The 144,179-nt window shown below is 45.3% G+C and overlaps 1 protein-coding gene across 2 annotated transcripts; it reads right to left on the bottom strand.

Moving 5' to 3' along the window:
• Positions 1–35,175: 35,175 nt before the first annotated feature.
• Positions 35,176–135,027, bottom strand: mtr (5-methyltetrahydrofolate-homocysteine methyltransferase). Of its 2 annotated transcripts, none has more exons than XM_056299606.1 (33): positions 134,842–135,027; positions 130,279–130,490; positions 123,794–123,883; positions 122,496–122,574; positions 117,950–118,042; positions 110,236–110,342; positions 106,791–106,850; positions 99,357–99,451; positions 96,163–96,263; positions 87,603–87,664; positions 87,303–87,370; positions 84,767–84,846; positions 81,708–81,820; positions 81,423–81,563; positions 81,024–81,209; positions 79,231–79,410; positions 74,827–74,943; positions 73,461–73,601; positions 70,346–70,435; positions 69,787–69,939; positions 65,764–65,871; positions 65,019–65,119; positions 59,074–59,141; positions 56,346–56,466; positions 54,763–54,844; positions 54,483–54,581; positions 49,573–49,648; positions 47,264–47,419; positions 42,392–42,591; positions 38,933–39,133; positions 36,250–36,445; positions 35,578–35,690; positions 35,176–35,294 (listed from the first exon to the last, which is right to left on the bottom strand). In XM_056299606.1, the coding sequence occupies exons 1-33, from the start codon at positions 134,885–134,887 to the stop codon at positions 35,205–35,207; spliced, it is 3,825 nt and encodes a 1,274-aa protein (XP_056155581.1). In that variant the 5' UTR covers positions 134,888–135,027; the 3' UTR covers positions 35,176–35,204. The 2 variants fall into 2 exon arrangements, with proteins under 2 accessions (XP_056155581.1, XP_056155582.1); XM_056299607.1 differs by having other exon boundaries at positions 122,496–122,565.
• Between the last annotated feature and the right edge of the window lie 9,152 nt (positions 135,028–144,179).

Raw genomic sequence — 144,179 nt, 5'->3', positions numbered from 1 at the left:
ACACGGTTGCACCGTGTCAACCGGGGAGCCACACCGGCTGGTGCGGACGGGTGGGGCTGGGGACTTCCCGAAGTCCACAACCACCTCTGTGACGAGACGCTTCTGTCCCAGGTGACGTACACCTGAGAGTCAAGACAACACGAGCGAGGGCCTCGTCAGGGGACAACAACGCAAGCAAGCGCCAAACAAGTAGGTTCAAGTCTGACAGGACGGGCGTCAAAAGGCGGTGCACAGAAGCTTTGTTTCTGTTTCTTTTTGTATTTTAATGAATAAAGTTGTTACTCGCGTTGGCACCTTCCACGGCAGCAGTCGGGGCTTTTAAAATGGGATTCAATTCGTCTTTTGAACCTTCGCAAACTCGGTAAGGAGGAAGTGTCTGGCCCACTTCCGGTCGCGGCGTGGCGGGTTCAGCGGACTCGCCGCTCCGCGCCTGGCTTCCGGTCGCGGCGGCGCCTGGCTTCCGGTCGCGGCGGCTCTCGTTCTCCGTGCGGCTTTACGGAGGATTTCGCTCTGCTCCGGGACCGCGCCTCTACTCTAAACGTGCCGGACTCCATCCAGGTCCAGCAGGCTCACGGATGCGGGCTGCAGACGCGTTTTACTGCGTTGTCTCCGACTCCCGCGTCCGTGCTCCGGACGTGTAGTACCGCCCACAGGAGCGGACCGGTCCGTCCCTAATTGACGTCCGCAGGGGGCAGCGCCTTCCGCTTTGGTTCCGCGGCGGAACCTTCGGTGGGTGCGATCCGTGCTGCTGACGTCACTCCGCCATTCCTGTCGTAATAAACCACAGACACCCACCCCGGAACATACAGGGAGCTAAACAACCAGTCCGGACTCCGGGTATCGGTCCCCCACAGATCCAGGCACCCCGGACAATAACAACGGCTTCGTAAACGTCAGGTCGCTCACTAATAAGTCGTGTTGATGATATTATAGGTGCCCATAACCCGGATTGCACCCTACTGACCGACACCCGGATGGAGGTCGCGCTGATTCAGACAGCGCCCCCTGGCTTCAGTCCCCCACTCCTGCAGATGTTATGAGAGGCGGTGGACCAGCTGCCGTCTTCTCTGGTCCCCACAGCTGCCTGCCTGCCTGCCTGCAGGAGTCCCCCCCCCCCCCCCCGGGGGACCTCACGTCTTCCGGACGCCTTGCTCTTACCACACACTGTACTGCTAGGATTTTAATAGTTACCGTCGGTCGGCCACCGACATCTAAATCAAACAGACCCCCATGCTAGAGACCTGATTAGTCTACTGGGGGCATAACACTCAGCATGTCTCCGGACCCACCCACAATAAGGGGCCGCACTCTGGACGGAGTCATATCAGAAGGACTTAACGGCACGGTACCCCGGGTCATGGGTGTTGCTATCTCTGATCACTGTTGTGTCTTTCTGGTGTGTCCTGAGCAACAGAAGAGGCCTCCAATGCTCAAAATAACGTTTCATTGGCAATAATACTGTAGCTATTGCGCGTGAACGGCTCGGTAGCCCTCGGCTAACGAGTCGGTCTTTTTGGTGCGGGAGATACGGGTTCGCGTCCCGGCTGCGGCGGCTCCTGCGGTTGCCCCACGGAGTCGTTACAATATCATGGCTGTGTGGTCTGGGTCATCGGGGCCTGGCCTCCACCATCCCCTGATGGGGATTCCGGCTCATCTGCGCCAATTTACACGAGTAACGCTGACTGGCCATGCAGCAGTCACGTGTTGCTCAGCGTCTCGTTTGGCTTGCGTCCCGGTTCCTGCCCCGTCCTGCGCACCTGAACCCGCGCTCCCTGATTGGCTTTCATTCGTACGTGTTCCCCTTGGCTGCCGCGTCATCACTCATGCGCCACACATACGTACGGCGCCTGGTCGCGAGATGCTCCATGCCTCGTCCCGAGTCATCTTTTCTGGCTGTAAGTCTGCTTTTACTTAATTAATGCGTTGTTTCTACACCTCTGAGAGGCTGCTTACTAAATAGAGCAACCCCCACCTGTCTGCGTTTAGTAACCAGGCCCCCACCTGTCTGCGTTTAGCAACCAGCCCCCCCCACCTGTCTGCGTTTAGCAACCAGGCCCCCACCTGTCTGCGTTTAGTCACCAGGCCCCCACCTGTCTGCGTTTAGTAACCAGGCCCCCACCTGTCTGCGTTTAGTCACCAGGCCCCCAACTGTCTGCGTTTAGTCACCAGCCCCCCACCTGTCTGCGTTTAGTCACCAGGCCCCCACCTGTCTGCGTTTAGTCACCAGCCCCCCACCTGTCTGCGTTTAGTAACCAGCCCCCCACCTGTCTGCGTTTAGTCACCAGGCCCCCACCTGTCTGCGTTTAGTCACCAGCCCCCCACCTGTCTGCGTTTAGTAACCAGGCCCCCACCTGTCTGCGTTTAGCAACCAGGCCCCCACCTGTCTGCGTTTAGTCACCAGCCCCCCACCTGTCTGCGTTTAGTCACCAGGCCCCCAACTGTCTGCGTTTAGTCACCAGCCCCCCACCTGTCTGCGTTTAGTCACCAGGCCCCCACCTGTCTGCGTTTAGTCACCAGCCCCCCACCTGTCTGCGTTTAGTAACCAGCCCCCCACCTGTCTGCGTTTAGTCACCAGCCCCCCACCTGTCTGCGTTTAGTAACCAGGCCCCCACCTGTCTGCGTTTAGTCACCAGCCCCCCACCTGTCTGCGTTTAGTAACCAGGCCCCCACCTGTCTGCGTTTAGCAACCAGGCCCCCACCTGTCTGCGTTTAGTCACCAGCCCCCCACCTGTCTGCGTTTAGTAACCAGGCCCCCACCTGTCTGCGTTTAGCAACCAGGCCCCCAACTGTCTGCGTTTAGTGACCAGGCCCCCACCTGTCTGCGTTTAGTCACCAGCCCCCCACCTGTCTGCATTTAGTAACCAGGCCCCCACCTGTCTGCGTTTAGTCACCAGGCCCCCACCTGTCTGCATTTAGTAACCAGGCCCCCACCTGTCTGCGTTTAGTGACCAGGCCCCCACCTGTCTGCGTTTAGTCACCAGGCCCCCACCTGTCTGCGTTTAGTCACCAGCCCCCCACCTGTCTGCGTTTAGTCACCAGCCCCCCACCTGTCTGCGTTTAGTAACCAGGCCCCCACCTGTCTGCGTTTAGTCACCAGCCCCCCACCTGTCTGCGTTTAGTAACCAGGCCCCCACCTGTCTGCGTTTAGCAACCAGGCCCCCACCTGTCTGCGTTTAGTCACCAGCCCCCCACCTGTCTGCGTTTAGTAACCAGGCCCCCACCTGTCTGCGTTTAGCAACCAGGCCCCCAACTGTCTGCGTTTAGTGACCAGGCCCCCACCTGTCTGCGTTTAGTCACCAGCCCCCACCTGTCTGCGTTTAGTCACCAGCCCCCCACCTGTCTGCATTTAGTAACCAGGCCCCCACCTGTCTGCGTTTAGTCACCAGCCCCCCACCTGTCTGCGTTTAGTCACCAGCCCCCCACCTGTCTGCGTTTAGTAACCAGGCCCCCACCTGTCTGCGTTTAGTAACCAGCCCCCACCTGTCTGCGTTTAGTAACCAGGCCCCCACCTGTCTGCATTTAGTAACCAGGCCCCCACCTGTCTGCATTTAGTAACCAGGCCCCCACCTGTCTGCGTTTAGTAACCAGGCCCCCAACTGTCTGCGTTTAGTGACCAGGCCCCCACCTGTCTGCGTTTAGTAACCAGGCCCCCACCTGTCTGCGTTTAGCAACCAGGCCCCCAACTGTCTGCGTTTAGTGACCAGGCCCCCACCTGTCTGCGTTTAGCAACCAGGCCCCCACCTGTCTGCGTTTAGCAACCAGGCCCCCAACTGTCTGCGTTTAGTGACCAGGCCCCCACCTGTCTGCGTTTAGTAACCAGGCCCCCACCTGTCTGCGTTTAGTGACCAGGCCCCCACCTGTCTGCGTTTAGCAACCAGGCCCCCAACTGTCTGCGTTTAGTGACCAGGCCCCCACCTGTCTGCGTTTAGTAACCAGGCCCCCACCTGTCTGCGTTTAGTAACCAGGCCCCCACCTGTCTGCGTTTAGCAACCAGGCCCCCAACTGTCTGCGTTTAGTGACCAGGCCCCCACCTGTCTGCGTTTAGTAACCAGGCCCCCACCTGTCTGCGTTTAGTAACCAGGCCCCCCCACCTGTCTGCGTTTAGTAACCAGGCCCCCACCTGTCTGCATTTAGTAACCAGGCCCCCACCTGTCTGCATTTAGCAACCAGGCCCCCAACTGTCTGCGTTTAGCGACCAGGCCCCCACCTGTCTGCATTTAGTAACCAGGCCCCCACCTGTCTGCGTTTAGTAACCAGGCCCCCAACTGTCTGCGTTTAGCGACCAGGCCCCCACCTGTCTGCGTTTAGTAACCAGGCCCCCAACTGTCTGCGTTTAGTAACCAGCCCCCACCTGTCTGCATTTAGTAACCAGCCCCCCACCTGTCTGCGTTTAGTAACCAGGCCCCCACCTGTCTGCGTTTAGTAACCAGGCCCCCACCTGTCTGCGTTTAGTGACCAGGCCCCCACCTGTCTGCGTTTAGTAACCAGGCCCCCACCTGTCTGCGTTTAGTAACCAGGCCCCCAACTGTCTGCGTTTAGCGACCAGGCCCCCAACTGTCTGCGTTTAGTGACCAGGCCCCCACCTGTCTGCGTTTAGTAACCAGGCCCCCACCTGTCTGCGTTTAGTAACCAGGCCCCCACCTGTCTGCGTTTAGTAACCAGGCCCCCACCTGTCTGCGTTTAGTCACCAGCCCCCCACCTGTCTGCGTTTAGTCACCAGGCCCCCACCTGTCTGCGTTTAGTAACCAGGCCCCCACCTGTCTGCGTTTAGTAACCAGGCCCCCACCTGTCTGCGTTTAGTAACCAGGCCCCCACATGTCTGCGTTTAGTAACCAGGCCCCCACCTGTCTGCGTTTAGTAACCAGGCCCCCACCTGTCTGCGTTTAGTAACCAGGCCCCCACATGTCTGCGTTTAGTAACCAGGCCCCCACCTGTCTGCATTTAGTAACCAGGCCCCCACCTGTCTGCGTTTAGTAACCAGGCCCCCACCTGTCTGCATTTAGTAACCAGGCCCCCCCACTTGTCTGCGTTTAGTAACCAGGCCCCCACCTGTCTGCGTTTAGTAACCAGGCCCCCACCTGTCTGCATTTAGTAACCAGGCCCCCACCTGTCTGCGTTCAGTCACCAGCCCCCCACCTGTCTGCGTTCAGTCACCAGCCCCCCACCTGTCTGCATTTAGTCACCAGGCCCCCACCTGTCTGCGTTCAGTCACCAGCCCCCCACCTGTCTGCATTTAGTCACCAGGCCCCCACCTGTCTGCGTTCAGTCACCAGCCCCCCACCTGTCTGCGTTCAGTCACCAGGCCCCCACCTGTCTGCGTTTAGTAACCAGCCCCCACCTGTCTGCGTTTAGTAACCAGCCCCCACCTGTCTGCGTTTAGTAACCAGGCCCCCCCACCTGTCTGCATTTAGTAACCAGGCCCCCACCTGTCTGCGTTTAGTAACCAGGCCCCCACCTGTCTGCATTTAGTAACCAGGCCCCCACATGTCTGCGTTTAGTAACCAGGCCCCCCCACCTGTCTGCATTTAGTAACCAGCCCCCCCCACCTGTCTGCATTTAGTAACCAGGCCCCCCCACCTGTCTGCATTTAGTAACCAGCCCCCCACCTGTCTGCGTTTAGTAACCAGCCCCCCACCTGTCTGCGTTTAGTAACCAGGCCCCCACATGTCTGCATTTAGTAACCAGGCCCCCACCTGTCTGCGTTTAGTCACCAGCCCCCACCTGTCTGCGTTTAGTAACCAGGCCCCCACCTGTCTGCGTTCAGTCACCAGGCCCCCACCTGTCTGCGTTCAGTCACCAGGCCCCCACCTGTCTGCGTTTAGTAACCAGGCCCCCACCTGTCTGCGTTTAGTAACCAGGCCCCCACCTGTCTGCGTTTAGTCACCAGCCCCCCACCTGTCTGCGTTTAGTAACCAGCCCCCACCTGTCTGCGTTTAGTAACCAGGCCCCCACCTGTCTGCATTTAGTAACCAGCCCCCCCACCTGTCTGCGTTTAGTAACCAGGCCCCCACATGTCTGCATTTAGTAACCAGGCCCCCACCTGTCTGCGTTTAGTCACCAGCCCCCACCTGTCTGCGTTTAGTAACCAGGCCCCCACCTGTCTGCGTTCAGTCACCAGGCCCCCACCTGTCTGCGTTCAGTCACCAGGCCCCCACCTGTCTGCGTTTAGTAACCAGGCCCCCACCTGTCTGCGTTTAGTAACCAGGCCCCCACCTGTCTGCGTTTAGTCACCAGCCCCCCACCTGTCTGCGTTTAGTAACCAGCCCCCACCTGTCTGCGTTTAGTAACCAGGCCCCCACCTGTCTGCATTTAGTAACCAGCCCCCCCACCTGTCTGCGTTTAGTAACCAGGCCCCCACCTGTCTGCGTTTAGTAACCAGGCCCCCACCTGTCTGCGTTCAGTCACCAGGCCCCCACCTGTCTGCGTTCAGTCACCAGGCCCCCACCTGTCTGCGTTTAGTAACCAGGCCCCCACCTGTCTGCGTTTAGTCACCAGGCCCCCCCACCTGTCTGCGTTTAGTAACCAGGCCCCCACCTGTCTGCGTTTAGTAACCAGGCCCCCACCTGTCTGCGTTTAGTAACCAGGCCCCCACCTGTCTGCGTTCAGTCACCAGGCCCCCACCTGTCTGCGTTTAGTAACCAGGCCCCCACCTGTCTGCGTTTAGTAACCAGGCCCCCACCTGTCTGCGTTTAGTAACCAGGCCCCCACCTGTCTGCGTTTAGTGACCAGGCCCCCACCTGTCTGCGTTTAGTAACCAGCCCCCACCTGTCTGCGTTTAGTAACCAGGCCCCCACCTGTCTGCGTTTAGTCACCAGCCCCCCACCTGTCTGCGTTTAGTAACCAGGCCCCCACCTGTCTGCGTTTAGTAACCAGCCCCCACCTGTCTGCGTTTAGTAACCAGGCCCCCACCTGTCTGCGTTTAGTAACCAGGCCCCCACCTGTCTGCGTTCAGTCACCAGGCCCCCCCACCTGTCTGCGTTTAGTAACCAGGCCCCCACCTGTCTGCGTTTAGTCACCAGCCCCCCACCTGTCTGCGTTTAGTAACCAGGCCCCCACCTGTCTGCGTTTAGTAACCAGCCCCCACCTGTCTGCGTTTAGTAACCAGGCCCCCACCTGTCTGCGTTTAGTAACCAGGCCCCCACCTGTCTGCGTTTAGTAACCAGGCCCCCACCTGTCTGCGTTTAGTAACCAGGCCCCCCCACCTGTCTGCGTTTAGTCACCAGCCCCCCACCTGTCTGCGTTTAGTAACCAGGCCCCCACCTGTCTGCGTTTAGTGACCAGGCCCCCACCTGTCTGCGTTTAGTAACCAGCCCCCACCTGTCTGCGTTTAGTAACCAGGCCCCCACCTGTCTGCGTTTAGTCACCAGCCCCCCACCTGTCTGCGTTTAGTAACCAGGCCCCCACCTGTCTGCGTTTAGTAACCAGCCCCCACCTGTCTGCGTTTAGTAACCAGGCCCCCACCTGTCTGCGTTTAGTAACCAGGCCCCCACCTGTCTGCGTTCAGTCACCAGGCCCCCCCACCTGTCTGCGTTTAGTAACCAGGCCCCCACCTGTCTGCGTTTAGTCACCAGCCCCCCACCTGTCTGCGTTTAGTAACCAGGCCCCCACCTGTCTGCGTTTAGTAACCAGCCCCCACCTGTCTGCGTTTAGTAACCAGGCCCCCACCTGTCTGCGTTTAGTAACCAGGCCCCCACCTGTCTGCGTTTAGTAACCAGGCCCCCACCTGTCTGCGTTTAGTAACCAGGCCCCCCCACCTGTCTGCGTTTAGTCACCAGCCCCCCAACTGTCTGCGTTTAGTAACCAGCCCCCCACCTGTCTGCGTTTAGTAACCAGGCCCCCACCTGTCTGCGTTTAGTAACCAGGCCCCCACCTGTCTGCGTTTAGTCACCAGCCCCCCAACTGTCTGCATTTAGTAACCAGCCCCCCACTTGTCTGCATTTAGTAACCAGGCCCCCACCTGTCTGCATTTAGTAACCAGGCCCCCACCTGTCTGCGTTTAGTAACCAGGCCCCCACCTGTCTGCATTTAGTAACCAGCCCCCCCACCTGTCTGCGTTTAGTAACCAGGCCCCCACCTGTCTGCATTTAGTAACCAGGCCCCCACCTGTCTGTGTTTAGTAACCAGGCCCCCACCTGTCTGCATTTAGTAACCAGGCCCCCACCTGTCTGCGTTTAGTAACCAGGCCCCCACCTGTCTGCGTTTAGTAACCAGGCCCCCACCTGTCTGCATTTAGTAACCAGGCCCCCACATGTCTGCATTTAGTAACCAGGCCCCCACCTGTCTGCGTTTAGTAACCAGGCCCCCACATGTCTGCATTTAGTAACCAGGCCCCCACCTGTCTGCATTTAGTAACCAGGCCCCCACCTGTCTGCGTTTAGTAACCAGGCCCCCACCTGTCTGCGTTTAGTAACCAGGCCCCCACATGTCTGCATTTAGTAACCAGGCCCCCACCTGTCTGCGTTTAGTAACCAGGCCCCCACCTGTCTGCATTTAGTAACCAGGCCCCCACATGTCTGCATTTAGTAACCAGGCCCCCACCTGTCTGCATTTCTGCATTTAGACCCTCTGTTCCCGCTCGGTGTGACGGTAAAAAAATAGCTTGAAATGGGGAAAAATTGAAATGAAGGTTGTGTGTGTTTGCAGACTGGGGGGGGGGTGGTACTTTTTAAACGATAGCGTTTTTTGTGGAATCGTGCTTCTTGCTTGATTCACTGCTTCGGCCATTTTGACCACGCTATCAAATGTAGAATATCATGGCTGTGTGGTCTGGGTCATCGGGCCTGGCTGGCCTCCACCCTCCCCTGATGGGGATTCCGGCTCACCTGCGCCAATTTACACGAGTAACGCTGATTGGCCATGCAGCAGTCACGTGTTCCTCAGCATCTTGTTTGGCTTTGCGGTCCCAGTTCCTGCCCCGTCCTGCGCACCTGAACCCGCGCTCCCTGATTGGCTTTTATATGCATATAACACCTTGTCAGAGAGAATTTGGGGGTGGAACCAGATGCTCTTGGTGCTTTGTTTGTGGTCTCCACCCCATCGCCCCCCCCCCCTCTCAGTACAAACAAGATGTTTCGGCTGGTGTCACCCTACTGGCTAGAAGATGGCTGTTGACCAGGTGGAAGTCACCTGTAGCGCCCTCTCATGCCCACTGCATAAGAGACACCCTCTACTTTCTGACATTAGAAAAAAAATCAGATCTTCATTAATTGACTCCTCCAATAAATTTGGGAAAATATGGAGTCCATTCTTTGAGTTTGTCCCTGATGGAGGCAGCTCTTGTGGTTTAGAGGGGGGGGGGGGTTACTATTGAGTCTGCTGTGACGTGTGGCTGCCCTCACTGGTGGCGTCCACTGCTGACACGGTTTACTGCTGGTTGACTGGTGGGTGCTTTGTCTCTGTTTGTGTGGTTTGTTTTTCTTGGTTTCTGTGGGTGGTTGTGGAGTTTAGCAATGGGTCAGTTGTCACTTTTGAAGGCTCTGATGACGGGTGTATTGTTTATTTTTTTTTACAAGTCCCAGTAAAATGTAAAAAATATATAACGTCTTTATTTGGTGATTGGGGTACAAACTAATTCAACCACCTGGAAAATCCTGCAAACAAAAAAAACAAAGCATTAAACCAGTAAAATGTGCAAACTGTCTAACAGACCGGAAGTGTCCACGCTGAATAACGGGAAGGGATTGGCCAGCAGTGGCAGACTCGGACGTACGCATATATTCTGTAGCTGCGAGTGAATAATGCCAATGGACAAATACCGGTAACCTCGTGTGCAGTCTAGCGCCCTCTGCTGGCCGTCAGCGATCACGTGTTTTTGAAGTTATGACGTAGCGCCTCCCTTCCCCCACCGGACGTTGTTGCAAGGGGTGTGCATGACGAGGCGGGTAATGGTGTTCTTTCCCGCCAAACGTTGACAGCTGATGGCTTATGCCAGTGTTTCTCAACCAAGTCCTCAAGGACCCCCCTATCCTGCAGATTTTCTTTGTTTCTGTTTCTTTTTGTATTTTAATGAATAAAGTTGTTACTCGCGTTGGCACCTTCCACGGCAGCAGTCGGGGCTTTTAAAATGGGATTCAATTCGTCTTTCGAACCTTCGCAAACTCTGTAAGGAGGAAGTGTCTGGCCCACTTCCGGTCGCGGCGTGGCGGGTTCAGCGGACTCGCCGCTTCGCGCCTGGCTTCCGGTCGCGGCGGCGCCTGGCTTCCGGTCGCGGCGGCGCCTGGCTTCCGGTCGCGGCGGCTCTCGTTCTCCGTGCGGCTTTCCTGGGGATTTCGCTCTGCTCCGGGACCGCGCCTCTACTCTAAACGTGCCGGACTCCATCCAGGTCCAGCAGGCTCACGGATGCGGGCTGCAGACGCGTTTTACTGCGTTGTCTCCGACTCCCGCGTCCGTGCTCCGGACGTGTAGTACCGCCCACAGGAGCAGACCGGTCCGTCCCTAATTGACGTCCGCAGGGGGCAGCGCCTTCCGCTTTGGTTCCGCGGCGGAACCTTCGGTGGGTGCGATCCGTGCTGCTGACGTCACTCCGCCATTCCTGTCGTAATAAACCACAGACACCCACCCCGGAACATACAGGGAGCTAAACAACCAGTCCGGACTTCGGGTATCGGTCCCCCACAGAACCAGGCACCCCGGACAATAACAACGGCTTCGTAAACGTCAGGTCGCTCACTAATAAGTCGTGTTGATGATATTATAGGTGCCCATAACCCGGATTGCACCCTACTGACCGACACCCGGATGGAGGTCGCGCTGATTCAGACAGCGCCCCCTGGCTTCAGTCCCCCACTCCTGCAGATGTGATGAGAGGTGGTGGACCAGCTGCCGTCTTCTCTGGTCCCCACAGCTGCCTGCCTGCCTGCAGGAGTCCCCCCCCCCCCGGGGGACCTCACGTCTTCCGGACGCCTTGCTCTTACCACACACTGTACTGCTAGGATTTTAATAGTTACCGTCGGTCGGCCACCGACATCTAAATCAAACAGACCCCCATGCTAGAGACCTGATTAGTCTACTGGGGGCATAACACTCAGCATGTCTCCGGACCCACCCACAATAAGGGGCCACACTCTGGACGGAGTCATATCAGAAGGACTTAACAGTACGGTACCCCGGGTCATGGGTGTTGCTATCTCTGATCACTGTTGTGTCTTTCTGGTGTGTCCTGAGCAACAGAAGAGGCCTCCAATGCTCAAAATAACGTTTCATTGGCAATAATACTGTAGCTATTGCGCATGAACGGCTCGGTAGCCCTCGGCTAACGAGTCGGTCTTTTTGGTGCGGGAGATACGGGTTCGCGCCCCGGCTGCGGCGGCTCCTGCGGTTGCCCCACGGAGTCGTTACAATATCATGGCTGTGTGGTCTGGGTCATCGGGGCCTGGCCTCCACCATCCCCTGATGGGGATTCCGGCTCATCTGCGCCAATTTACACGAGTAACGCTGACTGGCCATGCAGCAGTCACGTGTTGCTCAGCGTCTCGTTTGGCTTGCGTCCCGGTTCCTGCCCCGTCCTGCGCACCTGAACCCGCGCTCCCTGATTGGCTTTCATTCGTACGTGTTCCCCTTGGCTGCCGCGTCATCACTCATGCGCCACACATACGTACGGCGCCTGGTCGCGAGATGCTCCATGCCTCGTCCCGAGTCATCTTTTCTGGCTGTAAGTCTGCTTTTACATAATTAATGCGTTGTTTCTACACCTCTGAGAGGCTGCTTACTAAATGCAGCAACCCCCACCTGTCTGCGTTTAGTCACCAGGCCCCCACCTGTCTGCGTTTAGCAACCAGCCCCCCCCACCTGTCTGCATTTAGACCCTCTGTTCCCGCTCGGTGTGACAGTAAAAAAATAGCTTGAAATGGGGAAAAATTGAAATGAAGGTTGTGTGTGTTTGCAGACTGGGGGGGGGGGTGGTACTTTTTAAACGATAGCGTTTTTTGTGGAATCGTGCTTCTTGCTTGATTCACTGCTTCGGCCATTTTGACCACGCTTTCAATTGTAGAATATCATGGCTGTGTGGTCTGGGTCATCGGGCCTGGCTGGCCTCCACCCTCCCCTGATGGGGATTTCGGCTCACCTGCGCCAATTTACACGAGTAACGCTGATTGGCCATGCAGCAGTCACGTGTTCCTCAGCATCTCGTTTGGCTTGCGGTCCCAGTTCCTGCCCCGTCCTGCGCACCTGAACCCGCGCTCCCTGATTGGCTTTTATATGTATATAACACCTTGTCAGAGAGAATTTGGGGGGGGGGGGGTGGAACCAGATGCTCTTGGTGCTTTGTTTGTGGTCTCCACCCCATCGCCCCCCCCCTCTCAGTGCAAACAAGATGTTTCGGCTGGTGTCACCCTACTGGCTAGAAGATGGCTGTTGACCAGGTGGAAGTCACCTGTAGCGCCCTCTCATGCCCACTGCATAAGAGACACCCTCTACTTTCTGACATTAGAAAAAAAATCAGATCTTCATTAATTGACTCCTCCAATAAATTTGGGAAAATATGGAGTCCATTCTTTCAGTTTGTCCCTGATGGAGGCAGCTCTTGTGGTTTAGAGAGGGGGGTGTGGGGTTTAATATTGAGTCTGCTGTGACGTGTGGCTGCCCTCACTGTTGGCGTCCACTGCTGACACGGTTTACTGCCGGTTGACTGGTGGGTGCTTTGTCTCTGGTTGTGTGTTTGTTTCTGGTTGTGTGGTTTGGTTTTTCTTGGTTTCTGTGGGTGGTTGTGGGCTTTAGCAATGGGTCAGTTATCACTTTTTGAAGGCTCTGATGATGGGTGTATTGTTTATTTTTTTTACAAGTCCCAGTAAAGGACTGGGTTGAGGAACACTGGCTTATGCAGTGTTCCTCTTTACGCGGCTTTGTTTTGCGCCTCATCAAGATCCACTGATAACGATAAGAACACAGCAGCTATAACTTACTGCTATAAGTTCCGTTTGTGTCCTGTTTTAGCGCATTGAAATGGATTAGCCAGCAGGTGGCAGCATACTGAAGATGCGTCAAAGAACGTAGGCTACGTAACAGCGTGACGTCATGGGTCGACGTGTAGCCTGTGTGTGTGAGTGCAGCTTTGTGTTTGCGAAACGTTTTTTTCATGTTGAGAATCCTTATGTATACCTGCATACATAAGATGGGTTCCACTCCCAGCCTTACAAACTCACAAACAAGTATTATATATTGTAATAATGCACCGTAATTAGTAATTGAGAATAAAAAGAGACGTAGGGATGGAAAGCATAGCACTGTGGGAGAGCAGGAATGAGATCGAGTCGAGTCCATCCCGTTCACTCGCCACACAAAACGACACCGATACAGCGCAGTCTCCCCTGGCAACCAGCCGACCAATCGCTAGGCTGCTGCACACATGGCTCCGCCCCGGAAACTCTGAGCAGTGCTACGTCAGCACGCTGAACGTCAGCACGCTGAACGTCAGCACGCTGAACGTCAGCACGCTGAACGTCAGCACGCTGAACGTCAGCACGCTGAACGTCAGCACGCTGAACGTCAGCACGCTGAACGTCAGCACGCTGAACGTCAGCACGCTGAACGTCAGCACGCTGAACGTCAGCACGCTGAACGTCAGCACGCTGAACGTCAGCACGCTGAACGTCAGCACGCTGAACGTCAGCACGCTGAACGTCTGCCTTAAAGGAGCAGCAGCCCCTGCTGAAGCCACCCTTCATTGTGTATCACCGCAACACTATATTTATTTAAACATACACAAAGATGGTAAATATCTTGAGAGAAAACAGCCGAGTTATTTCCGCTGCAGTCTCCGTGGCTCTCCCAAGAGAATGAGTACCGCTGGCTTTGGCATGAAACGGGCTTGTCCTCAGACACTTCACTTGAATCACTGGAGGATTTTGCTCCTTGTTGGTTGGTTGAGCAGTCCGCCTACCGTCGACTGTTTCTTTTAATGAAGCTATATAACGTAGTGTAACGTGCATGGATAAGTAGACACACTGGCTGCTAGGTGGCGGGTCGGACCCGTTAGTCTAGCGGTTAGCGTTGCCTCCTGCGGTGCGGGCGATACGGGTTCGCTTCCCGGCCGCGGCAGCTCCTGTGGTTGCGTTGGCCCCCGAATTCGCTACTGTATAGATCAGTGTTTCTCAACCGGGGTAATTGCAAGGGGTTCGTGAAATAAAATATCTTTAAAAAAAAGATCCTATGACATTCATAGAGGTAGGATTATTTTACTCAAATGTGACTGAGACCTTTATCTACCTAAACTATAGGGTAAAAGGACTTTTTTCTCTAATTACATCTGTTTCACAAGTGTCATTTATTGTATTTTAATAAGAGATCTCGCTCCCGTTTGCATTGTTAAAAGTTACTGCATAAAAATTCTGTTGTTACATATATCTGAAAGTTACTGCATAAGAATTCTGTTTTGTTAACTATATCTAAGTTACAAGTGAAAGCTCTTATTTTTGCCCCAAAGAGTGAATAAATGCTATAATGCAATTTAAAATGCAGTTTCTACTGTTTCTATCAAATTGAAACCCCCCTCCCCCAAGATCAGGTGGAGGGGTCCTCAGGGTAGATCAAAAATACGCAGGTGGTCCAGGACCCCAAAAAGGTTGAGAACCACTGGTCTAGCGGTTAGCGATGCCTCCTGCGGTGCGGGTTCGCTTCCCGGCCGCGGCACTAACTGTGGTTGCGTTGTCCCCCGAATTCGCTACAGTATAGATGACGTAGGAACGACTTTAAATACATCGCAGTACAAACTTGTCTCGTGCGTGGCGCCTCATCAGCTGCTAATGTGACTCGACACAGAAAACCCACGGTACACGCTGCCCCGCGTCACGCCCCCAATTCCGGTGGACACCAACCAACGAGAAGAGAAACATTACAACCAATGGGGCAGGTAGTTAGGATGCACAGCGACCAATGGTGGGGATGGCCTACATGTAGCTTGTTGTATTCTACATGTAGGCCATCTCAGCAGCGCCCTGGTCGTTTAAATGCTTTTTCAAAACAAGCCCCAGCCCCGTTACCCCATTGGTTGTAGTGTTTTCTACCCCACCATTGGTGGTTGTGCATCGGAACTGCCTGCCTGCCCCTTTGGTTGTAATAGTTTGTCAAGGGAAGAGCTTCCTCCCGCGGCCCTTCTGTCTTCACGAAGGGGAAGTGGCTGTTCAGAGGTAACGTGATACCCAGGCTAGTTGGGAAGTTCAGAGGTAACATGATACCCAGGCTAGTTGGGAAGTTCAGAGGTAACATGATACCCAGGCTAGTTGGGTAGTTCAGAGGTAACGTGATACCCAGGCTAGTTGGGAAGTTCAGAGGTAACATGATACCCAGGCTAGTTGGGTGGTTCAGAGGTAACATGATACCCAGGCTAGTTGGTTAATTCAGAGGTAACATTATACCCAGGCTGGCTGGGTAGTTCAGAGGTAACATGATACCCAGGCTAGTTGGGTAGTTCAGAGGTAACATGATACCCTGGCTAGCTGGTTAGTTCAGAGGTAACATGATACCCAGGCTAGTTGGGTAGTTCGGAGATAACGTGATACCCAGGCTAGCTGGGTAGTTCGGAGGTAACGTGATACCCAGGCTAGTTGGTTAATTCGGAGGTAACGTGATACCCAGGCTAGTTGGTTTGTTCGGAGGTAACGTGATACACAGGCTAGCTGGTTAGTTCAGAGGTAACATGATACCCAGGCTAGTTGGTTAGTTCGGAGGTAACATGATACCCAGGCTAGTTGGGTAGTGCAGAGGTAACATGATGCCGAGGCTAGCTGGGTAGTTCGGAGGTAACGTGATACCCAGGCTAGCTGGGTAGTTCGGAGGTAACGTGATACCGAGGCTAGTTGGTTAGTTCAGAGGTAACATGATACCGAGGCTAGTTCAGAGGTAACATGATACCGAGGCTAGTTGGTTAATTCAGAGGTAACATTATACCCAGGCTGGCTGGGTAGTTCAGAGGTAACATGATACCCAGGCTAGTTGGGTAGTTCAGAGGTAACATGATACCCTGGCTAGCTGGTTAGTTCAGAGGTAACATGATACCCAGTCTAGTTGGGTAGTTCGGAGATAACGTGATACCCAGGCTAGCTGGGTAGTTCGGAGGTAACGTGATACCCAGGCTAGCTGGGTAGTTCGGAGGTAACGTGATACCCAGGCTAGTTGGTTAATTCGGAGGTAACGTGATACCCAGGCTAGTTGGTTTGTTCGGAGGTAACGTGATACACAGGCTAGCTGGTTAGTTCAGAGGTAACATGATACCCAGGCTAGTTGGTTAGTTCGGAGGTAACATGATACCCAGGCTAGTTGGGTAGTTCAGAGGTAACATGATACGCAGGCTAGCTGGTTAGTTCAGAGGTAACATGATACCGAGTCTAGCTGGGTAGTTCAGAGGTAACATGATACCCAGGCTAGTTGGGTAGTTCAGAGGTAACGTGATACCCAGGCTAGTTGGTTAGTTCAGAGGTAACGTGATACCCAGGCTAGCTGGGTAGTTCGGAGGTAACGTGATACCCAGGCGAGTTGGTTAGTTCGGAGGTAACGTGATACCGAGGCTAGCTGGTTAGTTCAGAGGTAACGTGATACCGAGGCTAGCTGGGTAGTTCGGAGGTAACGTGATACCCAGGCTAGTTGGTTAGTTCGGAGGTAACGTGATACCGAGGCTAGCTGGTTAGTTCGGAGGTAACGTGATACCCAGGCTAGCTGGGTAGTTCGGAGGTAACGTGATACCCAGGCTAGCTGGGTAATTCGGAGGTAACGTGATACCGAGGCTAGTTGGTTAGTTCAGATGTAACATGATACCGAGGCTAGTTGGTTAATTCAGAGGTAACGTGATACCCAGGCTAGCTGGGTAGTTCAGAGGTAACATGATACCCGGGCTAGATCAAAGGTAACATGATACCGAGGCTAGTTGGTTAATTCAGAGGTAACATGATACCCAGGCTAGTTGCTTAGTTCGGAGGTAACGTGATACCCAGCCTAGCTGGGTAGTTTGGAGGTAACGTGATACCCGGGCTAGCTGGGTAGTTCGGAGGTAACGTGATACCCAGGTTAGTTGAGTAGTTCGGAGGTAACGTGATACCCAGGCTAGTTGGTTAGTTCGGAGGTAACGTGATGCCCAGGCTAGTTGGTTAGTTCGGAGGTAACGTCACACCGAGGCTAGTTGGTTAGTTCGAAGGTAACGTCACACCCTGGCTAGTTGGTTAGTTCGGAGGTAACGTGATACCCAGGCTAGTTGGTTAGTTCAGAGGTAACGTGATACCCAGGCTAGTTGATTAGTTCAGAGGTAACGTGATACCCGGGCTAGCTGGTTAGTTCAGAGGTAACATGATACCGAGGCTAGTTGGTTAGTTCAGAGGTAACATGATACCGAGGCTAGTTGGGTAGTTCAGAGGTAACATGATACCGAGGCTAGCTAGGTAGTACAAAGGTAACATGATACCCAGGCTAGCTGGGTAGCTCAGACGTAACATGATACCCAGGCTAGCTGGGTAGTTCAGAGGTAACATGATACCCTGGCTAGTTGGTTAGTTCAGAGGTAACATGATACCCAGGCTAGCTGGTTAGTGCAGAGGTAACATGATGCCGAGGCTAGCTGGGTAGTTCAGAGGTAACGTGATACCCAGGCTAGTTGGTTAGTTCGGAGGTAACGTGATACCCAGGCTAGTTGGTTAGTTCGGAGGTAACGGGATACCCAGGCTAGTTGGTTAGTTCGGAGGTAACGTGATACCCAGGCTAGCTGGGTAGTTCGGAGGTAACGTGATACCCTGGCTAGCTGGGTAGTTTGGAGGTAACGTGATACCCAGGCTAGCTGGGTAGTTCGGAGGTAACGTGATACCCGGGCTAGCTGGGTAGTTCGGAGGTAACGTGATACCGAGGCTAGTTGGTTAGTTCAGAGGTAACATGATACCGAGGCTAGTTCAGAGGTAACATGATACCGAGGCTAGTTGGTTAATTCAGAGGTAACATGATACCCAGGCTAGTTGGTTAGTGCAGAGGTAACATGATGCCGAGGCTAGCTGGGTAGTTCGGAGGTAACGTGATACCCAGGCTAGCTGGGTAGTTCGGAGGTAACGTGATACCGAGGCTAGTTGGCTAGTTCAGAGGTAACATGATACCGAGGCTAGTTGGTTAATTCAGAGGTAACATTATACCCAGGCTGGCTGGGTAGTTCAGAGGTAACATGATACCCAGGCTAGTTGGGTAGTTTAGAGGTAACATGATACCCTGGCTAGCTGGTTAGTTCAGAGGTAACATGATACCCAGGCTAGTTGGGTAGTTCGGAGATAACGTGATACCCAGGCTAGCTGGGTAGTTCGGAGGTAACGTGATACCCAGGCTAGCTGGGTAGTTCGGAGGTAACGTGATACCCAGGCTAGTTGGTTAATTCGGAGGTAACGTGATACCCAGGCTAGTTGGTTTGTTCGGAGGTAACGTGATACACAGGCTAGCTGGTTAGTTCAGAGGTAACATGATACCCAGGCTAGTTGGTTAGTTCGGAGGTAACATGATACCCAGGCTAGTTGGGTAGTGCAGAGGTAACATGATGCCGAGGCTAGCTGGGTAGTTCGGAGGTAACGTGATACCCAGGCTAGCTGGGTAGTTCGGAGGTAACGTGATACCGAGGCTAGTTGGTTAGTTCAGAGGTAACATGATACCGAGGCTAGTTCAGAGGTAACATGATACCGAGGCTAGTTGGTTAATTCAGAGGTAACATTATACCCAGGCTGGCTGGGTAGTTCAGAGGTAACATGATACCCTGGCTAGTTGGGTAGTTCAGAGGTAACATGATACCCTGGCTAGCTGGTTAGTTCAGAGGTAACATGATACCCAGGCTAGTTGGGTAGTTCGGAGATAACGTGATACCCAGGCTAGCTGGGTAGTTCGGAGGTAACGTGATACCCAGGCTAGTTGGTTAATTCGGAGGTAACGTGATACCCAGGCTAGTTGGTTTGTTCGGAGGTAACGTGATACACAGGCTAGCTGGTTAGTTCAGAGGTAACATGATACCCAGGCTAGTTGGTTAGTTCGGAGGTAACATGATACCCAGGCTAGTTGGGTAGTTCAGAGGTAACATGATACGCAGGCTAGCTGGTTAGTTCAGAGGTAACATGATACCGAATCTAGCTGGGTAGTTCAGAGGTAACATGATACCCAGGCTAGTTGGTTAGTTCAGAGGTAACAAGATGCCGAGGCTAGCTGGGTAGTTCGGAGGTAACGTGATACCCAGGCTAGCTGGTTAGTTCGGAGGTAACGTGATACCCAGGCTAGTTGGGTAGTTCAGAGGTAACATGAAAGCCAGGCTAGCTGGTTAGTTCAGAGGTAACATGATACCCAGGCTAGCTGGTTAGTTCAGAGGTAACGTGATACCCAGGCTAGCTGGTTAGTTCGGAGGTAACATGATACCGAGGCTAGTTGGTTAGTTCGGAGGTAACATGATACCGAGGCTAGCTGGGTAGTTCAGAGGTAACGTGATACCCGGGCGAGTTGGTTAGTTCGGAGGTAACGTGATGCCGAGGCTAGCTGGGTAGTTCAGAGGTAACGTGATACCCAGGCTAGTTGGTTAGTTCGGAGGTAACGTGATACCCGGGCGAGTTGGTTAGTTCGGAGGTAACATGATACCGAGGCTAGTTGGTTAGTTCGGAGGTAACGTGATACCCAGGCTAGCTGGGTAGTTCGGAGGTAACGTGATACCCAGGCTAGCTGGGTAGTTCGGAGGTAACGTGATACCCAGGCTAGCTGGGTAATTCGGAGGTAACGTGATACCGAGGCTAGTTGGTTAGTTCAGATGTAACATGATACCGAGGCTAGTTGGTTAATTCAGAGGTAACGTGATACCCAGGCTAGCTGGGTAGTTCAGAGGTAACATGATACCCGGGCTAGATCAAAGGTAACATGATACCGAGGCTAGTTGGTTAATTCAGAGGTAACATGATACCCAGGCTAGTTGCTTAGTTCGGAGGTAACGTGATACCCAGCCTAGCTGGGTAGTTTGGAGGTAACGTGATACCCGGGCTAGCTGGGTAGTTCGGAGGTAACGTGATACCCAGGTTAGTTGAGTAGTTCGGAGGTAACGTGATACCCAGGCTAGTTGGTTAGTTCGGAGGTAACGTGATGCCCAGGCTAGTTGGTTAGTTCGGAGGTAACGTCACACCGAGGCTAGTTGGTTAGTTCGAAGGTAACGTCACACCCAGGCTAGTTGGTTAGTTCGGAGGTAACGTGATACCCAGGCTAGTTGGTTAGTTCAGAGGTAACGTGATACCCAGGCTAGTTGATTAGTTCAGAGGTAACGTGATACCCGGGCTAGCTGGTTAGTTCAGAGGTAACGTGATACCGAGGCTAGTTGGTTAGTTCAGAGGTAACATGATACCGAGGCTAGTTGGGTAGTTCAGAGGTAACATGATACCCTGGCTAGTTGGGTCGTTCAGAGGTAACATGATACCGAGGCTAGTTGGTTAGTTCAGAGGTAACATGATACCGAGGCTAGCTAGGTAGTACAAAGGTAACATGATACCCAGGCTAGCTGGGTAGCTCAGACGTAACATGATACCCAGGCTAGCTGGGTAGTTCAGAGGTAACATGATACCCAGGCTAGTTGGTTAGTTCAGAGGTAACATGATACCCAGGCTAGCTGGTTAGTGCAGAGGTAACATGATGCCGAGGCTAGCTGGGTAGTTCAGAGGTAACGTGATACCCAGGCTAGTTGGTTAGTTCGGAGGTAACGTAATACCCAGGCTAGTTGGTTAGTTCGGAGGTAACGGGATACCCAGGCTAGCTGGGTAGTTCGGAGGTAACGTGATACCCTGGCTAGCTGGGTAGTTCGGAGGTAACGTGATACCGAGGCTAGTTGGGTAGTTCAGAGGTAACATGATACCCTGGCTAGTTGGGTAGTTCAGAGGTAACATGATACCCAGGCTAGCTGGTTAGTTCAGAGGTAACATGATATCGAGGCTAGTTGGTTAGTTCAGAGGTAACATGATACCCAGGCTAGTTGGGTAGTTCAGAGGTAACGTGATACCCAGGCTAGTTGGTTAGTTCAGAGGTAACGTGATACCCAGGCTAGCTGGGTAGTTCGGAGGTAACGTGATACCCAGGCTAGTTGGGTAGTTCGGAGGTAACGTGATACCCAGGCTAGCTGGGTAGTTCGGAGGTAACGTGATACCCAGGCTAGCTGGGTAGTTCGGAGGTAACGTGATACCGAGGCTAGTTGGTTAGTTCAGAGGTAACATGATACCGAGGCTAGTTCAGAGGTAACATGATACCGAGGCTAGTTGGTTAATTCAGAGGTAACATGATACCCAGGCTAGTTGGTTAGTGCAGAGGTAACATGATGCCGAGGCTAGCTGGGTAGTTCGGAGGTAACGTGATACCCAGGCTAGCTGGGTAGTTCGGAGGTAACGTGATACCGAGGCTAGTTGGTTAGTTCAGAGGTAACATGATACCGAGGCTAGTTCAGAGGTAACATGATACCGAGGCTAGTTGGTTAATTCAGAGGTAACATGATACCCAGGCTAGTTGGTTAGTGCAGAGGTAACATGATGCCGAGGCTAGCTGGGTAGTTCGGAGGTAACGTGATACCCAGGCTAGCTGGGTAGTTCGGAGGTAACGTGATACCGAGGCTAGTTGGTTAGTTCAGAGGTAACATGATACCGAGGCTAGTTCAGAGGTAACGTGATACCGAGGCTAGTTGGTTAATTCAGAGGTAACATTATACCCAGGCTGGCTGGGTAGTTCAGAGGTAACATGATACCCAGGCTAGTTGGGTAGTTCAGAGGTAACATGATACCCTGGCTAGCTGGTTAGTTCAGAGGTAACATGATACCCAGGCTAGTTGGGTAGTTCGGAGATAACGTGATACCCAGGCTAGCTGGGTAGTTCGGAGGTAACGTGATACCCAGGCTAGTTGGTTAATTCGGAGGTAACGTGATACCCAGGCTAGTTGGTTTGTTCGGAGGTAACGTGATACACAGGCTAGCTGGTTAGTTCAGAGGTAACATGATACCCAGGCTAGTTGGTTAGTTCGGAGGTAACATGATACCCAGGCTAGTTGGGTAGTTCAGAGGTAACATGATACGCAGGCTAGCTGGTTAGTTCAGAGGTAACATGATACCGAGTCTAGCTGGGTAGTTCAGAGGTAACATGATACCCAGGCTAGTTGGTTAGTTCAGAGGTAACAAGATGCCGAGGCTAGCTGGGTAGTTCGGAGGTAACGTGATACCCAGGCTAGCTGGTTAGTTCGGAGGTAACGTGATACCCAGGCTAGTTGATTAGTTCAGAGGTAACGTGATACCCGGGCTAGCTGGTTAGTTCAGAGGTAACGTGATACCGAGGCTAGTTGGTTAGTTCAGAGGTAACATGATACCGAGGCTAGTTGGGTAGTTCAGAGGTAACATGATACCCTGGCTAGTTGGGTCGTTCAGAGGTAACATGATACCGAGGCTAGTTGGTTAGTTCAGAGGTAACATGATACCGAGGCTAGCTAGGTAGTACAAAGGTAACATGATACCCAGGCTAGCTGGGTAGCTCAGACGTAACATGATACCCAGGCTAGCTGGGTAGTTCAGAGGTAACATGATACCCAGGCTAGTTGGTTAGTTCAGAGGTAACATGATACCCAGGCTAGCTGGTTAGTGCAGAGGTAACATGATGCCGAGGCTAGCTGGGTAGTTCAGAGGTAACGTGATACCCAGGCTAGTTGGTTAGTTCGGAGGTAACGTAATACCCAGGCTAGTTGGTTAGTTCGGAGGTAACGGGATACCCAGGCTAGCTGGGTAGTTCGGAGGTAACGTGATACCCTGGCTAGCTGGGTAGTTCGGAGGTAACGTGATACCGAGGCTAGTTGGGTAGTTCAGAGGTAACATGATACCCTGGCTAGTTGGGTAGTTCAGAGGTAACATGATACCCAGGCTAGCTGGTTAGTTCAGAGGTAACATGATATCGAGGCTAGTTGGTTAGTTCAGAGGTAACATGATACCCAGGCTAGTTGGGTAGTTCAGAGGTAACGTGATACCCAGGCTAGTTGGTTAGTTCAGAGGTAACGTGATACCCAGGCTAGCTGGGTAGTTCGGAGGTAACGTGATACCCAGGCTAGTTGGTTAGTTCGGAGGTAACGTGATACCGAGGCTAGCTGGGTAGTTCGGAGGTAACGTGATACCCAGGCTAGCTGGGTAGTTCGGAGGTAACGTGATACCCAGGCTAGCTGGGTAGTTCGGAGGTAACGTGATACCGAGGCTAGTTGGTTAGTTCAGAGGTAACATGATACCGAGGCTAGTTCAGAGGTAACATGATACCGAGGCTAGTTGGTTAATTCAGAGGTAACATGATACCCAGGCTAGTTGGTTAGTGCAGAGGTAACATGATGCCGAGGCTAGCTGGGTAGTTCGGAGGTAACGTGATACCCAGGCTAGCTGGGTAGTTCGGAGGTAACGTGATACCGAGGCTAGTTGGTTAGTTCAGAGGTAACATGATACCGAGGCTAGTTCAGAGGTAACATGATACCGAGGCTAGTTGGTTAATTCAGAGGTAACATGATACCCAGGCTAGTTGGTTAGTGCAGAGGTAACATGATGCCGAGGCTAGCTGGGTAGTTCGGAGGTAACGTGATACCCAGGCTAGCTGGGTAGTTCGGAGGTAACGTGATACCGAGGCTAGTTGGTTAGTTCAGAGGTAACATGATACCGAGGCTAGTTCAGAGGTAACGTGATACCGAGGCTAGTTGGTTAATTCAGAGGTAACATTATACCCAGGCTGGCTGGGTAGTTCAGAGGTAACATGATACCCAGGCTAGTTGGGTAGTTCAGAGGTAACATGATACCCTGGCTAGCTGGTTAGTTCAGAGGTAACATGATACCCAGGCTAGTTGGGTAGTTCGGAGATAACGTGATACCCAGGCTAGCTGGGTAGTTCGGAGGTAACGTGATACCCAGGCTAGTTGGTTAATTCGGAGGTAACGTGATACCCAGGCTAGTTGGTTTGTTCGGAGGTAACGTGATACACAGGCTAGCTGGTTAGTTCAGAGGTAACATGATACCCAGGCTAGTTGGTTAGTTCGGAGGTAACATGATACCCAGGCTAGTTGGGTAGTTCAGAGGTAACATGATACGCAGGCTAGCTGGTTAGTTCAGAGGTAACATGATACCGAGTCTAGCTGGGTAGTTCAGAGGTAACATGATACCCAGGCTAGTTGGTTAGTTCAGAGGTAACAAGATGCCGAGGCTAGCTGGGTAGTTCGGAGGTAACGTGATACCCAGGCTAGCTGGTTAGTTCGGAGGTAACGTGATACCCAGGCTAGTTGGGTAGTTCAGAGGTAACATGAAAGCCAGGCTAGCTGGTTAGTTCAGAGGTAACATGATACCCAGGCTAGCTGGTTAGTTCAGAGGTAACGTGATACCCAGGCTAGCTGGTTAGTTCGGAGGTAACATGATACCGAGGCTAGTTGGTTAGTTCGGAGGTAACATGATACCGAGGCTAGCTGGGTAGTTCAGAGGTAACGTGATACCCGGGCGAGTTGGTTAGTTCGGAGGTAACGTGATGCCGAGGCTAGCTGGGTAGTTCAGAGGTAACGTGATACCCAGGCTAGTTGGTTAGTTCGGAGGTAACGTGATACCCAGGCTAGCTGGGTAGTTCGGAGGTAACGTGATACCCAGGCTAGCTGGGTAGTTCGGAGGTAACGTGATACCGAGGCTAGCTGGGTAATTCGGAGGTAACGTGATACCGAGGCTAGTTGGTTAGTTCAGATGTAACATGATACCGAGGCTAGTTGGTTAATTCAGAGGTAACGTGATACCCAGGCTAGCTGGGTAGTTCAGAGGTAACATGATACCCGGGCTAGATCAAAGGTAACATGATACCGAGGCTAGTTGGTTAATTCAGAGGTAACATGATACCCAGGCTAGTTGCTTAGTTCGGAGGTAACGTGATACCCAGCCTAGCTGGGTAGTTTGGAGGTAACGTGATACCCGGGCTAGCTGGGTAGTTCGGAGGTAACGTGATACCCAGGTTAGTTGAGTAGTTCGGAGGTAACGTGATACCCAGGCTAGTTGGTTAGTTCGGAGGTAACGTGATGCCCAGGCTAGTTGGTCAGTTCGGAGGTAACGTCACACCGAGGCTAGTTGGTTAGTTCGAAGGTAACGTCACACCCAGGCTAGTTGGTTAGTTCGGAGGTAACGTGATACCCAGGCTAGTTGATTAGTTCAGAGGTAACGTGATACCCGGGCTAGCTGGTTAGTTCAGAGGTAACATGATACCGAGGCTAGTTGGGTAGTTCAGAGGTAACATGATACCCTGGCTAGTTGGGTCGTTCAGAGGTAACATGATACCGAGGCTAGTTGGTTAGTACAAAGGTAACATGATACCCAGGCTAGCTGGGTAGCTCAGACGTAACATGATACCCAGGCTAGCTGGGTAGTTCAGAGGTAACATGATACCCAGGCTAGTTGGTTAGTTCAGAGGTAACATGATACCCAGGCTAGCTGGTTAGTGCAGAGGTAACATGATGCCGAGGCTAGCTGGGTAGTTCGGAGGTAACGTGATACCCAGGTTAGTTGAGTAGTTCGGAGGTAACGTGATACCCGGGCTAGTTGGGTAGTTCAGAGGTAACATGATACCGAGGCTAGCTGAGTAGTTCAGAGGTAACATGATACCCTGGCTAGTTGGTTAGTTCAGAGGTAACATGATACCGACGCTAGTTCAGAGGTAACATGATACCGAGGCTAGTTGGTTAGTTCAGAGGTAACGTGATACCCAGGCTAGTTGGGTAGCTCAGAGGTAACGTGATACCCAGGCTAGTTGGGTAGTTCGGAGGTAACGTGATACCCAGGCTAGCTGGGTAGTTCAGAGGTAACGTGATACCGAGGCTAGTTGCTTAGTTCGGAGGTAACGTGATACCGAGGCTAGTTGCTTAGTTCGGAGGTAACGTGATACCGAGGCTAGCTGGGTAGTTCAGAGGTAACGTGATACCGAGGCTAGTTGCTTAGTTCGGAGGTAACGTGATACCCAGGCTAGCTGGGTAGTTTGGAGGTAACGTGATACCCAGGCTAGCTGGGTAGTTCGGAGGTAACGTGATACCCAGGTTAGTTGAGTAGTTCGGAGGTAACGTGATACCCAGGCTAGTTGGTTAGTTCGGAGGTAACGTGATGCCCAGGCTAGTTGGTTAGTTCGAAGGTAACGTAACACCGAGGCTAGTTGGTTAGTTCGAAGGTAACGTCACACCCAGGCTAGTTGGTTAGTTCGGAGGTAACGTGATACCCAGGCTAGTTGGTTAGTTCAGAGGTAACGTGATACCCCGGCTAGTTGGTTAGTTCAGAGGTAACATGATACCCAGGCTAGTTGGTTAGTTCAGAGGTAACATGATACCGAGGCTAGTTGGGTAGTTCAGAGGTAACATGATACCCTGGGTAGTTCAGAGGTAACATGATACCGAGGCTAGTTGGTTAGTTCAGAGGTAACATGATACCCAGGCTAGCTGGGTAGCTCAGACGTAACATGATACCCAGGCTAGCTGGGTAGTTCGGAGGTAACGTGATACCGAGGCTAGCTGGGTAGTTCAGAGGTAACGTGATACCCAGGCTAGTTGGTTAGTTCGGAGGTAACGGGATACCCAGGCTAGCTGGGTAGTTCGGAGGTAACGTGATACCCAGGCTAGCTGGGTAGTTCAGAGGTAACGCGATACCGAGGCTAGTTGGTTAGTTCAGATGTAACATGATACCGAGGCTAGTTGGTTAATTCAGAGGTAACATGATACCCAGGCTAGCTGGGTAGTTCAGAGGTAACATGATACCCAGGCTAGATCAAAGGTAACATGATACCGAGGCTAGTTGGTTAATTCAGAGGTAACATGATACCCAGGCTAGTTGGGTAGTTCAGAGGTAACATGATACCCAGGCTAGTTGGTTAGTGCAGAGGTAACATGATGCCGAGGCTAGCTGGGTAGTTCGGAGGTAACGTGATACCGAGGCTAGTTGGTTAGTTCGGAGGTAACATGATACCGAGGCTAGTTCAGAGGTAACATGATACCGAGGCTAGTTGGTTAATTCAGAGGTAACATGATACCCAGGCTAGTTGGTTAGTGCAGAGGTAACATGATGCCGAGGCTAGTTGGTTAGTTCAGAGGTAACATGATACCGAGGCTAGTTGGTTAATTCAGAGGTAACATTATACCCAGGCTGGCTGGGTAGTTCAGAGGTAACATGATACCCTGGCTAGTTGGTTAGTTCAGAGGTAACATGATACCGACGCTAGTTCAGAGGTAACATGAAACCGAGGCTAGTTGGTTAGTTCAGAGGTAACATGATACCCAGGCTAGTTGGTTAGTTCAGAGGTAACATGATACCCAGGCTAGTTGGGTAGCTCAGAGGTAACGTGATACCCAGGCTAGTTGGTTAGTTCGGAGGTAACGTGATACCGAGGCTAGTTGCTTAGTTCGGAGGTAACGTGATACCCAGCCTAGCTGGGTAGTTTGGAGGTAACGTGATACCCGGGCTAGCTGGGTAGTTCGGAGGTAACGTCACACCGAGGCTAGTTGGTTAGTTCGAAGGTAACGTCACACCCAGGCTAGTTGGTTAGTTCGGAGGTAACGTGATACCCAGGCTAGTTGGTTAGTTCAGAGGTAACGTGATACCCAGGCTAGTTGATTAGTTCAGAGGTAACGTGATACCCGGGCTAGCTGGTTAGTTCAGAGGTAACATGATACCGAGGCTAGTTGGGTAGTTCAGAGGTAACATGATACCCTGGCTAGTTGGGTCGTTCAGAGGTAACATGATACCGAGGCTAGTTGGTTAGTTCAGAGGTAACATGATACCCTGGCTAGTTGGGTCGTTCAGAGGTAACATGATACCGAGGCTAGTTGGTTAGTTCAGAGGTAACATGATACCGAGGCTAGTTGGTTAATTCAGAGGTAACATGATACCCAGGCTAGTTGGTTAGTGCAGAGGTAACATGATGCCGAGGCTAGTTGGTTAGTTCAGAGGTAACATGATACCGAGGCTAGTTGGTTAATTCAGAGGTAACATTATACCCAGGCTGGCTGGGTAGTTCAGAGGTAACATGATACCCAGGCTAGTTGGGTAGTTCAGAGGTAACATGATACCCTGGCTAGTTGGTTAGTTCAGAGGTAACATGATACCGAGGCTAGTTGGTTAGTTCGGAGGTAACGTGATACCCAGGCTAGTTGGTTAGTTCGGAGGTAACGTGATACCGAGGCTAGTTGGGTAGTTCGGAGGTAACGTGATACCCAGGCTAGCTGGGTAGTTCAGAGGTAACGTGATACCGAGGCTAGTTGCTTAGTTCGGAGGTAACGTGATACCCGGCCTAGCTGGGTAGTTTGGAGGTAACGTGATACCCGGGCTAGCTGGGTAGTTCGGAGGTAACGTGATACCCGGGTTAGTTGGTTAGTTCGGAGGTAACGTGATGCCCAGGCTAGTTGGTTAGTTCGGAGGTAACGTCACACCGAGGCTAGTTGGTTAGTTCGGAGGTAACGTCACACCCAGGCTAGTTGGTTAGTTCGGAGGTAACGTGATACCCAGGCTAGTTGGTTAGTTCAGAGGTAACGTGATACCCGGGCTAGTTGATTAGTTCAGAGGTAACGTGATACCCGGGCTAGCTGGTTAGTTCAGAGGTAACGTGATACCCTGGCTAGTTGGTTAGTTCAGAGGTAACATGATACCCAGGCTAGTTGGGTAGTTCAGAGGTAACATGATACCCTGGCTAGTTGGGTCGTTCAGAGGTAACATGATACCGAGGCTAGTTGGTTAGTTCAGAGGTAACATGATACCGAGGCTAGCTAGGTAGTACAAAGGTAACATGATACCCAGGCTAGCTGGGTAGCTCAGACGTAACATGATACCCAGGCTAGCTGGGTAGTTCAGAGGTAACATGATACCCAGGCTAGTTGGTTAGTTCAGAGGTAACATGATACCCAGGCTAGCTGGTTAGTGCAGAGGTAACATGATGCCGAGGCTAGCTGGGTAGTTCAGAGGTAACGTGATACCCAGGCTAGTTGGTTAGTTCGGAGGTAACGTGATACCGAGGCTAGTTGGGTAGTTCAGAGGTAACGTGATACCCTGGCTAGTTGGGTAGTTCAGAGGTAACATGATACCCAGGCTAGCTGGTTAGTTCAGAGGTAACATGATATCGAGGCTAGTTGGTTAGTTCAGAGGTAACGTGATACCCAGGCTAGTTGGTTAGTTCAGAGGTAACGTGATACCCAGGCTAGTTGGTTAGTTCGGAGGTAACGTGATACCGAGGCTAGCTGGTTAGTTCGGAGGTAACGTGATACCGAGGCTAGCTGGGTAGTTCGGAGGTAACGTGATACCCAGGCTAGTTGGTTAGTTCGGAGGTAACGTGATACCGAGGCTAGTTGGTTAGTTCGGAGGTAACGTGATACCCAGGCTAGCTGGGTAGTTCGGAGGTAACGTGATACCCAGGCTAGCTGGGTAGTTCGGAGGTAACGTGATACCCAGGCTAGCTGGGTAATTCGGAGGTAACGTGATACCGAGGCTAGTTGGTTAGTTCGGATGTAACGTGATACCGAGGCTAGTTGGTTAATTCAGAGGTAACGTGATACCCAGGCTAGCTGGGTAGTTCAGAGGTAACATGATACCCGGGCTAGATCAAAGGTAACATGATACCGAGGCTAGTTGGTTAATTCAGAGGTAACATGATACCCAGGCTAGTTGGGTAGTTCAGAGGTAACATGATACCCAGGCTAGTTGGTTAGTGCAGAGGTAACATGATGCCGAGGCTAGCTGGGTAGTTCAGAGGTAACGTGATACCCGGGCGAGTTGGTTAGTTCGGAGGTAACATGATACCGAGGCTACATTATACCCAGGCTAGTTGGGTAGTTCGGAGGTAACGTGATGCCCAGGCTAGTTGGTTAGTTCGGAGGTAACGTGATACCCAGGCTAGCTGGGTAGTTCGGAGGTAACGTGATACCCTGGCTAGCTGGGTAGTTCGGAGATAACGTGATACTGTGGCTAGCTGGTTAGTTCAGAGGTAACGTGATACCGAGGCTAGCTGGGTAGTTCAGAGGTAACATGATATCGAGGCTAGTTGGTTAGTTCAGAGGTAACAAGATGCCGAGGCTAGCTGGGTAGTTCGGAGGTAACGTGATACCCAGGCTAGCTGGTTAGTTCGGAGGTAACGTGATACCGAGGCTAGCTGAGTAGTTCAGAGGTAACGTGATACCGAGGCTAGTTGTTGAATTCAGAGGTAACGTGATACCCAGGCTAGTTGGGTAGTTCAGAGGTAACGTGATACCCAGGCTAGTTGGGTAGTTCAGAGGTAACATGATACCCGGGCTAGCTGGTTAGTTCAGAGGTAACATGATACCGAGGCTAGTTGGGTAGTTCGGAGGTAACGTGATACCCAGGCGAGTTGGTTAGTTCGGAGGTAACGTGATACCGAGGCTAGTTGCTTAGTTCGGAGGTAACGTGATACCCAGCCTAGCTGGGTAGTTTGGAGGTAACGTGATACCCGGGCTAGCTGGGTAGTTCGAAGGTAACGTCACACCCAGGCTAGTTGGTTGGTTCGGAGGTAACGTGATACCCAGGCTAGTTGGTTAGTTCAGAGGTAACGTGATACCCAGGCTAGCTGGTTAGTTCAGAGGTAACATGATACCGAGGCTAGTTGGGTAGTTCAGAGGTAACATGATACCCTGGCTAGTTGGTTAGTTCAGAGGTAACATGATACCCTGGCTAGTTGGGTCGTTCAGAGGTAACATGATACCGAGGCTAGTTGGTTAGTTCAGAGGTAACATGATACCGAGGCTAGTTGGTTAATTCAGAGGTAACATGATACCCAGGCTAGTTGGTTAATTCAGAGGTAACATGATACCGAGGCTAGTTGGTTAATTCAGAGGTAACATGATACCCTGGCTAGTTGGTTAGTTCAGAGGTAACGTGATACCGAGGCTAGTTGGTTAGTTCGGAGGTAACGTGATACCCAGGCTAGTTGGTTAGTTCGGAGGTAACGTGATACCGAGGCTAGTTGGGTAGTTCGGAGGTAACGTGATACCCAGGTTAGTTGGTTAGTTCGGAGGTAACGTCACACCGAGGCTAGTTGGTTAGTTCGAAGGTAACGTCACACCCAGGCTAGTTGGTTAGTTCGGAGGTAACGTGATACCCGGGCTAGTTGGTTAGTTCAGAGGTAACGTGATACCCGGGCTAGTTGATTAGTTCAGAGGTAACGTGATACCCGGGCTAGCTGGTTAGTTCAGAGGTAACATGATACCCAGGCTAGTTGGGTAGTTCAGAGGTAACATGATACCCTGGCTAGTTGGGTCGTTCAGAGGTAACATGATACCGAGGCTAGTTGGTTAGTTCAGAGGTAACATGATACCGAGGCTAGCTAGGTAGTACAAAGGTAACATGATACCCAGGCTAGCTGGGTAGCTCAGACGTAACATGATACCCAGGCTAGCTGGGTAGTTCAGAGGTAACATGATGCCGAGGCTAGCTGGGTAGTTCAGAGGTAACGTGATACCCAGGCTAGTTGGTTAGTTCGGAGGTAACGTGATACCCAGGCTAGCTGGGTAGTTCGGAGGTAACGTGATACCCTGGCTAGCTGGGTAGTTCGGAGATAACGTGATACTGTGGCTAGCTGGTTAGTTCAGAGGTAACGTGATACCGAGGCTAGCTGGGTAGTTCAGAGGTAACATGATATCGAGGCTAGTTGGTTAGTTCGGAGGTAACAAGATGCCGAGGCTAGCTGGGTAGTTCGGAGGTAACGTGATACCCAGGCTAGCTGGTTAGTTCGGAGGTAACGTGATACCCAGGCTAGTTGGGTAGTTCAGAGGTAACGTGATACCCAGGCGAGTTGGTTAGTTCGGAGGTAACGTGATACCGAGGCTAGTTGCTTAGTTCGGAGGTAACGTGATACCCGGCCTAGCTGGGTAGTTCGGAGGTAACGTGATACCCGGGCTAGCTGGGTAGTTCGAAGGTAACGTCACACCCGGGCTAGTTGGTTAGTTCGGAGGTAACGTCACACCCAGGCTAGTTGGTTAGTTCGGAGGTAACGTGATACCCAGGCTAGTTGGTTAGTTCAGAGGTAACGTGATACCCAGGCTAGTTGATTAGTTCAGAGGTAACGTGATACCCGGGCTAGCTGGGTAGTTCAGAGGTAACATGATACCCTGGCTAGTTGGTTAGTTCAGAGGTAACATGATACCCTGGCTAGTTGGTTAGTTCAGAGGTAACATGATACCGAGGCTAGTTGGTTAATTCAGAGGTAACATGATACCCAGGCTAGTTGGTTAATTCAGAGGTAACATGATACCCAGGCTAGTTGGTTAGTTCAGAGGTAACATGATACCCAGGCTAGTTGGTTAGTGCAGAGGTAACATGATACCGAGGCTAGTTGGTTAATTCAGAGGTAACATTATACCCAGGCTGGCTGGGTAGTTCAGAGGTAACATGATACCCTGGCTAGTTGGTTAGTTCGGAGGTAACGTGATACCGAGGCTAGTTGGTTAGTTCGGAGGTAACGTGATACCCAGGCTAGTTGGTTAGTTCGGAGGTAACGTGATACCGAGGCTAGTTGGGTAGTTCGGAGGTAACGTGATACCCAGGCTAGCTGGGTAGTTCGGAGGTAACGTGATACCGAGGCTAGTTGCTTAGTTCGGAGGTAACGTGATACCCAGCCTAGCTGGGTAGTTTGGAGGTAACGTGATACCCGGGCTAGCTGGGTAGTTCGGAGGTAACGTGATACCCAGGTTAGTTGGTTAGTTCGGAGGTAACGTCACACCGAGGCTAGTTGGTTAGTTCGAAGGTAACGTCACACCCAGGCTAGTTGGTTAGTTCGGAGGTAACGTCACACCCAGGCTAGTTGGTTAGTTCGGAGGTAACGTGATACCCAGGCTAGTTGGTTAGTTCAGAGGTAACGTGATACCCGGGCTATTTGATTAGTTCAGAGGTAACGTGATACCCGGGCTAGCTGGTTAGTTCAGAGGTAACATGATACCCAGGCTAGTTGGTTAGTTCAGAGGTAACATGATACCCAGGCTAGTTGGGTAGTTCAGAGGTAACATGATACCCTGGCTAGTTGGGTCGTTCAGAGGTAACATGATACCGAGGCTAGTTGGTTAGTTCAGAGGTAACATGATACCGAGGCTAGCTAGGTAGTACAAAGGTAACATGATACCCAGGCTAGCTGGGTAGCTCAGACGTAACATGATACCCAGGCTAGCTGGGTAGTTCAGAGGTAACGTGATACCCTGGCTAGCTGGGTAGTTCGGAGGTAACGTGATACCGAGGCTAGTTGGGTAGTTCGGAGGTAACATGATACCCTGGCTAGTTGGGTAGTTCAGAGGTAACATGATACCCAGGCTAGCTGGTTAGTTCAGAGGTAACATGATATCGAGGCTAGTTGGTTAGTTCAGAGGTAACGTGATACCCAGGCTAGTTGGTTAGTTCGGAGGTAACGTGATACCGAGGCTAGCTGGTTAGTTCGGAGGTAACGTGATACCGAGGCTAGCTGGGTAGTTCGGAGGTAACGTGATACCCAGGCTAGTTGGTTAGTTCGGAGGTAACGTGATACCGAGGCTAGTTGGTTAGTTCGGAGGTAACGTGATACCCAGGCTAGCTGGGTAGTTCGGAGGTAACGTGATACCCAGGCTAGTTGGTTAGTGCAGAGGTAACATGATGCCGAGGCTAGCTGGGTAGTTCAGAGGTAACGTGATACCCGGGCGAGTTGGTTAGTTCGGAGGTAATGTGATGCCGAGGCTAGCTGGGTAGTTCAGAGGTAACGTGATACCCAGGCTAGTTGGGTAGTTCGGAGGTAACGTGATGCCCAGGCTAGTTGGTTAGTTCGGAGGTAACGTGATACCCAGGCTAGCTGGGTAGTTCAGAGGTAACATGATATCGAGGCTAGCTGGTTAGTTCAGAGGTAACAAGATGCCGAGGCTAGCTGGGTAGTTCGGAGGTAACGTGATACCCAGGCTAGCTGGTTAGTTCGGAGGTAACGTGATACCGAGGCTAGCTGAGTAGTTCAGAGGTAACGTGATACCGAGGCTAGTTGTTGAATTCAGAGGTAACGTGATACCCAGGCTAGCTGGTTAGTTCAGAGGTAACACGGTACCCAGGCTAGTTCAGAGATAACACGATACCGAGGCTAGTTGGTTAATTCGGAGGTAACGTGATGCCGAGGCTAGCTGGTCAGTTCAGCTCATCAGGTCAGTTTGAAGTCCTGCACCTTCTGGACGCGGTTAAATAAGTTATGTAATAATTATTATTTTAGTATGAATTCTGACCACCTCCTGGAAACAGCGTTGGACGCGCTAGTTCCTGTGGTTGCCCCGAATTCGCTACTCTACAGATATATAAGCACTTTAATGTGAATGAGTCTAGATACCATCCTGGACGTGTTGATGAGTTTCTGGCCATATTGCTCACTGTTGGTAGTGTAAGAGATGGTATGTTGAGAGTGTGTGTGCTGAAAAGTCAAAACTCAGTTGGTCCTGGATTGGAATATAATTTAATTTCTTGTTGAAACAACACGAACTAGACGAGTCATTAACAAAGCGTCAGGAAGTCATTGTGAAATGTAAAACCAGATGAATATGGTCTAACTTTGAACCACTCGTTCATTCATCGTCAGGGTGCTCCCAAGATGTTACCAGGCCAGTCTCTGTTCTTCGTAGACGATGTGGTTTGTAACTGAGTGTGAAATGGCCGGGATGAGAGTCAGCACCTTCAAGTCTGAGACCATGGTTCTCTACTGGAAAATGGTGGCTTACTCCCTCCAGGTTGGGGATGAGTTGTTAAAGGATGTCGGGGTCTTGTTCACGAGTGAGGGGAGGAGCTTCAGCAGTAATGCGGTGAAGAGGGAGCTGAGCTTTGGGTAGAGACCGAAAGGGTGAGATCGTGGATACAAGTGGCTGAAATGAGTTTCCTCCGTAGGGTGTGGAGCTCGGACGTCCGGAGAGCGCCGCTGCTCCTTCACGTTGAAAGGACCCAGATGAGGTGATTCAGGCATCTGATCAGCATGGATGTGGTCTGAGTCAAACTTGCACTAACACCATGGCAAAAGAGCCACTTTATTTCCACATTGTATTGCAGTGCCCGGGGACCAACTCCACTTGTTTCCATCGTCTTGCTCAGGGGCACAGGTAGGAGGACCTGTGAGGCAACAGTGCATCACTACATTTATAATTAGTGGTCACCATGTGGATACCAGACAGCATCTACCAGGACATTCTGTCCTTCTCATTATTTGGGAAATGTCCAGCTGGTTTTCTTTGAGCTGGTGGGATAGTTAGGCTGTCCTTATACATCAGTATCGTATCCCAGTATGGGCTCCAGCCATCGCTCCACCTCGGACACACTCATCTCCTTCCTTCCTGCATAGTCCTCCACCTGGAAATACAAGCCATGACAGGAGAGGATGGATAAAAAAAAGAGTCAGTGTAAGAACCCACTAGAAAGAAAAAAACTTCATCTTACTAGTACGCTCAGACATCTTTTCTGCACCTTGTGTATATATGTGAAGGTTGTAGTGTTGTTGTTCTATGTTGAGTCAAATTCCATGTAGTGCAAGCCTACATGGCCAATAAACATGATTTTGATCTGATGACTTAAACATTTTTCATATTGTTACCTCGCTAAGTTAAGGCATGACAGTACGCCACAACAGTATCACCTGCTCCTTTGTAATCCTGCCAACAGCAAAGTAGGAGGCCTGGGGGTGGGACAAGTAGAGACCACACACTGACGCAGCTGGGGTCATGGCCAGAGACTCAGTCAGACCAATACCTAGAGAACATGTACACAGAAAAATACATTTACACACTTTTTATTGTTGAGAAAAACAAACCAACACCACATCTAAGACACAAATGAGGGACACGGATGGGGATTACTAGTTTTGAGTTCCCGTGACAGCAAGCATCTACCCAGCTGAGCTCAGTGCAGCACAACAGACACCTCTCTACTCCAGGGGGCTGTTGTGAAGCTACCCCGGTGTTTTCACTTTCATTCGTCAAGGGAAAAGACAACTGTAACTTGTTGGAGAACCTGATTTGCATGTTTTCTAATTAGATTTTTTTCCCTTGATTTTGGAAACGTTAAAGAGGTAGCAAATCTTTATCACAGGTGTTGACTGCTCTGCGGGGAACCTTAACAAAAAATGAGATCACACCGTGTCCATCATGCCTGCTTAGAGAGAAAAATATTTTTGATTTTTTTGCGTTTTTTCAAAATGTGAGCGAACAGAAATGGGCCAAAATAAGGGTGTACTTAAGCCACAATTTGTTTTACTTTCGCGTAGAAAATAATGAGGCTAAAAATGATAAACGGTAAGATGTGCCCCCACCTGTCTTGTCCAGTACACCAGCCAGGGTCCATAAAGTGTTCTTTTCTGTGTGGTCAGGCTGGCTTGGGTAGCCTGCTGCAGGCCTGATGCCCTGATAGCGAACCCCGTGGAGGTCTGAAGCATTTTCTACACCCTCATCACTGCTGTAGCCCCACAGGTCCTTGCGAACACGGGCATGTAGCTGCTCTGCAAACGCCTGGAGAAGAATGATGGAAAATGTATAGATCAGGTGGTGGTGTTACAGAGAAGGTATAATACAGGAGGAGCAGAGGCATGTAAACAGAAAAAGAGGAACCACTACATATATTAAAGTGGTTGTAGGGAAATTAAATAAAAGAAACAAATAAATTGATCAATAAGTAAATGTGCCCCAAGTACCTTCGAATCCAGCGAGGGCCTTAACTTTTACTAACTTAAACAAAAAAGACTCCTTTGATTAGGACAGTGAAGAGTAAAAGAGATGAGGATGACAGCAAAGTGAGAAATGTGCACTTTGACTTTCAGCTGTAAACTGACATGTGAGGCTGCAAGGTCCTGAGCTCTGCAGGCCAATTTTTGCAGACACTTCAGAATAACTGAGGTATACCATGGAAAATAATTTAAACCATCTCGAGACTCCGCTGCAATAGATTCCATTTGATATTGTGTTTACTTACTAAAATCGCCATCAGTCATGTCTACATGGACTGTACAGGCTCAGCACAAAACTTCAACCTCAAATAACACTGATGCCATTGTAGGCCTTCCACTGCTTAACTATCTTCTAGTTGTGTAGAACAGATCATGTCCACTATTGAGTCACAGAGCACTAAAATGGACTCACAAACATCCATTTACGAGAAATGACTTCCATACACCAAGAACTCCAAGCAGCCATCATTACAAACTGCCATCTCAAAATAGCTAGCACATTAACGAACTAAAACCACCTTCATCAACATGGATTCTCTGTCCTGGAGCAAAGGGGACATTGAAACCTTTTGCCTAGCAAGGTGCATATCCTGAAAGAGAAATGCTCCGACCCAAATACCAAAAACACTGAATGTTCCTACATCAGAAGAAAATCTGTATGTCCATGGTAAATTGATAATGGATAAGCACACCCTCCTGTTGCGTGAGGAACTTCAGGGTGATGATTTACAACATATTATAATTCTCTGACCACATTAGAGGCGTCTCCAGTGCCGGCTGCTTTGTTTTGTCTGCAGAATTGGATCCTACCTACAAACCTCAATTCCAATGAAGTTGGGACGTTGTGTAAAACGTGAATAAAAACAGAATACAATGATTTGCAAACCCTTTTCTACCTATATTCAACTGAATACACTACAAAGACAAGATGTTTAATGTTCAAACTGATAAACTTTGCCGTTGCCGAAGAACCTTGATGAATTCGGGTGCTGCACAAGCAGCGGCAGTTGTGCCAGTGACTTCTGGCCACTGTCTTGGAAGGCCCAAAAAGAGCCTCGCTGCACATCAAGCTGAAATATGTCCTCGATTTCTTGGCTTGAGTTTCGCCCCTCATGGTCTTATCCGTCTCCAATTTTTTTAGAGTCTCGAGAAGTGCCATGTATGCTGAGATAACTCGTGAGAAGGCATTAGTGTGGATGCACCACCGAGTAGGGCATAGATAGTCCCAAGACACTGCACACCTCCTCTTCGGTTCCAAAAAGCGGCTGAAACAAACTTTTCCGTTTTGATGATTCTCAAATGAAAATAAACTCCTTGGGCCAAGTTTACTGCATCAGCAACTAGCCTCACTTCCCTTGCTACTTCCTGACTTCCTGTAGAACAAGGTCCAACGCATTGTTACTGCAATGGACATACAGGGACTCTGGGCACAACGCTTTCAACTTTGCTTGGACACCACTGAAACGCCCGGACATATTAAATGCACAAGTGAAACGGTATCCTTGCAGACGTTCCATAGGCAAATTAAAACACGGGAAAACGCCGTTAATGCATGAAACCGCTGTTTCTGCTGATGAGTCACACGCATTGTAAAACCCCAGGAACACGTTTTATGCTGTCAAACTAGAGGAATCCACAAACTGCAAACAGCACGACAACTGCTCACAGGCACTAACTGTTGCTCCATCTGCTGTAAGCCCCAAAAAAGAACAGGGCCGAGCTTCAGAGACAATCTCTCACTGTACTTCCTGCATGAACAAACACTTCAACGATTTTGTCTTGAATCGTATCCGACATGCAACTATCTCTGCGTAAAGGCCATTGTCTAGCTTTTGGTAATGAGTGCGTCTTCTCCAGCATAAGCGACCAAGGGATGCCATCCATGTCGAACATTTTCAGTATCCTTGGCCATTTTGAGAAGCCTTGACCCCATCTTCAGGAAACTGGCTTCTGCATGTAATCTGGTCCTGAACAGCAGTTTTTGGACTGTTTTTTTAAGTGTATGTCACTCAGTATTTGTTTTAAATCATCATTTATAATGAGCATGTCTTATTTCCAATATCTTAATATTTTTGTGCTCATAAGAAAAAGAAAATAAAGAACAATCTTGTGGTAAAAAGGTATTTAGGCACTAGGCTGTATGTTATGCAACAAGGACATGTCAGTTAACTGGTAAGTGAGTTATTTGACCAAAGTACTTCCATGCTCATTAGCAGAAAGAAAATAGTTGTTTTTTTAATGTTTTGTGTGTGTGTGTGAAAAACCCCCATACCTCAGCCAATCTGTCAGCCAGGGCTTTGACCATTATACTATTGTAATCGTCTCCTTGGATCTTGAACTGCATACTGAGCTCCTCAGCTCCAAACACTGCAACAGCAAACACTCCAATATAATCTGCAATACCGCTGTTTCTGGGAGCCACAAAGTCAGACAGGCATCGGTAGGGGTCTGAACTCCCCACGTGCTTCTCTACCTGTAAAAGACACACACACACATTACATTTCATGTCAGAATGAAAGAATCAGAACACTTGCATACATGCCTGAGGTAGACGGATGACAGAGCGTAGCGGTAAACATACAACATGTACAGTACACTATACAGTACAGTATATACAACATGGTTGGATTATTTGACAGCGTTAAGCGTTCATTTGAATGACAGCCCGTGGAAAGAAACTGTTTTTTATCTGGTTGTTTTGGGGTACAGTGCTCTGTAGCGCCTACCAGAGGGGAGGAGTTGGAACAGGTTGTGACCAGGGTGTCATGGGTCTGCAGTGATGTTGCCTGCCCATTTCCTGACCCTGGAGGTGTGTAAATCCTGAATGGAGGGCAGGTTGGCACCAATGATTTTCTCTGCGGACTTAACTGTCCGTTGTAGTCTGTCCCTGTCCTGTTTGGTGGCTGAAGCAAACCAGACAGTGATGGATGTGCAGAGGACAGACTGGATTATTGCAGTGTAGACCTGAATCAACAGTTCCTGAGGCAGGTTGAACTTCCTGAGCTGGTGGAGAAAGCACACCACCTGCTGGGCCTTTTTGATGACTGTGTCAATGTTGGATGCCCATCTTAGGTGCTGGGAGATTGTGGAACCCAGAGATCTGTAGGTTTTCACTGCAGACACCGTGCTGTTGAGTAGGGTGAGGGGAGGCAGTGTTGGGGGGCTCCTCCTGAAGTTCACTGTCATCCCCTCGTGACTTCCGGCAAGATGGCGCCAGTGTGTGCAGCAAGCCGTCTGTCATGAGTTGCTGTCAAAACACGATTTGGGAGATCCATTTTCAAACCTTCCTCCATTGCTGACGGCTATACCGGCATACCTGCGCCGCCCACCTCGTGTCATTTCCCGTAGGAAGTGTCCTAGAAGACAGGGAAATCAGGGTGGTGTTCGGGTGAGAATCAAGGCTTACTTAACGTCCTCCCATGGAAATGAGCATTGCCTCCTTCGCAGTGGATGTCACTTTCTTCTGATTCGATGGATCCTGCCGGTGGAGGCTCCACTTCCCAGAAGGACGTGAGCCTGCAGAGGTGGCGTGGATTACAGGAACCTTCGCCCGCTGGATTGTGCATCAGCATTGGACAAAGATGAACGTACTGTCCGTCTGGCTGTCATTAATGCTAGATCGCTAGCTAATAAGACATTCCTGCTTAATACTACATCTCGGGAATTGGATTTTCTGTTTCTGACGGAGACCTGGCTTCATGCTGGTGAGTTCACCCCATTTTCTGAACTTCTTCCCCCTGACTGTTATTCATCAGGGTCCATTTTGGGCCACATTCTCTTCTCATTGTATATGCTGCCCTTGGAGTCCATTTAAAAAAAATACAATATGTCTTTTCATTGTTTTGCTGATGATTTGAAAATCTATCTGCCTATAAAAACAAACGGCAGATATTCTATACAGGCTTTGCTGAGGTTGTGAAGCTGAGTACTTCACAACCTGTACTGCATGGCGGGTCAGTTTCTGTCTCAATGGATTTACCAAGCACTGTTCTGCCAACGGGATTATAGCATATAGATTATTGACTATTGCAAACTGTTCTCTTCTCTCACGTCTTTTCTCTCGCTCTCTCTCTGGATGATGTCTTCTCTTTTCTCTTCTTGTGTGTGTGAATGGTGTCATGTGAGTCTCCCTTGTGTGCACGTGGAGTCTGTCCTCCTCCCAGGTCTCCATGGTGATGACGGTCACCACCTGGACGCTGCTTGCCATCCCCTGCATCACATTTTCTTTTTATATAAATCCGTGTAATTTTGTTATCCTGTTTAAATGTTATATCCCTCTCTCACTCAGACGTGTGACTAATGTGTTTTTGTCTACACAGCGATGGTGGTCACGTGGCTCAGGTCCTGGTCTGTTCCAGTGGTGTCTGGACACTGCTTGGCATCCTCCTCATCAATTTCTTCATAAATTTTATGATTCCGTTAGAATTCTGTTATCCTCTTTCAATGTTGTATTGTGTAAATTGTGTAAACACAACATCATTGCATGTTGTCCGTCTTGGGAGAGAGATCCTCCTCTGTTGCTCTCCCTGAGGTTTCTTCCTAGTTTTTCTCCCTGTTAGTTTTTTTTAGGTGGTTCCTTGTCCAGCATGAGGGTCTTAGGACAGGATGATGTGTTGCTGTAAAGCTCCCTGAGGCAAATTTGTAATTTGTGATATTGGGCTATACAAATAAAACCGACTTGACTTGACTAGAATGGTTTACAGTCAATGAAAAAGGTCTCTAAGTCAGGGCTGTATGATGTCTTCAACACTGTGACATCCGTACACCAACCATCGTTTATGTAGAAGCATATGCCACCACCCCATTTTTCCCCCAATAGTTCATATCACGGTCCGCCCGGAGGAGTTGGAACTGTGGTAGATGACGTGTACTGTCCGTGATATGCTCACCAAGCCAGATTTCAGTGAGACACAGGGCAGCAGATCTGGAAAAGTCTGAGGTTCTCCATTTATGAGCAGCAGTTTGTCCATCTTGTCGGCCAGAGCGAGCATTCGCCAGATGGATTGATGGGAGTGCGGTTCTAAATCCCCGCTGTCGCAGTTTAACGAGCGCTCCGGCTCACTTACCCCTTCAGCGTCTTCGTCGTACTCCGCACAGGGCTGTAGCGATCAAGACTTTCGTTAAAACATTCAGTTAAAGTCGGTAAAAAAGTCTGTTCAGTTTGTCGGGTGGACAGTTGGAGACTTAAAAGTTCTTCGCCTTGTATGTGATCAGTGAGTGAGTGCTGGAAACTAAACAAATAAACCAAAACAGAAAAAGTCCAAGAGAGCGCAGAACTGAGGCTACCACCTGCAGCGCCATCTTGACGATGTTTTTGATTACGTTTACAGGACAAAGTTGTATTGTTCCTGCTGCAATAATCAGGGATGGGGATGGAATAAAGTTCCCCGTAGAGTGAGATATGTAATAATCAATTGGACGATAAGAAACAAGTAAATCCCCTGCAGAAATCCTAATAAACTGACAGAAAATACACAATATATATTTTACATAAACTGTACTTCAATAACAATCTAATAAAATTTGTATTCACATGCAATCTACTATATCAAGTAAATATTGATTGGTATCAATACAGAGTTATGATTGCACCTTGTTCCCAAATTCCTAATAAACAAGACATACCTGTTTATACTTTCTGGTTCTAATAATAACATTATATTATTATTATATTATAATTATAATAATGATATCATTTCTCTACTTAACACATTCATGTAATGCGCCTGACCTGTTGCCGTAGACCATGGAACTTAGCTATCGGCTGAGTGTTGCTCTGTGGTGTGAAACCATCGGCGTACACATGTATGTCATCCCCAACACTCTGCGCAGGCCAGAATCCAACCAGGCCCCTCCCTTGCAGACCTTGGCTGTCAATCAAACGGTTAAGGAGTCGGTGGGCATCATCAAACACACGCCTAGCTTCTGTACCTGCACCATTTAAAAGAAAACAAGTATTACATTTTTGTAAAATGTTTGAATACAATTGGAATTAAATTGTTTTCCCTCAATAAACATCAATTTGTTTTTTTATGACTGCTCTGAGTTAATAACCATATACGTTGCAGCAGCTCCCACCTCATTTTCTTTTTTTCATGTTTTTTTCCTGATTTGTGTGTGTGTGTGTATATATATATATACATATACATACATAGCAGGAAGAAAATGAGAATATATTATGGTGTTTGGAGTGGACTTCAGTGGGCATGTTGATGAAGGGAACAGAGGTGATGGGTAGGTACGGTGTCAAGGACAAGTGTGGAAGGATAGCTAGTGGTGGATTTTGCAAAAAGTATGGAAATGGCTGTGGTGAATACATAGTGAGGGAGGAACACGGTGACATAAGAGTGGAGGAAAGTGCACACAGGTGGACTATATCTTATGTAGAAGGCGCGATCTGAAAGGGACTGGAGACTGCAAGGTGTGACAGGGGAGAACGTAGCTAGGCAGCATCGGATGGTGGTCTGTAGGATGACTTTGGAGACCAAGAAGAGGAAGCGAGTGAAGGCAGAGCCAAGGATCAAATGGTGGAAGTTGAAGAAGGAAGACTGTTGTGTGGAGTCAGGCAGGAGTTAAGACAGGCACTGGGTGGTAGTGAGGAGTTGCTGGATGGCTGGACAACCACTGGAGAAATAGTGAGGGAGACAGCTAGGAAGGTACTTGGTGTGTCATCTGGGCAGAGGAAGGAAGACAAGGAAGTACAGCAAAGTATACAGAGGAAGAGGTTGGCAAAAAAGTGGGATAGTCAGAGAGATGAAGAAAGTAGACAGGAGTACAAGGAGATGCAGCGTAAAGCGAAGAAAGAGGTGGCAAAGGCAAAGGAAAAGGTACATGGTGAGTTGTATGAGGTTAGACACTAAAGAAAGAAAATATCGTGTACCAATTGGCTAGAGAGAGGGACCGAGCTGGGACGGATGTGCAGCAGGTCAGGGCGATCAAGGATAGAGATGGAAATGTGCTGACAAGCGAGGAGAGCGCGTTGATGTAGTAGTGTGATGTTGTTGCGCTGTATTATGAACAGGGCATGGTATATTTCAGAGAATGCAGAATGGGTTGAAACACAGGGTATCATTTTTTGCTTTCAGGGTTCCTGTGTTCACTCGGTGTTGTTAATATGTGTTAGTATGTCCTTATACAGCGCTGTAAATAAGTAATGTTTCATTTGGGGTTTCACATTATGAGTCGGCACCTTTCTCTGGGAAATCGCGGGGGATGTATCCAAGCAGAGGTAGCGAGCATTTTATTGTGAAATGCACTTGTCTGGTTTCCGCTGGCTTGAATTCCTCTTTGTTTTGGGATTTCTAGGGGAAAGGTACGTAGTTTCTGCTCTCTACAATTTATAGTCACAAAGATGACGTTATAAGCACTTCAAAACACATGTTAAGTCAGAGTAACAACAGTGTTGTGTTTTACAATTGCCATTACAGTTGTTTTTATGCATAAGTCTGCTAAGTGGTGCTGAAGTGTGTCGCAGGGCTGCTATGTGTCTTGTCATGATAGTGTGTGTTGTTGAGACTCGTTGTATGGAGTGTGTAGTGATTGTACTCGTGTCTCATCACGCTAGTGTGTACTGTTGAGACTGGTTGTATGGAATGTGTAGTGATTGTACTCGTGTCTCGTCACGCTAGTGTGTACTGTTGACACTCGTTGTATGGAGCATGTAGTGATTGTACTCATGTTATGCAGGCGCGGAATGTAAGAAACTCAATGTGAATGTTTCTCTGCACACCAATACAGGCATGTAGATTTATGCATAGTTTTAATTTTTTTTTTTTTTAATTTGATTTCTGATTTTTCCCTTTTTTCTCCCAATTTAGTGGCCAATCGATCCCTATTTTAATTCAAACACCCACCCTCATACTGTATGTGTTCGCCAACTGCATCTCTCCGGCCGGCAGTCTGGAAGGAGTCGCCTCGCCACTTTCGTGACAAGGCGACTCCAGGCTTTTTCCGACACACACAGAGACGCATTCATGTGACGAACACAAGCCGATTTCGCCCCCCTCCCGAAGACAGCGTTGCCAATGATTGCTGCTTCATCGAGTCCAGCCATAGTCGGATCTGATGAGACCAGGGCACGAACCCCGGTCCCCAGTGGGCAACTGCATCGACACAAAGCCGATGCTTAGACCGCTACACCACCGCGGACCACATAGTTTTATTATTTTGATGGAAAATACAATGTTAGATTAATTTATTCATACTTTGCACCGATGTATTTTATTTCTGTAATGTTATTGGGAATTGACTGCTCTCTTTGTTTTGGGATTTCTTGGGGAAAGGTGCAGAATGGGAGCATGTAAGAAACTCATAATGTGAATGCTTCTCTGCGCACAAATACAGATCACATATATGTGCATCTCGGGAAAGTCTGTCTTCATTTATGACACAACGCAGCGTCAGACCCACTACATTGAGAAGGTGAAAGGAGTACTTTGAGGGGCTGATGAATGAAGAACATGAGAGAGAGAGAAGGTTGGATGATGTAGGGATAGTGAATCAGGAAGTGCAGTGGATTAGCAAGGAGGAAGTGAGGGCAGCTATGAAGAGGATGAAGAGTGGAAAGGCAGTTGGTCCTGATGACATACCTGTGGAAGCATGGAGGTGTTTAGGAGAGATGGCAGTGGGGTTTTAACTAAATTGTTTAACACAATCTTGGAAAGTGAGAGGAGGCCTGAGGAGTGGAGAAGAAGCATACTGGTACCGATGTTCAAGAACAAGGGTGATGTGCAGAACTGTAGCAACTACAGAGGTATAAAGTGGATCAGCCACAACATGAAGATATGGGAAAGAGTAATAGAAGCTAGGTTAAGAGGAGAGGTGATGATCAGCAGCAGCAGTATGGTTTCATGCCAAGAAAGAGCACCACAGATGTGATGTTTGCTTTGAGAATGTTGGAGAAGTATAGAGAAGGCCAGAAGGAGTTCCATTGTGTCTTTGTAGATTTAGAGAAAGCATACGACAGGGTGCCGAGAGAGGAGGTTTGGTATTGTATGAGGAAGTCAGGAGCTGCAGAGAAGTATGTAGGAGTGGTGCAGGATATATATGAGGGCAGTGTGACAGTGGTGAGGTGTGTGGTTGGAATGACAGATGGGTTCAAGGTGGAGGTGGGATTACATCAAGGATGGGCTCTGAGCTCTTTCTTTTTTGCAATGGTGATGGACAGGTTGACGGATGAGATCAGGCAGGAGTCTCCGTGGACTATGATGTTCATGGATGACATTGTGATCTGTAGCGAGAGTAGGGTGCAGGTTGAGGAGAGCCTGGAGAGGTGGAGGTATGCACTGGAGAGAAGAGGAAAGAAAGTCAATAGGAGCAAGACAGAATACCTATGCGTGAACGAGAGGGAGAAGAGCAGAATGGTGAGGATGCAAGGAGTAGAGGTAATGAAGGCATATGAGTTTAAATACTTGGTGTCAACTGTCCAAAGTAACGGGGAGTACAGAAGAGAGGTGAAGAAGAGAGTACAGGCAGGGTGGAGTGGGTGGAGAAGAGTGTCAGGAGTGATGTGTGACAGAAGGGTACCAGCAAGAGTTAAAGGGAAGGTTTACAAGATGGTAGTGAGACCAGCTATGTTATATGGTTTGGAGATGGTGGCACTGATGAAAACCCAGGATGTGGAGCTGGAGGTGGTAGACTTCAAGATAAGATTTTCGTTGGGAGTGACAGAGAGGGACAGGATTAAGAACTAGTATATTAGAGGGACAGCTCAGGTTAGATTGTTTGGAGACAAAGCAAGAGAGGCAAGACTGAGATGGTGTGGACATGTGTGGAGGAGAGATGCTGGGTATATTGGGAGAAGGATGCGGAATATGGAGCTGCCAGGGAAGAGGAAGGCCAAAGAGGAGGTTTATGGATGTGGTGAGGGAAGACATGCAGGTGGCTGGTGTGACAGAGGAAGATGCAGAAGACAGGAAGAGATGGAAACAGATAATCTGCTGTGGCGCCCCCTAACGGGAGCAGCTGAAAGTAGTCATCATAGATTCAATAAAGATAGAGGGTGATAATGCTCAAATCTAGTAGAGTCCTTAACCTTTTTAAACTATAAAGATATAAAGCTGCATTAATGTCTCTTTTAAAAGCCTTTCTGTATAGCAAAAACATACATATTCAATAACAGAGCACAACAAATTCCACAATTTCAAATTAACTTAAGCAGGAATGTTTATTTCCATCCATCCATCCATTATCTTAACTGCTTATCCTGCTCTCAGGGTCGTGGGGATGCTGGAGCCTATCCCAGCAGTCATTGGGCAGCAGGCGGGGAGACACCCTGGACAGGCCGCCAGGCCATCACAGGGCCCACACACACACACACACTCATTCCTAGGGACAATTTAGTATGGCCGGTTCACCTGACCTACATGTCTTTGGACTGTGGGAGGAAACCGGAGCTCCTGGAGGAAACCCACGCAGACACGGGGAGAACATGCAGACTCCACACAGAGGACGACCCGGGATGACCCACCAAGGTTGGACTACCCCGGGGCTCGAACCCAGGACCTTCTTGCTGTGAGACGACCGTGCTAACCACTGCGCCACCGTGCCAACCAGAATGTTTATTTATTTCTGTTTTGTTTTCTCTGTTTTTTTTTACACATACCAACAATGTGGTCCTTGAAGATCTTGGGATATCCCCTGTTGGGGTACTTGCCCCTTAGTTGCCAGATGTCAAAGAAAGGCTTCCAGTCAATGTACTCTACCAAGCTATGCAAGTCATACGACTCCAAAACATGGGTGCCCAGGAACTGAGGACGCACTGAAAGAGAGCAAGAGATGTGAACTTGAGTTTCCATATTACAGTAAAATGTCGTTTCAAAATGATTTTGGTTGGCGATATGATCGTTTTTATTGTTTAGTTATTATTCTTGATGAGTCTGTAAATATTTTTCCCTTCACCTTTTGCACTGCACATACATGAACTTAACCTTGTATCCCCCCTCGACACATACACCGATTAGCCAAAACATTAAAACCACCTGCCACATTCTGTGTAGGTCCCCCTCCTGGTGCCAAAACAGTTCTGACCTGTTGAGGCATGGACTCCACAAGACCTCTGTAGATGTCCTCTTGTATCTGGCAACAAGATGTTAGCAGCACATCCTTTAAGTTCACTAAGTTGCGAGGTGAGGCCTCATGGATCAGACTTGTTTTTCTAGCACATCCCAGAGATGCTTGCTCAGACTGAGATCTGAGGAATTAGGAGGCCAAGGCATCACCTAAAACTCTTTACCATGTTCCTCAAACCATTCCTGAACAAATTTTGCAGGGTGGCAGAGCACATTATCCTGCTGAAAGAGGCCACTGCCATCAGGGAATACCGCTGCCATGAAGGGAGGGGTGTGCCTGGCCTGCAGCAATGTTTAGGTAGGTGGCGCGTATCAAAGTCACATCCACATTAATTGTAGGACCCAAGGTTTACCGGCAGAGCACTGCCTAGAGCAGCGGTGGCTAACCATGTGCCATGGAGAGCCATGCCCACGTGTATACAGGTTTTCATTCCAACCCGACTCCACACCAGGTGACTTCACTGATACATTCTTCCTCTGTGGTTGAAGAGTTGCTAATCAGTGAAATCACCTGGTGTGGAGTCCGGCTGGAATGAAAACCCGCACACACATGGCTCTCCATGGCACATGGTTAGCCACCCCTGGCCTACAGCATCATACTGCTCCTGCCGGCTTGCCTTCTTCTCATAGTGCATCCTGGCGGCATCTCTTCCCCAGGTAAACAGCGCAAACACACACAAAGAAAATGTGATTCATCAGACCAGGTGACCTTCTTCCACTGTTCTATGGTTCAGTGCTGACACTCACATGTCCTCTGTAGGTGCTTTCGATGGTGGACAGGGGTCATCGTGGACACTGACCAGTTTGCAGCTACACGGCCCCATAAGCAGCAAACTGCAATGCACTGTGTGTTCTGACACCTGTCTATCATAGCCAGCATTAACTTTTTCAGCAATTTAGCTACAGTAGCTCTTCTGTGGGATCGGACCAGACAGGAGCCTTAGGCGCCCATGACCTTGTTGCCGATTTGCTGGTCGTCCTTTCCTCGGACCACTTTCGGTAGGTGCTGACCACTGCATACTGTGAACACCCCACAAGACCTGTCGATTTGGAGATGCTGACCCAATCATCTAGCCATCACAATTTGGCCCTTGTCAAAGTCACCCAGATCCTTACACTTGCCCATTTTTCTTGCTTCTAACACATTAACTTCAAGAACTGACTGTTCACTTGCTGCCTAATACAGCCCAGCCCTTGACAGGTGCCATTGTAATGTGATAACCAATGTTATCCACTTACCTGTCAGTGGTTTTACTGTTTTGGCTGATTGGTGTACGCTCACAATCTTACTCACAAGCTCACTCTCATGTAAAGTCAAAGTATTTCATGTTAATGTATCAAGTGTGTTGTATAAAGTTTAAAATGATTCATTAATTTGTAGTTTGTATAAATATGCTTATGCTTTGTATAAATATGCTAAACGCATATAGAGTTTAAAATTAACAATTTCATTTTTGTGAAATTGTACAATTAGTGTTTAAACGGTGATACAGAATTACGCTCAACTTGGCTGCCCTGACATACATTTAGAGTTGGGGTTAAATTGACATTTTTACATCCAATCCCCAGTTTTTAAAATGCTCCAAAATACGTTTTTTTCTAAGGGGGGGGGTGTCTTTATTTGTATATTTATTTATTTGATTTTTGTCTTAGGCCTATATAACAATAGTCAATTTGTGAATCATATTTAGCATAATTTCATGAAATCAGTTAACTCTAAATGCAAGTTTATCTTTTCTGTATGGGGAAAAAAATCCTGAAATAAATCCTTTATTGTTATACATTTTTATATTTAACACATTGATTTAAATATTCATTCATCTGTTCAACCATTACTCTTTACCTGGTCTGGGTAGTGAAAGCCAGTCTATATGCAGAGCCCGTTCCCTGGCCTTGGACAGAGACAGGTACCGGCAGTCCTTGAAAAGAGTAGCGGGAAATTAGGAGGAGAGGAATAGGGGGAACGGTTTTGTTTGTATTATATGCATCTTTGACAAGCGGCATAATGTTTAGCAGCCTGCTAAACTTTCAAGTCCTATCACTGAATATGGTACAATCCATCCAGCATGAGTATGACTTCCACTGTTCTCGTCTTCTCTCCCTTTAGCTTAATATATTCTACAGCATTGTAATAAAAAACAAATTAGATTTAACTTGCATACTTTTAAATTGTATTTTACACTTATGTAGTGGTTTGAAATTGAATCTAATCTGTAATGCATTTATAATCAAATTTAACTTAAAGGTCTAAAATTCTAAATTCAGACTTCACAATTCAAATGTAATTATGCTTTGACATCAAGGGCTAAGCAAACAGGGGGGCATCAATTAAATCTCTTTTCAGCCAATCATCAACAGCCGACATGATGGATCAGCATATTGCCAGATATTGACTGGGTATCAAGATCTTTTTCTTCTTACAGGTGGAACGAGTAAGATTTTCCTGAAATCAATCTATAAACTCATTCATCCCTCTCAATCATCACTTATGACCCACTACACCTGTTATTCTGCTGTGTATGGGACATTTCTGGGTGTTAACCTTTGGGAAGCGAGACTATAAAAACGTAGCGACCAGGTGCCAGACCGAGGCCGTAAGCACACATCCAAGCAGAAGCTACAACATTGGTGGACATAGCACATAAAGACACAAATATAGCATGGCAAGCAGACAAAGCTCGCTCCAAAACGAGAGTGAATCTGGGGTTGGTTTACACCTGCTGGCAAGCACTGAAGGACACAATGGGAATAAAGAGCGACGTGGAGTTGGCCTGCACACTGGGATGTGTTCTGGCAGCTGCTGTCAGCGGGCGTTACGCCACCACAGCTTTGGTGTTGTTTAGCCGGGGAGGAGGGTCGAACTTTGAATGTTGTGTTTACAAACCACAACCGACAAATCCTACTCGGTCTCCCTTCAAACAACATCAACAACCGGATCTCTACAAGAAGACGGCTGTTGGGGTATCTTGATGTATGTAGATGTTATGCACATTTTGTTGGTCTATGTTGGCTAGTATAATCAGGAATCAGGAACAATTTGTCATTTCTATCATGTACTTGCATACATAAAAGAAACAAAATGTCGTTTCACCCAGCCCACAGCAGTGCAACACAAAAGATAAAAACACACATCCAAAATGTCCAAAAATGACACCACCAACTACTCCTACTACTACTACTATTTTCGGCTGCTCCCGTTAGGGGGCGCCACAGCGGATCATCTGTTTCAATCTCTTCCTGTCCTCTGCATCTTCCTCTGTCACACCAGCCACCTGCATGTCCTCCCTCACCACATCCATAAACCTCCTCTTTGGCCTTCCTCTTCTCTGGCAGCTCCATATTCAGCATCCTTCTCCCAATATACCCAGCATCTCTCCTCCACACATGTCCAAAGCATCTCAATCTTGCCTCTCTTGCTTTGTCTCCAAACCGTCCAACATGAGCTGTCCCTCTAATATACTCGTTCCTAATCCTGTCCTTCTTCATCACTCCCAATGAAAATCTTAGCATCTTCATCTCTGCCACCTCCACCTGCTGTCTTTTCATCAGTGCCACTGTCTCCAAACCATACAACATAGCTGGTCTCACAACCATCTTGTCCACCTTCCCTTTAACTCTTGCTGGTACCCTTCTGTCACACATCACTCCTGACACTCTTCTCCACCCACTCCACCCTGCCTGCACTCTCTTCTTCACCTCTCTTCTGCACTCTGTTTAGACAGTTGACACCAAGTATTTAAACTCATACACCTTCGTCACCTCCACTCCTTGCATCCTCACCATTCCACTGTCCTTCCTCTCATTCAAGCATAGGTATTCCATCTTGCGCCTACTGACTTTCATTCCTCTTCTCTCCAGTGCATACCTCCACCTCTCCAGGCTCTCCTCCACTTGCAGTCTACTCTCGCATGTCATCCGCAAACATCACAGTCCACGGAGACTCCTGCCTGATCTTGTCCGTCAACCTGTCCATCACCATTGCAAATAAGAAAGGGCTCAGAGCCGATCCTTGATGTAATCCCACCTCCATCTTGAACCCATCTGTCATTCCAACTGCACATCTCACCACTGTTACACTTCTCTCATACATATTCTGCACCTCCTACGTTCTTCTCTCTAACTCCTGACTTCCTCATACAATATCACACCTCCTCTCTCGGCACCCTGTCATATGCTTTCTCTAAATCCACAAAGACACAATGTAACTCCTTCTGACCTTCTCTATACTTCTCCATCAACATTCTCAAAGCAAACATCACATCTGTGGTGCTCTTTCATGGCACGAAACCATACTGCTGCTGCTGATCATCACCTCTCCTCTTAACCTAGCTTCTACTACTCTTTCCCATATCTTCATGCTGTGGCTGTGTAGTTGCTACAGTTCTGCACATCGCCTTTATTCTTGAAAATCATTGACACCACCAAAAACACACAAAAACAGAGAGAACAAAGGGAAAAAAAACCCAACCCACAAACAGTTAACAACACAGTCCATTTAGTGCAACACAGTCCAAATATTCCACTGTCCAGAGAACGAAAGCCAGCCAGGATGACTATCGGAATTGCCGGTCTGCATAGGCTAGCAGCTAGCTTAGCCTACACCACTTCCGTGTCCTGTCAGACCGACCTCGGCGCTTCCTCCTTGGGTGCAGCTCCAGGCAAGGCCGTGGTCCTTGGGCCCACCAGATGCAGCAGACCACGCTCCCTCAGCAGATCCAACGCCAGCTCTCCTAGCTAGACACCTTAGACACACCTCCCCCGCACTCCACACGACAACACAAACGCAGACGCAGACAGAGACATTATATACCAGGCGAAGGAATCACTTTTGTACCATACGGGAAACCCATGGCAGAAAAAAGGTAATAGCAAATTTGATGTAACCATGGGCAGCTTCAACAGGGCGGAAACTTGTGAACTAATTGGAATATATTTATTGTCTCAGCTACAAGACCTGGATATCAATGTCGGACTCTATAGGGATGATGGGCTAGCAATTTGTAGGAGAACACCAAGAGGTCAAGCAAATTAAGAAAACAATATGCAAAATATTCTCAAATGTTCGGCTAAAATCACAATTGAAGCAAACAAAAAACAAATGGACTTTCTGGACATCTCAGTGAACCTTAGGAACGGCACATACAAGCTGTACATTTAAGCCCAACAGCATGCTGCAGTATGTCCATAGAGACAGCAACCACCCACCCTCCATCTTGAAGAACACCCCAGAAAGCATTAATAGAAGACTCAAAATTATCATCTAATGAGTCCATCTTCGATGAAGCTGCACCCCCATACCAAGATGCATTACAAAAGAGCGACTCAAGTACAACCCACTAATAAATACTGACTGCCAGCAAACCAACAAACGTAGCAGAAGACGAAACATCCCCTGGTACAACCCACCCTACAGTGATACCATGGCCACAAACACAGGTAAGCAGTTTTTTGAACTTTTGGATAAGTGCTTTGCCCCGGACCACCAACTGAGGAAGATATTCAATAGGAACACCATCAACATTAGTTACAGCTGCATGCCCAACATTCAACACATAATATCGTCCCACAACACAAGAATCATCAACAAATCAATGACACCTTCATCACAACCGGACACCCCCAACTGCCGTGTGAACGACTCCTGCCCCCTCGAAGGAGATGCCAGACGACAGAAGTTATCTACCAAGCTACGGTGACGAGAGATGACAACGGCAAAATAAAGACATACGTGGGTCTAACAGAGGGAACATTCAAAAAGAGATTTAATGCACACGTGTAGCTTTAGAAACAACCGTTTAAAGAGTGTATATTTGGTCACTGGCGGACAGAAACATTAATTATTCAACCACCTGGAAAATCCTCTCAAAGAACAAAACATATTGAACCAGTAGTAAAATGTGTAATCTATGTCCAACTGAAACATGTTTCATCATCTGCAAACCAGAAACGTCCACATTGAATAACAGGAATGAGTTGGCCAGCAGTTGCAGACATAGATATAAGCACCTATTTTGTAATTATATATAAATCAGAGAGTACCTCTTCTGCTGGGCCTTTTTGATGATTGTGTGTATGCTGGATTGTCATCTTAGGCCCTATTAACCTAGTAACCTCTCCAAAGCACATCTTGGTGAGTGCCTCAGGCTTGCCACAACAGAAAACAGCCTCGACATCAGAAGGCTTGCCTCATCGCCTTGCTCTCACTTCTCTCACTGACTGGTGAATGAACATCCATTTATTTTGTCCATTTGTTTGTTGGTTTTGGGACTTATTTTGATTCAAGAGTTCTTTTATTTATTTTTTTCTTGTGTGACCTTCAACACAGGCTTTAAGAATCCCAGGCCCAAGTTATTACTACTATATAGTATTATATAATAATAATAATAATAATAATAATAATTGTAATAGCAGCAACAACAATATCTGTACACAAAACAACCTTTGCTGGCGTAGTGGAAAAAACCCCATGATGTTTTGGCTCATGGCTTGGCATGCATGACATGATTTGGCATTTGGGGGACCCTGGGTTATATGATACGTTAAAGAAATAAACATTTGAAATGAGATGTAAATTAAATTTATATTAAAAATACCCTCGACTAAGCCACAAAGGCACCGAGACTAAACCTTGAGCGAAGGCAAAACATTGTAAAAATAAACCTTACTGTGATCACAACTGTACATTACAATAAACAGGAGTTAAACAAATGACCAGGCGTTTTCCTTTTACTGCAGCCTGTCAACTCGACATACCTTAAAAGAGTCATAGTGGTCCTTTCTGATCTCTTCATACTCTTCAGTCAGTTCCTCAAAATAGTCATCTAGCAGTTCCTCATCCAACAGCTGGGAGCACTTGGAAACACAACAGAAAAGAAGTGGTGAGTTACCGTCCGGGAGACTTACACAGTCTAGCCATCTTTTTCACGTTTACCTTTACCCTAGCATATACACACACACTGCCCCTCCCTCACACACACACACACACACACACACACACACACACTGACTGGGCAAAATTGGACTGTCTGCTTACCACAACCACACTTCTAGAGGCGTCAAGAACATGAACAACAGGACAGCTGTAACGAGGTGCGATCTTCACTGCTGTGTGGGTCCTGGAAAACACAAACACAAAGACAATCTTCACTGCCGTGTGGGTCCTGGAAAACACAAACACAATCTTCACTGCTGTGTGGGTCCTGGAAAATAAATTCACAAACGAAACTGTTTGAACACAAAGTAAAACAACATTACATTAAATATTACTACTACAAATATAGCTTTGAAATGAGTATTATACCTTGTGTGCAATGATTAACCACACACACACACACACACCCCGAGTTTGAGAGGCAAACCAGCCTCAGTGAAGATGCTCACTCATTTTATTCATAAACAGGACATAACTTGTACTAAATTAATATGACTTGTATTAATATGTTATGTTTGGGTTTAGAAGGACGAGGCTTGTTTTATTCCACTCTTAACTCATTTATTACACAACTCATTCAGTTACATCTATGTGCATTTTCAGTGTGTTTTCTTCATCAGCAGCTCAGCAGGTGATAGGCCGCACTGGAGAGGTGATGCTCTGTAACTGAGTAGAGCCAAACACAGATCCGAGTCACTGTCGGCTGCTTTCTTTAGGAGTTGCTTGAGAATGTGGACTCCCTTTTCAGTTTGCCCATTCGACTGTGCATAGTGTGGACTTGACATCACATGCTGGAAATCATATTGCTCTGCAAACCTCTGCCATTCTCTGCTGCTAAAGCATGGGCCGTTGTCACTCACCACGGCGTGTGGAATGCCATGGCTGGTGAAGCTTGATCTCACATGTGTTATGACACAGGTTGATGACGTATTTGCTGATAATGCCATTTCAGGAAAGTTGGAATAGAAGTCAGTTACCATGAAATAGTCTTTACCTCTGAGGTGAAACAAGTCCATTCCCACTTTGTGCCATGGTACTGTTGGCACATCAGCTACCACCAAGGGCTCTTTGCTCTGCTTGTTTCTATGTTTCTAGCATGTGTCACATTTGCTTACCATTGTTTAAATGTCTTTGTTAATTCCGGGCCAGAAGACTACACACATAAATTAATATGACTGGCAATGATAAGGAACACATAAATCAATATGACTTGTGATGATAAGGAACATAAATTAACATGACTTGTGATGATAAGGAACACATAAGGAACACATAAATATGACTTGTGATGATAAGGAACACAAATTAGTATGACTTGTGATGATGGTCTGGTCTGAACCGACAGAAGGTCTACTGTGGTACAAGTCACAGAAAATGTTAATGATGGTTACGGGAGGAATGTGTCACAACCAACCTGTTCTCCTTCGTCTTGGAGTGACAGCCTGTTTGAACCCTTCCACTTTGTTTTTTTTAAACCATGAAGCTAGAGCTTGCCAGTCCGTTTAAGGTGGAAAGATTTGGACTGACTTCAGGTAATGACACTGTTGTGGCTTCTAGGTACGTAGGCAGCTTCCAAACAAATATTGGGTATAAATAGCGTTGGAACAATATAAAAAAAAAACAAACAAAAGAAAAAAACCTGCCATTACTTTTTGTTACAGCAATGTGTAAATTGTGTCACTCACTTCGATGTGGTGGCTCCTCCAATGAGTAATGGGGTCTTCATTCCAAGCCTCTCCATTTCTTTGGCAACATAGATCATCTCATCCAGGGAGGGGGTAACAAGACCAGAGAGACCAATAATATCTGCAGGGCATAAATCACATAACCACAAAAAATAAATTTATACAATTAACCTTTTGAGAGTCATTCATTAAGTTTGTAATTGCATTCTGACAACTGATGAAATCATCATTTTAGTTGAAAATTTTAGTTGACCTGGCCATGTCAAATACCTTTTGAAGTAATAGGATAAACTACGATCTTATCTGTTTATCATTTTATAATCTTGGCACTCTAATCATTATAGTCCCAAACAATAGTCCACACAAAACACATACAAAAGCAGTGACTCATTGCCTATGTCCTCTGCATCCAATATTCATCAGAAGTAAAGAACATTGATACCCTTATCATGACAACAGTTCGGGGAGCAAAAACAAAACCTCTGTTTAGCCACAAAAACAGAGTAATTCGAAGATAAATTCCAGAAGTGACCATATGCCTGTTGAAAGGATAGTTAGGGTCCGCGGTGGTGTAGCGGTCTAAGCATCGGCTTGCTGTCGATGCAGTTGCCCACTGGGGACCGGGGTTCGCGCCCCGGTCTCGTCAGATCCGACTATGGCCAGACTCGATGAAGCAGCAATAATTGGCAACGCTGTCTTCGGGAGAGGGGTGAAGTCGACTTGTGTTCGTCACATGAATCCGTCTCTGTGTGTGTGGGGAAAAGCAGTGGTTTGGCCTGGATTCGCCTTGTCACGAAAGTGGCGAGGCGTCTCCTTCCAGACTGCCTGCTGGAGAGATGCAGTATGAGGGTGGGTGTTTCAACTAAAAAAATAGGGATTGATTGGCCACTACATTGGGAGAAAAAGGGAAAAATCAGAAAGAAATGTATATATACACTACCGTTCAAAAGTTTGGGATCACCCAAACAATTTTGTGTTTTCCATGAAAAGTCACACTTATTCACCACCATATGTTGTGAAATGAATAGAAAATAGAGTCAAGACATTGACAAGGTTAGAAATAATGATTTGTATTTGAAATAAGATTTTTTTTTACATCAAACTTTGCTTTCGTCAAAGAATCCTCCATTTGCAGCAATTACAGCATTGCAGACCTTTGGCATTCTAGCTGTTAATTTGTTGAGGTAATCTGGAGAAATTGCACCCCAGCTTCCAGAAGCAGCTCCCACAAGTTGGATTGGTTGGATGGGCACTTCTTTGAGCAGATTGAGTTTCTGGAGCATCACATTTGTGGGGTCAATTAAACGCTCAAAATGGCCAGAAAAAGAGAACTTTCATCTGAAACTCGACAGTCTATTCTTGTTCTTAGAAATGAAGGCTATTCCATGCGAGAAATTGCTAAGAAATTGAAGATTTCCTACACCGGTGTGTACTACTCCCTTCAGAGGACAGCACAAACAGGCTCTAACCAGAGTAGAAAAAGAAGTGGGAGGCCGCGTTGCACAACTGAGCAAGAAGATAAGTACATTAGAGTCTCTAGTTTGAGAAACAGACGCCTCACAGGTCCCCAACTGGCATCTTCATTAAATAGTACCTGTTAGAGCCTGTTTGTGCTGTCCTCTGAAGGGAGTAGTACACACCGGTGTAGGAAATCTTCAATTTCTTAGCAATTTCTCGCATGGAATAGCCTTCATTTCTAAGAACAAGAATAGACTGTCGAGTTTCAGATGAAAGTTCTCTTTTTCTGGCCATTTTGAGCGTTTAATTGACCCCACAAATGTGATGCTCCAGAAACTCAATCTGCTCAAAGAAGTGCCCATCCAACCAATCCAACTTGTGGGAGCTGCTTCTGGAAGCGTGGGGTGCAATTTCTCCAGATTACCTCAACAAATTAACAGCTAGAATGCCAAAGGTCTGCAATGCTGTAATTGCTGCAAATGGAGGATTCTTTGACGAAAGCAAAGTTTGATGTAAAAAAAATCTTATTTCAAATACAAATCATTATTTCTAACCTTGTCAATGTCTTGACTCTATTTTCTATTCATTTCACAACATATGGTGGTGAATAAGTGTGACTTTTCATGGAAAACACGAAATTGTTTGGGTGATCCCAAACTTTTGAACGGTAGTGTATATATATATATATATATTCTATTTCTGAAGATCTGTTAACACAGCTGTAAGAGAGGTTGGCTGAAGTTGGGGAGGTTAAGCAGGAAAATAATTAAAATGAAGTGAAGACATTGTAGTGTCCGGGTGGCATGGTGGTCTATTCCGTTGCCTACCAACATGGGGATTGCCAGTTCGAATCTCCGTGTTACCTCCGGCTTGGTCGGGCGTCCCTACAGACACAATTGGCCATGTCTACGGGTGGGATGCCGGATGTTGGTATGTGTCCTGGTCACTGCTCTAGTGCCTCCTCTGGTTGGTCAGGGTGCCTGTTTGGGGGGGGGGGGACTGGGTGGAATACCATGATCTTCCCACACGCTACATCCCCCTGGTGAATTTCCTCACTGTCGGGTGAAAAGGAGCGACTGGTGGCTTCACATGTATCAGAGGAAGCACGTGGAAGTCTGACTGATAGCCTTGTTTCAATCCTTGCTTGTGTACTGGAATAAATCTGTTGAACTTTGATTCTTTACCTGATCATTTCTTTGTTGTGCTTGTGGGTTCTCTTCCTTTCTGAGTGAGCATCACAATAAATCAAAAAATGGTTATATGAACTTACCTGCTTTGTGTTTGATGGCTTCTCTCAGTATCTTTTCGCAGGGAATCATCACACCCAGATCTATCACTCTGAAAGAGAAGGAAAGGAGAAAGTAACCTTAATGAAACAAACTTTCATGTAAACCAATAAAATGATGCCAACCTACAGCTAAAGCATTTAGGTATTGATGCACATATTGTGTGTGTGGCTAACACAAGGCAGTGTTTCATATGGAATGTGACAATATTTGACATAGGCACTTCCAGGCCACCAGGCTTTTAGTATGTGAATGTTTTTTTCTTGTTCTCAATGTGCACAAGACAAAGGAGCTGATTGTGGACTTCAAGAGGTCTAAAAGCTGCAGCCACTCCCCCATACACATCAACGGGGTGGAAGTGGAGCATGTCTCCAGTTTTAAATTCCTTGGAGTCCACATCAGTGAGGAACTTTCCTGGACATCAAACACCCAGGCCCTTGTGAAAAAGGCCCAACACCACCTGCATTTCCTGAGGAGCACCCATCTATCCCCCAAATTCTCACCAACTTCTACCACTGCACCAGAGAAATGTATGTATGTGTATATCTTATACTGTGTTTGCTGTGTTTGTGTATGTCTGTCTTGCACTGTTTGGTGAAGCTGCGGCCCTTATTTAATTTTTAACATGTGCCTGCACATTTTTTTCAATGACAACACATTGAATTGAATTAAATTGAACTGAATTGAATTTTGGGACACAATGAGAAGTCAGTGCAGATAAAAGGAGTAAAATGGAGCCAATCACATTGGATCAAATGGGACTGTGGCACTACCTTGCCTATAGACCACAAGCATGGTGGAGGAGAAAGTGAAAGAGTGTGGGGATTGCGGAACTGTACAACCTATTCCTGCCATTAAAGCAGTTTTAAACAATTGTTTCCTACAGACTTCTGGTTTGACTATGTGGACACAAGATGCAAGAGAGTACAGCTCCTGGTTTACTTTATTAATCTTACCCTTTAACAGCGCCATTTGGGGCACTTAATGGTCATAAGATTTAAGTCAAAGACGATACAATGAAATAGCAAAGTAGGCCTGCGACTGGGTTTTGAACGAAAATAAGCCATCAACGAGTGCTAAGTGAACGACTCGCACTAGCATAGCCAGTGAAGTTGCTAACAAAGCTAGGACTGAAGCTACTTCAAGCAACAATGGGATTTCCATAAGCCAACTTGTAGCTGAGCTGACCAAACATCGAACTTCGCTCAAAGATGACATCTCTTTACTAATCCAGGAACTAATTGTTCCACTTAAGGCATCTGTGAATCTACTAATGGCGACTGTTACTGGTTTCCAGGCACAATTGAGTGCAACTGGATCCCTTAGCCGGAGACAACTTCACTGCACAGCAGAAAGCAAAAAACTATGATGCACCTGCAAGACCAAAACACCACCCTGATCGACCACCCTGAAGACTTGGAAAACCGCTCTCGGGGGGGCAAACTTTGGGAAAGTTCCAGAGGACAGTGAGAAAGGCCGAGCTACAACCAAGTTCATGTTTGAACTTCAAATGGAAGTTATGGGCAGAGGTTTTTGATAACGTCCTGGAATTGGAACGGGTACAACGATCTTTTGGTCAACTCCAAGCAGGGCAACCCATTCGCCTGCTGGTGGTGTGCTTTCATAGGTTTCAGAAAAAAAGAAAGGACACTACGATGGGCCCTTACACAAGGTGAAATACAAGTCAGGAATCAGGAACACTTTGTCATTTCATTTCATGCACTTGCATACATGAAATGAAATGAAACGCCATTTCCCCCAGCCCACAGCAGTACAACACAAAGACAAAAACACATCCAAAAACTACAAGAACACATATATCCAAACTAACACACATAACAAAACTAAAAAAAAAAAAAAATCACTGCTCCAGTCTTTGATTCCGAATTCCTTACATATATCTGAGATATCAACATAAAAACACTCTTTAAGTTTGTTACTTTCCCAACTCATATCTAAAATCTCTTTTGTAAGATGTGAATCTTTATGTCCCTGCAGAGCTGCCCAGTAATTAGCCATTAACTGTCTCCTCCTTAAATAAAGAGGCATTTCTCCAACTTCTGCCTGAAGTGCTGACACTGGTGTAGACTTGACTGCTCCACAACACAACCTTAAAAAGACAAAACTTACATGCAGACGTGGACAAAGACACTGCATGGATGGTACTGGGTGAGGCCGCTGCAAAATGTGAATTCACGCAGCCCTCTTCCCACACCGGAAGCGGGGGTTAGTTTCCCCTAGTTTGCTTCAAGTGATGCAAACTGAGAACTACCTAGATTTATCTGTGGGTCTGTCCAGGAAGTGCATTGCATTCAAAAGCATTAAGCAACTGCTGTAGGAGAAAGGCATATGATTCAACTTGCTCTACCCTGCGCAACTGAGAGTCACGATTGAAAATGAGATATGTTCCACACCTGAGGAAGCCCAGCAGCTTTATGACTTTCTGGTTGCTGCATGTGAGTAGCCTTTCTGACACACAACTGTTGGAGACTTGTCCTGTGCCATGGCCAGTGGACTTTAAGTAAGCTGACTTTATAAACAACCCAAAGAGTGTCTAGGATGTTTAACTGTCACTGTCAGGTTTAAACTATCTTTCCTGCTTTGAACGTTCCCTCATATTTTTTGTTTTTTTTCTTCCAATTTCCCCCCTTTTTCTCCCCAATTGTATTTGGCCAATTACCTTGCTCTTTTTGAGCCGTCCCAGTCGCTGCTCCACCCCCTCTGCCAATCCGGGGCGGGGCGCCCCGATCGACCAGAGGAGGCACTAGCGCAGCGACCAGGACAAATACCCACATCCGACTTCCCATCCGCAGACACGGCCAATTGCGTCTGTAGGGAGACCCGACCAAGCTGGAGGTAACACGGGGATTCGATCCGGCGATTCCGTGTTGGCAGGCAATGGAATAGACCGCTACGCTACCCGGACGCCCCCATCTGTTATTATAATATTTGTTTCCAACTCCCATTTTTCTTTGACATCCATATTGTTATTGATAGATTCATATTGTAGTGCTTTATAAATGTTTGATATGACACCACACTCTTCCTCTGTATATGCCATTAACAGCTCATCTAGTTTGGATGGTGTCTTACGAATATTTTCCCATTCCCTATGTTTCTGAAGGTAATGTCTTAGTTTTAGGAATTTTTAAAAATTATGGGCTGGTAGATTGAATTCCTGTGTAAGTTGTTCGAATGACTTCATGGTTTGTCCATTAAAAACTTGTGCGATATACTATATTAACCCCTTGTTTGCCCATTTGTTATACCCTGTGTCTACAATAGATGGTAAAAAATCTGGGTTTGTTGCTATTTTAGTGGCCCTACAAATGGAGTTTGACAGTTTTAAATTATTTCATACTATTGACCACGTTTTCATCGTTCCCTTGATCCAGTCATTACTAACCATATTTTTTTTCTGAGCTGTTTCAAGTCAAGAATGGAAGTGATTCCAAAGGTACATTTTGACATGCATTTTGCTCCATTCCTACCCACACCACATCTGGCTCTTTAGTTATCCACATAATTACAGCTCTAAGTTGTGCTGCCCAGTAGTTTTTTTTTTTTAATTAGGTCAGTTCAACCCTCCCTCCTCTTTCGGGCAAGATAGTATCTTATATTTAATTCTAGCTTTTTTATTTGGCCATAGGAATTTCGATATGATTTTGTCTAATATTTTAAAAGTAGAAGGTCACAATAGGTAATGACTGGAAGAAAAACGACAATCTTGATAATATGTTCCATTCTTACGGTTTCTATTCTTCCCATCAGAGTCAGAGGTATAATCTCCCATCTAGCCAAATCCTTCTTTATCTCAGTTATCAGTTTCCCATAGTTTGCTTCAAATAGCTGTGATGTGATAGGAGTAATAAAAATACCCAGGTATCTAAACCCTTTATTAGCCCATGTAAAATGAACCTTTCCCTGTAGTTCTGTTGGACATTCACCTGAGAGCATCACAGATACTGATTTGGCTTCATTGGTCAAATTCCTGATATTTCTCCATATTCATTCAGGTTGTTCAACAGGGCTGGTATAGATGAGGATTGTTCCCAGTTCCCTTATATATGTTAATATGTTATCCATGAATAAATATATTTTGTGTTCTAACCCCCCCCTCCTTTTTTCCCTTTGTCTTTATTTTGTCTTATTGACTCTGTTAACAGTTCAATACTTGCAGGGAATAATAATGGACTCAGACAATCTCCTTGTCTGACTCCTCTTTTGAGGGAGAAAAAAAACCGAGCAGCAAACATTAACTGATTCGTGATTTTGGGTTTTCATACAACATTTCACCCAGTCTATGAAAGTTGAATGAAACACAAAGACCGCCAATGTATGGTATGGGAAGCTCAATTTTACCCAGTCACATGCCTTTTGTGCATCTACGCTGAGAATAATGGTAGGCTGGGGACTATTTTGATTTTCTTTTATTTTGAGATACTTTATTGATCCCCATGGGGAAATTACTCTCTGCACTTAACCCATCCAAGCTGTGTAGCTAGGAGCAGTAGGCAGCTGCCGTGCAGTGTCCGGGGACCAACTCCAGTTTGTCTTTCCTATTGCCTTGGTCAAGGGCACAGACAGGAGTACTAACCCTAACACGCATGTCTTTTTAATGGTGGGGGAAACCTGGAGGAAACACACCGCAGACACAGGGAGAACATGCAAACTCCACACAGAGGACAACCTGGGATGACCCCCAAGGTTGGCCACCCCCGGGGTTCGAACCCAGGACCTTCTTGCTGTGAGGTGACAGCACTAAGCACTGCACCAACCCAATTTTGGTACATGTTATAAGATTTCATGCTCTCCTAATATTGTTAGCACCTTGTCTACCAGGAGTAAAACCTGTTTGATCTGGTTTGATTAATTTGGTTATGCATCTCTGCATTCTGTGCCAATGTTTGTTAATATTTTTAAGTCATTACAGAGCAAGCTAACAGGTCTGGGTCCCTCAAATGAGGTTAGACCTTTGCCCTCTTTATGTAAAACCAAGATGATGGCTTCTGACCAAGTTTTTGGTGGGTCACCTGATGACAGAACATAGTTAAAGACTAAAGATAATGCTGGTGTGATCTCCATGTGTTTTGCCTTCTATCAGAGATGCTCACAAGTCATTTTTTGCCAGTCCAAGTCAAGTCTCAAGTCAGTATGAGTACTAAGTCTCAAGTAATACTAAGTTAAGTCTCAAGTCAGTATATATACCATGGAACACATTGAAGACAATCATCAATGAGTGGAGAAAATATGGCACAACAGTGACATTACCAAGAACAGCACATCCCACCAAAATTGATAAGACAAGGAGAAAACTGGTCAGGGAGGATGCCAAGAGGCAGCCCAATCTCATGGCAGTTCATGAAATAGTCACGACATTTAATCTATTGATTCGTGTACACGTACATGAATTTTGCATTTTTTTCGTGACACTCAGCACGACTTTCAAACCCGCTGAGGATCATGGGTAGACTAACGTAGCCTTCCGCTATTGAAACTGACTAAAACAAGCTTGATTTCTAAGAATCGAAGGAGAAATAATGAAAACAGATAGGCATAATATTAGCCTGTCATACTGTTGAGGTATCAAGGATACTTCTGTGTTTTTGTGTTGAGAAATGTTAAAGATGTCTTTAAAATCCACAGGTCGATATGCAACGGATCCTCTCCAGCCCTAACCCTAACCTATACGGCTTCTGCGCTCCCGAGTCCCGATTGACAGGGGAAAAAAAAAATGTGGTGCAGACACGAAACAGCCTTCCAACTGAAATACAGTTTGAAAGTCATGCTGAGTGTCACGAAAAAAATGGGAAATTCACGAGTTGTGAGGCTCAGAGCTGAAGCAAAGGATTAAAAGTAGTTTTCCATATTCTTAGTCCTTAAAGAAAGAAAGGCTTTCTGTAACAGTGAAAAACAAAGTCCTGATTACCTGAAGTTGTTGCAGCCCAGCACCACCCCAACAATATTTTTGCCAATATCATGAACATCTCCCTTCACAGTTGCCAACACAATAGTGCCTTGATATGGATCCTGTAAAGGAAGAACAGAATATCAGTGTAGTGTAAGAGGAGAGGAAAAGGGATGAGGAGGAGGAGCACAAGCAGGCAGACCAAAAGTAAAGACCTAAATGAGCCGATCTGTGGAGGTGTACAGTATGACTGTAGAGGGGTAAAAGAGACGTGAAGAGATAAACAGAAGGCGATGATGAAACAAGTTCGAAGTATATCAGTAGGAGTTATTGGGTACAGCAGAGGACTACACTCAAGTGAAGTTTAGCTATTGTCCCACCCAGTCCATCAAAAAATCTCCCATTGTTTCCCACTAACTACTGTGACCATACTCACTGATGCCATCCTCTGCCATGTAAAGTACTTCATTTGGTGCAACACTGATTATTCCATCGATTTTAGTAGTTTATTTATAAAACATTAAACAGCAAAATTAGTGGCAAATATGTTTATAGGACTGATTTAATGAGACTGATGTGATTAGTCCATAGTTATCCTCTTTACGGTACACTGTATAGGATTTTCCCCCTTAATCTGTGCTGAAAAGATACACTTCTAATATAATTTCCAGATGTGATTTGTTCTTGTGCCATGTGCTCAGTTCAATACACATGTTTTACGGTAACTTCCAATCCCAAACCTCATCTGAAAATACTGTGGACTAACTGTTTCTTTGATTGATCCTGAAGCTCTGATCATCTCCTCTCTTTCCTTCTCCATGAAAGGAACCAGAAAGCCGACTGCCTTCTTCATCACACGAGCTGACTTGATCACCTGCAAAGACACACAATCACATTTACCATATCAGCACTACAAATATATATACAAATACACAGTCATACTGATGTGGGCTCCTAGCCTACCAATAGCGGATGTGTCCAAGTGCTCCCTCCATTCCTGCCTACAGAAGGTCTGCTTTCTACAGTACAGCATTAACACACATTCTTTCAAACCAAAATGAGCCGAAGAAAAGATAACGCAAAGTAAAACTCAAAAAAAAAAAAAAAGCTAACGGTGGGCTTTGCAATTGAATTCTCACATCACAAAAGCCATACAATATACACAATAAACATACTATAGTATTTGCACAGCCTCTCTATCTCATAATATGATCTTTTGGGCCTTGATCATGATATTGCTGCTCATCATTGATTGTATCAGTATGAGATCAATCAGTGTTGATTGGTAGTTGATTTTTAATTGATGTTTTAATAAAAATTGCATGGTGGCGAAGTGGTTAGCGCAGTCGCCTCACAGCAAGACGGTCCTGGGTTCGAGCCCCAGGGTAGTCCAGCCTTGGGGGGGGGGGGGGGGGGTCATCTTGGCTCATCCTGTGTGGAGTTTGCCTGTTCTCCCCGTGCCTGTGTGGGTTTCCTCCCACAGTCCAAACACATGTAGGTCAGATGAATCGGCCGCACTAAATTGTCCCTAAGTATGAATGTGTGTGTGTGTGTGTGTGTGTGTGTGTGTGGGCCCTGTGTGATGGCCTGGCAGCTTGTCCAGGGTGTCTCCCTGCCTGCCGTCCAATGACTGCAATGACTGCTGGGATAGGCTCCAGCACCCCTGCCACCCTGAGGCAGGATAAGCGATTTGGATGATGGATGGATGATGTTTAATAAATTGTTTTCACTGAAATAAGCTGTTGTCCTGCCTGTTTACTCACTGCCGCCATACCCTGCCAAGTAAAGTACTCCATTTGGTGCAAAACTGATTACTCCATCGATCTTAGTAGTTTGTTTATAAAACATTAAACAGCAAAATTACTGGCAAATAATTTTATAGGACTGATTTAATGAGACTGATTTGATTAGTCCATCAATTTTAGTAGTTTATAAAATACTAACACTGAAATTAATGGTTAATAAATTTAAGAGATTGATTTTTATGAGACTGATTTGATAACCCTGTTGCACTCATCTTTTGGTGCCCCCATGCGAGGGATGGTATTGTTGGATTCTGTTATATTGTTGCAATAAAATAATTTAATTAGAATAATTAATGGATTGAATTCCCCTAGCCTAAGGAATTCAGTTTGTTGAGCAATTCCAGGTAGCTACTAGATAACATTACTGGTTTTTGAGACTCTCAAGGCATATGTTCAGGTGTGCTTGTGCACTAATAGCAGTATAGAGTTAATAACCATTTATTACATACTAATTATCTAACAGTTTTACAGCCTTTTTAAAAAAATTTTTTTAGAATAGCTACTAGGGAATCACAGGATGAGTCATGATACTCAACACAAGCGAGATGGATAGCCCTCCTTCTTTGGAGTCTGATTTTGACTTGGAACTGCTCCACAGCAAATCTGACTGTCACCTCCCTATATCTGTAGGACCACTTCTTTATTCAATTCATGGCCTCCTTACTGGAACATCCTCAAGTTCCTCGACAAATATTCTCCTTCCACCGAAACATCCGGTCCCTTACATCGACCCAGATTTCCAATGAGGTCTTGGCTTCCATGCCTCCTCATAATGAATTATCTTCACTCCCTGTCAACAAGACTACAGACACACTCTGTTCCTCACTAGCCTCCTCTCTTAATTTCTGCCCTCTAGCATCCAAACCTGCTCGTAATGCCTCCCCTAGTCCATGGCTCAAAGAGGTCATCAGAGAAAAAAGAGTGGGACTCAGAGCAGCAGATAGAAAATGGTGTAAAACCAGTCACCTGACCTCAGTGACTATCAGTGTCTCTTAACATTATTCTCCTCCACCTTCAAAACAGCCAAGACCGCTTACTATCCGAACTGTGGCACTTAATCCCACAGTCAACTCCTTGCTTACAATGGGTGTTCCCCACTGCATTTAAGCAAGCTCGGGTCATCCCACTGCTCAAAAAAACCTACACTTAACCCATCTTGGAGGGGAGAAGTGTCCACAGGGGTGCCTCAAGGGTCAGAGCTCGGTCCCCTTCTCCTCTCAATATACGCCACCTCACTTGGTGCAATCATTCATTCCTATGGTTTCTCATACCATTGCTATGCTGATGATACCCAGCTCTTCCTATCATCCCGCCAGATGACCTCACAGTCTCGGCACAGATATCGTCATGCCTTGCTTGGTCCATTTCCTCGCTGCATGCAATAACGCACACCCACAGACATGCACCCCCCCCCCCACACATACACACACTTATTTGCACAGCCGCTCTACCAAATATCACCTTTTGTGCTATTTGGTAGAGAGGCTGTGCAAATAAGATCTTATTGATGTTCATCATTGATTGTACCTGATCAGTATTAGTTCAATAGTGTTTACTGGTATTAATACATTTTTAATTGATTGTTTTAAGAAGTTGTTTTCATCGAAATAAACTGTTATCCTCCCTGTTTAGTTACAGTACTCAGTGATGCCATCCTCTGCCAATTAAAGTACTCCAACTGGTGAAACACTGATAATTCCATCAAATTAAGTAGTTTATTTAGAAAATATTAAACACCAAAAGTAATGATTAATACATTTATGAGACTGTGTTTATGAGACTGATTTGATAACCCTGTTGCACTCTAACTTTAATTCTGTTGCATACATAATTTATGGTGTCTCGGTGCACACCAGATAAGGAGTGTACTGACACACCTCAATGGGTTTACTGTAGATCTCTAACAAATTTGCATTTTTTTCTGACAATATAAAGATGAGCATTTTTCTGATCCTCTGTGAATGGCCTCTGTGTCCCACCACAATGAGGTTCATGTTTGTTTCTGCCAGAAAAAGAAAACACTGCACAAAAAAATAAATTACCTAATCACTGTAAGCAGTCCACAATTCATACACTATACAACTGGCCCACTTGCTTAAGTGGAACATGCTGTAAATGCCAACTGCTACAGCAAATAGCTGATTACTGTAATGTTTACTTAACTATTTTCAGTTCATAATATTGAAATCACAGCGGCAAGAGTTAAGTGGCTCAAATGAGGGAGCACTCTAAAGTTGCTCTCATGGTTCAATCCATGGTCAATTCGTGGCACTGATTTCATCTGATAAGATCTCCAATAGTGGTCTTCTTCTTTGTAGCTTCCCCCTTACGCTCCTTCTTCCTTGCTCTGCATTTTGTCCATCTATTTTTCTCCATCTCAGAAGAGTCCCTTTTATAAGCTTTATTCACTGGCTGAATAATTACTCAGTAGTGCTTGCATATGAGAGCGGTAGGTGTAGTCAATGAAGTTCAGCTTTCTGCATGGCTTTGCATTCTATGTGAATTTGAGAACTGTTCCATATGACACATGATCATTTGTCAAGTTAGCAACGTGTTTGTTGTTTAAAACCCAAAGCAGTGGGAATTTGATTTGCAATTTAAGGAAGGAGCAGGAATAGTGTTTTGGTTTTTGTAGAAATGGTGTAGGGTTTTGGTATGAGATACCTAGATGACAAAGTGAAAGATGAAATGATGACCCATTTGATGTGTGTCTCAGCCCAGCGAGAAGATTCAGGTAAGTTTCTCAGTACCAACATGATTGCTTAGGTTTTGTCTATACTAAATGATGTGCAACAATATCTTAACAAGGTCTGGGTTCAGAAAAGTGAAGCAATCCTTTCCTTTCGATATAACTAGGGGCAGGGTTCGGCTAGGAGCCAGACATCTTGACTAACATTTTAATTAATTACTAACCACTTTACTTCTTCATCACAGATACAATGCAGGGCTGTACGCAGTCTGAACATGATACTCATCAGGTGTACCTGTGGCAGGAACATCTTCCCAGCAGCAAACAGATCTCCCACCACCTTCATGCTGTTCATCAGTGGGCCCTCAATGACATGGAGTGGGCGGGGGTACCGGTCCAGCAGGGACAAACACTCCTCTGTGTCGCCGACCACATATTTATCTATGCCCTGTTTATGCACGCACAAACATAAAAACACCCGCATACATGAAAAAAAGAAAAGGAAAAAGTTAGTTGAGCAGCAAAGAAAAATAAATATTTAAAAGATACCCAATGAACAATAATAGTGTGTGCAAGAGCAAGCAGGACATGGTTTTCTGTGGGGAGTGTTGGATATTATTTATTTATTTTTTCAGAAGACACTGAGTACACTTTAAATATATCCACATGAAAAGTATCTACATACTATAAAACTATTTTATATTTTTTCTAGGTTTTGGTCTATTTTCTCAGGCTCCTTGGTGCAGTTTAACTTTATTAACTGCAAGAAAGCAAGATGTCAAAAAAATAGTGTCCACAACTGGTCGAGACAGTAGAATGGGCAATATTTGAGTTGAAGGATATGGTCTTCTTACCTTGATGAGGGCATACCCCAACCTCTCCTCCACTGTTCCAACCCTCCACTCATCTGTCTGGACCGCCCTCTTCCCTTCTTTTGTAAGGTTCTGTTAACGAGAGCAACTCTTTAGGCTAGTTTAAGTTCATAAAGTAGAGGGGCTCGCCACCAAATTTACTGAATAAACAAATATATGTCCAGTATGTGACTACGTATATTTCTCTAGGGTTATGCATATTTCTCTACAAGTATATATATAAATCGGACGATTCTGAAGAGGATTTCCTTAAACCAGTGGAAGAGTACCGACCAAGTATTGAATTGGTTTAAGGACATAGATGACAAGAGCAGCCATATGTTCATATGCTTTGATATTTGTGAGTTTTACCCCTCCATAACTAAAGAGCTATTAGACAAAGATATTGAATTTGCCTCAACATACACCAAAATATCTGACCAAGACAGAGACATAACAGCCCATGCTAAAGAGTCAATCTTATACCACAAGGGAATCCCATAGCAGAAGCAAGGTAACAGCAAATTTGACGTGACCATGGGCAGCTTCGACGGGAGAGAGACTTGTGAGCTAGTGGGCTTGTACTTGTTGTCTCAACTACAGGTCCTAGACATCAACGTCGGGCTATATAGAGACGGTGGGCTGGCAGTCTGCAACAAACCGGCAAGAGAAGTCGAGAGAATAAAAAAGAAAATGTGTAGTATATTTGCAAACAAATATATACTATACAAATATATACTACCAAAGATCAGAAAGCTGACACAACAGCTTAAGTCCTGCTTAGGGAATGGTTTATGAAGTTTGGTGTGCCAGAAAGATTCCACTCAGACCAAGGTAGAAACTCTGGGAAGTTATTGCTGAACTGTGCAAGTTCTACAGTGTAAGAAAAACACTCACAACTCCCTATAGGCCTCAGGCCAATGCACAGTGTGGGAGATATAACAGGACGCTTCATGACCTACTATGCACTCTTCCACAGGAAAAGCAAAGACGGTGACCAGAGTTCCTACCCAAGTTAGTTCATGCCTATAATGTGACTCCACATTCCACCACGGGGTATTCACCTACTCTTTCGAGTACCACCACATTTGCCAGTAGATGTATTACTAGGGCATGAGAATGGGTCAGACAATAAACATGACTGGTTGTCTGTGCATCAGGAGAGGCTCCAACAGGCACATAAGTGAGTCAGGGAGTACTCTGAACAAAAGGCAGCCCCCTCTGCTGATCCGGGGAGGACTGCAGACTACCACATGTCTCCTTCCATACATGTGGAGTCGCCAGCCGCTTCTTTTTGCCCGACAGTGAGGAGTTTCACCAGGCAGACGTAGCACATGGGAGGATCACGCTATTCCCCCCAGTTCCCTTTCCCCCCGAACAGGAGCCCCAACTGACCAGAGGAGGTGCTAGTGCAGTGACCAGGACACATACCCACATCCAGCTTCCAACCCGCAAACACAGCCAATTGTGTCTGTAGGGACGCCCGACCAAGCTGGATCTAACACGGGGATTTGAACCACCTTCCCCGTGTTGGTAGGCAACGGAATAGACCGCCATACCACAAGGACGCCATAACTTAACGTTTTAACGAAAGTCTTCCACGATGTTCCACGATGCCTGATTAGCATAAGCCTTTATGGTTGGGGTCTGCACTTCAGCTGCCTGTGGGAGTGGGGCAACTGGAATAAGATTAAAAAGTGTAGTTGCCTATGTGACCTTCAAGATTTATGTATTTACTGTAACAGCTGTATATTCACCTGTTTTAATTACGGTCTTTATTTATTTGCCTATTCAATTCATGGTATACTGCATTTGGTGCCAAAAAAAGGTAGATATACTGTGTGTGCAAGAGAGTAGGTGGAAGGGGAGTAAGGCCAGGAGCATCAGTGGTGGGTTCAAACTCCACCATTGTGTGGATGGGAAGAAAAATAGGGTAGGGGTGAACGTGAAGGAAGAGTATGTCAAGAGTGTGCTGGAGGTGAAGAGAGTGTTGGACAGAGTGATGAGTATGAAGCTGGAAATCGAAGGTGTATTGATGAATATTATCAGCGCATATGCCCCGCAGGTTGGGTGAGAGATGGAAGAGGAAGAAGAACTCAGGAGTGTGTTTGACGAAATGGTGGAGAGTGTGCCTAAGGAGGACAGAGTTGTGATTGGAGCGAACTTCAATGGGCATGTTGATGAGGGGAGCAGAGTTGAAGAGGAGGTGATGGGCAGGTATGGTGTCAAGGAGAGGAATTATGAAGGACAGATGGTGGTGGATTTTGTGAAAAGGATGGAAATGGCTGTGGTGAATACATATTTCAAGAAGAGGGAGGAACACAGGGTGACATAAGAGTGGAGGAAAGTGCACACAGGTGAACTATATCATATGTAGGAGGTGGAATCTGAAAGAAATTGGAGACTGAAAGGTGGTGACAGGGGAGTACATAGCTAGGCAAAATTGGATGGTGGTCTGTACGATGACTTTGGAGATCAAACTGGGAGAGTGGCTCCACTAGATTCCAGGAACAACATCTGAGGTCTCTGTTCAGAAGAGTGTGGTCCTAGGAACAGCTATGCCACTGTATTTTTATATGGGTGGGGATACCTGCAGTCCATTGAGACTCAAGAGGTCACTTAGATGAGTGATGAAATGTTTCTCTCAATAAACATTGTGTCCAGGTGAACTGATTCACCTTTCTTTGATTATCTTGAAATATGTAGTAGAGATGTGTGATGCCTTTTAGCTTCCATGTGGTTTGAGTGGAGTTTTATTCATTTGTAAGTCGGGGTTATGTCAAATTGGTGTGTACTTGCAGTGTCAGAGTAGAGTTTGATTTTATTTTATTGATTTTTCATCAAGTGTCAAGAGTTGTGCAAATTACAGTGTTCATAAATCAATTATTTTATGGCAGTACTGAGGAATGGTAAGTCTGATTTTTGAAATGTCCTTGCGTACTGATTGTTCTATTTCTTTCCGAGAGTGGTTTTGTTGATTAGGGTGAATCCATTTAGAGATACTATATTGTAATTAGTTAGCCAGACTGTAGTTATGGAAATTGGGTGCTTCTGTTTGGATTAGTATTGTGTGTGTGTGTGTGTGTGTGTGTGTGTGTGTGTGTGTGTGTGTGTGTACCTGAGCGTAGGCCAGAAGTCTCTCAGTAGCATCAGCAGTTCTGTTCCAGATGAGGTTCTCACATAGCGTTAACAGCTCCTTGTCAATGTCGTCATACACAGGCAAGTTACCTGCATTTACTATGCCCATGTCCAAACCATCCTGGAGAGATGAGAGGACAAAGTGAATGACTTTGTTTGGATTTGTGTGTGTAGCAATGACGTGCGGTCAGGGTAGGCAGTGTCTACCCTGTGATAATTTAATCAAAATAACCATACAACAAATTGATAACAACATATCAAAATCTCACTCTAGTTACAAGTATGCTGTGCTATTATGTATTTTTAATGATATCTTTATGTCCTTGTCCTTTTTACATCCTTATAATTCTAGGAGCGAAACACCGTATAGCGCACAAACTCGCCTACTTTTTTAATGGAAGGGTAGGCTCTGCTTTTTTCAGGATTGCCTTTAACGTTGTGAATTTTGAAGTTTATGCATGTGTATTGCGTAGCTTAAGGTGAAATCAACAGGAAAGGAAAAAACTGCTTATAGCACGAGCCAATCAGAGCCATCAAGGTCACATCATGGAGACATTCGTGGAGAAAGACAGGTGAATGGACTTCATCTTCAAGTAAAGGTAAGCCATCGCTTTTGCTCTTTTATGCTCATGGCAGTGTGGAGGCATGGAGATGTTTAGGAGAGATGGCAGTGGGGTTTTAACTAGATTGTTTAACACAATCTTGGAAAGTGAGAGGATGCCTGAGGAGTGGAGAAGAAGCATACTGTTTGTGAATGTTCTCATTCATCCAGGTCATAGTTATCCAAAGGAATTGAATCAAGTGCAACTGGACTTGGTTATATATATATATATATATCAAGTGATGGGATTTAAAAGGGAAAATGGCACAGGATTTGGAGCACACAAGGTTTTATAGATCTGATAATTCTGGAACTTACAGTTTTCTTTTGAACATGCACATGTTTCTAGTGTTGAATCTATGCGAAGTTTTATACATGCGGCCGCTGATGTTGTGGTTGGTTTGAAGGAAAAATTGCATAATCATGGCACTTGGCTGACTGTGCCATATTCAATTCAATTCAATGTACTGTCATTAAAAACAATGTGTAAAAGGAAATGAGGAAGACATATAGAGATATAAAGGCACACTTTAACATTTCCAGCAGTACTTAAAAGTTTATCCATTTTTATTGTGAGTGCTTCTAAGTTGAAATTGAACCCTCAGAAATATAAATTTACCTTTTTCCCAGAGACAAGGGAAAGTGTATGCGTCAGTGTGTATGTAATGAAAGTTACTGTAAAATAAGTTACAAAGGCATACATTTGAAGTGAAGACATATACACATGCTACGTATGTGCGTGTACCTTGATTGCATGGTATAAAAATGCCCCATGCATGGCCACTCTAATGGCCTCCATTCCTCTGAAGGAGAACGACAGGTTAGAGAGACCTCCGCTCACCCTGGCTCCTGGCAATGTCTCCTAGATACAAAGACACATAGGGGAAACAAAGATAACAAGGTGTTATGGAGGACCCCATTATTGTCTCCAAGCTTCAGTCACTTCCTGTGCACAAAAGAAATAATGTATTTATAGAATTTATTGAAAAATTACTCAATGTCACTTTATACAGTGTTTTTTATTCTTTGGGGGGATTTCCCTCCCCCCTTTTTCTCTCCAAATGTACTTGGCCAATTACCCCACTCTTCTGAGACATCCCAGTCATTGCTGCACCCCCTCTGCCGATCCGGGGAGAGCTGCAGACTACCACATTCCTCCTCCGATATATGTGGAGTCAGCAGCCGCTTCTTTTTACCTGAAAGTGAGGAGTTTTGCCAGGGGGGTGTAGCGTGTGGGAGGATCATGCTATTCACCCCAGCCATAACAGCCCCCCCCAAACAGGTGCCCCCAACAGACCAAAGGAGGCGCTAGTGCAGCGACCAGGACACATACCCACATCCGGCTTTCCACCTGCAGACACGGCCAATTGTGTCTGTAGGGACGCCCGACCAAGCCGATGGTAACATGGGGATTCGAACCGGAGAAGCCCATGTTGGTAGGCAACAGAATAGACCACCATGCTACCCGGATGACTATATAGTTTTTTGTTTGTTTTTTTCCCATGAGAGAGCTGTAGAAGAGGAGTCATGGTATGTGCACTGTCTTTTCCTCGTCTCACTACTGAGTAAGAGCAGTGGCAGCAAGTGTCAACACCTTTTTTCTTACTATGTCTTCTCTATATTCTGCCCAAACCTCTTCATTTTTCTCTGATTTATTTATTTTCTGTGCTAAGTTCACTTATCACTAGATTATCTAGTTTTTAGGGGGCAGCTTCTCATTCCTAGTTTGCTCCAAGCTTTGAGATTAGCCTTGTTTAGCAGTTAGCTCAATTATGTTCACAGTCAAAGCAGCTTTGTTAAAATGTTTTGTGGCGATATGACGCTAAACGTGACCCATTCTCATCTTGATAATTATCCAGATACAATGAAATGAAGGTTGTTTCTATGAAAATCATGTCTCATGATTGTGTTATTTGTGAGATGGTTGGACAAGGTATGACTGGTGAGCAAGTGGCAACGCACTGTATAGATTGGCTGATGGTCTGGGCTTCCGCCTTCCTGAGATTCAGCTTCGTGAGATTGGTAACTGCTGTTTATTCCCTTACAATTTCTTCTCGATATTCTGCCCTAACCGCTTCTGATTTCACTATTTTCTTTGTTTAGTTGACTTATCCTCAAATTCTCTAGTTTTCCTTCTCAAATGACTCGTTCCTGGTTTGTTTACTAGCATTGAGCTGAGCCTATCTTAGCAGCTAAGCCCTATTGCATTTGCAGTCAAAGCAGCCTCGTTAAACCATGGTGTGTGGTGACTATTCTGCAGGTACAGATAGGTTTTCTCTGCTGGACAGACATGTCCGTGAGTTACAGCAACTTCTTTCGGCAACAACTAATCCCCAACCCGGAGGGGTCAAATCAATCAATTTTATTTGCATAGCTCAGGGGTGGCTAACCATGTGCCATGGAGAGCCATGTGTATGCAGGTTTTCATTCCAGCCGGGCTCCGCACCAGGTGATTTCACTGATTAGCAAACCTTCAACCAAAGACAGAGAATGAAAGTCAATCAACATTATATGTTGATTGTGCTGTAAATGTGTGTCTATTTGTATTTGTATTTTGACTATTTGTATATATTCTATTTTTTCCTTTTGTACCACTGGGGAGTTGCACTTAATTTCGTTGTACAGCTGTGCAATGACAAATAAAGGCATTCATTCATTCATTCACTGATCTTCTGAGCAGGGTGTTCGGGGTCATCATCTTGCCGCAGAATGAATTTGTCCCCAGTCAAACGTTTTCCAGAGGGCATGACATGATGTATTGAGATTTGTTTGTATTTGTCAGCATTCGTGATCCCCTCAATCAAAGACGGATCAAAACTCTAGATGTTATATAGCCCCAAACTTGCACTGATCCTCCATCATGCTTGACTGATGGTTGTGGACATGGTTCCAAGAGTCTTTCATTGCTGCGGTTGCATACGTACTACCTGCTGTTACTTCTTAAAATCTGAACATTCTAATAATTTAGACTCATCAGTCCATAAAACCTTGTTCCATATCTTGAATGTCCAGTTTCAGTGTACTAGTGCAAATTTTCCCCTGTTTTGTCAGTTTCCTTTTCTCAGTAGCATCTTTTTGACAGCTACTAAACATCCTTTTGTTTTCTCCCAGTGGAAGATTCAACAGAAACACGTGGATTTTATCAATCATGAAGCAAGAGTGGAGCTTGATTTGTCCTATCTCTCAAACATGAAACCTTTAACTACCGTCTATCTGATAGTGACAGTTTCGGTAGTCTACCAGGTCTTGCAGTGTTTCTTAGGAGTCTCATTCCATATCTTGCAATAATTTTTTGAACTCCACATTTGGAAACTCCTACTTTTCCACCTATTTTCCTTTTATCATCACATTCTTCATTCATGTAAATTAACTAATTTCATCAGAAATATCTCCTTTCAACCATTTCAGATGCACATGAGAAGGATATGTGCAAGGCAGCTAAGGTGTGTTTGGGCAGTTGTGTGAATGTTTAGTATTGCTTTTGAAGGGAAAGTTCATTAACATAATGTTAGTGACACATTTAGAGACAAACTTTGTTAGGATAAAGTAGCTGTAATCCATTGGTTTTAAGAATGGGGGATGGAAGAATTAGAGATGTTAGAGTCTAGTACTGCTAGTTTTGGCTGCTCCCGTTGGGGGTCGCCACAACAGATCGTCCGTTTCCATCTCTTCCTGTCCTCTGCATCTTCGTCTGTCACACCAGCCACCTGCATGTCCTCCATCACCACACCCATAAACCTCCTCTTTGGCCTTCCTCTTCTCCTCTTCCCTGGCAGCTCCATATTCAGCATCTTTCTCCCAATATACCCAGCATCTCTCCTCCACACATGTCCAAACCATCTTAGTCTTGTCTCTCTTACTTTGTCTCCAAACCGTCCAACCTGTGCCGTCCCTCTAATATACTCATTCCTAACCCTGTCCTCCTTCATCACTCCCAATGAAAATCTTGAGCATCTTCAACTCTGCCCCCTCCAGCTCCACCTCCTGTCTTTTCGTCAGTGCTACTGTCCCCGAACCATATAACATAGCTGGTCTCACAACCATCTTGTAAACCTTCCCTTTCACCTTTAACTCTTGCTGATACCCTTCTGTCGCAAATCACTCCTGACACTCTTCTCCACCCAATCCACCCTGCCTGCACTCTCTTTTTCACCTCTCTTCTGTACTCCCCGTTATATTGAACAGTTGACCCTAAGTATTTAAACTCATCCAACTTCATCACCTCTACTCCTTACAACCTCACAATTCTGCTGTCCTCCCTCTCATTCATGCATATGTATTCCGTCTTGCTCTTACTGACTTTCATTCTTCTTCTCTCCAGTGCATACCTCCACCTCTCCAGGCTCTCTTCAACCTGCACCCTACTCTCACTACAGATCACAATGTCATCCACCAACATCATAGTCCACAGAGACTCCTGCCTGATCTCGTCACCACTGCAAACAAGAAAGGGCTCAGAGCCGATCCTTGATATAATCCCACCTCCACCTTGAACCCATCTGTCATTCCAACCGCACACCTCACCACTGTCAGACTTCCCTCATACATATCCTGCACTACTCCTACATACTTCTCTGCAACTCCCGACTTCCTCATACAATACCACACCTCCTCTCTCGGCACCCTGTCATATGCTTTCTCTAAATCCACAAAGACGCAATGTAACTCCTTCTGGCCTCCTCTATAATTCTCGACCAATATTCTCAGAGAAAACATCACATCTGTTGTGCTCTTTAGTGGCATGAAACCATACTGCTGCTCGCTAATCGTCACCTCTCCTCTTAACCTAGCTTCTATTACTCTTTCCCAAATCTTCATGCTGTGGGTGATAGACTGTATAACCTTTTTAACCTTTAGATGAGGTTAGAGTAGGCACCACAAAAGTTAAGAGTGGACAAATTTAATACTGATGGATTTGATATTATACTTAGTGTCGGAAGCTTCTGTGTGTATATGCTTTAAGCATTATTGTCTGACACCAAAAATTAAATAAGCTGCATCGAATGAACACTGGACTGGAAATTGTGTGAAAGAAAGGGATGTCTCTGACTTATGCACACACAGTATTATATGTGTTCACATACATGCATGCTAGCAGAATCAACTATTAGTTGATAAGTTGATGGTAAAGGTATATTTTGTGTAGTACCTTTATCACCCTTGTGGCCCTGATGAAGTTAATGGCATATTCGCTGTGTTCTTCCATGCCTGTGCCAATGGTGAGGATGTTGGGGTCAAATATGATGTCATTGGGGTCGAATCCCACTTTGTTCACGAGCAGGTTGTATGCTCGAGTGCAGATCTCGACCTTGCGCTCTGTGCCTGTTGCCTGGCAGAGAGAGAAGAGAAAAGCCATATGTTGTAGCAAATTATAAAAGCTTTGCTTTGCTGAGCTTTTCTCTATTATTTCCACTCTTTAGCGTTCAGTATTGTTCCACTGCAGTGTCATGACATTGAAACGAACAGCCTACCTGTGCTAGCTCGTCTCTTTTTTGTTTTAGTTTAGACTAGTCTCACTCCTGTTCCATTATTTTTCTTCAGTGCATAAACTCCTTCACCTCCATCATGAAATCAGGGCAGCTCACACTGCTGTACCCCTGTGTACTATACTGCTCACTCTGCTGTACCCCTGTGTACTATACTCCTTACTCTACTCTACCCGTGTACTATATTGCTTACTCTGCTCTACCCCTGTGGACTATACTCCTTACTCTGCTCTACCTCTTGTGTGCTATACTCCTTACTCTGCTCTATCCCTTGTGTACTATACTCCTTACTCTGGTCTATCCCTGTGTACTATACTCCTTACTCTGCTCTATCCCTTGTGTACTATACTCCTTACTCTGGTCTATCCCTGTGTACTATACTCCTTACTCTGCTCTATCCCTGTGTACTATACTCCTTACTCTGATCTGTCCCTGTGTACTATACTCGTTACTCTGCTCTATCCCTGTGTACTACACTCCTTACTCTACTCTATCCCTGTGTACTATACTCATTGTATACTATACTGGGTCGATTGGACTCGTTAGCTTTGGTTGGCAGCCAATCCAGGAGAAGGACAACTCTGATTTCAAACCCGGGTAAATGAAGCTCGTTAGCGTTGTCAGGCAGTTCATCTAGGAGAAGCAAAACTCTGATTTAAACCTCCGCTGCCTTGCGGGTATACTCGTATATGGGAAAGGCTTCAGGAAGAAACCCTGAGAAAAAATCTGCATCTGACTCCATTGCCAGTCATCTTGCTTAGTCTTGCCACTGGTAGGTGGTCTCGGATGAGAGAGTGGGGCTGATGATGCGCAACTCTTCCTCACTTTAATCATCATTCAAGTCATCAGTCATCCATCACAGGATGACTAGATGGTCCTCGTCGCTGTGACGGACGAATAACATACACTAACACTATACTCCTTACTCTGCTCTATCCCTGTGTACTACACTCCTTACTCTACTCTATCCCTGTGTACAATACATCTTACTCTGCTCTATCCCTGTGTGCTATACATCTTACTCTGCTCTGTCCCTGTGTGCTATACATCTTACTCTGCTGTATCCCTGTGTACTACAGTCCTTACTCTGATCTATCCCTGTATACTATACATCTTACTCTGCTCTATCCATGTGTACTGCACTCCTTACATGTATGATGAATAAATCTTTCCTAAACCCCATGAGATTAAATGTTGTACATTTCAACAATAATGTCATTCCCTGTAAAATGTGAAGTGGGGGAAAATCACAGTGAATAAATTCTTCCTTAAAATGACTTGAAATGTTGCTTCCAAAAATAACATGAAAACCAGCACATCTAATAAGTTAAATCCAACAATTTTCAATTCAATTCTGGTTTAACCATAAAAAACTTAGCATACATACATGTATCAATGCAGGTGTGTATATTTGTGTATGTGTAGATGTAGGTAAATGTGTATGACTCCTTCTCACCTGTCCTTCTTCATCAAAGGCCATGATCACCACTGCTGCCCCATAGCGCCTCACTATGTTGGCTCTGATCAGGAACTCCTCCTCACCCTCCTTCAGACTGATGCTGTTTACGATGCACTTCCCCTGACAACATTTCAACCCTGCCTCGATTACCAGGAAATTAGAGGAGTCAATACACAAGGGAAGCTGTGGAGAACAGGGGAGACGAGAGAGGACAAGAAGACACAGAAGAAGAGACCCAACTCAGAATAATCCCTTATTCTGTTTTACTGAGCACACAAAATTACTCAGTATCCCAGTGACATTTTTAGCTGAAAAAAAAAAACATATGAAAATAAAACTTCCATAAAATGTAAGGTGAGTGCTTAAGGAAGTTGTTTTGTAGATTAAATTTCTTACCCGTGCAATGTCAGGCTCAGAAGCGATGAAATTACAGAACCTAGCAATGGCTGTCTGGCCATCTAGCATCCCATCATCCATATTTATGTCCAGAATCTGGGCACCCATCTCTACCTGGGCCTTAGCTATACTTAAAGCATCCTTAAATAAAGTAGATCAGAGAGGAGAGTGGGACATAAAGAGTAGGATGGTTAAGTGCTGTACTCTGGAATTCTGGATCACTACTAATGATGGGACTATAGTTTATCCAAAGTAACATTTCAAACATCTTTCAAGCTTTCTGACCTCATAGTTTCCTGCCATGATCAGTTTGGCAAACTTCTGTGATCCTGACACATTGCAGCGCTCACCAATATTGACAAAGTTGGTGTAGGGGCCAATCCGGAACGGCTCTAGACCTAGTGAGCAATTACATAAGAAAAGAGACTTCAGACACTCAAAACCGCTAAAGAACATTTTGAACCAGCAGACATCCCAGCAAGGATGGGTTCTTTAAGCTATGTCCACACCTTCCATGTTTGTTGTGCTTTAAACAAACTCTGGTGAGTTTGCCTCTTTAGTACGGTTTGTTTGGGCATGTGTGAGCATTGTCTTTAGAACTCACAAAACTGCACCGAGGACACTTGAAAAGTGGGTCTCGGTCAACTTCCAAGGTAACTAAGGTGTGGTTTGTTCGTGTTCTGAACACTACCAGTACCAAACTCACGAGATCATGAAAATAGTAAGATTTTCTGTAAAAGAAAATTTCACCTCATCATCTGTCCACATGTGCCATCGTTTGCAATGCGTGTTCATTCTGATTCAATGTCTGATCAAACCCAAAACCAAAACATCACATGCTTGTACACTCCACTTGTAAAGTGGAATTTACCATATCAGTTCTCTGTAGTAATCCTTTAATGCAATGTTTAGTGGTTTATAACTAGACACAGTATGTGCTACCACAAGTCTTCTTTTATCGGAAAGGCCTGTGCCATAATTCCAGTAAGACCTTCATCGATCCCAAAACATTAAAACCACTGACAGGTAAGTGAATAACATTATCTCCTTACAGTGGCACCTGTCAAGGGATGGGATATATTAGGCAGCAAGTGAACAGTCAGTTCTCGAAGTTGATGTATTGAAAACAGTAAAAATGGGCAAGTGCAAGGATCTGAGTGACTCTGACAAGGGCCAAATTGTGATGGCTAGATGACTGGATCAGAGCATCTCCAAAACGGCAGGTCATGTGGGGTGTTCCCAGTATGCAGTGGTCAGTACCTACCAAGAGTGGTCCAAAGAAGGACAACCGCCAAACCAGCGACAGGGTCATGGGAGCCCAAGGCACATTGATGCACATGGGGAGTGAAGGCTATCCTGTCTGGTCTGATCCTACAAAAGAGCTAATGTAGCTCAAATTGCTTAACAAGTGAAAGCTGGCCAGGATAGACAGGTATCAGAACACACAGTGCACTACAGCTTGCTGTGTATGGGGCTGCATAGCCGCAGACCAGTCAGTGTGCCCATGATGACCCCTACAATGGGAACGTGAGCATCAGAACTGGCCCATGGAGCAATGGAAGAATGTGGCCTGGTCTGATGATGATGGTGCATATACATTGTTTATCTGGGGAAGAGATGGCACCAGGGTGCACTATGGGAGGAAGGCAAGCTGGCAGAGGGAGTGCGATACTCTGGACTCTGCTGGGAAACCTTGGGTCCTGCTATTTATGTGGATGTTACGTTGACACTACCTACTTAAACATTGTTACAGACCAACTACACTCCTTCATGGCAATGGTATTCCCTGATAGCAGTAGCATTTTTCAGAAAGATAATTTGCCCTGCCACACTGCAAACATTGTTCAGGAATGGTTTGAAGAATGTGACAAAGAGTTCAAGGTGTTGCGTTAGCCTCCAAATTTCCCAGATCTCAATCTGATCAAGCATCTGCAGAATATGCAAGAAAAAAACATGCCCAATTCATAGAGGCCCCACCTTGCAACTTACAGGACTTAAAGGATCTGCTGCTAACATTTTGGTACCAGCTCTGTATTATTTTTAATTCCAAATATTCCAAACTTATTACTTGATCTTTTGAACCTGAGTCAAGACTGTCTTCTTCCACAATTACATGGCGACAAGGATGGCATCACCGACCTGGCTTGCCTGAAGCGGAGGACTGTGGACCACAGTGTCTGCTAACCAGCACAAGGCGCCTGAAATAAAGTGAGGTAAAGGATCCTTGTTTCTAAAAAATGCCCTATTGTGCTTGGTGTTCATCTCACTGTCTGCGAGTCTTTGGGCAACTCCAGGCAGGCAATCCTAATTTGGTAAAGGTTAAGATAATTTGGGTTTATTGTGAGATAGTCTGAATAAAGGTAGTGATGAGGGTTGTGGATGCAATACAGTTGTATCTGTATAAAACAGGCCTATATAAAGTAGGTTGTTTACTACTAGATTGGTGAAAGACACAGGTACTTTGCATATTACCAGGGATGTCCTAGTGGATAGATTAGGCTCTATTTAACCAGGTAGTGTGTATGTGAAGTGAGGTTAGCAGTGGCAATTCTAGACCAACTGTACGTGCCGGGGTGGGCAATTGTTTTGTGAGAGGGGCACATTCGACCAGAACAAAAGCGACAAAGAAGGGGTGTCCGGGTAGCGTAGCAGGCTATTCCATTGCCTACCAACATGGGGATCGCCGGTTCGAATCTCTGTGTTACCTCTGGCTTGGTCAGGCATCCCTACAGACACAATTGGCCGTGTCTGTGGGTGGGAAGCCGGATGTGGGTACGTGTCCTGGTCACTGCACTAGCGCCTCCTCTGGTCGTTCAGGGCATCTGTTTGGGGGGGGGAGGGGGAACTGGGGGGAATAGCGTGATCCTCCCATGTGCTACGTCCCCCTGGTGAAACCCCTCACTGCCAGGTGAAAAGAAGTGGGCTGGTGACTCCACATGTATGGGAGGAGGCATGTGGTAGTCTGCAGCCCTCCCTGGATCGGCAGAGGGGGTGGAGCAGAGACTGGGACAACTCAGAAGAGCGGGGTGATTGGCTGGGTACAATTGCAGAGAAACGGGGGGAAAAAAAGTGACTAAAAGTTCTGGTGGGGGTATCAATCTACCTTATCATCATCCCCTGAATGAGACATACAGTAAAAGTAAACGTTCTGGTGGGGGTATCAATCTACCTTATCATCATCCCCTGAATGAGACATACAGTAAAAGTAAACGTTCTGGTGGGGGTATCAATCTACCTTATCATCATCCCCTGAATGAGACATACAGTAAAAGTAAAAGTTCTGGTGGGGGTATCAATCTACCTTATCATCCCCTGAATGAGACATACAGTAAAAGTAAAAGTACCTGAGAGCAACAAGTGGTCTTGAAAAATGTCAGTTGGGGGCACCCTCGGCTGGCATAGCTTCACTGCCTTTTCTAAGGCCCTGGTGGAGAAACGGAGAGAGAGGAGGACAAATACTTCTAAAAGACTCACATGTGCATAAAAATAAGTACATGAACATACAGGATGGTAAAAGGTTCACTTTGTTTAAATGAACTTTACACACACACACACACACACGCACGCACACACACGCACACAGTTGCTTCAGAAAGTATTAAGACCCCTTCACTTTTTGCACTCTTTTTTTTAGTTGTAGGGCTAATCTTAAATTGATAAAATTGACCTTTTTGCCCATCAATCCCTAATCAATAAATCACAATGACAAAGTGAAAACATGTTTTTGGAAACTTTTGCAAATTCATTAAAAATAAAAAATTTCAACCTCTCATTTACCTAAGTATTCAGACCCTTTGCTGTGCCACTCCAAATTGTGGTCAGGTGCATCCTGTTTGTTTTAATTAACTCTGAGAAGGGTCTAGAAATGTTGTCTAGCGTCCACCTGTGGAAAATTTAATTAATTGGACATCGTTTAGAAAGTCACACACCTGTGTATTCATCAGGGCAAGGGTATAAAACCATTTTTAAAGCTTTGAGTGTTCCCAGGAACATAGTGACCTCAATAATTTTGTGGAATGGAAAACGTTTGGAACACCAGGCCTCTTCCTCGGGTTGGCTGTCCAGGCAAACCGAGTAACCGGACTAGAAGGGCTTTGGTCAGGGACGTCACAAAGAACCCAATGGTCACTTTGGCAGAGCTTTGGAAGTCCTCTGCAGAGATGGGAGAACCTGCCGGAGGGACGACCATCTCTCATTATGAGGATGAGTATCCTCATAATTGGCTGAAAAATGTCCCATTGGACCGAAAGCTCATTTGTCTGACAGCCCGTTATTCCAAAAACAAAAGCCCACTGCTCCCCACTGCAGTAGGCTGTCGTTCCGAAAATAAACTCTCCCTGGAGTTTTTCATTTTTTGCCCTAAATATCTGAGTGTATTTTGACGTGCAAAGGCAAAGATACCATTTACTACTAATTCACGTGACTAAGAGGTGTAACATTAAAAGCACTTGTGAGAATGTAATCTCTACTTCATCAGAAATATCAACTTTCTTGTATTAATTTCTGGCCAGTTCAGATCAATGATTCGCAATGGAGAGTGTATTTTCGGAGCAACGGGCCTTCAGAGCGATGGGTGCTTGTTTTCAGGATTATGGGCTGTAAGGCAAATTCGGTCCAATGGGACATTTTTTGGACTATTGGGGTTTCAGAATAATGGGCCATCAGACATGGCATGGCACCTTATAAATGGCAATGGCTATGCACTTCTCAGTTGGAACTGGCTCCCTCGGTCATGATAGGGCAGGTGCCACGAGGGGTCCTATTGCATTGCCCAACTCATCAAATCTTAAGGGGGTCACTCTGAAGTTTTGGATTCATAGGACTTCTGTAAAATCATTGCGGACAATGACCTCCCATAAATCCCCGATATGTGGTCGCTGCCAGCTATAAGGGGTTTGCCTTTCCGTCACTGCGTGCATCACATTTCCTTTTTTCCTTCAATTAAACACTACCACAGCTTATTGCAGTGCATGCAATCGAAATCTCCATGCCAACAATGATCAGGTCTTGGAGATCTGTCACAATATCACGAGGAAAGAAAAGCCAGCTTTAATCACATAACATCTCTCATTGGAAACAGACCATTTACAATTACATTTACAATTGTGCTTTGCTGACTTTGTTTTTTTACAAAAATTGTTTTTCTATTTTGCACAAAGCTGCAATGGGAAACCCACCAGAGAGGTTATTTAAGAAAACCGGCTCCCGGCAGTTGGGGCAATGATTCACCTTTCATCACAATAATGACTGGAAGCATACAGCCAAGACAATGCTGGAGTGGCTTCAGACAGTATCTCACTATCTTTGAGTGGCCGAGCCGAAGCCCAGACTTAAAACCCTGCTGAACACTTTGGGAGAGACCTGAAGATGGCGCTTTACAGATGCTTCCCATCCAATCTGACAGAGCATCAGAGGATCTGCCAGGAAGAATGGGATAAACTGCCCAAATCAAGGTGTGCAAAGGTTGTAGAGACTTACTCAAGAAGACTTGAAGCTGTAACTGCTGCCAAAGGGGCTTTTACCAAATACTGAATTAAGGGTCTGAATATTTACATAAATTAGATTTCAGTTTTTGATTTTCTTTTATAAAATTTAAAAACAGGTCATGTAGGTCAAAAACTGTCATTATGGATTATTGAGTGTAGATTGATGGGCAAAAATGTCACTTTTATCCATGTAAAATTAAATGTACAGCACAAAGTGTCCAAAACGTTAAGAGGTCTTTCTGAAGCCACTGAATGTAAAACAGGAGAAAAAAATGACATTGAGGAGTGATTTAGAAACTTCTCCCATATAGTTCGTTTATGGATAAAAAAAGAGTAGAAAAGAAGAATAAGATGAAAATAGCTGCTAGTATAGTAATCTTTGAAATATAATGACATGATGTGTCCAGGAGTGGTCCCACAACAGCCTCCTACAATATTCACCAGCCCATCAATGGCAAACTCCTACAAATGGCAAAGCAAACAAAAATACAAAGAAAAATACATAAATACACTGCACAAAACAATTAAACCAGAATTGACATTTCTGTAATTTTCCAATGACCATGCATAGTCTATAATTTCAAAACTGCACTGCCACCTTTCATAGAATAGCAGCCATCTCAAGACTGTTTTTATAACCTGTTGGCATCAAAATATATTAATAATGATTTCACTACCAATTCTTTACAAATACCTTTAAACTTGAGGCCATTACTTCTGGTGTCTCGTCATAACCACCAAACGTGTTGGGAAGACCTACAACAAACACATAATCGGAGGCTCAAGATTTATTTTTTTTGCAATTCGTGGTTGGATCAATCTTTTATTTCATTTTATGCAAAGGGGCTCTCGGGCTCTTGCTATTAGTACCTGGTTACTCACTTCAAATTGATTTAAATGCACTCTCACAGCAATGTTGGATGCTGTGAGGCAGACCTGCTAAGAATTAAGTTATAGTCCAGTTCGGATGGGATTAGTATCCCAAACGATGTCTGAGATAAAATTACCATAGGATGTATTTTCATGTACCCAACCGAAGGTGGGAGTGGCTCATCTTGGGATGTGTGCTTCATGCATAGTCATTTTAAAGGCCAGTTTATAGTTTGGCAATTTCTAATCATGTACTTCGCTCATACACAGCCTAACCTTTAAATCTTACAGTGATTTTCTGTGTCAGGCTCATGTGTGAACACAAGCCAGAGTTGATATTTCAGGAAAGCTGCATCGGCAATTTGCCTGCTCAAAACCTAGTAACATTTTGAGGAAACATTATGAAACCATGAGTTTAACTGAGCATATTTCTGCCCGCTGCGGGATTCGATCCGGGGTTGTACTGCACCACAAGGCAACATCGCTAGCTGCTCGACTGAAGGGGGCAACCCGCTGGCGATTGGCCAGTGATTCTTTTTGTAGGTTACAGTAGTCACCTTCTCCTGGAAACGTGCCCTCACGCTTTGTTATTCCCACGCTCCGAAGAGACTTCTGAGGATCTGCATGCTTCCGGACACTTCCAGACCCCACCACTGCCACCAGCGTAACCGAGCATATTTTCCTCGATCCGGGGTTGTATCAAAGGAAAGACTAGGCTCAAACATAACATCAATATTTTTGGCTGCCACACTTTGTGAAATCACAGAGTTGTTGATTGTTATAGTTACTTGATCAAATTAGTGTCTGTGTCTAGCAGCGCCAATGACCAGCATCTCGGTTTTATTCGAATTTAAAAGCAGGAAATTTAGTGACATCCATTTTTTCCACAGCAGCCAAGCAAGCCTCTAAGTTAGTCATTTGAGTATAATCATCCACGCTTATAGGCACATCGCGCTGAGTATCATCAGCACAGCAATGGAAATTCATTCCATAACTGCATATAATTTGGCCAAGAGGGGAAATATAAAAAGAGAAAAGTAGAGGGCCAAGAAAAGAGCCTTGAGGTAAAATCATATTTAACGTCAGCCTGGTGGCCTCTCCAGGGTGTCTCCCCACCTGCCGCCCAATGACTGCTGGGATAGGCTAAAGCATCCCCGCGACCCTGAGTAAGGATAAGCGGTTTGGATAATGAATGAATGAATGAATGAATGAATGAATGAATGAATGAATGAATGAATATTATTATAGCAGACACAATGTGTTCTTCCAGATAAGTAGGACTTAATCCAAGAGAGGGCTAAACCAGAGACACCAAAATTACAATTTAATCTGTCTAAAAGTACACAGTGATCAGTGGTGTCAAAGGCTGCACTGACGTCCAGTAGTAGAAGCACAGAAGTGGAATCAGAGTCCATAGCTAGTAAAAGATCGTCCACCACTCTGGTTAGAGCAGTTTCAGTGGAGTGACAGGGCCTGAAAGCCGATTGAAAAGGTTCAGGTTGTTTTCTTCTATATGGGTCGAAAGTTGTTGATACACAACTCTCTCTAGAAATTTAGAAAAGAACTAAAGATTAGAGACTGGTCGATAGTTATTAAGAGGCCATTGATCAAGGTGCCTTTTTTTTTTTAAGTAGAGGTTTAACCACAGATGTCTTAAAACTGCTGGGAACAGTTCCAGTAGCAAGTGACAAATTAACAATGTCTAGCACTGTAGGTCCGAGGGAAGGCCAGAGGACTTTAAAACATTTTGTTGGTAAAGGGTCAAGTAGGCAAGTAGTTGGTTTAGAAGCTGACACGAGCTTGGTCAAAGTATCAAGAGAGATAGTCTCAAAAGCTGTAATAACAGGGACTATCAATGATTCATTGTATTGATATGAATTTGGCAAGACAGGACCTGCAGGAGCAGCTGGAGTTGAAGAATTAATTTTGTTTATGATCTCATCAACATTATTGAAGAAAAAGTCTAGAAACTCATGGGCTGTGAATGGTGAGCAGCTAATAGACAGCTGCTTTTTAGTAAGTTGAGATACAGTGTCAGAAAAATCTGGGGTTATCAGGAATCAGGAATTAGGAATCAGGAACATGTATTTGTCATTTCATTCCATGCACCTCTGCACATGAAATGAAACGAAATATCGTTTCCCCCAGCCCACAGCAGTGCGTCACAAAGATAAAAGCACATGCAAACTACAAGAACACATATCCAAACTACATAAGAACTACAAAAACACATACAGTTGCAATCAAAATTATTCAACCCCCATTGCACATTAGGTTTATTGGCAAAATGTACAAATGTTCAGCTGTTTACAATAAGCAAATCACACAGTAACAGTTGAAACAGTTAAATAAAACTAATATTACATATTATTATATGACTACTGCAATCTCAAAATTATTCAACCTCCTGAACAGAATCCCTCATAAGATTACACATTTGCAAATCAGGTGTTGTCTCAAGCACACCTGATGCAACTAATCAAGGGCTTCATTAGTTGCATCAGGTGTGCTTGAGATAGAACACATTCAATACCTGGACTGGCTAGGGGTTTGTTGATGGTGACATTTGATTGCATGTTAGAAATGTGGCTAAGTCAAGAGAATTGTCCAAAAAGTTAAGAGAAGAGATCATTGCCTTGCACAAACAAGGAAAAGGATACAAAAAGATAGCAAAGGCACTGACTGTCCTTAGAGATACAGTTGGAAGCATAGTTCGCAAGTTCAAAGTTAAAAGAACAGTGGCTACACTACCTGGATGTGGCAGAATGAGGAAGCTATCAACGGCTGCCACCAGATTCCTGAGGAGGGAGGTGGTCAAAAACCCTCAAGGGACTGCGAAAGACCTGCAGCAAGACTTGGTGGCAGCAGGCACTGAGGCTGCAGTTTGCGCATACTAAACGCTGAAGGGCTCTATGGCTGAACTCCAAGACGTACACCACTACTGACCCAAAAGCACAAGAAAAGTCGGCTCCAATATGCTCAAAACCATATACTATATAAGCCAAAGAGGTTGGGGATTCTGTTCTTTGGAGCGATAAAACAAAACTGGAACTTTTCGGGCCTATGGATCAGCGGTATGTCTGGGGGAGGGAGAATGAAGCATATGCTGAAAAGAACACCCTGCCTACAGTGAAGCATGGCAGGGATGCTCTGGGGCTGCTTTGCTTCCTCTGGCACTGGAAACCTGCAGGGGTGGAAGGCAAGATGGATTCAATCAAGTATCAGGAAATTCTAGAAGAAATCATCATGCCATCTGTGAGGAAGCTGAAGCTTAGGCGTCATCGGACCTTCCAACAGGACAATGATCCCAAGCATACCTCAAAGTCCACCAAGGCTTGGTTTCAGAAGAAGTCCTGGAAGATTCTAGAGTGGCCGTCATAGTCGCCTGACTTGAACCTCATAAAAAATCTCTGGTGGTATTTGAAGAAGGCAGTTGCAGCATGCAAACCCAAGAATATTAGTGAACTGGATGCCATTGCCCATAAGGAATGGGCTAAGATTCCTCAGGGATGCTGCCAGAAGCTGGTGTCTGGCTATGCATCACGTTTGCAGCAGGTCATAACAGCAAAAGGGTGCTCTGCTAAGTACTAAAGACGCTTGTCATGAAGGGGTTGAATAATCCTGAGACTGCAGTAGTCATTAAAAGTGGCATTTGGTGTTGAATTTGGAGAAACCACTTGTAATAATAGTTGTGTTGAGCTATTTAAATTGTTCTTGTTTGATTTATTTATTTCAAACTGCTGACAGTTTGTAAATTTTGCCAATAAACCTAATTTGCAGAGGGGGTTGAATAATTTTGATTGCAACTGTACATCCAACATCCATCCATCCATTATCCAAACTGCTTATCCTGCTCTCAGGGTCACGGGGATGTTGGAGCCTATCCCAACAGTGATTGAGCGGCAGGCAGGTAGACACCCTGGACAGGCCACCAGGCCATCACAGGGCCAACACACACACACACACACACACACACACACACACATATATGTATATTATATATATATATATATATATATATATATATATATATATATATATATATATATATATATATATATATATATATATATATAAATCACTGTCCAAGAGACCAAATGTCAGGATGACTGTCGGAACTGCCGGTCTGCATGGGCTAGCAGTTAGCTTAGCCTGCCCCACTTCCTTGTCCTGTCAGACCACCCTCGGTGTTTCCTCCTGTCGGAACTGCCGGTCTGCATGGGCTAGCAGTTAGCTTAGCCTGCCCCACTTCCTTGTCCTGTCAGACCACCCTCGGTGTTTCCTCCTCAGGCGCAGCAGCAGACCAGGCTCCTCCAGCTGATCCAAGGCCAGCTCTCCCAGCCAGACACCTCCAACACACCTCCCCACACTCCACACAACGACACCAAAAAAAACAAAAAAAAACAAAAAAAAACAAAAAAAACAAAACACACAGTCAACGCTAGGCAAGGCCACCACCAGACCGCCCTTGATGTTATTGGATGTGCTGGTCTGTATGGGCTAGCAGTTAGCTTAGCCTGCCCCGCTTCCATGTCTTGTCAGACCGCCCTCGGTGTTTCCTCCTTGGGCGCAGCTCCAGGCAGGGCTGTGGTCCCTGGGCCCACAGGACACGGCAGACCAAGCTCTCCCAGCTGATCCAGCACAAGCTCTCCCACCCATCCAACAAAAACACAAACTCAGACGCAGATGTGGACAAAGACACTGCATGAACGGTACTGGGTGAGGCCACCCCAAACGTAAGATCGCACCACCATCTTCCTACACTGGTACTGGGTGAGGCCGCTGTAAACGTGAATTTGTGCAGCCATCTTTCCACACGGTGGAAGGAGCCAAGACTTCAGGCAGCTGCTGGCCAAATGCAGCTACAGGGGATGGTCCAATGTGGTGAGAGGCAATTACATCTGAGCCGACATTAACTGGACAGGGTTCAGGTTTGATGAGAAAATGATCTGACACAGCAGATGTGGTTGGCAAGACATTCAGATCAGAAACAGTTATCTGTTTAGATAAAACCAAATCAAGGGTGTTACCACTGCCATGAGTTGACTATTGAACAAACTGAGCAAACCCAAAAGTATCAACTAGTGCCGGAAAGGCTTTACTTAGAGGATCACGAGCCTTATTCGGATGAATATTGAAATCACCAACAATTACAAACTCACCAGAATCAGTAACAAGACACGAGACAAATTCTCCAAATTCTTCAAAAAAATAGTAACAGCCAGGAGGTTAATAGAGTATCACAATTTGGAGTGAGCCAAGTCTATTCATGGCTGAACGAGATGGACCAAGAACAAGAGTCTCAAAAGACTGGACTTTATATCCAAGTCGAGAAGTCAGACTGAAAGTAGATGTATATATTAAGGCAACACCCCCACCTTGTTTATTTGCCCGAGCTACATGGACACAAGTATAGTTGGGTTGGGAAGCTTAATTTAGCACTTGGTTTCAGCCATGTTTCACATAACCCAATCATATAAAAACTATGTTCAAGAATCAGATCATTTATTAGTAAGGCTTTGGTAAATGATATTTATGAAACCAAACTTAAGCATCTTGTGGAAGTGATAACTAGTGGGCACAACTTTAGAGCTACCAATAGGTGAAAATTAATTGGAATTAGACAACTTGTTGACAATTTTGATGACCAATGCTTTGGAGAATATGTGGTCACATTTTTGGTTCTGTAGATTATTAGGTAATTTGTTGCACATTTCGCCACCACCAGTGGTGGGAATGATTATTAGATTACTGTGATTTACACATTTAGGAGAGGAGATCTTCAGAGCAATACAGGAGAGCAGGGAGACGGTCTCAATGTTAAAGACCAAGCTGCCAGTCTGATAATCTACACTATGATAAATTCCTTGACTAAACATATAATTAAACTAGTTGACTCTACAGCCGCATTACATTTAAACCTAGCAGGCTCTCTTATCACCTGCAACCTAGTGTCAAACTAAATGTAAACGGCTATCTATATATTGCTAGACAAAAGAGCGGTGCCATCCCCAGTAGGGTGAATGCCATCTGCTTTCAGCAGGTAAGGGCGGCCCCAGAAAGAAGGCCAGTTATCAACAAAGCCGAATCCCTGCTCATTACAGTAACAAGCCAGCCAGCGATTCATTAAGGTGAGCCTACTGTACATCTCTTCATTACCCCTCACAGGTAAGGGACCAGAGACAATAATCGATGCCGACACATCTTTTTGGCAAACTCAAGCGTTGGGACTTGGCTGGCTTTTGTGATCTCTGATCGCTTCATCCTAGCATTATTGATGCCGACATGAATAACAGTGTTGCTGAAAGTAGTGGTGCTGTGTGCCTGGGTTCCCTGATTATCCCTCTGTGATTCCTGCATCCTAAAATGATCCTCTATGTCAGAGACTCTGGCCCCAGGTAAACAGTGGACCAAAGCTAGCGAAGCTAATCTAATATTGCAGGTGATGGAGTCTCCTATCCCTAGCGTACGTTGCTTTACTCTGTCGGCAGGAGCAGGAGAAGCACGCTGGCCAGTAGGACTACCAACAGGGCTGGTGAGTGACGAAAACCGTTTAGCAGTCGGAAGAGGTGACTGCAGACCAGGCCACATGACCGGTGGCTTACTCTTGCAAGCCTCCCCACGCCGGTAAACAGACACAAACTCTGCTGCTTCTGCTGAGAGGCCTGCTAACAATTGCAGGTCTACTGTCAGACCCAGGGCTAAAGGTATCTGGAGTGCCCGTCACATCTAATGTAATCCTAGCCAAAAGAAGCTGCTCTAACTCACGGACACGTCTCTCTAGTAGAGACAACCTATCTGCAACTAAGGCGCAGTCACCACAAACCATCATTTTAACGAGGCTGCTTTGACTGCGAATGCAACAGAGCTAACTGCTAAGAAACTCAAAGCTAGTAACAAACTAGGAATGAGATGCTGCCTACTGAACATGAGTCGTACGAGAAAGTGAACTAAGCACAGAAAATAGCTAAATCAGAACAAATGAAAGTTAGAGCAGAAAATAGAAAAGCGATGGTAAGAAAATAAACAGCAGTTATTGATCTCATGAAGCCGTGTCATGAAGGTGGAAGTGGGAAACAGCTGGCAGTGACGTCCACAGACCAACACCATCCAGTTAATATATCAAAGATTAATGTTAATTGGGAAGGACACGCGTGTGACGGACCACAATTTGCAATGCATAACTCACGGCAGAATTTCCAAGGTACTGTGGGAAAAAAATAAAATGTAAGTGGTTTTTGCATTACATCACCTGTATCTGCCATTGAATAGATTTTATTGAGTGTGTTTGTGAGGGTCAAAGTGTGTGTGTGCACATGAGGTGCTATTATTTCAATTAATCTGAAAACATTAATTAAAGCCAGAATCGAATTAGTTGTTGTTCTGTCTGTGGGCAAAGCAATGGTGTAAATTTGGTAGCTTTCAGGTGTTATATTACAGGAATCCCTGAACAGTCTCAGGCAGACTGTCTATGAGCGACCAATGTGTTTGCATCAGGGTGTTGCGAGTTTAGTGTCCCAGTCACAAACCCCAGCCCGATTATTCTGGGGGGCCACGACTCAACAAGGTTGAGAACCACTTGTTTAAACCAAGAGTTTCCATCCAGACAATATTTGTCGCAGTAGTCCTGAGTTTGAGGAGAAACTCAGTTCAAGGGTAGAGCAGGTAATCTGGTAACTGGAGGGTTATCAGTTCAATCCTCAGCTCCTTCTGGCAAAAATGTTGAGGTGTGCCTGAGCAAGACATCTAACCCCCAACTACTCCCAATGAGCTGGCCGTTACCTTGAACGGTTGGCACCGCCATCAATGCATGTATGAGTTTGTGTGTAGGTGAATGTGAAGCATTAATTGTAAAGTGCTTTGAAAAAAGTGCTACATAAATGCAGTCCATTTACCAAAAACAGGAGGCAATTTGCAACAGAATTTTCACCGAAGTGAGTGAAAAACAGACCTGTCCGATCTGGACAAGAGTAATATGGGTTAAAACTGGGTTATTAACTGGGTACAACTTTGAAATCCAGCCAATCAGTTCACAGAGACACTGTTTGAAGGACGTGACTGTGTCAATTGATTGGCTGGATTTGATCAGTCACTTCCCAATGTGATGTCACAATTAGATTACATTTTTAAAATGCTTGTAATGGCTGATTGCCTGTGAACTACAGGGAAAGAAAAATCACCAATTTGATGATGGCAACTCCCAATTTCAAAAACAAATGGGAAAAGATTAGCACACTGTGTTAACGTTCTTAAAACGTTATTATGACAAACTCTTTCGTAAGTAATCCCAGTTCCATATAACCAGCCATTTGAATTTCTACCCAGGAATGCTACCTTGCTGCACCTTCTACCCACTTACTGGTAACATGGAAAAATATGTTTACCTGCATTAGGGTAACACAGTATGAAAGCTGTGCTGCTCTTTCCTAAGGCTTCTATGAATGGCCTCATCTCTGTTGCACCCAGTGCGCAGTTCAAACCAATGCTGAAACAAAGATTTACAAAATCATAAGCAAAGTGCAATTTAGTGGAATGCAAAACTATACAAACAAAATATACACAAATATGTGTGTGTGTGTGTGTGTGTGTGATGAGCGAAAACATTATGACCACTCATAGGTGAACGAAATAACACTGATCATCTCCAAACAAGGGCACATGTCAATGTCAAGGTCTGGGTAGGTCAGTTCTCATATTCAACGTGTTGGGTGCAGGAGAAATGTGGAGGAGTAAGGCCTGAGTGACTTTGACAAGTGCTAATTTTATGGCCAGACGACTGGGTCAGAGCATCTCTGAAATGGCAAGGTTTTGTGGGGTGCTCCCGGTCAGCAGTGTTGGGTACCTTATTTTGCTCTTTATTTGTTGAGCATTTTCCCACCGTTGAGTGTTTTTTTCAACAAAGTCTACATATACGTATATATATATATATAAAATCTGCTCTCCTCCTCTTCAAAACCTTCAGGCTTTCGGGACGAAATCTTCCCCCCATTGACACAGATTCCTTCTCTTAAGCCCAACGTCATTCCATTTTCATGCTCTTCGGTAGCAGACGATGTCTTCTTTCTTTTCACCATGACTTCGACAGGTTATATTGGCAGCAATTGTTAAAATTGAGCATAATAAAAGCAAGAACAATCTCGTCGCTTCTACCCTCGTCCAGCTCCTGCTTCGACCTCTGCTCTCCTCCTCGTCACAACCTTCAGGCTTTCGGGACGAAATATAGATACACACACACACACACACACACACATATATATATATATATATATATATATATATATATATATACGTATATATCAATACGGATACAGGAAAAAAAGTTTAATACATTGCAGTACAGGCCTGTTTCGTGCGTCGCACTCTCATCAGCTGCTAATGTGGTTCAACAAAGAATCAAAGAATCATCAGCTGCTAATGATTAACAGCTGCTAATGATTAGCAGCTGCTAATCATTAGCAGCTGATGAGTGCGTGACGCATGAAACAGGCCTGTAGTGCTATGCATTAAAACTTTTTTTCCCCTGTATCTTTGTTGATATTCCGCTCCTCATTAGTTGAGCACTTATAACACCAGTGACAGAAAAAAATGCTATATATATATATATATTCAGGTTTCATTCAATATTCTGGTGTTTTTATTGTATATATTCAGATGTACAGTTAATATATTCATGAAGAACCTGTAGTACCACTGGCGGAACCAAATGAACTCACATTTTTCCACTTTGTGCTAGAGATGTTATTTCTTTTTTGCATTCGAAACCTTACATTCTCATTTAAATAGGGGGACTGCTCCTTTAAGTGTTGGCAGTTGTTTTCCCCCCACCTGAAGCAGATGTTTCTACAAAGATGTAGAAAATCCTGATCGAGTCATACAGCCGTTCACCAGTGTTGTGAGGTCTATTCTACAGTATATAGAGCTACGTACGTTCCACATCAGATAACATGACCACATCACATCAAGTGAACTGGTCCATTAGAAGGTGGATTTTCCTTGAATGGAGTGAATAATGAGTTGAGCATCTGTCTGAGTCCGTTGACTTGACAGACACAAAACTATTATTCGGAGGCATCATTTGAAAGTTGCAATTATAAAGAAGAAAGGAGGGACTAAAGAATCAGCAAGTGGTGAAATTTATTTATTTCTGGTTCTCTGTTAGTATATTCAGGGTTTCATTCACTATATTAAGGTTTTCATTCACTATATTATGAGGAGCCATTCAGGAAAGAAATCCCCATATCTGAATACATAGAATGGAACCTGAATATAGAGAATGAAACTTGAACATGGAGAATGAAACCTGAATATAGAGAATGAAAACCTGAATACATAGAAGGAAAACCTGAATACATTACATGCTGCAATTTTACTCCCCACAAGAACTCCATCCTTTGCATGGTTTGCACTCACTTCAGAGGCTCTGTGTTTAGAAAACCAATATCATGTTTAGTCAGTGAAGTACATACTCCCTGATGGTGAAGTACATACTCCCTGATAGTGAAGTACATACTCCCTACTAGCGGTGCCTACTGATGCACCTCAGAACTAAATGGCAAGTTAATTAGAACCGTCTAATCCTGTAACATAGCAATACCACTTGATCCCATTAGAGATAGTGAACCTTTTATTATTTTTGAACTGAAAACATAGTGGAATTTCCTAAGGAGGTAAAACTGACTACCATCCATCCATCCATTATCTGAACCGCTTATCCTGTTCTCAGGGTCACGGGGATGCTGGAGCCTATTCCAGCAGTCACTGAGCGGCAGGCGGGGAGACACCCTGGACAGGCTGCCAGGCCATCACAGAGCCCACACACACACACACACACACACACACACACACACACACACACACACACACACACACACACACACACACACACACACACACACACACACACACACACACACACACACACACACACACACACACACACACACACACACACACATTCATACCTAGGGACAATTTAGTACAGTCAATTCACCTGATCTACATGTCTTTGGACTGTGGGAGGAAACTGGAGCCCCTGGAGGAAACCCATGCAGACACTGGGAGAACATGCAAACTCCACACAAAGGATGACCCGGGATGACCCACCAAGGTTGGACTACCCCGGGGCTCGAAACCAGGACCTTTTTGCTGTGAGGCGCCTGCACTAACCACTGCGCCGCCCTGACTACCTCGGTGATAAATTCAGCAAAACAAAACAAAACAAGACCATATTTGTGGTTTTTCAACCTCACTGATTTGCTGGCATCATATGGGAGCATCAAAGAAATGACGCCTCTTACTCATCACGTTGCCAACACAAATGGGGTGTAGCAGATTAGACCAATATCACAAGACCCACTTAGACAAATGAGCCTACGAAACTCTCCTGAGTAGGACTCTGAGAACTATGGACACGGCCTTCAACTGCAGGACCATCATCCACTACATCTCACCTGTTATTTTCCACCCCTATTTCCACCTTTTTCAGAAACGGAGTGGGCAGACAGAATAAAAACGAGTGTTTAATTGCTTGTTAATATCTAATATCATACTATTTAAAAAAAGAAATGTAGGAACTCACCATAGGGGTTTTGCATGTGATACACTGACAACAAAGGCTTCCCCTGTCTGTCCTGAGAGCGTTCGGCCACTTCTGTCAATGACGGTCCCTGAGATCTAGTGGATGGATGCAGAACGTTAGCGGACGACAGTAATGAATATCTATAGGAGATAAATTGACTTTGGAATACAAGGCTTGTGGCCATCAACAGTGATCAATATTTCACTGGTTAATTCCAGTAAATAAAGTGAAGTTACATGGCACTGGTGAAGTAAAGGTGGTAATGTATTGTAAAGTATGTTTTATGGTATAAAAAAAATTAAGTTTTGAAAGAGAGAAACTGTGAAAATGGTTTCTCTGGTTGAGGCAGTTTATAATACAAAACTGAGCCCTCGTTCAACAAACTGGACCGATTTGTCAGGTCCGGATCACGACAGCTCTAGAGGGTGCAGCAGAACCTGTTACATTGCTATGTACTCATAAAGTTTGGCTGAATTTATCAATTTACTGCAACTGATGTAACAATACCTAATGTTTAGTGGGGTAACTAACTATAAAGAAACCTGGAATACATACGAAAAAGGGTAATCAAATGAGCACCTAAGATCCCAAAGATGATCAGAGATAGCCCACAACACCTATCAAAGTAGGTACTCCAGAAACTAAAACCATTAATGCTTTTCTGAACATGCCATTTTGGTCTTAAGCATCTAGCAACAATAATTCCAACACATGTGAGATACATTATTTAATAGGCTTCTCTTTTTGTTGTTGCTTACAATCTGCAGAAATGAAGGGGAGAGCCAATATTCGTAATCTCCCTCCAAAAATAATTCGAGAACTGGCATCAGATGTTCTTTCTGAGGAATTCTATTACGCTCATTCACTTATCAGCCTCTGAGTCTGCGCAGCTCCACTGTTTCACCTGCTCAAAGTTCCATTAGCTTGTGTGAATATTTATCCATCTACCCAACCATCCATAATCTACTCCCTGAGCTGTTGATCCAGTATTTAAGGACAGGATTGTGTTGCTGTTAAGCCCACTGAGGCAAATTTGTAATTTGTGATATTGGGCTATACAAATATAATGAACTTGACTTGACTATTTAGCCATAAAAGCGATGAGTAAAACAACACCATTGCTTTTGTGTGAGAATGCAAAAGAACTCTACCAAGGAGTAAGTTGTATGTATTGTATATAAAACACCATCTGATATCATTCTGACAAGCACAACACTGTGATCTTGCCATGCCTCTGTAACTCAAATTGTTCAGAGAAAAAGTTCAACTAGTGTGATCATCTGCACTTCTAATGATAATGATAATAATGACAATAATAATAATAAGAAAAGGCATTTTATTTATTGGTGTCTTTCATGACACTCAAGGTCACCTTACATCATATTATTATTATTATCATAATATGAAAACAACAAGAAACAAGTAATTAACAAGAAAGCAGTAAAAAAACTGCAAACAACAAAACACGCAATAAGCAACAGAGTTTCGCTCAGCAAGGAGTTAAATCAAGATGAAGATGATGCAGTTAATGCAGTTAAAGTGAGTATGCTAGTTTAAAAAAGTGGGTTTTAAGAGCAGTTTTGAATTCTGTAATGGAGTCCAGTAAGCAGATGTGATGGGAAAGGGCTTTCCAGAGTGTGGGTGCAGCATAGGAGAAAGCCCTGCACCCTGCAATTGTGCTGAGCTGAGCTTGATGGCTGGTAGTGCCCATAGACCTGCTGATGAAGACCACAGGGAGCAAGATAATAATAATAATAATACATTTTATTTGTGGGCACCTTTCAGAGCACTCAAGGATACCTTTTAGAACACAGTTTAAAAAAAAACAAACAAGCAGCCCTGCATCAGACAGCATAAAATCAAAATAAGCAGGGTAGACAATAAAAAGTTAACACAACAGATAAGTATGAAATCATCATCTGCACAAAACTCAATGAAGCGTGTATCAGACTGAATATGCCAGTTTGAAAAGGTACGCTTTGAGATGGATTTGAAGGTTGAAAGAGAGTTATGTTGTGAAGGTCTTGTGGGAGAGAGGTCCATAGGCTTGTTTGTTGTAATAATCCATGCTGCAGAGTTGTGGATGACTTGATGTTGGTGAATAAGTTTGTTGTAATAATCCATGCTGCAGAGTTGTGGATGACTTGATGTTGGTGAATCAGTTTGTTGTAATAATCCATGCTGCAGAGTTGTGGATGACTTGATGTCGGTGAATAAGTTTGTTGTAATAATCCAGGCTGCAGAGTTGTGGATGACTTGATGTTGGTGAATAAATTTGTTGTAATAATCCATGCTGCAGAGTTGTGGATGACTTGATGTCGGTGAATCAGTTTGTTGTAATAATCCATGCTGCAGAGTTGTGGATGACTTGATGTCGGTGAATAAATTTGTTGTAATAATCCATGCTGCAGAGTTGTGGATGACTTGATGTCGGTGAATAAGTTTGTTGTAATAATCTATGCTGCAGAGTTGTGGATGACTTGATGTCGGTGAATAAATTTGTTGGGCTGCCTGCCGGGATCATATTGCAGTAGTCAATGTGTGACGTGACCAAAACATGGACTAAGACTTCTGTAATCTCTGTAGTGTTGTGTCTTTACCAACAGGTCTGACCACTGACCTGATCAGCAACATGACAAACTCTTGGGCTTGTTTGCGTGTGTTGTTATGTGACACATAATTGTGGTAGTCAAATATTTTCAATATTTGAAGCTTTTGATCCAATGAATTAAAATTTCAGAATCACTGCTTCCAGACCCGCTCTTGATGAAGTTCTACAGTGGGTTTGAAAAGTATTGGTCTACACAAATAAAACTGACTTGACTATTCAGACCTCTTTATTTTTTCCACATGTTGTGACATTTTTGTGTCATCAATCTAAGCCCAAAATCATAAAAAAAACTTGCTTTAGTAAATTCTTGCTAATTTGAAAAACAACAAAAATAAAACTGAAACATCTCATTTACATGAGTTTTCCCCCCTATACTTTGTAGGAGTGCCTGTGGTGGTGATTACAGGTTTTCAACTTCCCTGGTATGACTGTACCAGTGATGCACACCACAATGTGGGAAGTTTCTCCTCCTCACAGACCTCCTCTGCCTCAGTCAGACTGAATGGGAAGCGTCAGTGAATCCGAAGATTCAGAAAGGAAGTCCCACATTACAAAAGACCCAAGAGAGAGGCAACGGATCCCAAAAGTACAACACTTCTTATTACGTAATATGAAAAAATAAAAGGGTGCACATGAAGAAAATGTTTGTCAACATCATCATCAGTTCTGATGATTTTGTATTTTTTTCCCCAAAAAGGTTTTAGTTTGTTTTCCACATGAATTCTATAGGTTGAAGTTTCACATGAAAGGTGAAAAAAATTCTGAAATGAATTCTCTTGGTTTCATTTATTTTTCCTCACAAGAACCTGCCATTCTTAACAGGGGTGTGTACACTTTTTACATCCACTGTAAATAAGTGTATGGGTCTCCTCGCTCCTCTCTGGATAATTGAATAATTGTCTGGTTGGCTGTTGTCCTGTTTAAATAACTGTCCCAGCTAATATTGTATGACGCCCACATGTGTCTCACCAACTGATGATGGTCTGCTGGCCAAAATATTTTTTTGTGTAACTTTTTATTTTTCTGCTTTTTAACCACCTTGACACTATGTACAAGTTTTGTCATTTTGGCATCAGCTGGCCTCTCTTGGTTTTTACCTTTAGTTCCTTTTTGGACCTTCTATGTCTTTGTTTTTGAACAATTGCGCCAAACATATTTTCACTTCGGATGCCAAAGACAAAAGTGCTGAAACCCCCCCCCCCTTTTTCTCCCGTCCAAACAACCCCACTCTTCTGAGCCGTCCCAGTTGCTGCTCCACCCCCTCTGCCGAGCCAGGGAGGGCTGCAGACTACCACATGCCTCCTCTGATACATGTGGAGTCGCCAGCTGCTTGTTTTCACCTGACAGTGAGGAGTTTCACCAGGGGGATGTAGCACATGGGAGGGTCAAGCTATTCCCCCCAGTCCCCCCCCCGTAGATGCCCCGACTGACCAGAGGAGGCGCTAGTGCAGCGACCAGGACACATACCCACATCCAGCTTCCCATCCGCAGGCACGGCCAATTGTGTCTGTAGGGACGTCCAACCAAGAAGGAGGTAACACAGGGATTCCAACCGGCGATCATCGTGTTTGTTGGTAGGCAACAGAATAGACTGCTATGCTACCCCGACGCCCCCTAAGTGCTGAAACGTTCATTTACTTATTAAGCATCAGTGAACTGCCTCCGCAAAGTTTCAGTGGGGTTTAACTCCATGCTTTAGCAAGAACACTCGAGGGCTTTCTGGACCGTTTCCCGAAGCCACTCCAGCGCTGTTTTTGGTCTGTGCTCCAGGATGTTGTCATGCTAAAAATTGAATCGTACCCTCAGTCCAAAGTTGCATGCACTACAGCACATCTTCTTCAAGGACCTCTCTGTATTTGGCTCAGATCATCGCTCCCTCAGTCCAGACCAGTCTCACAGTCCTGGGCCCTTCTTGACCAGATACTGACCAACTCTAGAAAAAGTCACCTGGAGACTTCGAATTTGTTACCATTTTTAATGCCCTTCCCCAGGTTATATGCGTTGAAACAATTATATCTCGGAGGGCTACAGAGTGTTCCTTGAACGCCATGGCTTAGTTGTGGACCTTTTATTGTCCTACTTGAAGAAGTGGATTGCCATAGCCTGTATATAGAAATACAAATTGATCACAACAGATTACATGTTCACCTTGCATATAACCCTCCATACATTTAAACACAGTTAAACAGGTACTACCACATACTACATATTAAATGTACAAACATACATGACATTTAATGGGTCATGGGCACACACATGGACAGGGACAATCACTGGGCCGCTTCATTATTTATTACTTTATCTAAAGCTGCAATGGTAGAGGGTACAAAACTTCTGCCAAAGTGGGCTTTTTCTCCAAGCTATTGTATTGACCTGTCAAGTCAATTTTATTTGTATAGCCATTATCACAAATTACAAATTTGCCTGAGTGGGCTTATGTGTAAACTATGGATTGGGGGCAAGCCAAGAGCCATGGGCGGAAGTGAGCCCAGGGTCATGGGCTGAAGTGAGTACTTTGTGTGCAATGGCTTTTCTGTTGAGGTCTAAAAGGTTGGGGGCGGGAGGGCCAATGATTTTGGAGGCAGTGTGTGTGATATAGCTGTTTGCAGTGTTGAGAGTTACAGTAATATATTACTTTTAGCAGTAACAAAGTAATACAACATGTTACTGAAAGGATTTTGGTAACATTATTATATTTGCCATGTCAAGTAATGCGTCACCACTCAAAAATACACCAGGCACAGACATGGCGCATAATGTAGGCGGGACGGAGCAGGGTTTTTTACCTGCTACACCAACTGCGTCTGTGTGTTATGTAGTTTTTACTCCAATTTGAAGTGGATAAACCTAAAAACGACTCCTCGCTGTAGCTGAAACTGAAATTGGTATTCTCAAAAGACATCACCAGGACTGGTCTGATAACAACAACCAGGAAATTCTCAACCTGATCAGCACAAAGAATCAAGCGCGTCTCTCCTGGGAAAAAGACAGAACCTCCAAGACAAAAGAAGAGCACTACAAGAAACTGAAGTCAAACACCCAAGCTCAACCCCACTCCATGAAGGCTAGCAAAGTAAAGCCCTTGAGATCCAGGGCTACGCAGACCAGAACCACCTCCACGACTTCTTCTCTGCTACCCGTGCCATCTACGGGCCCATCAAGACTGCACCAACACCAAGAAAAGCAGAGGACAACCTAACAATTCTGAGCGACAACACAGCCATCAGTCAATGATGGAAACAGTACTTTCGATGGAAACGTAGCCATCAGTCAACAATGGAAACAGTACTTTCAATACTTTGGAAGTATCCTCAAAGAAATGTGCAGTCTAGAACCAGATATCACCGACAGACTAAAAGCTGCCCACATTGCCTTTGGCTGACTTTCTCACCATGTTTTCAATGAATGTGATCTCAAGACATCAACCAAAATCATGGTTTACCGTGCAGTGGTTCTTTCAGCCCTCCTGTATGGCTGTGAAGCCTGGACCCTCTACAAGTACCAAATCCATAAACTAGAATGCTTCCACCAGCAAAAACTAACAAGTATTCTGGGAATTTCCTGGCAAGAACGGGTCACCAACAATCAAGTTCTCGAAAGAGCTGATCTCCTTTCCATCGAGACGACAATTGAACATCACCAGCTGCGGTGGCTTGGCCACATCCAGAGGATGCCAAACGACAGTTTCCTGAAACAAATCCTATACTCCGAACTGACTGAAGGTCAAAGAAAAAGAGGAGCTCCCAAAAAAACGCTACAAGGACTGTAGCAAGGAAATGCTAAACACCTTCAACATCGACCCTAAGAACTGGGAAAAAGTAGCAGAAAATTGAAAATACTGGAGAACTGCCCGCCTGTCTGGGTCTATCAAGGCCGAAACTGGCAAACGATTGCATGCGGAAGAAAGTGCTGCCACCGAAAAATCAGCCAAGAACAGAGAGAGGGATAGTGCTCAACAAATAAGGCACAAAATTATCCAGTATACAATACAGTATACAATCTGGATTTTTTATATATATATATATATATATATATATATATATATATATAACCCAGTGAGTCAAGGAAATTCTTTATGAGACAGTACAACAGTAAAGAATTTACTTGACTCACAGGATTAGTTTGCTCCTTATTTGTTGAGCACTTTCCCTACCATTGAGTGTTTCTTTTAATAAAGTTATATATATATATATATATATATATATGACAGCTGATGGTTGCTTATAGCATGAAACAGGCTTCTACTGTCTCAAAGAATTTACTTGACTCACTGGATTATATATATATAAAAAGTGTTTTTTTCCGAAACCGTCAATGGTGTTATAAGTGCTCAACTAATGAGGAGCGGAATATCAACACAAACACTCATCAGCTGCTAATGAGTGCGTGTCGCATGAAACAGGCCTGTACTGCAATGTATTAAAACTTATTTCCCTGTATCTGTGTTGATATATATATATATGTGTGTGTGTGTGTGTGTGTGTGTGTGTGTGTGTGTTTGTGTGTGTGTGTGTGTCTAACTGAAAAATATTTTATCATTTGCAAACCAGAAATGCCCACATTGAATAACAGGAAGGAATTGGCCAGCAGTTGCAGATAAGCACCTATTTTGTAATTACAAATAAATCATGCCCATAGACAAATACCCACCCCAATCCAAATTGGACCGTCAGCGATCATGTGTTTTTGAATTTTAAAACAGGCTTGTACTGTCTCATAAAGAATTTACTTGATTCACTGGATTATATATTTATTACACTATCCTGTTATTGTAGCACAGGCTACATTGCTAAAATAAAATGTAAAAAAATGTTGATACATACAAATAAAGGTTTTGGTTCACAGCTTTTTTCAATGAATTGGTCGATGGCAACCAGAGCTGCCTGAAAAGTAAAACACAAGAGAATAAAATTAGGACATAGTATGTATGTCTTTATGCATGCTCAATAAGCCAGGTAAGAAAATCACAGAAAGGTGAATCAGTTCATCAGGACACAACGTTTACTGACAGATACGTTTCATAATAATAATAATAATAATAATACTAAATGAAACTTACATAGCGCTTTTCTAACACTCAAAGTGGCTTTGCAATAAACGGGGTGAAACAAGACAACAGATAAACACAACACAGACATACAGGGGTGGATGGGAAGGGGGCTACGAGAGGGAGAAGCGGCAGCCACATACGACGCCAGCAGTACTCTCCCACTTACACACATACAAAAGATCAAGAAAACAAAACACAACAGCACTGTGGACGTTGATTTTCTGTGGGGTTTACTCCCGTAGCCTATTCCTCTCCCGAAGTGTCCACTACTTACATTCTTAAAAGTACTTGGCTTGGCTGAAATGGCAAGGAAAAGATGTGTGTGTGTGTGTGTGTGTGTGGGGGGGGTGTCAGAGTGTTTTTTTATGGATGCAGAACTACCCACCCCCCTCCATAACTTAGGTTATGTTCTTCCCAAACTGTTCCTGTGTTTGTTCTTTAATAAAAGCTTCAAAAGAATATATGTAATCATTTTGTTGTTCATTCATCCTTGAAATGTTAAAAGGTATAAATATTAAAAAAATAAATGTACATTAAATATAAAAAATTTAAATTAAATTTAAATATAAAAAATCAAATATATTCATTCATTCATCCATCTTCAGCCGCTTGTCCGGGGTCGGGTCACGGTGGCAGCAAGCTAAGTAGGGCACTCCAGACATCAGTCTCCCCAGCAACGCTTTCCAGCTCCTCCTGGGGGATCCCAAGGCCTTCCCAGGCCAGATTGGACATGTAGTCCCTCCAGCGAGTTCTGGGTCTACCCCGGGCTCTCCTCCCAGTTGGCCGTGCCTGGTAAACCTCCAAAGGAAGGCGCCAGGAGGCATCCTAATCAGATGCCCGAGCCACCTCAACTGGCTCCTTTCGACGTGAAGGAGCAGCGGCTCTACTCCGAGCTCCCTCTGGATGTCCGAGCTCCTCACCCTATCTCTAAGGCTGAGCCCAGACACCCTACGGAGGAAACTCATTTCAGCCGCTTGTATCCTCGATCTCACCCTTTTGGTCACTACCCCAAGCTCATGACCATAGGTGAGGGTTGGGACGAAGATTGACTGGTAAATTGAGAGCTTTGCCTTCCAGCTCAGCTCCCTCTTCACCACAACGGTCCAGTACAACGTCCACATTACTGCGGATGCTGCACCAATCCACCTATCAATCTCCCGCTCCATCCTACTCTCACTCGTGAACAAGACCCCGAGATCCCTGAACTCCTTCACTTGAGGCAACAACTCATCCCCAACCTGGAGGGAGCAATCCACCATTTTCCGGTGGAGGACCATGGCCTCAGACTTGGAGGTGCTGACTCTCATCCCAGCCATTTCACACTCAGCAGCAAACCGCCCCAGTGCACACTGGAGGTCATGTTCTGATGAAGCCAAGAAAACCACATCATCTGCAAACAGCAGAGATGCAATTCTGAGGTTCCCAAAACGAACACACTCCTCACCTTGGCTGCGCCTTGAGATCCTGTCCATGAATATCACAAACAGAATCGGAGACCAGGGACAACCTTGGCGGAGTCCCACACCCACCGAAAACGTGTTTGACTTTGTGTCGAGAATGTGGACACAGCTCCCACTTTGATTATACAAGGACCGGATGGCTTGTAAAAAAATTAAATATAAAAAAATTTGAATAAAAATTAAATATAAAAATATAAAATTCATAACTCATCTAAGTGACCTCTTCAGTCTCAAATGACTGCAGGTGTCCCCACCCTTATAAACAACACAGTGGCATAACAACCCAAACCAATGAACAGTTTCATATGCAAATATGAACCATAACATAACAACTATAACCATAACAACCTAAAATAATAAACTACCATAATAACCTACCAAAATCCATCCATCCATCCATTCATTATCTGAACCGCTTATCCTGCTCCCAGGGTCGCGGGGATGCTGGAGCCTATTCCAGCAGTCATTGGGCGGCAGGGGGGGGGGGCACCCTGGACAAGCCACCAGGCCATCGCAGGGCCCACACACACCTGACCTACATGTCTTTGGACTGTGGGAGGAAACCGGAGCCCCCGGAGGAAACCCACACAGACACGGGGAGAACATGCAAACTCCACACAGAGGACGACCCGGGAAGACCCCCAAGGTTGGACTACCCTGGGGCTCGAACCCAAGACCTTCTTGCTGTGAGGTGGCAGCGCTAGCCACTGCGCCACCGTGCCGCCCTAACCTACCATAATAACCTACCATAACGAACTACCATAATAACCTAACCATGATAACCTACAACAATAACCTAACCATAATAATCTAACCATAGTAACCTACCATAATCTAACCATAATAACCTAACCATAATAACCTACCATAATCTAACCATAATAACCTAACTATAGTAACCTACCATAATAACCTAACCATAATAACCTACCATAATCTAACCATAATAACCTAACCATAACCTACCATAATAACCTAACCATAACAACCTAACCATAATAACCTAACCATGATAACCTACCATAATAACCTAACCATAATCTAACCTAACCATAATAACCGACCACAATAACCTAACCATAATAACCTACTTAAATAACCTAACCATAATCTAACCTAACCATAATAACCGACCATGATAACCTAACCATAATAACCTACTCAAATAACCTAACCATAATAACCTACCATAATAACCTAACCATAATAACCTAACCATGATGACCTACCATAATAACTTACCATAATAACCTACCATAATCTAACTTAACCATAATAACCTAACCATAATAACCAATCATAATAATCTAACCTAACCATAATAACCAATCATAATAATCTAACCATAATAACCTACCATAATAACCTAACCATAATAACCTACCATAATCTAACCTAATAATAACCGACCATAATAACCTACCATTATTATCTCCCATAATAACCTAACCACAATAACAGCTCTAAACAAGCTGCCTGTCCCCATGGGCCCTAGTCCACGTCTATAAACATTTCAAAACTTTTCAAGTTTCATTTTAAAGATAATTTCAATCATAAATGGGGATTTAGACATGTACACATCAAGTCAAACAAAGACAGAAACAATGTACAACATATTATAAAATTAATAAAAAGATGACGTTATCATATAGCATGAGATCAAACCAGTTGTTTGAGGGTTACCTCGAAGGTTACATTTGACGGTTACCTTGAGGATTACCCTTAGGGTTACATGTAAGGGTTACATTTGAGGGTTACCTTGGCGTTGGCAGTGTCAAAAATGGTCTCCACCAGCAGAATGTCGGCTCCCCCGTCTGTCAAGCCGCTGACTTGCTCTGAATAGGCATCAACAAGCTCATCGAATGCTGAGGAGAACCACATGCATGCATGCACGCACGCACACACACACACACACAAACAAACACATTACAAAATCAGTTGGTGTGCAGTTCAAGTGAGAGTGATATAGAGTTGACTGTTTATTTTGATGGAGACTATCAATACTGCTACTGGAACATGCTACTGGAACATGCTGGTTTTTATACCACAGTTTATCAGTACTGAGCTCAATGATGTTACAATTTCATTTAGCAGATACTTTTATCCAAAGTGACATACATCTGAGAGTTAACACAACACAAGCAAGGATCTAGTCAGGAGACAACAACGCAAGCAAGTGTCAAAAAACTAGGTTCAGGTCCGATAGGACATAGGTGTTAACAGGCAGTGCACAAAGGCAATGCATAGGTTGCATAGAAGCTTTATATATATATATATATATATTAATACATCAGGTACGGAGGTGTCGGAGAAAGCTGGATCTTTAGCTTCTTCTTGAAGGACTCAGTGGATCAAATGGAGTTTGGTAACTCGTTCCACCACCGGGGAACTACAGAAGAGAAGAGTCTAGCTAGTGACTTAGGACCCTGTTGTGGTGGAAGTGCCAGGCACCTTTCACTGACAGAGCGTAGAGAGCAGGACTGAGTGTAGACCTGAATGAGGGAGTTCAGGTAGGCTGGAGCCGTTTTAGTTGCTGTTTTGTAAGCGAGCATCAAGGTTTTGAATTCGATGCAGGCAGCACCTGGGAGCCAGTGGAGGGATATAATCAGTGGGGATGACGTGCTGTTTTGGGTTGGTTGAAGACCAGATGCGCTGCTGCGTTCTGGATCATTTGCAGGGGTTTGAACGTGCATGCAGGGAGACCTGCCAGTAAGGAGTTGCAGTAGTCAATGTGTGATATTACAAGAGCCTGCACCAGTTGTTGTGCTGCAAGCTCAGACAGGGAAGGTCTAATTTTCCTGATGTCGTACGGGGCAAATTGGCACGACCGAGCAATCGAGACCACGTGAACCTTAAAGGTTAGTTGGTCATCAATCATAACACCCAGGTCTTGGACAGAGTTTGTGGGCACGAGTTGGGTTGATCCAAGCTGGATACGCTGGACAATTTTTTTTTCAAATGTTTTGCTTCCTGAAAAAAAAAGAGATATTATGATAGACAATGTCAAGCTCAACACAAAAACAATTTCACTTCTGCTGTATCAGGTAGAAATTTGGAGAAACATTAAAATAACGTTTATTGAATGTACTGTGTTTAATCACATAATGGTGCTGACACATGGTGTTAGTTCAACTGAGTTTAAAATGTTTTGCTGCGGATTTTGGTTTGTACTCAGCATCTGCTGCCTCTCATGTCAGTGTCCAACAGTCGGCCAGCACTGATGGATTCCAGTTGCCCTGATACCGTTTTTCCATGGTGGCAATGTCCTAGTGAAACCTTTCACCATGTTCCTCACTGACTGCACCAAGACCAGCAGGGAAGAAGTCCAAGTGTGATGCAGAAGATTAATTTTCAATGACATGTTGCACTTCATGGTTTTGTATGCTTTAAGCATTTTGTCCAGCAGCTCAGTGTAGTTTTGGTGCTCTGCAGTTGCCTAGAACATTCTCAACAATATCCTTAAATGCCTTCCATGCTATTTTCTCTGTCCCACTAGCAGATCTTCTACCTCCCTGTCATTGATGACCTGTCTGATTTGTGGACCAACAAAAATGCCTTCCTTCATCTTGGTATCAGTTATTCTTGGAAACATCTGTCTCAAATAGTGAACTCCATCACCTTCTTTGTTCATTGCGGTCACAAAACCTTTCAACAATCTGAGTTTTAATGAAGAGGAGGCAGAAATATCTTTGTTGAGTGGGCAAGTGGTTTATGCACCACACTTTTCTGCCCTGGAACGAAATGCTTAGAGAGCGGCCAGTTCCTTTTAATGTGGTGGGACTCTTTAGCACGTCTATCCCATTCACACAGGAAACAACAGTACTTTCAGTGTTTCCCACAGGTCACAAATACAGTTGTGGTGGTAGCCGACGCAAAGGCCGGCATTACCTGCCGGCACAAAAATGGTCTACTACATGTGGCTAGTGTTGGGCAAGCTACTGCTATCAAAAAGTAACGGTGTTACTGAGTTACTACATTATAAAAGTAATTAGTTACTAGGGAAAGTAACTTTTGCGTTACTTTTTTGCTCCGATATACTTTTATTAATGTTAGTGGTACTGTGGCACAGTGTGAGACAAGACAACGCTCAAATTTCATCTTATTGTAGCCATGATCACTATAATGAAAAGTTAGTTGTGGAACAATAAAACACAAGAGATACGTTTTGAAACTTGATATTTTTGGCACATTTATTGTAGCCTCAAATCAAGCATTACTGCACTCTTTCAGCAATGTAAAATTAAACAAGTACACTCTTTCAGCAATGTAAAATTAAACAACTACACTCTTTTAGCGGTGTAAAATTAAACAACTACACTATTTTAGCGGTGTAAAATTAAACAATTACACTCTTTTAGCAGTATAAAATTAAACAACTACACTCTTTTAGCAGTGTAAAATTAAACAGCTACACTCTTTTAGCAGTGTAAAATTAAAGAATTACACTCTTTCATAAGTGTAAAATTAAATTACTCTTTTAGCAATGTAAAATTAAACAACTACACTCTTTTAGCAGTGTAAAATCAAATAATTTTTGTATAATAATTAAATAATCACTATAATGAAAAGTAAGTTGTGGAACAATAAAACACAATAGACACGTTTTGAAACTTTTGATATTTTTGGCACATTATTGTAGCCTCAAATCAAGCATTAGTGCACTCTTTCAGCAATGTAAAATTAAACAACTACTCTTAGCAGTGTAAAATTAAACAACTACACTCTTTTAGCAGTGTAACATTAAATAACTACACTCTTTTAGCGGTGTAAAATTAAACAACTACACTCTTTTAGCAGTGTAAAATTAAATAATTACACTCTTTTAGCAGTGTAAAATTAAATAACTACACTCTTTTAGCGGTGTAAAATTAAACAACTACACTCTTTTAGCAGTGTAACATTAAATAACTACACTCTTTTAGCGGTGTAAAATTAAACAACTACACTCTTTTAGCAGTGTAAAATTAAATAATTACACTCTTTTAGCAGTGTAAAATTAAATAACGCCTCTTTCAGCAGTGTAAAATTAAATAACTACACTACTGTGGCAGTGCAAATTAAATAACTACACTCTTAGCAGTGTAAAAGTAAATGACAACTACACTCTTTGACAGTGTAATACTCAAAACACATAATATACCGTTCCTCAGACATTTGACAGTAACTTCTTATCAAATGATAGGCCTAATGAAATAAAAGTTATTTACAAAAAAGAAAGAAAGGTACCACTGTGGCAGGATGAGGAAAAACACAGGAGACGAAGGCGAGTTTGAACTTTATTCCTCAGCTCCAAAAACCAAACTAAAACAGGAACAACTTTGCACCAGAGAACCCGGGAACGTAAACCACACCCCCAGCCCACAGCCCTGCTGGGTGAGAGGCATAGCCCCTAGTGTCCGCCACACCACCACTGAAGATGTGTCCAAGACAAGTGCATCACTAGATGTATGCAAGTATACCATAACAAAAACACAACACACTGTGGTTTATCCTCCTTTGTAACATGACCAGAAAGACATTCAAATCAACTGAACTCCATTCACCAACTGCAGATTCAGTCATGTTGGACAAACTTCAAGTATTTTCAGCCTCACAAAGAGAAACAACCCACAGTAATGGTTTAACAAAAACTATTTACCTCACATCTGGCCATTCAGCTGAAGAAATCAGTAATGGTGGACAAACTTAATGGTGGGTACATTTAAGAAATGCGTTCCGCCTCATGAGGAAAAACTATATAGATATCTTGAGATGCTTCTCAGTAAGGCAGCAAAGTCTGGGTGCGTCATGCTTAACAAAAGGTATCCAACCATAAATAGGTTAAAAAAATACTCCAAGGCTAGCTTACCTCTGTCCAGTGACCTACATGTCACACCTCAAAGTTCTGTTCTTACATTACACACTAACCTTCTCTCACTGAAAGTGTTGTGTGTGTGTGTATATATATATATATATATATATATATATATATCTTTCTCTGGCTCTTTTTTTGGTCTCTTTAGTCCAGTAGGGGCAGTGTTCATCTACTCCCTCTCTCTGCCTCGCTCCAAATATCCATATCAGTATTTTCCCCACAAAAAGACAACTTTGTGGATTGCAGCAGGAAGTTATCCAAGCTCCTCAACATCCTAGCTCTCAAACCAACAATTGTGCGTCAAGAGGAGAAGTTTCTCAAACTTTTGATCTGATAGCCTGTTCCTCTTTGGAGAGAGACTCAGGTTTCCCTGGCTGAAGAGTCTTTCTACTGGGGCACTGGAGGGAGTGGCTGCATTATGGTTAAGAGATATTTTCTTTATCATTGGAAATTGATTCAGAGTGTCTATCCCTGTTGCTCCTGATTTGAGGTGATGGGCTACTTCAGCTTCAGCAGGGGAATAGATGTCTCCATCCTCTTCAAAGGAAAAGAACTCCTCCTCTTTGGTAGAACCTGCGCTGTGGTGCTGTGTTGGGTTGGTTTTACCTGGTTGCTGCTCCTGCTCCAGGACATGTGTTTGGCCCTCTGCTACCAGACTGGCCTTTGCCTGGTCCTTCTTGTCCTGGTCAAGCAACCAATGAAGCCTGAACTTTGGTAGTGTCACAGCAGCCAGAACAACATCTTTACTTTCAAGAACGCGTGCAAATCTTGTTGTGATTGCCTGAAATGACACATATATAACAAGAGCATTATATATTATGAGCATAGTTTAAAAAAATATTGCATTATACATGACATAGTTTCATAATGTATTTTAATTCAATGGAAAAAAATGTGTAGGCCTAGCCTATATGTTGTATCTATTACAGCTAAAAGGCTTTGCAGGTTGATTGTCATAAAAGTGTCTCATACAGCATACGCCTGCCTGTAGGCTACATACCAATCACACATAGCCTATACACCCATATGAGTGACATCAATAAAATGCAATTGGGTGATCGATTGATTGATTGATTGATTGATTAAATTAATGATAAATGCAAAAGAAAATAACAGCACTTACCTGGACAATTGCATCTGGTAGGCCAAGGATTTGCAGTCCATTCTTCAATTCCAGAGTCTTGAACATCAATGTGTCCAGTGTGGGTAGCAGTGTGTCATAAAAACAATGGTCTTCTCCCTGAAGAATGTCCAGTGCCACAGTAAGTGGCATCATGACAGCACAATACTCTGAGAAACTGATGTTCCCTTTCACTGATACACTTCATCTGTAGTTTGGAGGAGATGGTGTTCAACTCGACCATAGGTATCTCAGAAATTCGAGCCAGGACATTGTAAAACGAATTCCACCTAGTTGTGCACGGTACTAGTAGCCTCTTTGCAATAATGTCATCCACGATGTCTGAGGCCACTGTGGACCGACTCGCCTTGTTCCACAGCCCTGCACATTTTGTGGTAGCGTTTCTGTAGATGGCTTTCGTTTCAGGTGTTGACACCAGCCACTTATTCACACCAGTGCATGACATGAGGTTCAGTGTGTGGGATGTACATCTCTGATGTGGAGGTAAAGAAATCATGTCATCAGCATCATCAGCGCCATTGGGCAGCACATCCCTGATGTTTGTAAAAGTCACCTCATCCTCCCCATCTTCAGAGTCCTCAGGTGGCTGGTATACTTGAAAGACCTTGACAAAATCAGAGCCATTATCTGTGACAGTTGCTGTGATTTCATGAGATAGGCCATGGGGTGAGTGAATGATATCGAGCTCACTTACAATACTGTTATACATATGCCCACCCTTAAATCTTCTGGGGAACTCTGATTTCAAATCCACCTGCTGCCTTGTGGGTTGATGCCTCTTTAGGCAAAGGCTAGGAGAAGGTAACTCTGAATTCAAACCCCCGGGCACAGTCTACCCAGCTGTCAGTACCCGGAAAGGGTAAACCAAGGGTAAACCAGTCCCCGGGCGCTGCACGGCGGCTGCCCACTGCTCCTAGCTACACAGCTCGGATGGGTTAAACGCAGGGAGTGAATTTCATTGTATGTATGTACAAATGATAAATAAAGCGTATTCTATTCTATTGCATGTTGTGTGGATTTATCCAATATGCGGTTACATCAAGACAACTTTTATCATGCGCAGTCCAAACATCTGATGTGGTGGACACATGTTCTAATTCCTCAAATGTCTTTTTGAGCTCGACCTCCATTTTAGCACAGTTGTTGTCCAGGTATTTGTTTTGATTTTTTTTTTTTTTGTTTGTTCCCCCCCCCTTCCCCCCCAAGCTCTTTTTGGTTGATTCCATTTACAACCAGTGCTATGTTTATAGTCACTAGGATTATAGTAAAACACAATGATTGACACCATATTAAAATAAGACTGTTACGGGTCATTTGATTGATAATTTATTAAATATGCAATGTAAACATGTAAGAGTTGAAAAGGGGTAATTTAACTCATAATAGAAGTGTGTTTGCGTGGTATTTACAGAAAGCATAGTTGTTTTTTTGGGTTTTTTTTTTAGCTGTTCTCAGTTTCACCCTTTTGCATATCAATAAACCTGTGGACAACAGAGTCTGTCTGGAGAGTTTTGATGAACAGAAGGTGTTTAACTTACTGCCAAGCTGTCAGTACATAACAAGGGCGGCATAAAGCAAGAGAGGCAATATTGAGATGGTTTGGACATGTGTGGAGGAGAGATGCAGGGTACATTGGGGGAAGCATGCTGAATACGGAGCTGCCAGGGAAGAGGAGAAGAGGAAGGCCAAAGAGGAGGTTTATGGATGTGGTGAGGGAGGACATGTAGGTGGCTGGTGTGACAGAGGAAGACGTAGAAGCCAGGAAGAAATGGAAACGGATGATCCGCTGTGGCAAACCCTAACGGGAGTAGCTAAAAGTAGTAGTAGTAGTACTAGCAGTGGTAGTAGTAGTAGTAGGAGTAGTAGTAGTAGTAATTGTCTTTGGAGCCAAGGAAGAATGATTAAAATTCAGCACTCAGCTACAATCGGCAATTTTATTGCCTTATGTTGCTTTTAACTTTTGTATTAACGCCTTTCATGTTTTATGTTAAGTACTCTGAATTGCCTTGTTGCTGAAATGTGCTATACAAATACATTTGCTTTGCCTTGCCTTACTTTAACAAACACTTGCAAAAATCTTTGGTAACCAACATGCACATTGTTGAAGATTAGTTAGTTGAGGATTAGAGGCAGTCCAGCATGCTGAAAAAGGACATGGATGGATGATGTGCTGGATCTGCCTCCAAACTACATTGGGTCAAGGTTTGGTGAAATGTTCTTATTCTGCATTTGTTATCTGCTGATCCATGATTTGAGATAGTCTAGATGTTCGTACTATTGACAAGCCAGGGGAGGCTGCTTGCTAGAATAAATCATGTGCTCTTAAATCAATTACAGCCTCACACAAGAAGATTATTCCAAACTTCAAGAATCCTTTTCCAAAAAGATGACATCTCAAATCTTTTCCTTCACTTTATGCACTTCACTACCTAATAAAGCAGAAATATTATAAACATCATGGTACAAGAAGCTCTTACTGATGTTTCTGTAGTCGGGTCTCTCCACAGAGGGTGACACAGAGAGTGTTTTATTGGTAGGACCCACTGCCCCTGCCACGTAGCGTTTACAACCTGGCAATGAAACACATTAAAAAGATATATAACTCCTCTGACCAATTTAATGCTATACATACAAAAACTTAGATCTACCAACTCAAAAGTAACCTTTAAGTTTTATGTAAGTAACACTTCTCAAACATACTAAAGCTCATTAGAGATGACAAAATATTTATTACAATACCTTCTGGACAATATGTAGTAATGCAACGTGAGAAAAAGAAACTTCTAATGAGGCTCAAAAACTCTGAGAAAGTAACCTAAATCTTGATCACCTTGTAATTATCATCAATACCATCAACATGCTCTTAAATAAAGCTCCTCTGTTCTTTGTGACAGAAGTAAATAAGCCCCGCATATCACTTAACACCAGACAGAATAAAATGTGTAATTCGCTCATGGTAAAGTTCTTGTGAATGTGTATGCTGGCCAAGAAGACAAAGCTTATTTGTTCATTCACAGACCACAAAATGTCAGGATAGATCACCATACATCTTCAACCCTCATCCTGAACACAGGTGTGCCACAGGGATGTGTGCTCAGTCCAGCCCTCTTCACCCACGACTGCACCCCCATTCACTCCTCCAACACTACGGTGAAGTTTGCTGATGACACCACTATAGTGGGACTCATAACCAACAACGAGGAGAGGAGACACACTACAGCAGTGGTGGCTAACCATGTGCCATGGAGAGCCATGTGTATACAGGTTTTCATTCCAACCCGACTCCATACCAAGTGATTTCACTTATACATTCTTCCTCTTTGGCTGAAGGTTGCTAATCAGTGAAATCACCTGGTGTGGAGTCTGGCTGGAATGAAAACCTGCATATACATGGCTTCCCATGGCACATGGTTAGCCACCCCTGCACTACAGAGAGGAGGTCCAACATCTGGTCCTGAACACCAGTAAAACAAAGGAGATCATTGTTGACTTTAGGAGATCCAGGAAGACCCCCCCCCCCACTACACATAAACGGTGAAGAGGTGTATATTGTGGATACCATCAAATTCCTGGGAATCCACATAACCAAAGAACTCACCTGGTCATTCAAAACCTCCCGCCTGGTGAAGAAAGCACAACAGAGGCTTTTCTTCCTCAGGAAACTTAAACTTAAACAAGCTGGTCTCCCCTCTCAGCCCTCTCAGCTGCTGGTGAACTTTTACGGGATATGCTATCTATAGATAGCATTCTCTGTCAGTGTGACAAAGTATCTTATCTTATCTTCTTATGCTGCTCGTTGTGTTCAGAGGCAACAAAATTAGGGGTGTAAATACTGCAGTAATTATGAAATTAGGGACTGATTTATTCATATTTACAGTTAAGGTCAAAATTATTAGCCTCCTTTATGAAATCAAACAAAAACCTTAACTTTTCCATGGAAATGACCATAACCAAAAGTGCTTATAGTTTAATTGCTTCCAAAAGAACAAAGACAAAATCTCCACTAAGCTTGATTAAGATATTTTACTAATGTGCTGAATTGAAACAAGAAATAACAAAAATGACAAGGCCAAAATTATTAGCACTCTGACAATTAATAGTCAATAGTGCAACCTTTCTGACTCACAACTGACAACAACCTCTTATGGTAGTTCCTAAGTGGGTTGGCACATGTCTCTTGAGGGATCTTAGCCCATTCTTCCATGGCAAATTGTTCCAGCTCATCCAAATTGTGTGGTTTTCGAGCATGGACATTAACCTTGAGCTCCCGCCACAGATTCTCAATAGGATTGAGATCTGGGCTCTGAGAGGGCCAGTCCAGGACCTTGATTTTGGTGTCCTTCAAAATGTTTTGGACCAACTTGGATGTATGCTTCGGGTCATTGTCTTGCTGGAAGACCCAGCAGCGACCTAAAGCTAGACTGGCAGACGATTTCTTTACATTATCCTTCAAAATGTCAACATAATCTTTCTTTATGATCCCATGCACCCGAACAAGGTTGCCTGTGCCTGAAGCAGCAAAACAGCTCCACAGTATTATGCTCCCACCACCAAGTTTAACCGTGGCAACTGTGTTTTTAGGGTTGAAGGCCTCTCTCTCCCTTCCTTCGCCAAACAAAAGCAACATCCATGTGCCCAAACAGCTCAAGTTTAGTCTCAACAGACCAAAGGGCAGACTTCCAAAACTCATGCCCATGTATCAAATGTTCACGGGTAAACTTCCGTCTGGCTTTGATGTGCCACTGTCTGAGCAATGGAGTTTTTCTTGGACAATGACCTCGAAGCCCACCACGATGAAGAACCCTCACAACAGTCTTCCTTGAAACCTCAAGTCCAGGACAGGCCAGTTCAGCAACAATCATCTTGGCAGAGATCCGGGGATTGTTGTTGACATCTCTGACTATTTTCCTCTCCAAAGTTTTTGAAATCTTGCATTTTCGTCCACACCCAGGTTTGTTTCTAACAGAATTTGTCTCCTTGTGCTTTGCAATGATGCAACGTACAGCTGTTCTAGACACTGTGAAACACTTGGAAATGGCAGTATAGCCTTCCCCCTTAAGATGAGCATCCACTATCTTCTTTCTGAGTTCCAGACTGATTTCTTTACTTTTTTGGCATGATGAAATTACTTAACAAGAATTTAAGAGTAGTCCCTCTTAATCAAGTGTTCAAGTGACACTAGCCGTATTCACTGGTGTCCCTTAAGTAAAGTTCAATGCTGATTGATTGCTCAGGTGTGGTTTGAAAGCATAAAAATCAAATGGGGGCTAATAATTTGACCACCTCAATTTTCACTACATTTGGTATATATAAAGCAAACCTGAAGATTTATTTTACATTCCAAAATGTACCAAATAGGGGCCTTAACACTGATGAATGTTTTACAATGTAAAGTTTTATGAATGATGCAAACACTGGGCAGAATTTTAGGGAAATGCTCCATAGTTCCTTGGGGGCTAATAATTTTGACTTTAACTGTATAACTGTAAAACCCACATCAATTGTTACAAACATTTAAGAAATGTGCAGTGAAAATATCTGATGTTTTGAATTGCACATATTGAAATTCTCATCTCATCTCATCTCATCATCAGCCGCTTCTCCGGGGTCGGGTCGTGGTGGCAGCAAGCTAAGTAGGGCACTCCAGACGTCCCTCTCCCCAACAACGCCCTCCAGCTCCTCCTGGGGAATCCCAAGGCGTTCCCAGGCCAGACTGGACATGTAACCCCTTCAGCGAGTTCTGGGTCTACCCCGGGGTCTCCTCCCAGTTGGATCTGCCCGGAAAACCTCCAAAGGAAGGCGCCCAGGAGGCATCCCAATCAGATGCCCGAACCACCTCAACTGGCTTTTTTTTGACGCAAAGGAGCAGCAGCTCTACTCCAAGCCCCCTCCAGACGTCCAAGCTCCTCACCCTATCTCTAAGGCTGAGCCCAAATACCCTACGGAGGAAACTCATTTCAGCTGTTTGTATCCGCGATTTCACCCTTTCAGTCACTACCCAAAGCTCATGACCATAGGTGAGGGTTGGAACAAAGACTGACTGGTAAATTGAGAGCTTTGCCTTCCGGCTCAGCTCCCTCTTCACAGCAACGGTCTGGTACAACGTCTGCATTACTGCTGATGCTGCACCAATCCACCTGACAATCTCCCGCTCCATCCTACCCTCACTCGTGAACAAGACCCCAAGATACTTGAACTCCTTCACTTGAGGCAACATCTCATCCCCAAACTGGAGGGAGAAATCCACCATTTTCCAGTTCTCTTTCCAGACTTGGAAATGCTGACTCTCATCCCAGCCATTTCATACTCAGCTGCAAACCGCCCCAGTCTGTGCTGGAAGTCGCGTTCTGATTAAGCCAACAAAACCACATCGTCTGCAAAGAACAGAGATGCAATTCTGAGGTTCCCAAAATGGTCACACTCCTCACCTTGGCTGCGCCTTGAGATCCTATCCATGAATATCACAAACAGAATCGGAGACAAGGGACAACCTAGGCGTCCAACACCCACCAAAAATGTGTTTGACTTTGTGCCGAGAATGTGGACACGGCTCTCATTTTGGTTATACAAGGACCGGATGTCTTGTAGCAACTGCTCCGGTACCCCATACTCCTGCAGTACTCCCCACAGAGTGCCCTGGGGTACACGGTCGTAAGCCTTCTCCAAGGTCACAAAAGACATGTAGACTGGCTGGTCAAACACCCATGTCTCCCTCAGCACTTCTGCAAGGGTAAAGAGTGTGTCTGTTGTTCCACAGCCAGGATGGAATCCGCATTGTTCTGGATCAGAGGTTCGAAAATCAGTCACAGCCTCCTTTCCAGCACCCCAGCGAGGCTGGGTCATGTGACGCCCCGATAATTGGAGCGCACCCTCCAGTCATATTGAAATTAATTTTGCGTTAATTTGTTAGCATATTGCGAATCAACTCACTCAAGTGCTTTCACAACTCTGGGGGCAAAAAGAAAAGACTGAAAACCTCTTGTCATAATACATTCTCTTCCAACGAGCCCTCATTTAGTTTACCTGTCTGTTTGGTGACATCATTAGCTGCTCTTCTTGCAAGCTCTGCTGATGTCCTGTTGAGTCGGTATGCCTGCAAAATAAGTTGAGGTAAAGGGCAAAATTACAGTTAATGTATTGACCTCAGTACAAGCCTTAGTTTGCAGAACATGGAATGCCTTAAATGGACCACTAAGTCGTAAAAGAAGTATCTTTCTGAATAAACTTAAGATGTGTGTGCCCAATTTCAACTAGGCTGTATCTTATGGACGATTTCAGTATTTACCTTAAACAGTCTGTGGGAAACAGGCTAAGCTCTGAAACCTCTAAGACAAACCTCGGAAACAGTGCAGGCAGTCTCTAAATACACACTCAAGTCCAAAAAAACCCAAACTGCAACTCTGTAGCACGCAGTAAAAACAAACATTTGGGGCTAATAATGATTAACATGGCAAAAATTTTACCATGCATAATTTCTGCAATTAAATGTATTAAACTGACTTGAATTGAACTGTTATTTGGCTGCCTAATGGTAATGAAATTCGCTTTTAAAACATCTGTCAACAACAACTGTCGTGACTGATTAGTCATGACGATATGAATCTTCAAACAAGCACCAAGCATGACGAATTATTTCCTCCACCTACTTCGAATGTTATCAGTCAATTAAATGGCCGTTATCAGTTGTCATCAGACCATAGATATGAGGTAGTATGGGCCTACTCTACCTCCTCATTGGCTCAGTAGAGAAAAGGCATCACAGAGACTATTATTGATAATAAAAATCATTATCTATCAGCAACAGGGACAACAATGTAGAGAGTTATTTCACAAATCAAATTCTTGCATCTTTTGTTCGGCAGCATTTGGTAAATTCTGCTGGGCTAACCAGTAATGTTAGCTCGAAAGCAATATTAGTGAGCTAGTTTGCTCTATCTACAGTACGTTCCATACGATGGATTTTGTGTTCTTAGCTGTATAATATTAAAGTTATTGTGTCTGTGACTGTTCTCATTCATCCAGGTCATGGTTATCCAAAGGAGTTGAATCAAGCGCAACTGGACTCGGTATATATCCGTGAATACCAAGTCCAGTTGCACTTGATTCAACTCCTTTGGATAAAGTTATTGTGATAGCAACATTAACATCTAGGCTACAGGTGGTAATTTGGAAAAAAAATATAGACATTATTTATGCTAAAGCTATGGCTCACAGGGATTACATATATAAAATTTAGAAATTAAATTACAGGGGCTTCTCCAGGTAAAACCAATCCAGTTCCAATATTGCTCTATATGTGTGTTTTCCATGACTGCTTTTACCATGTGTTCCAGTCCATAGTCAGCTTGGGCAATTCTGGTGCTATTGAATGTGTTGGTTTCTATGATGTCAGCCCCAGCAAGCAGGTACTCCTAAAGAATTACAAATAGAAATATACTGGATTATTAATATGCAAACATTCTCTCAATCACACAAACACACATACACAGACACACATAAACACATCCTCAGTGTCTTCAATGCAAGCAGCAACCACCAAGGCTGAAAGATGAACCCAGTGTGGAAGTACCTTAAGTTACAGTTCCACCATAGCCACAAGGTGCTGGCTCCAAAAAACTTCTGGTCCATTGTAATAAATTAGAGAATTCACAACTTATACCTACAAATACAAAGTCAATAATTGTCTGTTTGCCACCCAACTCTCACCCCAGCTCCACCCACACTCAACCCTACTGTCCACATTTGGATTTTCTGATTTGAACAATTGATAATAAGATGCAGCAAGAATAAAGTCAAACTCTAGCCTTCAAGATGCCCCTTCCAATATCAATAGGTGTGTCACGCACTACTTTGAGATACACAGTGGTTGAGAGTGATATCAGAAGTGCAGTGGATTAGCAAGGAGGAAGTGAGGGCAGCTATGAAGAAGATGAAGAGTGGAAAGGTAGTTGGTCCTGATGACATACCTGTGGAGGCATGGAGGTGTTTAGGAGAGATGGCAGTGGGGTTTTTAACTAGATTGTTTAACACAATCTTGGAAAGTGAGAGGATGCCTGGGGAGTGGAGAAGAAGCATACTGGTACTGATTTTGAAGAACAAGGGCGATGTGAAGAACTGTAGCAACTACAGAGGTACAAAGTCTATCAGCCACAGCATGAAGATATGGGAAAGAGTAATAGAAGCTAGGTTAAGAGGAGAGGTGATGATCAGCGAGCAGCAGTAGGGTTTCATGCCATGAAAGAGCACCACAGATGTGATGTTTACTTTCAGAATGTTGATGGAGAAGTATAGAGAAGGCCAAAAGGAGTTACATTGTGTCTTTGTAGATTTAGAGAAAGCATATGACAGGGTACCGAGAGAGGAGGTGTTGTATTGTGCGCCGAAGTCGGGAGTTGAAGAGAAGTATGTAGGAGTGATGCAGGATATGTATGAGGGAAGTGTGACAGTGGTGAGGTGTGCGGTTGGAATGACAGATGGGTTCAAGGTGGAGGTGGGATTACATCAAGGATCGGCTCTGAGTCCTTTCTTGTTTGCAATGGTGATGGACAGGTTGACAGACATGATCAGGCAGGAGTCTCCATGGACGATGATGTTCGCGGATGACATTGTGATCTGTAGCGAGAGTAGGGTGCAGGTTGAGGAGAGCCTGGAGAGGTGGAGGTATGCACTGGAGAGAAGAGGAATGAAAGCCAGTAGGAGCAAGATGGAATACATATGCGTGAATGAGAGGAAGGACAGGGGAATGGTCAGGATGCAAGGAGTGGAGGTGATCAAGGCATATGAGTTTAAATACTTGGGATCAACTGTCCAAAGTAACGGGGAGTGCAGGAGAGAGGTGAAGAAGAGCGTGCAGGCAGGGTGGAGTGGGTGGAGAAGAGTGCCAGGAGTGATTTGTGACAGAAGGGTACCAGCAAGAGTTAAAGGGAAGGTTTGCAAGATGGTTGTGAGACCAGCTATGTTATATGGTTTGGAGACAGTGGCGCTGACGAAAAGACAGGAGGTGGAGCTGGAGGTGGCAGAGTTGAAGATGCTAAGATTTTCACTGGGAGTGATGAAGAAGGACAGGATTAGGAACAAGTATATTAGAGGGACCGCTCAGGTTGGACGGTTTGGAGACAAAGCAAGACTGAGATGGCTTGGACATGTGTGGAGGAGAGATGCTGGGTATATTGGGAGAAGGACGCTGAATATGGAGCTGCCAGGGAAGAGGAGAAGAGGAAGGCCAAAGAGGAGGTTTATGGATGTAATGAGGGAAGACATGCAGGTGGCTGGTGTGGGCTGGTGTGATAGAGGAAGATGCAGAAGACAGGAAGAAATGGAAATGGATGATCCACTGTGGCGACCCCTAACGGGAGCAGCCGAAATTAGTAGTAGTAGTAGTAGTAGTGGTTGAGAGTGATAAAACACCCAATGATGGTATGCAGCTTGCATTTCACCCTGTAAATGTATGACAGGGATATAATAGCAGAAAATTTTGGTGGAAAAGAAAAGATCTTCAAGCCAAATGCTGTTCTCTCAGTTTTTCTCTTTTTTTTTTTTTTGTCTGACAAAGTTCATTCTCTTTTTTTTTGCAACAGCAGGGTAGCAAAGTTGAAACCAGAAGTTGAAATTACACTTTACAATTGATACAATCGATTAAAAAGTTGCCGCTAAAAAGTGAGCAAACATGCTGTCGCAGCTACTATTTTTTAAGGCACTAAGAAAATATGTTTAATCTTAGAAATAAGAAAAATAATGCTCCAGTTAGATGTTTTGCCGATGTGTCCTTACACTGAATCAAACGCATCAAAATCCATGCCAGTCTTGTTCTTGCACCACCCAGCACCACTTGATGTTATCTTCAGCCATCAATCTTACAAACACTCCACTTTCAGCTCACGATCCTCGCTGCACAGGATGCTTCTAGTTGCCTGGGGAATGACCATGGTGACAACAATGCCCCGCCCCCAGTGTAACCAGTTCCTTCATTTGAGACCAGCACGATTTGGTGCCAAGCATGGAGACCATTTTGCTGGTTGAGAGCCAGTTCTTTGGTGGTGGAAACACTCCAAACCATTTTAATTTTGGTGTGAAACTGGCCCTGGCTCCTATGGAAAAGAGGTAAGAGACCACCAGATGACAATAAGAGTCAATCCATGGAACATATACACCGATCCATGCAACATATATATGATGTAGTGCTGTGCCACTCTTGGGTCAGTCAGTGGCAACACCACTTTTTGCCACCTTGTGACAGACAATACTGCATCAAACGAATGAACGAACGAACAGAGTCCCCCTTCTACTTCACCGGGTGGAGGAAGATGATAGATGCAACAGCAAAGCAGCTCAAGCTGGGCTGCTCTCTGTCTAGATTCCCTAACTGTCATAACATGGACAAGAAAATTGTCAATCAAGGTTCTACCAGTTTCCTTTGAGATAAAATTTATTGCCCTTACTCTTCCTTGACTACCTCCTCATTCACACTCTCTCTGCTTCTACCTCTCTCTATATCTGTCTGTCAGGAGCATCAGGACGGAGGTTTTCATCTATATCTGTGGTGAGCGTCAGGACAGAAGTTTTCATCTATATGTCTGTGGGGAGCATTAGGACAGAGGTTTCCATCGAGCATCAGGACAGAGGTTTTCATCTACATATCTGCCTGTGGAGAGCATCCAGACAGAGTTTTTCATCTATATCTGTCTGTGGGGAGCATCCGGACAAAGGTTTTCATCTATATCTGTCTGTGGGGAGCATCCGGACAAAGGTTTTCATCTATATCTGTCTGTCAGGAACATCAGGACAGAGGTTTTCATCTATATCTGTCTGTCAGGAACATCAGGACAGAGGTTTTCATCTATATCCGTCTGTCAGGAGCATCAGGACAAAGGCTTCATCTGTATCTGTCTGTCAGAAGCATCAGGACAGAGATTTTAATCTATATCTCTCTGTGGGGAGCATCCAGACAGGCGTTTTCATCTATATCCGTCTCTGGGGAGCATCAGGACAGAGGTTTTCATCTATATCTGTCTGTCAGGAGCATCGGGACAGAGGTCTTCATCTACTATATCTGTCTGTCAGGACCATCAGGACAGAGTTTTTCATCTATATTTGTCTGGAAGGAGCATCAGGACAGAGGTTTCATCTCTATCTGTCTGTGGGGAGCACCAGGATAGAGGTTTTCATCCATATCTTTCCGTGGGGAGCACCAGGATAGGGGTTTTCATCTTTTTTTTTTATCTGCGGGGAGCATCAGGACAGAGGTTTTCATCTACATCTGCATTATCCATTTTGGCAAAGCATGAATACAAGTCTCAAGGTCATGTGATCATATTACGTATTTCAACCATCTCATGTACAACAAGTTCCATACAGAAATACAGTCGAGCACACAGCTGGTAAGAGAGCAGACTACAGTACTTTGTGATAGCAGTAAATTACCTATTTTCTTCTCTAAATAAGTGAATAATAAACATCTTGTCCCCCAATAATGATGTAGTGCTGTGCCACTCTTGGGTCAGACAGTGGCTTTTTGCCACCTTGTGGCAGACACATAATACTGCAGCAAATGAATGAACGAACGAACAGAGTCCCCCTCCTACTTCATCGGGTGGGTGAAGATGGTAGATGCAACAGCAAAGCAGCTCAAGCTGGGCTGCTCTCTGTCCAGATTCCCTCATTGTCATAACATGGACACGAAAATTGTCAATCAAGGTTCTACCAGTTTCATTAGAGATAAAATGTATGCCCTGACTCTTCCTTGACTACCCCCTCTCATTCACACGTCTCTTTTCTTCTCTCTCACTCCTCTTTGTTGGTATCCCATGTTCTAAAAAAATGTCAACTGCCCTGTGGCCCTGTTATGCAAATAGTGAAGCTCGGTATTGTTTACATCTTGATGACTGTGTGGTGAAGAAGAAGAAGAAGATGAAGAAGAAGACAAAGAAGAAGAGGAGGAGGAGGAGTTGGAGGCGGCCATTTTATTTTGTCATTGTACAGTTACAACGAAATGTGTTCTCTGTATTTAATCCATCCTATTGTATAGGAGCAGTGGGCAGCTGTCCCCCAATAATGATGTAGTGCTGTGCCACTCTTGGGTCAGACAGTGGCAGCACCACTTTTTACCACCTTGTGACAGACACATAATACTGCAGCAAATGAATGAACGAACGAACAGAGTCCCCCTCCTACTTCATCGAGGGAGGGAAGATGGTAGATGTAACAGCAAAGCAGCTCAAGCTTATTGAAAGAAGAAGAAGAGGAGGAGGAGGAGGCGGCAATTTATTTTGTCATTGTACAGTTACAACGAAATGTGTTCTCTGTATTTAATCCATCCTATTGTATAGGAGCAGTGGGCAGCTGCAGTGCCCGGAGACCAACTCCAGTTCTTCTTTCCATTGCCTTGCTCAGGGACACAGGCAGGAGTATTAACCCTAACATGCATGTCTTTTTGATGGTGGGAGAAAACTGGAGCACCCGGCAGAAACCCACGCAGACACGGGGAGAACATGCAAACTCCACACAGCAAGGACCTGGGAGAGCCTGGGGTTTGAACCCAGGACTTCCTTGCTGTGAGGCAACAGTGCTAACCACTGGGTCACCGTGCCACCGAGTTTTGATTGAGTTTAGTTGTAATGACTTGAGTTCTGTATACTGAATGGCTGCTTTCTACATGAAAACATGATGTTACTCTGCTTTATAGACAGACTTGTGTTTAGGGCTCTGCAAAAAGGGCTCAACAAATCTGCGATTTGTGTGAACACAGGTGACAGTGCTTATACATTGGTCAAAAGAGTCTATGTGTTGGTAGTTAATGCAATGGTTTGGGGTGTTTAGTTCATACATACAGTTTCAGTGTTGTGGAAAAACTACTGTAACTACTTATCAGGAAATATAATATAATTATTAAATAGTGTTGGGAGTAAATTTTGGGGTAATTTTAAAAAAAAATCAAAGAAGTTACTCGCTAATTATTACCTACTTACCAGGAAACCGTGGACCTGGAAATAAAGTGTTTGTAATGACCTTTGTATCATTTTTCTGTAAATCTACTACTACTTTCGGCTGCTCCCGTTAGGGGTCGCCACAGCGGATCATCCGCTTCTATTTCTTCCCGTCTTCCGCATCTTCCTCTGTCACACCAGCCACCTACATGTCTTCTCTCACCACATCCATAAACCTCCTCTTTGGCATTCCTCTTCTCCTCTTCCCTGGCAGCTCCATATTCAGCATCCTTCCCCCAATATACCCAGCATCTCTCCTCCACACATGTCCAAGCCATCTCAATCTTGCCTCTCTTGCTTTGTACCCAAACCGTCCAACTTGAGTGGCCGCTCTAATACCACGCTAAACTCATATGCCTTCGTCACCTCTACTCCTTGCATCCTCATCATTCCATTGTCCTCCCTCTCATTCATGAATATGTATTCCATCTTGCTCCTACTGACTTTCATTCCTTTTCTCTCCAGTGCATACCTCCACCTCTCCAGGCTCTCCTCAACCTGTACCCTACTCTCGCTAAGATCTCAATGTCATCCGCAAACATCATAGTCCACAGAGACTCCTGGCTGATTTCGTCTGTCAACCTGTCCATCACCATTGCAAACATTGCAATTATATTTTTAAATGGATCACTGACAAGGACAACTGATCAGCATAAGAGCATGTATATATGACAAGTGTGATTATAATCATTATATCTTTGGTCATTAATATTTGTACTGTGCAGAAGAGTACAAAAAGCTGGGACTAAATCATATAATTCCCCAACTGGAACAGTTGCCAGCAGTGCTACCAGCAGAGAAGTTAATTTCGACAAATGAAGTACCTTGTGTATTTGGTAAATGACATCTGGCTGTGTGATGCTGAGCAAGTCATTGTTGCCCTTCAGTGGAAGGGGATGATCCTTAAACTCTTCTCCCCGAAAATCTTCTTCCTTTAAATTCTGCTGCTGAATCATGGTTCCCATGGCCCCATCCAGGATCATAATCCTTTGCTGCAGTATTGCTCGAAGCTCCACCTCAAGTTGGCATCTGCATCCTAGGAAGAAAGAATGATTACCTACAGAAGATAAGACTGGCAACAGCATGTGATTTTATCAAGACTGTAGAAATATTGCTCTATTTTGTTACTCTTAGTTTAGCAGCAATTAAATAACTATCTGTGAATAACTATCTGTGATGGCCTGACGACCTGTCCAGGGTGTCTCCCCGCCTGCCGCCCAATTACTAAGCGGTTTGGATAATGGATGGATGGATAAATAACTATCATCTCACATTTTTCATGAAAATTTAACTTTCCAGAGATGTCAGGATTTTGCAGGAAATGTTGCCTATTACTGTGTTATTGGTTGTGAATACAACAGGAATCACAAAAGTCTCATCAACCACATTGGATGAGTAACAGAATCCAATTTTGAAATAGAATTTTATGACCCTATCTAATGTAATGTTCCATCTATGAGGACTGTATTAGATCACAGAATGGGCAAATTAATTGTCCATTTGATAAAAACATTAAAATTGGCCTAAATGATAAAAAAAGGCTCTGAATCATGTCATAAACTTAATAATCAGGAGCCTACTCTTGGCCAACATTCATAGATGGAAAGCACCTTATGAATCGACTTTGAATTCACACACTCACTTACAAATTGAACTTGCATTTCACATTTTCTGCATAGAATAAGGAGGAGGCTTGCGAACCCTCCAAAAATGAGTGAGCACACAAAAAAAATATGGGCCTTTTTAAGATGTTAAGGACTTTTCATAATTAACATTTCATTCCTTACTGGTAAGAAAATTGGCCAATTATATTTTTATGAATGCCACTATTCTCTCATAACCTCTCTCTTATGATCATTATTTGATATTGTCCAGACGGTTTCATTCAAATTTCACATAAACACCATCAACAGAGACACAAATAAGACACGCTCTATCACCTTTAACATGCTCTATCACCTGTAACATGCTCTATCACATTTAATGTGCTTTATCACCTTTTACACGCTCTGTCATCTTTAACACGCTCTACCACCTTTTACATGCTCTATCACCTTTAATATGCTCTATCACTATATTGTTTAGGAAATATTGTATATAAGCAATATGTTATAAAATATGGGTATAGTTTGTTGATTACTCAACCATAACAAAACTCTGTATAGTAGCAACACACCTGTTGTGCATATAAGCTTGCCTCCAACGTCCTGTTGTTCCATTTATTTCTTGTTTTTTTTCCTCCTTTTGTTTGTTTTGGTACCAAATATTCTGTGGATCATTGTTGGACCAAGCTTCTGTTGTTATACGGTATTTGGGGAGAGAAAAGAAGCATACTGGTACCGACTTTCAAGAACAAGGGCGATGTGCAGAACTGTAGCAACTACAGAGATATAAAGTTGATCAGCCACAGCATGAAGATATGGGAAAGAGTAATAGAAGCTAGGTTAAGAGGAGAAGTGATGAGCAGCGAGCAGCAGTATGGTTTCATGCCACGAAAGAGCACCACAGATGTGATGTTTGCTTTGAGAATGTTGATGGAGAAGTATAGAGAAGGCCAGAAGGAGTTGCATTGTGTCTTTGTAGATTTAGAGAAAGCATATGACAGGGTCCTGAGAGAGGAGGTGTGGTATTGTATGAGGAAGTCGGGAGTTGCAGAGAAGTATGTAGGAGTGATGCAGGATATGTATGAGGGAAGTGTGACAGTGGTGAGGTGTGTGGTTGGAATGACAGATGGGTTCAAGGTGGAGGTGGGATTACATCAAGGATGGGCTCTGAGCCCTTTCTTCTTCGCAGTGGTGATGGACAGGTTGACGGACGAGATCAGGCAGGAGTCTCAGTGGGCTATGATGTTTGCAGATGACATTGTGATCTGTAGCGAGAGTAGGGTGCAGGTGGAGGAGAGCCTGGAGAGGTGGAGGTATGCACTGGAGAGAAGAGGAATGAAAGTCAGTAGGAGCAAGATGGAATACCTATATGCGTGAATGAGAGGGAGGACAGTGGAATGGTCAGGATGCAAAGAGTAGAGGTGACGATGGTGTATGAGTTTAAATACTTGGGGTCAACTGTTCAAAGTAACAGGGAGTGCAGGAGAGAGGTGAAGAAGAGAGTGCAGGCAGGGTGGAATGGGTGGAGAAGAGTGTCAGGAGAGATGTGTGACAGAAGGGTACCAGCAAGAGTTAAAGGGAAGCTTTACAAGATGGTAGTGAGATCAGCTATGTTATATGGTTTGGAGACAGTGGCACTGATGAAAAGACAGGAGGAGGAGCTGGAGGTGGCAGAGTTGAAGATGATAAGATTTTCACCGGGAGTAACGAAGAAGGACAGGATTAGGAACGATTATATTAGAGAGACAGCTCAGGGTGGCTGGTTTGGAGACAAAGCAAGAGAGGCAAGATGGAGATGGTTTGGACATGTGTGGAGGAGAGATGCTGGGTATACTGGGAGAAGGATGCTGAATATGGAGCTGCCAGGGAAGAGGAGGAGAGGAAGGCCAAAGAGGAGGTTCATGGATGTGGTGAGGGAGGACATGCAGGTGGCTGGTGTGACAGAGGAAGATACAGAGGACAGGAAGAGATGGAAACGGATGATCTGCTTTGGCGCCCCCTAACGGGAGCAGCCGAAAGTAGTAGTGGTATCGCTGAAAAAAAAATTCTGTTGGATTTACATAAAAAAAATTATGTACATCAGTTGCACATATAAGTTATGTTTTCTAAAAATAATTTGTTTATGTTTACTTATGAATCATGCCATTCAAACGAAATGCATTTTTGTATAAACTGTACAACCCCCACCTCTCCCCTTTTCTCAGTGTAGTAGGTGTTGTTTTATAGTTCACAAAAGCCTAATAAATGCTCTGGTTCCCGAAGCATGGGATATTAGCGCGAATGAGAAGTATTACCCCAGTATCAGCACTCATTTATTGTGGTTTGTGAAGCAAGTAACTTATGTCCATGTGATCATCTGGCAACGATACCAAGCTGACTGGTTCCTCAGTAAATTTTGCCACGTACTGCTACTGCGCCAGAGAATAAGATCAGTGGTAAAACCCCATATTCATGTCGCGCCTACGAGTCAAACGATTTATTTTTCAACAGTATGTCGGATACAACCCCCCCTCCCCCAATCATGAATATGAATGGGTAGGATCCCTTGTGGCGGCATGGTGGCGCAGTGATTAGCGCGGTCGCCTCACAGCAAGAAGATCCGGGGTAGACCAACCTTTGGGGTGGTCCCGGGTCGTCCGGCTGTGTGAAGTTTGCATGTTCTCCCCATGTCTGTGTGGGTTTCCTCCCACAGTCCAAAGACATGTAGGTCAGGTGAATCACCCGTACTGAATTGTCCCTAGGTGTGTGTGTGTGTGTGTGGGGGGGGGGGGCTGTGACGGACTGGCGGTCTGTCCAGGGTGTCTCCCCGCCTGCCGACCAGTGACTGCTGGGTTAGGCTCCAGCATCCCCGCGACCCTGAGAGCAGGATAAGTGGTTTGGATAATGAGTGGAGGACCAATTGTGATCCGACCCATTCATTCTGAAAAATTGGTTTTCGCCGCCATAACAACTTCTCAGCACTTGCCAGCATGGGTCCAAGCAGGAAGGAGCCAGTTTCTTCTGTCAGTTTATAGCGCTCGTATTTCCTACTTTCTTTAATTACTTTATACCTTTTTATTTATTTCGTGTGTAGAAAGTTTGCAGTAAATAGAATCAACAATCATACTTAGTTAGGTGGCATAGGACGCAATCAACAAGTAGCCTAAGCCACTGGTTCTCAGGGACCCCCTATACCCCCCTGCCCCCCAGTTCTGTCCATCACATAGTCAATGACGCTCACCTGTTGACTAATCACACGTAATCACCCTCACCTGCTGATTAGCAGGCTGGAGCACCTGACACAACAGCTGAACCACAGAGCGCAGGAAAGTCTACGGAATAATAAACTTTTGTATTTTCTCTTTCAAGTTTTCAATCTCACTTTCCATTTTCACACAACCATTTCATATCCGTTTGTCATTTCAATATCAATTTTCGTTTTTCTGTTTTCCTTTTCATTATGACGTTTAATTATGGGCTGATTATCCCCAGTAGCAGAGTGAAAAATAATTTACAAATTTATCTTGAAATGCTCATATCGGACGGAGATACCCTCCATAGTGAGTTCACATCACAACCCACGAAAAAGGGGAACTGGACACCGTCGTTAGTCTTAAGAGTTATGAGCAAGTCTTAAGAGTTGAGCAAGTCTCAAGAGTTATGAGCAAGTCTGAAGAGTTATGAGCAAGACAGTCGAGCGTTATTTATTCCTAGAACAAGCTGCCCGACATTAGCAACGGCCACCGTCCGCCAGCTAAGAAGCTAAAAGTAGTTCGCCGCTGCTGAACATTTAAATATATTTACCTGCTGCTGCTGCTGCTGCGGCGGGTCCGTGGCTTGTTGGAGCCATGTTGAACAAGGCTTGCAGCGTCTCCGGGACTTTGCTATGGCCACGTTGCAGAACTGCCTGATGCAAGACTTGGCCCGGTTTCGTACCAAAGTTCACCTTTCTTAATTTTATTTACTTATTGCATTATTGAAACCCGGAGCTCTCTCTCTCTCTCTCCCCAGCTCTGTCTCTCTCGCTCGTCTTCTTCGTCGCCTTGTTCTTCTTCTTTCCCCGTTTACCGGTGGCGGGCACATTAGTTCATGTGTGTACCGCCGCCAGCTGGCCCGGAGTGTGTATGTAGCCCGAAAACGGTAGATTCTTTCAGCTATACCTGTTCCTTTCTAAGTTGATGACCACCCCAGTAAACCTAGTTAAAAATTCGTGTGCTTAGCTCTCCTTAATGAGTAAGATAACTTGTGGGAGAGCAGGAATGAGGAGACGGAGAGATCGAGTGGAGTTAATTCCGTTTACTCGCCACACAAAACAACAGCGACACAGCACGATCTCTCCTGGCAACCAGCTGACCAACCGCTAGGCTGTGGAAAACATGGCTCCACCTCCTGGGAAACGCTAAACCGTGCCTACGTCACAACTCTGAACGTCTTCCTTAAAGGAGCACCAGCCCCTGGTGAATCTATCCTCCATTGTGTATCACCGCACAGGCCCCTCCAGAATTCACCATCACGAAAAAATGCAAAACAGTAACGTAACACGACAGTACTCAATGAAACACAAACAGCCAACAGGCGAACAGTCCCCAGTGAAACTGTCAACGTCTCGGGGGGCGGACCAGGCGGCCAAAACGGCGGCGCTGAATGGGTATGGGGGCGGGGGCGGGGGCAGGGGCAGGGGCGGGGGCAGGGGACAGAGCCGGTGCCCTGGCAGGGGCCAAGGCTGGGCCGGGGGCCCGAGAAGGGGGGCGTCCATGTCGCGGGGGCGGGGCCGGTTCGACCGGCCCACCCAGGTCCAAATGGGCAGGCTTGAGACGGTCCACCGAGACCCGCTCCGGCTTGCCCCCCATATCCACCACAAAGTTCTTAGGCCCCGCTTCCAGGATGCGGAAGGGCCCCTCGTAGGGGGGCTGCAGGGGGGTACGGTGGTTGGTGTGGCGGATGAAGTCGTACCCAGCCGACAGCAGATTCTTGGGGACGTAGGACTGAGGGAGGCAGTGGTGAGATGTAGGGACTGGAGCAAAAGTGTTGGCACCGTCCCAGGCCACAGCCCAATGAGAAGCTGCAGACCAGGGGGGCATGGCGTCCGGGAGAAACTCCCCTGGGATACGCAGCAGCTGGCCGTAAACGAGCTCGGCAGACGAGGACTGGAGGTCTTCCTTGGGGGCGGAACAAAGGCCAAGCATGACCCATGGGAGGCGGTCGACCCAGTTGCTGTCCATGAGGCTGGCACGAAGAGCGGCCTTCATAGACCGATGAAACCGCTCACAAAGTCCGTTGCCCCGCAGGTTGTACGCCGTGGTGCAGTGGAGCTTCACCCCCAGCCCCTCGGCGACTGCAGTCCGGAGCTTGGACGTGAACTGCGGGACCCTGTCAGAGGTGAGGTCAGCCGGCGTGCCAAAATGGGCCACCCAGGACCCGATGAACGCCCGGGCCACCTCAGTAGACGTGGTCAGTGACAGGGGAACAGCTTCTGGCCACCTGATGGTCCTGTCCACCATGATGAGAAGGTGAGTGAACCCATGGGAGGGGGGCAGGGGGCCCACCAGGTCCACATTCACATGGTCGAAACACCTCTTGGGCACCAGGAATGGCGCCAAGGGGGCTTTGGTATGACGGTATACCTTGGAACGCTGGCACGCCATGCAGGAGTCAGCCCAGGTCTTGATGTCCTTCCTGAGGCCAGGCCAGACGAACTTGGCCCCCACAAGCTTAATGGACGTCTTCAAACCCGGGTGGGAAAGGCCATGGATAACATCAAAAAACACGGCGGTGCCAGCCGGTGGGCACCATGGGGTGGGGCTGGCCCGTGGAAACGTCATTGGTGCTGTCAAACACCACATCCTCCAACCGCAGCCCCGTAGCGGCAGTCCGATAGGCCTGGATATCCACGTTAGCGGCTTGGTCTGCAGCCATTGCAGCGTAATCGAGTCCCAAGTGAACGGACCCTGCCACCGCCCGGGAGAGGCAGTCGGCGACCAAATTGTCCTCGCCAGCAGTCATAGGTGTCAGTCATGAGGGCAATTGGGGCGGTGGGGGATGGGTGCACCAGCAAAGTGGCGTTGGCCAGCACAGCCTTGGTGTCGTCGAAAGCTTCATCCATCCCCAAGGACCAGTCTACCTTGCCCTTGGCTTCCTTGCCCCGCAGGGCCTCGTACAAGGGCCGCATCCAGTGAGCTGTGCAGAGAATGAACCTGTTATAAAAGTTCATCATGCCCAGGAATCCTTCCAACTGTGCCCCAACACCACCCCACTATATAATTCACATAAATTAACTTGTTATATTTGTAATGTAGGCCATTTCAACAGCGCCCTGGCTCCTAAATGCTTTTCAAAACAAACCCCAGTCCCATTGGTTGTAATGTTTTCTACCCCTCCATTGGTTGCTGTGCATCATAACTACCTACCCCATTGGTTGTTATAGTTTGAATGTTCCTCCACCTGATTGGTCGATGTCCAACCGAAATTAGGGGCGTGACGCTGGGCAACGTAAACTGTATGATTCTTTGTGAATAAAACATCAGCAGCTGATGAGTGCCAGGCACACGAAACAGGCCTGTCCTGCTATGCATTAACATCTTTTTCCTATATATATATGTGATTTAAGACCTCTGATAAAGGCTCAGGCTGGGGTGTCACACACAACAGAGCTCACATTCATAGTGAATGCCTTTCCCTTAAAAACAAACCCACTGCTCGGTGTTTTTAATTCATTCAGGAGATGTTGCAAATAGTCTGACAAAGAATTAGGTTTAGAAGAACCACAAAAAAGACCAATAGCACTGGTTTATTACTGGACCCCTACAACACAATAAGTATTGCCCAAAACGGACTACCCGTGCTCTTAAAAAGTGGCAGACCATAAAAATTCAGCTGTAGTCTTAAGGCATGTCTATCTGGGAGAACAGACCACATATTATGCAGAATCCTTTGAAACGCATTCAGTATTCCAACATAGTAAACTATCCCACCTGCTAAAGCCTCGATGTTGTATGTTTTTTTTTGTTCTAAGTAATGTTCGTCTATCTTTGGGCAGAGAGGGATGGTGAAGTATCAGGATGGAGAGCAGGGCTGATAGAGCCATCATAGAAATGCCAAACTCAACGGCCCAGTCCATCACAGAACCCCTTAAATTGATAATGCTCTCGCTGCATGCATCATTATGATCCATATCCATCTCATCACACTCATGCATCAGTATGATCCATATCCATTTCATCACACTCATGCATCAGTATGATCCATATCCATCTCATCACACTCATGCATCAGTATGATCCATATCCATCTAATCACACTCATGCATCAGTATGATCCATATCCATCTCATCACACTCATGCATCATGATGATCCATATCCATCTCATCACTCTCATGCATCAGTATGATCCATATCCATCTCATCACACTCATACATCATTATGATCCATATCCATCTCATCACTCTCATGCATCAGTATGATCCATATCCATCTCATCACACTCATACATCATTATGATCCATATCGATCTCATCACTCTCATGCATTAGTATGATCCATATCCATCTCATCACACTCATACATCATTATGATCCATATCCATCTCATCACTCTCATGAATCAGTATGATCCATATCCATCTCATCACTCTCATGCATCAGTATGATCCATATCCATCTCATCACACTCATGCATCAGTATGATCCATATCCATCTAATCACACTCACGCATCAGTATGATCCATATCCATCTCATCACTTTCATGCATCAGTATGATTCATATCCACCTCATTGCTCTCATGCATCAGTATGATAATATCCATCTCATCACTCTCATGCATCATTATGATCCATATCCATCTCATCACTTTCACGCATCAGTATGATAATATCCATCTCATCACTCTCATGCATCATGATCCATATCCATCTCATCACACTCATGCATCAGTATGATTCATATCCATCTCATCGCTCTCACGCATCAGTATGATCCATATCCATCTCATCACTCTCATGCATCAGTATGATCCATATCCATCTAATCACACTCACGCATCAGTATGATCCATATCCATCTCATCACTTTCATGCATCAGTATGATTCATATCCACCTCATTGCTCTCATGCATCAGTATGATAATATCCATCTCATCACTCTCATGCATCATTATGATCCATATCCATCTCATCACTTTCACGCATCAGTATGATAATATCCATCTCATCACTCTCATGCATCATGATCCATATCCATCTCATCACACTCATGCATCAGTATGATTCATATCCATCTCATCGCTCTCACGCATCAGTATGATCCATATCCATCTCATCACTCTCATGCATCATTATGATCCATATCCATCTCATCACACTCATGCATCAGTATGATAATATCCATCTCATCACACTCATGCATCAGTATGATTCATATCCATCTCATCACTCTCATGCATCAGTATGATCCATATCCATCTCATCACTCTCATGCATCATTATGATCCATATCCATCTCATCACACTCATGCATCATTATGATCCATATCCATCTCATCACACTCATGCATCAGTATGATCCATATCCATCTAACCAGAGTCATCACACGGAGGTCATCCCAGGTCCTTTCTGTGTGGAGTTTGCATGTTCTCCCCGTGTCTGCGTGGGTTTCCTCCAGGTACTCCGGTTTCCCCCACCATCAAAAAGACATGCATGTTAGGGTTAATACTCCTGTCTTTGCCCCTGAGCAAGGCATGGCAAGATGGACTGGAGTTGGTCTCAGGTGCTGCAGCTTCCCACTGCTGCTAGCTACACAGCTGGGATGGGTTAAATGCAGAGGAAGAATTGCCCCACGGCGATTAATAAAGTAGTAAAAAAAAGGGTTGCCAGCCAAGCTAACCCTAAACCCCACAGAGATGCTCAAAATCTTGTTTCCGGCTTATAAGCTTTGACCGGGACCTAAAACCATGGTAACAAGAGAAGAAACCACAGAAAGGTGACTCAGTTCATCTGGACACAACGTTTATTGACAGATACGTTTCATTATCATCGAAGACTGAAGACGTCACTTAGATCAGTGATGAAACGTGTCTGTCAATCAAATAATAATGAAAAAAAAAACCTTCTTTGACAGTGGCATAACGACCGAAAACAACGATCAGTTTCACAGAGTTGGGGAATGTTTGCAATCACAGGATTGTGAGACGGCAACAGATGCAGGAGATGTACCCCCCCCCCCCGGTTCAGGCACGGTCGTTCCCTCTTCACGTAAGATGAACGCCAGATGTTTGACCATCAGTGAAGAAACCGCTTTCCGAAGGCAAACGCTTCCTTCTCTTCTTTACATCCGAGGATCAGCATCAGCTTTCTTTTCCCCCTTTCCCTCTCGCGAGTAACGGACCAGGGAGGAGGGGTGATGAGGGAGGAGGGGGTGATGAAGGAGGGGGGTGATGAGGGAGGAGGGGGTGATGAGGGAGGAGGGGGTGATGAAGGAGGAGGGGGTGATGAGGGAGGAGGGGGTGATATGTGTATATGTGGGTGTGTGTGTAAGGGAGAGAGAGAGAGGGAGAGAGAGGGAGAGGGAGAGAGGGAGAGAGGAGGGAGGCCGCGCGGATGGACGACAGAGCGCGTGGTGATTGGCTGAGCAGCGTGGTACCCAGTGAGCTGCGAATGAGGCTTCCGCATGCAGCATCGGCTGTTTATCTTCTGCACCTCGCCGCAAAATGGTGCTCCGCGGAAACTAGAGTCCGTGGGCCACCAGGGATTCAAACCTGTTCATTTGGAGCATGATTCAACGACAAGTGATTCTGTTTCAGGTAGGTTGCGTTCATGGCTGCTCCCTTGTGCTTGTGTTTTAGCCGTTTCCAGCAGCACTGACGCGTCTGGTGGTGACACAGGGACAATATGTGGTCGGTGGTGATACAGGGACAATATGTGGTTCGTGGTGATACTGGAACAATGAGTGGTTCGAGGTGACACAGGGACAATGTGTGGTTCGTGTTGATACAGGGACAATGTGTGGTTCGTGGTGATACAGGGACAATATGTGGTTGGTGGTGATACAGGGACAATGTGTGGTTCGTGGTGATACAGGGACAATGTGTGGTTCGTGGTGATACAGGGACAGTGCAAGTTCGTGTTGTGCAGCTGTGCAGCGACATTTCTTTCTCTCTGCTTGGAGTCTGAAGCGTCCGTCCTCTGGTGTTGGTGGAGGCATCTCTGCAGCCTGTTTTGTCGGGTCTCTCAGATCCTTTTACACGGTGCCGCTGTCAGCTCTCCATAATACTGAGATTTTGCATTTAAACGTGTCTCCCCGCCTGCCGCCCAGTGGCTGCTGGGATAGGCTCCAGCATCCCCGGGACCCTGAGAGCAGGATAAGCGGTTCGGATAATGGTGTTCCAGGTCAGAGGATTGCGTAAGGCTCGTTCGGCTACTCTCTTAGCTCACTACTGCTACACTGGGCCTACAGACCATGACTAGACCCGTATCAGAAGACACCTACATCACTGCATCATTACCAACAGTTCATTCCTGTTACATGGCCTACTTGTTATCCCTCCCTGGCAGGTTTACAATGTCCAGAAGAAACAATCGTCCCTTTTTTTCACCAAGTCATCATAAACTGAAGGCTTGTGTCCTGTACTTGTGGCCATTGACATGTAAAGGCTCCTTGCAGCAATGTTCCTATGTGCGAGGTTGAGGCTGCTGGTACAGGGCTGGGTTGCCAGTGTTTGCTGATAAAGAAGGGTGCTCTTCCCTGTGAGTATAGGAGGAGCCTCCTCTCTTCTGTAATCTGATCTCAGTAGTCAGAGTCTTGTGCAACCCCAAGGCAGTGACTCATCAGAGGTATCTTACAAAGTTGGAGCTGGAGCCTGCAACAGGAAGTTGGAAAAACCTGCCGATAGGTTGTGCAGCAGATAGATCTGATACTTGCAAGACTACTTAAGAGATGAATGAGGGAAGTGCTTTGGGCTCGGGTGGACCGTGAACGACCGGCTGGCGAAGCCACATAGGGAGGTATTAAAGGTTCTCATGGAGAAAGTGTCAAAATGGAAGAGCAGAGCTATTACCAGGTTTCCATTATAGCAATCATGTAATAATGACAAGATGCCATCAGAGGCCTTGTTGAGTCTATCTCCAGTCTGAGACAGCAAACATCAGCTAAAGTGATGGACTTTCAGTAAGTCATTTTGAGAAACACAATATGAGCTTACAACCAAACATGGCATCACTTTTCTGCATCTTTACTCACACGTCTTGTCATTGAGGGACCACTATGAAGAGCTGGTTCCAGATTCAAGACTCTTTATTTGTTACGTCTCATTATAAAAGTACGAGATTAAAAAACAGTGGACGAGCTTAAACGGGTGGAGAAAACAGTGGACCAGCTTAAACGAGTGGCTAAATTCACATCATACTTTGCAATGAGCTGAATGAGGTCCACGTAGTCGCCAGGGCTCAGAGTCCTTGCCTTCCTTGTTGCCCTGAGATGCTATTTCCTTCTTAGCTAATAGCAGGTGCTTGGTTTAGAATATCTCTGTTCTGCCTAACCTTTTGACTGGGAAGATCAATTGATCATCTGGTTTGGTCATCGAGAGCTAAATCGATACAGCGGGTGCCACATGTCTTCAATGCTACCTGGCTTCTGGTGTGGACTGCGGTCCTCTGGGGTTTACTGAGCACCTGGGTCAGGTTAGTTAAGGTGTCCGTAGGCCGCCTGAGTCCACACACTATAATCACCCGCTGAAAACAACGGACAGGAGCAGCAGGAGAGGAGGCTGGTCGCTGCACAACCACACGGCCATTTCTGACGTCCGTGCCAGGCTTGTAGGGAATCCCTCACCAGCCTTCCCTCTTTACTGTGAGGGTCTTTCAGCACTGCTTCCGGGCGGCCTTTAGAAGGTCACTCAGTTTTTCCCCATGAAATTCGGTTTGTGTAACCTCCGAAGGTCGCTGGTGTTTACAGTTCTACTGTCCACGTTCACTGTAACGTTAAAATCAGTCGACAGTGGTTAGCTAGGAGCTAGCATGCAGGCCCGCTGCGTGACGTGGACGTGATGACGTCGATAAGGAAAGAGCTGCTGATTGGTTTGTAAGCGTGCTCACCCTGGGCATGTTAGTAGTGGGCTGAGGGAACAAGTTCAACGCCCGTGGTGGATAATTAGTTCTTCTAATGCATTCAAATCGACACTAGAGAAAGCAGAGAGAGAGAGAGAGAGAGAGAGAGAGAGAGAGAGAGAGAGAGAGAGAGAGAGAGAGAGAGAGAGAGAGAGAGAGACAGAGACAGAGAGAGAGAGAGAGAGAGAGAGAGAGAGAGAGAGACAGAGAGAGAGAGAGAGAGAGAGAGAGAGAGAGAGAGAGTGGCGCCAAAAAGCTAAGGCAAAATTAATGACTGCTGCTGCGCTGGAACCAAAGATGACGACTCTTTTAATGAAGTCAAACAAACGGTTTATATTAGTACTTTTATTTTAATATTTCACAGTGTTATTTTTTCCTTTTTCATTGGGTAATCACAGCTTACCTTGCTTATATGGATGGCCCGTCCCTGGTGTGTGTAAACCGACGATCCACTGAAGACCATAGGTCAGTACCATCAATCCGGCACCAGGCTTAGTGTCTTTAATGTTCTTTGTTCAAAAGCCTGGTTGCTTGGTGGAAAAAGCTGTTCTGGAGCCTACTGGTCCGAGCTTTGAGGCTGCGGTACCGCTCACCTGGCGGTAGCAGCTGGAACAGTCCATAGTTGGGGTGGCTGGGTTTTTGATAATCCTATGGGCTTTGCTGACACACCGTTTATTGTATATGTCCTGGATGGAGGGAAACTCACATCCACTGATGTCCTGGGCCGTCCGCACAAACCTCTGCGGTGTTTTGTGGTTGTGGGCAGTACAGTTCCCATGCCAGGCGGTGATGCATCCAGTCAGGATGCTCTCGGTTGTGCCTCTGTAGAAGGCTCGTAGAATCCTGGGTCCCATGCTGAACTTGTTCAGTCGCCTGAGGTGAAAGAGGTGCTGCTGTGCCTTTTTCACCACGTGGCTGGTGTGTTCATTCCAAGTGAGGTCCTCAGTAATGTGGAAACAGAGGAACTTGAAACTCTTGACCCTCTCTACAGCAGTCCCATTGATGGTGATGGGGTACAGCCTCCCCCCTCTCTTCCTGTAG

Source organism: Lampris incognitus, chromosome 19, assembly GCF_029633865.1.
Source record: "Lampris incognitus isolate fLamInc1 chromosome 19, fLamInc1.hap2, whole genome shotgun sequence".
NCBI lineage: Eukaryota > Metazoa > Chordata > Actinopteri > Lampriformes > Lampridae > Lampris > Lampris incognitus.
Note: the sequence above shows the minus strand (reverse complement) of the source record. Positions and strands in the feature narration are given on the sequence as shown.

Coding starts and splice junctions, on each gene's coding strand:
- mtr (XM_056299606.1), bottom strand. CDS start 134,887: ATGGCTCCAACAAGCCACGGACCCGCCGCAGCAGCAGCAGCAGCAG. Junction 130,491..134,841: donor CGCAGCAGCAGCAGCAGCAG/GTAAATATATTT, acceptor CTTTCTTCCTAG/GATGCAGATGCCAACTTGAG. Junction 47,420..49,572: donor GCTTTCACTACCCAGACCAG/GTAAAGAGTAAT, acceptor GCTCTCTTTCAG/TGCGTCCTCAGTTCCTGGGC.